Source organism: Delphinus delphis, chromosome 14, assembly GCF_949987515.2.
Source record: "Delphinus delphis chromosome 14, mDelDel1.2, whole genome shotgun sequence".
NCBI lineage: Eukaryota > Metazoa > Chordata > Mammalia > Artiodactyla > Delphinidae > Delphinus > Delphinus delphis.
The window spans coordinates 61253268-61397446 of NC_082696.1; the positions used below are offsets into that span (position 1 = coordinate 61253268).

The 144179-nt window shown below is 36.1% G+C and overlaps 1 protein-coding gene across 3 annotated transcripts; it reads right to left on the bottom strand.

Moving 5' to 3' along the window:
- Positions 1-30734: 30734 nt before the first annotated feature.
- MANEA (mannosidase endo-alpha) lies at positions 30735-112921 on the bottom strand. 3 transcript variants are annotated; one of them, XM_060030220.1, is made up of 5 exons: positions 112816-112921; positions 101025-101242; positions 79662-79771; positions 37445-37521; positions 30735-36621 (listed from the first exon to the last, which is right to left on the bottom strand). In XM_060030220.1, the coding sequence occupies exons 2-5, from the start codon at positions 101050-101052 to the stop codon at positions 35964-35966; spliced, it is 873 nt and encodes a 290-aa protein (XP_059886203.1). In that variant the 5' UTR covers positions 101053-101242; positions 112816-112921; the 3' UTR covers positions 30735-35963. The 3 variants fall into 3 exon arrangements, with proteins under 3 accessions (XP_059886203.1, XP_059886201.1, XP_059886202.1); XM_060030218.1 differs by having other exon boundaries at positions 101217-101606; positions 112816-112915; XM_060030219.2 differs by having other exon boundaries at positions 101025-101606; positions 112816-112915.
- Positions 112922-144179: the final 31258 nt, after the last annotated feature.

Here is a 144179-nt window from a genome sequence, read left to right on the forward strand (position 1 = left end):
AGAATTCTTCTGCACAGGAGATTTGTCCAAGTTCCTCTGTTTATTCTATCAGTTATATCAACAAGAACTCATAAATATATTATACTTTGAATTAAACATAATATTACTTTATTATGTTGCTCAAATTCTTCCAACTTCGGCCTTTGCGAGCCATTTTAGTTGGTTTCTGTGCCTTTCTGGCACACTCTTACATTGTCTTTTTGTTTTTGCTGCATTTGTTCATTTGCTTGTTTGTTTTGGTAAGCATTTCCTTCCTTTCTGGCACTGCAAAATGCCCCAGGCTAATCTTATCTATTTTCTGCCCTTAGCCCAGAATCAGACATTCTGTTAAGGAGCAACTGCTTCTTTGTATAGGACAATGGTAACACCAAGGTCTGGGCGATGTGGTTATAGCTACTAGCATGTTGTTGATTCTAAGCCCTCTCAGCTGACAGACCAAGAAAACACATGGATGTGTATACTAAGCCCGTGTATGTACATATATCTGTGCTTCTGTATGTCATCACCTATATCTATATTAAGCTGAATATGAATTAACACAGATGTAGCAAACTTGCATCCATTACTCCATGGATTCTTCTAGCATCTTCCTCTTGCTTATCTGTTATCTCCCACTCGAACAATGAGAAACCTGGTTCCCACTGTATGCCATTCATTAATTTAAATGTTCAATTCCAGTAGACAGTTGGCCCTCCATATCCACGGGATTCACACCCATGAATTCAAAATATTCAAAATATTTCTCAGGTGAAAATACTTGAAAAAAGATTCCAGAAAGTTCCCAAAACCCAAAACTTGAAATTGCCATGTGCCAGCAACTATTTATATAGTATTTACATTCTATTTATACCTATTTACATAGCATTTACATTGTATTAAGTATTACAAGTAATACAGAGATGATTTAAAGTATACAGGAGGTTGTCCATAGGTTATATGCAAATACTATGCCATTTTATATAAGAGACTAAAGCATTCACAGATTTTGGTATCCGTAGGGGTTCTTGGAACCAAGTCCCCCATGGACAGGGAGGGACAACTGTACATGTAAAGCATTATGAGGATTGTTAACAAGTTCTGCTGTGTGGAACAATTTTATCAACTAGGGAACAGTGCTTATAAGCAATTTCTTTTGCCTTTAGTCATACAGACTCCCCCCATTTCCAGAATTACTTCAGTCAGCACCTTCTACTCCATCCCCTTCAGTGAGGTTGTTTGATAGATTTAGATAATTTTGGCCACACTCTGCATTCTATCCTGTGGTATCCTTTTAAATGATTTTTTTAAAATTTGTATACATAAAGGTTCACTCTGTGCTGTAAATTTCTGTGGGTTCTAACAAATACATAGCTTCCTTTGTCCATCATTGCAGTATCATAGTGAACAGTTTTGCCTTCTCAAAATTCCCATCCTCTGTACTTCAAAGATTCATCCTTCCCCTGCTACCACTGAACCCCCTGGAAGTCACTGATCTGCTTATTGTCTCTATAGTTTTGCCCTTTCCAGAATGTCCTATAATGGGAAGCATATGTATGTAGACTTTTCAGACTGGCTTCTTTCATTTAGCAATATGCATTTGAGATGAATCCATGTGTTTGTATGGCTTGGTCCTTCATTGCTTTTTTAATTGTTGTATAGTACTCCATTGTATGGATGTAAAACAGCTTGTCTAACCATTTACCTATTAAGGGACATCTTGGTTACTTCCAATCTTTGGTAATTGTGATTGAAGCTGCTATAAAAAATGTGTGTGTGGGCTTTTGTGTGGACATATGTTTTTAAGTCATTTGGGTAAATATCTAAGAGCTTGGTGGCTGAATCACATGTTAAGATTATGTTCAGCTTTGTAAGAAACTGCCAAACTGTTTTCCAAAGTAGCTGTATCATTTTGCATTCCCTCCAGTAATGAATAAGAGTTCTTGTTGTTTAACGTTCTCACCAGCATTTGTGAATGTCTCTAGATTTTAACGATTCTCATATGTATATAGTGGTATCTCATTGTAGTTTTAATTTGCATTTCCCTAATGACATGTGATATTGAGCATCTTTCATATACTTACTTGCTATCACTATATCTTCTCTGATGAGGTATTTGTTCAGCTGTTGTGCCCATTATTTACTGATTTAACTTCTTTTTGTATTTTAACAATTCTCTGTGTATTTTGGATATGTCCTTTATCATATATGTGTTTTGCAAATATTTTCTTACAGACTGTGTCTTGTTTTTCATTTTCTTAATATTATGTTTTGTGGAAAAGTTTTTAATTTTATTAAAGACCAACTTACCAATTTTTTTCTTTTATAGGTTAAGTTTTTTGTGTGAGAATGTATAATGGAGAGGAAAGGCAGAAGTTGGGGGTAGGTTGCACATGGCATACTCTCCAATTCTTAGGTGCCATAATGTTTGAGGCTCAATCCTGTAACATGGATTTTATGCTAAAGGAAAGACAAAGTAACTTGATTTGATTATATAAAGTTACTTTGTTCTTATGCAAATTTTACTTCAGCAATTGATACCAGGAGATTGCTGATGGCCAGATTCATAGATGGCTCCTTGGAAACCATAGCACAGTTATAAGAAAGGCAGGCGGGTGGGCATGGCTGACATTTTAAAAACTAGATTCGTTATACAGCTAATTCTAACGTTGAAGTACTCTCCCTTGGGCTGGACTTCAGTTTTTGTTAATTAAAAACCCATTTATCTAAATTGTATTAGATTTCCCTCAAACCTGAAACGTGAACACCTGCAAGTGATATTGATATGGTTCTAAAGCCCAGGCTGCATAGGAATTGGCGAGTTATTTTTTCATTGTCAGAAATGCCCTTAATCCAGATCTCTCTATGAAGAAAATAAGTACACAATAGAGTAAAAAATAAAGCCCAACATTGTTCTCTGGGCATATGGATACTTTTTAGAGGCAATGAAACATCACTGTATTGACAAATCCTTATCGTAAATTATTTTGCAGTAGATATCTGGAAGCAGTAAAATAACCTGATAAATGAAAGTTCTGATGCCAGAGTACATGGGCTTCTATCCCAGCTCCAAAACTAACTGGATAGCGATCTTGCACAAGTTATTTAATCTCAGTTTCTTAACCTGTATGTAATCATAGTGGGTCTAATGTCAGCTATGCTCACAAGGACATACCTCACTGGTTTAATTTAGCACTGCTTTGGCCAGGAGTGAGGTTTTTTTCTTCAGCCATATTTCTATCAGGATGCTCAAATTTCCTATCATGTCTTCAAGGGGGAGCTTATAAACTTCGAACTGTGGAACACCAGGTTGGTGGGGGATTCATGATCCACTGCAGTTCCATCTTGGATGACTCTCCAAACCACCCAGTCTCTCCTTTAGGTTTTAGATGTCATATCATTTTTTCCTCTCATTTCGACAGGCCTATTTTATTTATTTATTGTTTAATTTAATTTTTATTTTATATTATAGTTGATTTACAATGTTGTGTTAGTTTCAGGTGTATAGCAAAGTGATTCAGTTATACATATACATATATCCATTCTTTTTCAGATTCTTTTCCCATACAGGTTATTATAGAATATTGAGTAGAGTACCCTGTGCTATATAATAGGTCCTTGCTGATTTTCTATTTTATATATAGTAGTGTGTATATGTTAATCCCAAACTCCTAATTTATCAACACATTTCCCTTTTGGTAACCATAAGTTTGTTTTCAAAGTCTGTGAGTCTGTTTCTGTTTTGTAAATAAGTTCATTTGTATCATTTTTTTTAGATTCCACATATAAATGATAATATGATATTTATCTGACTTACTTCACTTAGTATGATCATCTCTAGGCCCATCCATGTTGCTACAAACGGCATTATTTCATTTTTTATGGCTGAGTAATATTCCATTGTATATATATACCACATCTTCTTTATCCATTCATCAGTTGATGGACATTTAGGTTGCTTCCATGTCTTGGCTATTGCAAACAGTGCTGCAGTGAACATTGGGGTGCATGTACTTTTCAAATTATGGTTTTCTCTGGATATATGCCCAGTAGTGGGATTGCTGGATAATATGGTAGTTCTATTTTTAGTTTTTTAAGGAACCTCCATACTGTTCTCCATAGTGGCTACCAATTTACATTCCCACCAACAGTATAGAAGGGTTCCTTTTTCTCTACATGCTCTCTAGAATTTATTGTTTATAGAATTTTGATGATGGCCATTCTGACTGGTGTGAGGTGATGCTCATTTAGTTTTTTGTTTTGTTTTGTTTTGTTTTTGCAGTACGTGGGCTTCTCACTGCCGTGGCCTCTCCCGTTGCGGAGCACAGGCTCCGGACGCACAGGCTCAGCGGCCATGGCTCACGGGCCCAGCCGCTCCGCGGCATGTGGGATCTTCCCGGACCGGGGCACGAACCCGTGTCCCCTGCATCGGCAGGCGGACTCTCAACCACTGCGCCACCGGGGAAGCCCTCATTGTAGTTTTGATTTGCATTTCTCTAATAATTAGCAGTGTTGAGCATTTTTTTCATGTGCTTTTTGGCCATCTGTATGTCTTCTTTGGAGAAATGTCTATTTCTATCTTCTGCCCATTTTTTGATTGGATTGTTTGTTTTTCTGATATTGAGCTGCACGAGCTATTTGTATATTTTGCAGCTTAATCCTTTGTCATTGCTTTGGTTGAAAATATTTTCTCCCATCCTGCATCTTTTCATTTTGTTTATGGTTTCCTTTGCTGTGCAAAAGCTTTTAATTAGGTCCCATTTGTTCATTTTTGTTTTTATTTTCATTACTGTAGAAGCTGGATCAAAAAAGATATTGCTGCATTGTATGTCAAAGAGTGTTCTGCCTGTGTTTTCTTCTAAGAGTTTTTGTTTGCTGTTTGTTTTTGCGGTACGCGGGCCTCTCACTGCTGTGGCCTCTCCCGTTGTGGAGCACAGGCTCCAGACGCGCAGGGTCAGCAGCCATGGCTCACGGGCCCAGCTGCTCCACGGCATGTGGGATCTTACCGGACCGGGGCATGAACCTGTGTCCCCTGCATCGGCAGGCAGACTCTCAACCACTGCGCCATCAGGGAAGCCCCACCTCTAAGAGTTTTATAGTGTCCGGTCTTACATTTAGGTCTCTAATCTATCTTGAGTTTATTTTGTGTATGGTGTTAGAGAATGTTCTAATTTCTTTCTTTGACATGTAGTTGTCCAGTTTTCCCAGCACCACTTATTGATGACACTGTCTTTTCTCCATTGTACATTCTTGCCTCCTTTGTCATAGATTAATTGACCATAGGGTCATGGGTTTATGGTTCATAGGTTGCCTCCTTTGTCATAGATTAATTGACCATAGGTTCATTGGCTTTCTATCATGTTCCATTGATCTATGTTTCTGTTTCTGTACCAGTACCATAATGTTTTGCTTACTGTAGCTTTGTAGTGTAGTCTGAAGTTAGGGAGCCTGATTTCTCCAACTTTGTTTTTGTTTCTCAGGATTTCTTTGGCTATTCAGGGTCTTTTGTGTTTCCATACAAATTTTAAGATTTAAAGCCTGTCTCTGAAAAGAAAATCATTTTCTTCCCCTTAGGTTGGCTGTTTCTTTCAATTTTTTTTTTCCTTTAGTGTAAGATAGATGGAGGGAAAATAGCCCTTGGGGTACAAGTACAAGAAAAGAGGGATAGAGAATTATTAGAGAATTAACTAGATTAATTAATACTTCAGGATATAATTCCATCATACATATAATACCGTAAGCCCAGTGCCTGGCATTAGTAAGAGGGTAGAAACAGACTTATGTTATTTTCTAATCATAATCACCAGTATTATGATGACTGTCTTAGTTCAAGCTGCTATAACAAAATATCACAGATTGGGTAGCTTATAAACAACAGAAGTTTATTTCTAGAGTTCTGGAAACTGGAAGTTGGAGATAAAAGAGCCAGCATGGTTGGTGAGGGCTCTCTTTTGGATCACAGACTCTCGTGTGTCCTCACATGGCAGTAGCAAGGGAGCTCACTGAGAATTCTTATGAGAGCATTATCCCCTTCACAAGAGTTTCACCTGCATGACCCAAGCACCTCCCAAAGACCCCACCTCCTAATACCCTCATCTTTGGGCATTAGGTTTTCAACATATGAATTTGGGGAGACACAAACATTCAGACCATAGAAATGACTCAGAAAGTTTCACTAATTTGGAGTTTAGAAAAGATTACAAATAAGAATTTCTGACTAGAGAGACAAGAACAAAGTAAAAGGGAAAGCCATTTTAACCACTTGAAATAGCAACAAATAATAGAGACCTGAAGAAAGAGTGAACCAAGAGGTGAAGAAAAGGAATCAGAATTTTCCTGAATGCTTTCTTTGACTGGCTCGTACTTCACTCTCAATAGCAGCATCTTGATCTCAGATCAGATCAGTCCTGCTCAGGTACCAATATATTTTTTGGCAAGTGCCAACAGAATGTTTTTTAATGAACAGCACGATAGGTAACACACATCTCTCTTGCATCAGTCTCGACTCTACGTGTTGATCTCTTCACAGCCTCAGTGCTCCAGATGGGGCCAAGACAAGGGCTACCGCAGGAACCAGGCTGGGTGACCTCAAACTTGTTTCCTTTTCTGTTCAGCAGAAATGATTACCAAGTCACCTGGGGTAAACAAATTTAATAAATAGGCAGGAAACTCTCACACTATTAGCTAATGTTTATTAACCAGAAGAATAATGTATTTAAGACATTGATTTCAACTTAAGGATTTAATCAATTTGAGAAGTCGCTTTCTATTTCTTAAGCCATACTTGGGTCAGTTTTACATGTTGCATCCAGAAGCTAGAGTTTTCCTTTTATTAAAACAAGCCGTCAAGCCCACTCCTTTTCCTTCCATTTCTTTGAAATTCTAGGATATTTTCTGAAGCACTCTGAGGCTACAGTGACCTAATTATAATTTTTTAAATTTGTTTTCACTAAACATGCAGATGTTTAGCACTGAACCTTAGCTTGATTTTTTACATAATAGTCTGTTTGCATATGCTTCACATGTTAAGTATTATACTGCTATTCTCTTTGCTATAATTAAAGTTAGCACTTCATTATAAAATCCTAGTTTTTAAGTTTTATAGCATGACAGTAAATATTCCATGAAGCTAATACTAACCTACCCAATTATTTGCATTTCCTTTTTATATATCGAGATATACATGTGTATGTGTTTCTGTATTTGCATGTGTGTGTATTTTCGCTAAGCTTGGGAATGGTAAAAAGTTTGGAAAGTTCTGTATTTTGGTTTTGTTTTCATTTCTTAGCCTCAAGTTGAAGTTTACTCCAGTTTTACAATGATTGAACAGTTTCATTAACACTTGTTTTGTCATTGCTACAAGCAGTTTGGGTTACATATATTTGAAGCTACATTTTCTGTATCAAAACCTTTGATGTTAAATCATCTCTACTATCTCATGATTTGTGTGAGTTCTGAATAATCCAACTATTTCTGAGTGGTCTTCTTGCAATGGAAATGAACCTTACCAGAACTTTGCTAAGGGCTAACACCAGTATTGACTCAACCAATCTTACTAACTTTAGAGACTCAAGGGGAACTCCAAAGCACAGATACCATTTACTTTCTAAAACATAAACCATGTCTAGTTTCTCTTCCAAATCCATCTTTACTAACTTTGAAGAAAATATTCTAAAAAGCAGTTGTGACAATATGGATTGGTTGTCAAGAGACCCGAGTTCTACCTGGCAGTCTGTCCAGGTATAAGTCTCTTAGCTTTTCTGGTATTTGGTTTATAATGTAAGGGTTTGCATGAGATCATTTATAGGGTCTTCTTTTAAAATTATGAGATTCTGAGAGCTGAAATTTCAATGTCAAAAGACCCATGTCCAAATCCCAAATCTACTCTGACAGACTACCTACTGGCTATTAACCTCCTTCGGGTTAGGCTTTCCATCTGTTAAACAAGGGAGAGTATCTGATATCCATAGGCTTTTCCAGGTCACGTTAAGGATTATAGGTTACTAGATTCATATATAGTAGCAGCAAAATAAAGAATAAAACTGCACATGATGACACATTGAATATATGCATTATGTTCTGCTCCTTCCTAAAATCCCATTAAATGACACCAAAATGATGTTTATAAGGTAGAAAATGACAGAAACAATGAGAACAGGCAACAAAATTTGGAAGCTGGAAAGCAGAGTCACAAGGAGGGACTGACTTGGTACACCCAAGAAAACTGAACCCAAAGCTAACAGTGGGGAAAGCAGAGGAACAATTATATTTATACCATGGAAACTTAAAAAGGCTCCAGAATTTAATAGTTGACTCTGGAAATAGGGTGAAAATAGGGCTATCCAAGGCTGACTGAAAATCTCTTCAGGTACTGGTAGACCTCTGCATACCTTCCCACTCTTGCAACCGGGCAATGACTCTTCCTTTATCCAGATAGTGATTGAAGTTTTAAGTTTTTGGATTGGGTCAAACTGAGGGTTTCTGGACTGGGGGACAGCAGACCAAGGTGAAAGTTGGGATCCATATAGAAAAGAGGGAGGAAGTAAAAATGTACACACTGATTGTTGAGTCCTCCAACTTTCTTCACACTTGGCCCCTAGAATGCTAGCAGCTAGGCAGGTGGTTGAAAGAATCTTTTTCAAGTAGCCTGGATCATAGGAAAATCCAAATCATACTGACAGGAAGTTTCTCAATAAATGGTCCAGATGAACATCTCACATTAAAAATACACTCAATATGTCCTACTCAGATGTTCCTATCAGGTTTTTATTGCCCATTCTGTGATATGAGTGGACAGCCAAGGGTAATGTGACATTTGAGGAGTGCATTTAATATGAAAGACAAGGCCAAAAAGGAACACAAAAACTGAGTGAAAAAATAGCTTGGAGAAAACAGAGACTAGACAATGAGGAAAAAAATCAAGATAACTTCTTCATGCTCAACTCTATAAACATTAAAAAAATAAAATTAAAAAAAAACAAATTAAAAAAAAAGCAAGGTGACAAAGAATGACCAAAAAGATTTGGAAAGATAAGGAGGAAGTGTAGGGATGGAAGAATGTGAAGGAGGAGAAGGAGGGGCATAGGGGAAGGAGAGAGGAGACTACTCTCTGGGTAACGTAGTAAACAGAGCCAAATTTCAATCAACCAATGCCCAGAAAGAAAACTTTCTATGTTAATTGACCATTACATTTCTTTCATTAATGCGAAGAAATCAAAAAACAGTATAACCAAGTAGGTACATTTCAGGCTGAAGGAATATTCAAAGAAACTCCTAAAGTAAGAACTGATAACGAACTTTTATTTAAAGACCTGTTTTTGTCATGGTTATTTGGACTCATGGTCTCAATTTGCCACTCAATTTTGCTAGCAGAATTCTGGCTACAGTGAAACAATCATGCTGAATTCTTTCTTCTTTGCTTGTTTTGGAACTGATCCAGAAGAAGACCCCAAACAACCCTTTTGTATATCTAGAGGTCCTCTGGGGGACTTGCAGCGGAAATCCTAGAGGCTAGAGCTACACCTACATTGGGGAAACCACCGATTTACCCCTTGTCCTTTCTAGAACTCTGTGGTGAAGGGCGTGTTGGAGGTGAAGCAGCAAGGATCTTGGCAGATCTGTCTGAGACAACAGTACGGTCATCAGATGGAGAGAAGAGGCTCACTCTGTGGTCCCATTGGGGAGCTTCCGACTGTGCTCCTGAAAGGAAATTCATGTGTACATGGATCCATGTGTTTGATCTTCCTCCTTGGGGCATCATTATCCAGGAGAAACAGGAGCAGGCCCAGCTCATCACTTTCTGTCCTTTCTACAGAACAGGGCCCTGCTCAGTGTGTGCCATCCGCACGCCCAGTTGCCCACTTTTCTCTCTGCTTTGTCAATGACCAGTTTCTATGTTTTAGCCCAGTGCTTGACCAGACTCGGGAGCCCCCAACTGGGGGAGGAGACCGTGCTGTGTAAAGTAGCCCCTCTGCTTCGTGAAGTAGATTTGACAGCCAGTAGAAGAGGCAGGACACAGCTCTTCTAATATATTTTGTGGAAAAAGAAATCAATATGCTTCCTGTGTTTGTTTCTCTGGCACTGCTTTTTGACGAGTATGCAGGAGAGTAATTATTCATTTTTAGAACACCAATTTTAATTGATGAGATTTTATCTTCTATTTTTAGTTGTGGAAATACTATTTAATCGTATAGTCGTCCCTAATATCCCTTCTTGTTCCAGTATTCCCTACTTACTTGACAAAGGTGGAAGAGATTGTCACACTTCAATGGAGGATCCTTCATAAGCTGAAAGTGCTAGTTTGAGAAAGCTGACAGTTGAGAAACCATGCTGCGTTTCCATGGAAATGACTTGCAGTTTTAAGAAAAACTCTTAGGTTTTAACCTCAAATTCAAGAAGCACAGAATTACACATTCTAAATGGAGAAGAGGAATGGAAGAAATGCTAATTTGAAGGCACAGAGTGATTGTTTTCTGCAAATTTAAAACTTTATCCTAAAGTTATATTTGTGTGTGTATAGTTTACCAATAGTGTGCACAAATTTGATTTTGTCAGCGGTCCAGGTGCATTGAAAATGAAGCATTTTTAGTAAGAGGCTCTCATCTTCATTTTTAGGGGGAATTTGAGAAAGCCATTTAAAAGGAAGAGTACGATGAAGGGATAGTTTTGTGATTATGTACAATGGGTTATGAAAGTTTGGCATAGACTCATCTCTGTGGAAGCATGACACTATTCCTAGGCAGTAAATGGCAAATTGTGTGTTAAAGCTATGAGGATGGGCAGGTGTGTGAGAAGTATGTTAAACAAAGACTCAGAATAAGCGAGTAGAAGTCTTTTGTAATATTTACAATGAAAAATAAATGGGAGGCAAAGGAAAAGCTTTGTGACAATTTCAGAAACATTCATGGGTACGTTGGCACATATAAAGAGGAAGTTGGAAGGAGGTAAGAGGTATTGCCAGTCAGGACAAAGAAAAAGTCTGTAAAAAGTTTTGAAAAATCTTTTTGATCTTTTCACCTTCTGGGGAAGGTCAAAGCTAACTAGAGGATTACTGATTAGGGAATGAATCTTACAAAATGTTCTAACCAATTATTTTTCCTCAGTGAAAATCCTGGAGAAGGAAAGGATCAATTGATGAGAATTTCTTAAAAGCTTGGATAAATCGCGCTATGAAATTTAAATGAAGGGTTATTTTAAATGAATCATGGTAGTCAGGGACAAGGAGAATGGAGACAAAGCCCCCTATTGCCCAGAAGGAAAAAAATGAACCTATCAGATATGTGATAAGGTCATTTATACATAAATAGCTACAAATAAATTATAGCACATAGGTGATGAATCTATTGTATAACAGCAAATTCTTCATCAAGATACAAACATTTTAATGGAAAACTGCCTTTTCTATAACTCAACCAGTGGTGATATTTTGATATTTTCATTTTCATGATTTGCTGATGTGCTCATGCTTCATTTCTCCCCGGTGAACCTGTCTGCATTGTGAAACAGCACTGAGTAAACAAAGGACCCACTAGGACACGGAACTTACATTCCAGAAAGGATGACAGACTCTAAATACAGCTACGGAACCTTGTCTCTTGTGAAAGAGCCTTGAAGAAAAATGAAGCCGTGCAAGGGAGGAGAAAGAGATATGGCTGCTATTTTACATAGTATTCTCGGGGAAGGAATTTTGAGGAATTTCTAAGGAAACTCCATACTTTTCTCCATGGCGGCTCTACCAACTTACACCCCCCCACCCCCCCAATACTGTAAGAGGTTCCCTTTTCTCCACGTTCCCTCTAGCATGTGTTGTTTGTAGACTTTAAATGATGGCCATTGTGACTGTTGGGAGGTGATAGATAACCTCGTTGTAGCTGTGATTGGCATTTCTCTAATAATTAGCGATGTTTTTATGTTCCTTTTTGGACAGAGGGGGCCCATGAAATGTACCTGTGGAAATTGGTGTCTTGAAAGTCGGCCCTCTTTTGAGTTTGTTTGCGATTACCCACCCCAGGACATTTCTTGAGGCCTTGTGAATATGAAGTGTCCATAAGCACCGTTTTTTTTTGTTTTTGTTTTGTTTTTCCATGCCCGTCTCTGGGGTATGCGCTGTTAGCCACGGCTCGCGCCCGTCTCTGGAGCTCCTTTTTTTTTTTTTTTTTTTACATCTTTATTGGAGTATAATTGCTTTACAATGGTGTGTTAGTTTCTGCTTTATAACAAAGTGAATCAGTTATACATATACATATGTTCCCATATCTCCTCTTGTCATTATGGGATGTGGCCACAGGGCAGCAGCATTTCTTCATGCCCAGATTTGGTTCCTGGAGCAACCAGAACCTTAGCCGAAGTGGTGTTCCTGGGTTGGAAATTAGGGTGGAATATGCCAGCACAGACATCCAAACGTTTGTGTCTCATTACTTCTCCCCCGTTACACTTCACCACCCCCAGACGCATCCCAACACCTGCAACACCTCGATCCTGAGGGTCCTGTCGGACCTAGGTGGGGCGGCGACTCTAAGGAAAAAGGCTGCAGGTGGGAAGCCCACCATCAGGAGACGGGGACCCCAGGGGACTTTTCAGAGCTCTTCCAGCCCAGGGGGTCCACCATCCTTGGGTGTACTCGGCCTGCTTTAGCCATAGGAGGGTCCGCCTGGATCTGGAGATCGTGGTGCCCTCCACAGGGGACGAGGCACTCCAGGTCCAAGGGGGGTCTCGTGTGCTGGCACATCCTCCCCAGCTCCCTCAGCCCCACGACGGTCCAGCCTTGGGACCCAGCCTGCTCAGGCTCCAGGGATGTGACCACAGCCTAGGTCCCCAAGGCCTGAGGAGAACATAGAAGGCATTTCTTTTCTGTTTTTTTTTTAATTCTATTTTCATTTTATATGGGAGTATAGTTTATTTTCAATGTTGTGTTTGTTTTAGGTGTACAGCAATGTGATTCGGTTACACATATACATATATCCATTCTTTTTCGGATTCCTTTCCCATATAGGTTATGACAGTGTTGAGCCGAGTTTCCTGTGCTCTACAGTGGGTCCTGGTTGATTATCTGTTATATATATATATATATATATATATATACACACACATACACATACACATATGTTAGTGTGTATATGTTAATCCTAAACTCCTAATTTACCCCTCCCCACCACATTTCCCGTTTGGTAACCATAAGTGTGTTTTCTATGTCTGTAGGTCTATTTCGGTTTTGGAAATACATTCATGTGCATCCATTTTTAAACTTTACACATCCGTGGTATCAGATGATATTTGTCTTTTAAAATGAGGGTAGCAGTGAGCCTTGCAGATGTCTTGTGGAGCATCATTCTAGGAAGGGGAAAGAGCAGGGACCAAGGAAGGAGGAACCTGAGGCATGCACCAACTTACATTCCCACCAACAGTGTACAGAGTGCTCCAGAGACAGCGAGAGGTCTGTGTGCCTGGGGTGGAGTGCACAAGGGAAGAGTGAGGGAAGAATGCAGGGCAGAAGGGAGGGCTAGATCATGCAGGCTTACATGCCTACCGTGTATACTTTGGATTTTATTCCTAGTGTTGAAAGGAGCTACTGGATGGTTTTAAGAAATAAAATATCATAATGTACTTTAACATGTTATAAAGGATCACTCAGTCAGCTACAAAGGGGTGGATAAGCTGTAAGGTTCCAAAAATTAAAAAAAGGGTGTGAGAAGGTACTGCCAGGGAAGAAAAAGATGGTGGCTAGAGCCAAAGTGGTCTTAGTGAATGGAATGAGAAAGTTTCGTATTGAGAACACATTTTGAAGATAGAATTGGCAGATTCTCTGCAAAGGAATGAGTGTGGTATGGGAAATAAAGAGAGGAATCAAGATTGATTCCAAGGATTTTGGCATGAGGAACAGGAAGCATGCTGATTTCACTTCCTGGGAAAGCAAATGTTTGCAGGATGCAAGAAAGTAAGAGTTCAATTTTTTAAAAGTTAAACTTGAGTTACCTGTTAGAAATCCAAGTGCAGATTAGATATATGAGCCTAGAGTTCAGATGAAAAGTCAGGGCTATAGATATAGTTTGGGAAGTGATACACATGTCCATGAGACTTAGAGACATGGAACTAGACAAGGTTGCCTAGGAAGGGGATGTGGATAGAGAAGAGAAGATGTGCAAGGACAAAGCTCAGAGAATTGTAAGATTTAGTGGTTAAGAAAGGCAGAAGGATACAGCAAGGTGTTGAAAAGGAACAGTCATTGTTAGAAGGAAAACCGGAAGTGGGGGATATCACCAAAACTAGAAGAAAGTGCTTCAAGGAGGAGGAAAATCAACTGTGTCACTGCAGAGGGTTTGAATAAGATGGAGACTGGGAATTACATCTGAAATTTGTCAATTTGGAGGTCATTGGGAACCCAAATAGGAGCACTTTTAGTGGAGTGGGAGAAAAGAAAGACTAATTGGATCCAAAAGAGAATAGCAGAAGAAGTAGGTAAGAGAGTATAAACAACTCTTCTGAAATATTTTCTGTATCAGGGAACAAGGGTCTGTAACTAACGAGAGATGAAGTCCAGGGAAGTTTTTGTTGTGGTTTTATGATGGGAGTATCATACATGGACTTCTTTGCAAACGTGAACTATCCAATAGAAAGGGGAAAAAATTAATGATGGTGAGGGGAAAATAATTACAGGAGAAAAGTCTTTGAGATGGAGAGAGGGAACTGAATCAAATGCACAAGTCAGAAGATCTTAGGAGCATGGTAAGTTCATCCATTTTAATAGGAGAGTCAGCTGAATAATCAAGAAAGAAAGGTAGGTAGATTGGAATACTTGCTGATGGATGTAGAAATTCTCTTCTGATGGCCTCTATTTCCTCAGTGAATTCCAGAGGCCACAGACAAAGAGTTGGGAATTCAAGCATGTATTAGCTGCATATTGTTGGATAACATCACAATGTAGCAGCTTAAAGCAATGATTTGTCATCTCCCAATTTCTGTGGGTCAGGAGTCTAAAGACGGTTAATCTGGCCCTCCGAAAGGTTGCAATCAAGCTGTCAGCCAAAGCTATGTTCTTAAGACTTGACCGGGGAAGGATTCCCTTCCAAACTCGTGTGATTGTTGGCAGAATTCAGACTTACAGACTGATGGATTCAGAGACTTAGTTTCTTGCTGGCTGTTAGCTGGAGGTCACCCTCAGTTCTTTGCCACATATTCCAAATGAGGCAGCTTGCTTCATCAAAAACCAGCAAGAGAGAGCGTCTTCTAGCAAAACAGACACTACAGTCTTGTATATCATAAGCACAGATGTGATGTCTAGGTCTAGTTGTTTTTGTAGTGTTCTATTGGTTAGAATCAAGTCACAGTCCCCACCCACACTCAAGGGGAACAGATTACACAAGAACTTGAGTACCAGGAGGCTGGGAAAACTAGGGTTGTCTTAGAGTCTGTCAACTACAGGAAAGAATGGGAGCTTGAATAACAAAAGTTCAGTGCCATATGGAGCTAAATTGAGAAAGGATATGGGGTTTGGACTTCTTATCAGGGGGACCAACATAAACAGGAATATAGGACACAGTGTTAGTGGTAGTGATGTTATCTTATGGAGAGATGGATGATTAAGTTGAAATGTAGACGCTTCTTGGATTTGGTTTAACGTAAAGTGGGGTGATTGGAGCACGGGAAGTCATTGTCATAGTGAAAGTAAGCCAAGCTCTGTCATCCTCCTCACAGTTCAGTTGAGAGGGAGCAGTACAGGAGCTAGGGGAAGGTGTTCTTTTCAGCAGCAGTTAGCTTTCAGTACGGCATTATAGCACAATTAAATACACAAGGTCTAAAGTTATACAGGTCTGGGTTTAAATCCTGGTCCTATCCCTAGTTAGCTTTGCAACCCTAAGTAGGTTACTGTGTATCACTTATTTCAACTAATAGCATATAACTCCAGGAGGTATGTGCTACTATTATTTGCATTTTATGGATGAGGAAACTAAAAATGGAGTTAAAGATAGCTCCCTTACCCCACAAGTTGTTCTGAAGGTTAATGAGACAACAAAGTTAAAGTACAACTATAGATACTCGGAAAATTTTAGCCGGAAATGCTGTCCTTATCTATGATAAACTGACATGCTCTAATCAAAATATATGTAGGGAGTGATGCAATTTCAACTGTTATCTTATTTAGAGTTTGTAATTCATGAAAATATGTAATAGACCATTCATAGCCCACAAAGTTCAAGGCAGATTATAAACTATAAAATGTAAAAATTATTTTGGTGTTTACAATTTAAGAATTGAAAAGAAAATTTTAAAAGATATGTCATCCTACTTTTTTATTGAAGCATAGTTGATTTACAGTGTTGTGTTAATATCTGCTGTGCAGCAAAGTGATTTAGTTATACACATATATACATTATTTTTTATATTCTTTTCCATTATGGTTTATCACAGGATATTGAATATAGTTCCCTGTGCTCTACAGTGGGACCTTGTTGTTCATCCATTCTGTATATAATAGTTTGCATCTGCTAATCCCAAACTCCCAATCCATCCCTCCCCTCCTCCCCCTCCCCCATGGCAACCACAGCTCTGTTCTGTCTGTGAGTCTGTTTCTGTTTTGTAGATAAGCTCATTTTATTTTATTTTTTTTAGGTCCCACACATAAGTGATATCATATGATATTTGTCTTCCTCTTGCTGACTTAACTTCACTCAGTATGATAATCTCTAGGTCTATGCATGTTGCTGTAAATGGCATTATTACATTCTTTTTTATGGCTGAGTAGTATTCCATTGTATATGTACCACATCTTCTTTAACCATTCATCTGTCAATAGACATTTAGGTTGCTTCCACGTCTTGGCTATTGTGAATAGTGCTGCTATGAACATAGGGGTGCAGGTTTATTTTTGAATTATAGTTTTGTCCAGATATATGCCTGGGAGTGGTACTGCTAGATCATATGGCAACTCTGTTTTTAGTTTTTTGAGGAACCTCCATACTGTGTTCCATAGTAGCTGCACCAACTTAAATTCCCACCAACAGTATAGGAGGGTTCCCTTTTCTCTACAACCTCTGCAGCATTTGTTATTTGTAGACTTTTTAATGATGGTCATTCTAACCTGTGTGAGGTTGTACCTCACTGTAGTTCTGACGGCATCCTACTTTGGATCCTGATAGTTCTGTCTGTAAGAAATCTGATCTGGAGAAATGTCATTTGTAACATTAAGCTTTTTTTTTTTTTTCCCTTTAATAAAGGAAGGAAGGAAACTAGGAAGGGAAGAAGAGGAAAGAAGGGGAAAAAGCAGAAAGCAAGGAAAGAATGAAGAGAAATAAAGTAAAAGATAAAAAGAGAAAGTTTTTAGAGTTTGAAAATGCATTTAAGCTTATTTCCAAAGTGCTTATCAATTTTTTTAGTGAAAGTGCCACTAACGAATTGTTAGCTCACTTGAAGCTAGTTAGGTAAAATAGGTTTTTCATATTCATAGTAGATAATAACTTATTTCCTAGAGCACAGTAATTACCATTAAGAAGGCATGATGCTTCTAAATGGTGAATAAAAACATATTTTCTAGACTTCTTGGAAATCTGTGCACAATAAGGAAGAAATATCTCAGCTTATAAATGCTTGGATTTATGCCTACAGAAGTTAAAAATTCAAAAAGAGTGAAGTGTTACAGGGCATCATTAAAGAAAATCAGTATTTTCTCAGCTATCTTAATAAAGTATGATGCCAAAATGCTAAGCAACAAACGAACGGTGTCAATTAGTCAGAGATACCTTAATTAAAGAAAAATTTTGGGTGTTTCATTAATGATAAAGAGATGACTGAGATCCATCTACATGGCACTATAATCACGTCTGCAGAAAAGCAGATATTATTTGAATAAAATGAATATTTTATAAGGGATATTTATGAGAGGGAAAGTTTAAGAAGCTGTAGCATATAGAAAAAATCTATATCAATTGGTGTTAGATGTTACTAGATTTTGTGAGCAAATAAATCTGAAGTTCTCTTAAAACTGTCAGCTCATATAGGACTATTCATCCATCCTCAAAAATATTTACTTTCCCCCATAGAAATCAATATATATATATTTTTTGTAAAAATACCCTACTTCTACTCAGAAATAAAGCATTTGAAAAGCATCACACTAATGTGACTCAAAATTTTCTTTCTTTGCCTAAGTTGTATTCATGGAGAGGCCATCCACTAACCCATCCAAGAAGTTGTCACCAATACTATCTGATTCAATGTTTCAGCCACAGTAGGGGAAATACTCGATTCCCAGAAGAAATTGTACATAACTGTACGTACTCAGCAATCACTGCTCCACTCAGGAGTTAGCAGCCCACAGGTAGTAGACTTACAGTCTTATAAAATAAGATTTTATAAGAATAAACTCAGAGTTATTTTTATCTTCTTAAGCCACATTTCTGTTTTACTCATTGGTCTCTAGTATATTGTTAATCTTAACTAAACCAAAGTTAGATGATTTCAGGCCTCAAATTATACCCCTTTGTAAGGAAATCCAATCCACAATAAATAAATTGTGTATTAGTTTGAGTTCTCAGAACACATGGCAAACATTTCAAAACCTACATATAATAAAACTTGTTTTCCTAAAAAAAAAATGAAGAAAGGCATAGTGTGGAATTCAGCTGATGATTCAGTTACCAGATGTAAACTTGGGCAAGGTATTGATTTCTTCCTCTATTAGGAAACTGGTGACAATTTCATAATGTATGTAATGTATTTAAGATAATGCTTGGCACACAGTGAGAACTCAGATATTCAGTGAGGTGTTTCCCTTGTTTGCCCGTATGTTGAGCCCTTAGACTTTAAACCTTAAGAGTGACTCCTCTGTAAATGTTTCTGTAACCCTTCAGAGACGATTGACTTTTTCTTCCTAATGCCTTCTTCATATCTACCTCAATCTTGAAACTTATAACACTATATGCAGTTGTATTAAGCAGGACCCTCTCAGTTCCATGAAATAAATCCAACTAAAATTAACTTTATTCAAAAGGTTTACTGGCTAATGGAGTGGAGCCAAAAGGCTGGCATGGTTCAGGGTAGAATTTGAAGGTTCGAAATACACCATCAAGGCTCTGTTTCTTAACCTCTTGCTGTTTCCTTCCATGTGTTGCCTTTTTTTTTTTTTTGTCAGAAGCTTTCCATGTTAGACAAAATATATCTATGAAGTGTTCCAAGTCTATATTATTAGAGCTCAGCTGAGCTTGGTTCACATGTCTAGCCCTGGAGCAAAGGGAGGAAAGTCATTTGCCGGTTGATACCATATGTCCAACCCCAAAATACAGAGATTAATAATGCCATGAGGGCCATACAGGGCGGATCTTTAAATATAAAGCATGGAATTTTTATCAGTGAGAGTTAAGGGATGCTGGGCAATCAGAAACAACCGATATCTTGTGAAGAAATTATTCCTTTGCTTTTAATCTGTGAACTCCTTGTACATGGATATATTGCATTTAAATAATTTCCTCATTATCTAAAAGTAAGCATAATATATGTGTCTGTTAAATGGAAATAGGGAGTGTAATCTAAAATAAAATAGAGTAGTCAAAGAAGGCCTCACTGGGAAGATGATATTTGAGTAAAGACCTCAAGAAGGTGAGGAACCACCATGGTATATGTATTAAAGCTAAGAAGTAACATGGATTATTCTGACTTCATTCAGATTTCAGCAGTTGTTCCCGTGATGTCCTTTTACCATTCCAGGATCCAATCCCAGATACCATTTGCATTTCGTTTCTATGTTGTCTTAGTCTCCCCTGGTCTATGACAGTTTCTCAGTCTTCCCTTGTTTCATGTCCTTGACAGTTTTGTGGAGTTTTGGTTAGGTATTTTTCAGAATGCCCCTCAATTAGAGTGCATCTGATGTGTTTTCTCACGACTAGACTGGGGTTATATAGTTGGAAAGAATACCACAGAGGGAGCATGCTTTTGGAAGTCGGAAGAAAACAGATACTGTTTGCTGATAGGAATGATTCACTAGAAAGGGGTAGATTTAATGATGTAGGAGTGAAAGAGGACCATTGTCAGAGGAATGTCTTTGAGCAAACAAGAGGAAATAGGGTTTAGAACCCAGAGGGAGAGATTAGCCTTAGATGAAAACAAGGACAGTTTACACATAGTTAAAAGAAGGGCTGACAGAGCTTATGAGCACAGATGATACATGCAAGAGAGTGCAGTGTTAGAAGATTGGGCATGTTTTCTTTTGATTGTGTATTAGTTTTCTATTGTTGTGTAACAGATGATCACAAATTTAGCAACTTAACATATATTTTATTATCTCACAGTTTTCATGAGTTAGGATTCCTGGCGTGGCTTAACCTGCTTCTCTGCTCAGGGTCTCACAGGGCTATAATCGAGGTGTCAGCTGGTGCTGAAGACACATAAAGTTCAGAGTCTGCTTCTCAGCTCACTTGGTTGTTGGGGAATTTCATTTCCTAGAAGCTTTAGACTTACAGTGGTTTGCTTCTTCAGGCCAGCAAGAAAATATCTCTGTCTTCTATCTCTAACCTCTTGACCTCTCTTAAAGGGCTCACCTGAATAGGTCAGTCCACTGAGGATTGCCACCTTTCAATTAACTTAAAGTCAACTGATTAGGATTCTCAATTACATCCTCAAAATCCCTTCATCTTTGCCATTTAATAATCACAGGAATGATAGCCCATTAACTTTGCCTTATTCTGTTAGAGGTAAATTATAGATCTTGCCCATACACAAGGGAAAGGGATTTTATAAGGGCATGGCTCAGTGGGCATCATCTTCAATGGCTCCTACTTTCTTAGTTAAGTAGGAAGCAAAATAACAAATTGTTTGGACAGAAGAGAAGGTAGTGGAAGTTTGAGGAAATGGGAAAGGATGAAATGTATCTAAGAATGAGTGTACATTTTGACTCTGAACAATCTCTTCAAGATTTGTAGGGTTTCTCCAGCATGTGGTCTCCTAGGATAACTGCTAAACCCAATTCTCACACTGTAGACAATTACTAGATATTCCAAAAGATATTTGTGGGGCTTTGTCACAAATAGTAAGAATTAATTCTGCTGTCCTTCTTAAGATTTATTGATCTATGAGGAATTATGATTAATGAAGAAATGAGGTTAATAGTCAACTCATGATCTTCTAAATCTGAATATTGATTGAAAAGCATGTCGATATTTTTAAAAATTTGTGGTTCATGCTCTGTTTTAATAGCTGTGTTAAATTTAGCAAAACATTTAGTGGAAAAAGCACAGGGATTATGCAAATAACTTAGAAGTTATGACTCACACATTATACTGTGCGAATAAATGACTGATTAAAAGTCTGTTAAACTGGGACACGTCTAGAATTTCTGCCACTAATATGTTAAATCAACACAAGAGTCTATTATGTAAGCAATGGAGGTTTTTTTTTTGTTTGTTTAGTGTTTTTGTTTGCTTTACAGAACTTCCCTAAACTTGACTTTGTATAAAAGGCTCATTAAAAATAACTTATGAAATAGAGCTACAGCTGTATTTTTTTTTAACATCTTCATTGCAGTATAATTGCTTTACAATGGTGTGTTAATTTCTGCTGTATAACAAAGTGAATCAGCTATACAGATACATACATCCCCATATCTCCTCCCTCTTGCGATTCCCTCCCACCCCTCTAGGTGGACACAAAGCACCGAGGTGATCTCCCTATCTGCTTCCCAATAGCTACCTATTTTACTTTTTAACCCATTCTTTTTTTTTTGTCTTACTGGAGAGTCTTTTTTTTTTCATTTTATTCTTATTTTTTTAAACATCTTTATTAGAGTATAATTGCTTTACAATGGTGTGTTAGTTTCTGCTTTATAACAAAGTGAATCAGCTATACATATATCCCCATTATTGCCTCCCTCTTCCGTCTGCCTCCCACCCTCCCTATCCCACCCCTCTAGGTGGGATAGGGAGGGTGGGAGCACTGAGCTGATCTCCAGGTGCTATGTGGTTGCTTCCCATTAGCTATCTATTTTATATTATTTAGTTATATATATGTAAGTCCATGCTACTCTCTCACTTCGCCCCAGCTTACCCTTCCCCCTCCCCGTGCCCTCAAGTCCATTCTCTACATCTGCGTCTTTATTCCTATCCTGCCCCTACGTTTTTCAGAACCTTTTTTTTTTAATTCCATATATATGTGTTAGCATACAGTATTTTTCTCTTTCTGACTTACTTCACATTGTATGACAGTCTCTAGGTCCATACACCTCACTACAAATAACTCAATTTCGTTTCTTTCTATGGCTGAGTAATATTCCATTGTATATATGTGCCACATCTTCTTTATCCATTCATCTGTCGATGGACACTTAGGTTGCTTCCATGTCCTGGCTTTTGTAAATAGAGCTGCAATGAACATTGTGGTACATGACTCTTTTCGAATTCTGATTTTCTCAGCGTATATGCCCAGTAGTGGGATTGCTGGATCATATGGTATTTCTAGTTTTAGATTTTTAAGGAACCTCCATACTGTTCTCCATAGTGGCTGTATCAATTTACATTCCCACCAACAGTGCAAGAGGGTTCCCTTTTCTCCACACCCTCTCCAGCATTTATTGTTTGTAGACTGTTTGATGATGGCCATTCTGACCGACAGATGTGAGGTGATGCCTCATTGTAGTTTTGATTTGAATTTCTCTAATGATTAGTGATGTTGAGCATCCTTTCATGTGTTTGTTGGCAATCTGTATATCTTCTTTGGCGAAATGTCTATTTAGGTCTTCTGCCCATTTTTGGATTGGGCTGTTTGTTTTTTTGATATTGAGCTGCATGAGCTGCTTGTAAATTTTAGAGATTAATCCTTTGTCAGTTGCTTCATTTGCAAATATTTTCTCCCAATCTGAGGGTTGTCTTTTGGTCTTGTTTATGGTTTCCTTTCTGTGCAAAAGCTTTAAAATTTCATTAGGTCCCATTTGTTTATTATTGCTTTTATTTACGTTTCTCTAAGAGGTGGGTCTATAAGGATCTTGCTGTGATTTATGTCATAGAGTGTTCTGCCTATGTTTTCGTCTAAGAGTTTGACAGTGTCTGGCCTTACATTTAGGTCTTTAATCCACGTTGAGTTTATTTTTGTGTATGGAGTTAGGGAGTGTTCTAATTTCATTCTTTTACAGGTAGCTATCCAGTTCTCCCAGCACCACTTACTGAAGAGGCTGTCATTTCTCCATTGTATATTCTTGCCTCCTTTATCAAAAATAAGGTGACCATATGTGCGTGGGTTTATCTCTGGGCTTTCTACAGGTCTATTGTCTCCTTAGGTAGGTTTATTCCTAGGTATTTTATTCTTTTTGTTGCAATGGTAAATGGGAGTGTTTCCTTAATTTCCCTTTCAGATTTTTTGGCATAGGTATATAGGAATGCAAGAGATTTCTGTGAATTAATTTTGTATCCTCCTACTTTACCAAATTCATTGATTAGTTCTAGTCATTTTCTGGTAGCATCTTTAGGATTCTCTATGTATAATATGATGTCATCTGCAAACAGTGACAGCTTTACTTCTTTTCTGATTTGGATTCCTTTTATTTCTTTTTTTTCTCTGATTGCTGTGGCTAAAACTCCTGCAACTATGTTGAATAATACTGGTGAGAGAGGACATCATTGTCTTGTTCTTGATCTTAGAGAAAATGGTTTCAATTTTTCACCATTGAGAACAATGTTGGCTGTGGGTTTGTCATATATGGCCTTTATTATGTTGAGGTAAGTTCCCTCTTTGCCTACTTTCTGGAAGGTTTTTATCAGAAATGGGTGTTCAGTTTTGTCCAAAGTTTTTTCTGCATCTATTGAGATGATCATATGTTTTTTCTCCTTCCGTTTGTTAATACAGTGTATCACATTGATTGATTTGAATATACTGAAGAATTCTTGCATTCCTGGGATAAACGCCACTTGAACATGGGGTATGATCCTTTTAATGTGCTGTTGGATTCTGTTTGCTAGTATTTTTTTTGAGGATTTTTGCATCTATGTTCATCAGTGATATTGGGCTGTAATTTTCTTTCTTTGTGACATCTTTGTCTGGTTTTGGTATCATGGTGATGGTGGCCTCGTAGAATGAGTTTGGGAGTGTTCCTCCCTCTGCTGTATTTTGGAAGAGTTTGAGAAGGATAGGTGTTAGCTCTTCTCTAAATGTTTGTCTTTTCTAAATGTTTGATAGAATCGCCTTTGAAGCCATCTGGGCCTGGGCTTTTGTTTGTTGGAAGATTTTTAATCACAGTCTCAATTTTGGTGCTTGTGATTGGTCTGTTTATATTTTCTATTTCTTCCTGGTTCAGTCTCAGAAGGTTGTGCTTTTCTAAGAATTTTTCCATTTCTTCCAGGTTGTCCATTTTATTGGCATAGAGTTGCTTTTAGTAATCTCTCATGATCCTTTGTATTTCTGCAGTGTCAGTTGTTACTTCTCCTTCTCCTTTGAGTCTTCTCCCTTTTTTTCTTGATGAGTCTGGCTAATGGTTTGTCAATTTTGTTTATCTTCTCAAAGAACCAGCTTTTAGTTTAATTGATCTTTTCTATTGTTTCCTTCATTTCTTTTCCCTTTATTTCTTATCTGTTCTTTATGATTTCTTTTCTTCTGCTAACTTTGGTTTTTTTTTTTGTTCTTTCTCTAATTGCTTTAAGTGTAAGGTTAGGTTGTTTATTTGAGATTTTTCTTGTTTCTTGAGGTAGGATTGTATTGCTATAAACTTCCCGCTTAGAACTGCTTTTGCTGCATCCCATAGGTTTTGGGTCATCGTGGTTTCATTGTTATTTGTTTCTAGGTATTTTTTGATTTCCTCTTTGATTTCTTCAATGATCTCTTGGTTATTAAGTAGTGTATTGTTTAGCCTCCATGTGTTTGTATTTTTTAGTTTTTTTCCTATAATTGATATCTAGTCTCATAGCATGGTGGTCAGAAAATATACTTGATACGATTTCAGTTTGCTTAAATTTACCAAGACTTGATTTGTGACCCAAGATATGATCTATCCTGGAGAATGTTCCATGAGCACTTGAGAAGAAAGTGTATTCTGTTGTTTTTGGATGGAATGTCCTATAAATATCAATTAAGTCCGTCTTGTTTAATGTGTCATTTAAAGCTTGTGTTTCCTTATTTTCATTTTGGATAATCTGTCCTTTGGTGAAAGTGGAGTGTTAATGTCCCTGACTATGATTGTGTTACTGTCAATTTCCCCTTTATGGCTGTTAGCATTTGCCTTATGTATTGAGGTGCTCGTATGTTGGGTGCAAATATGTTTACAATTGTTATATCTTCTTCTTGGATTGATCCCTTGATCATTATGTAGTGTCCTACTTTGCCTCTTGTAATAGTCTTTATTTTAAAGTCTATTTTGTGTGATATGAGAATTGCTACTCCAGCTTTCATTTGATTTCCATTTGCAAGGAATATCCTTTTCCATCCCTCACTTTCAGTCTGTATGTGTGCCTCGGTCTGAAGTGGGTCTCTTGTAGACAGCATATATATGGGTCTTATTTTTGTATACATTCAGCCAGTCTGTGTCTTTTGGTGGGAGCATTTCATCCATTTACATTTAAGGTAATTATTGATATGTATGTTCCTATTACAATTTTCTTAATTTTGAGGGATTTATTATTGTAGGTCTTTTCCTTCTCCTACGCTTTCTTTCTAGAGAAGTTCCTTTAGCATTTGTTGTAAAGCTGTTTTGGTGTTGCTGAATTCTCTTAGCTTTTGCTTGTCTGTAAAGGTTTTAATTTCTCCGTCGAATCTCAATGAGATCCTTGCTGGGTAGAGTAATCTTGGTTGTAGGTTTTTCCCTTTCATCACTTTAAATATGTCCTGCCACTCCCTTCTGGCTTGCAGAGTTTCTGCTGAAAGATCAGCTGTTAACCTTATGGGGATTCCCTTGTATATTATTTGCTGCTTTTCCCTTGCTGCTTTTTCTTTGTATTTAGTTTTTGATAGCTTGATTAGCATGTGTCTTTGTGTTTTTCTCCTTGGATTTATCTTGTATGGGACTCTGTGCACTTGCTGGACTTGACTATTTTCTTTCCCATATTACGGAAAATTTCAACTATAATCTCTTCAAATATTTTCTCAGTCCGTTTCTTTTTCTTTTCTTCTTCTGTGACCCCTATAATTCGAATGTTGGTGTGTTTAATGTTGTCTCAGAAGTCTCTAAAACTGCCTTCTATTGTTTTCATTCTTTTTTCTTTATTCTGCTCTGCAGTTGTTATTTCCACTATTTTATCTTCCAGGTCACTTATCTGTTCTTCTGCCTCAGTTATTCTGCTATTGATCCCTTCTAGAGTATTTTTAATTTCATTTATTGTGTTGTTCATCATTGTTTGTTTGCTCTTTAGTTCTTCTAGGTCCTTGTTAAAAGTTTCTTGTATTTTCTTCATTCTATTTCCAAGATTTTGGATCATCTTTACTACCATTATTCTGAATTCTTTTTCAGGAAGACGACCTATTTCCTCTTCATATTTTTGGTCTGGTGGGTTTTTACCTTGCTCCTTTATCTGCTGTGTATTTCTCTGTCTTCTCATTTTGCTTATCTTACTGTGTTTGTGGTCTCCTTTTCACAGGCTGCAGGTTCGTAGTTCCCATTGTTTTTGTTGTCTGTCCCCAGTGAGTAAGTTTGGTTCAGTGGGTTGTGTAGGCTTCCTGGTGGAGGGGATTGGTGGCTGTGTTCTGGTGGATGAGGCTGGATGTTGTCTTTCTGTTGGGTAGGACCGCATCCGGTGGTGTGTCTTGGGATGTCTGTGAACTTAGTATGATTTTAGGCAGCCTTTCTGCTAATGGGTGTGGTTGTGTTCCTGTCTTGCTAGTTGTTTGGCACAGGGTGTCCATCACTGTAGCTTGCTGGTCATTGAGTGGAGCTGGGTCTTAGCGTTGAGATGGAGATCTCTGGGAAACCTTTCACCGTTTGATATTACATGGAGCCAGGTGGTCTCTTGTGGACCAATGTCCTGAACTCACTCTCTCACCTCAGAGGCTCAGGCCTGACACCCGGCTGGAGCACCAAGACCCTGTCAGCCACACGGCCAGGTACATGGGGAGTTTCTTGACTTTTGGGAAGTCTGAGGTCTTCTGCCAGGGTTCAGAAGGTGTTCTGTAGGAGTTGTTCTGCATGTAGATGTATTTCTGATGTGTTTATGGGGAGGAAGGTCATCTCCATGTCTTACTCCTCCAGCATCTTAAAGGTCTCCTACAGCTGCATTTTTAATGTTAGTTAATGCAGATAAAATGAAATTATATATGCCAATATTATTTGGCTGCAACCATGAAATCATGGAAGACGTCTACAGTTTTCTTGCAAGTAGCCCAAGGGTAATAGAATAACAATAAGAAATGTTCATGAACAGAAATCTTGTGTAACACATTGTTTTGTATATGCAAAGCTTCATATGACTCTATCTTCAGTTCAACAAATGTTTAATTCACACCTGCTCTGTGCCGGGCACTGTGAATATAAAGGTGGAAAAGACACACTCACTAATTAGGGTCAGGCTTCAAAGTTCCAGGGAATGCTGCATTTCATTAAATTTAGTGTTGGATCTATGACTGTATTTTTTAAAGAAACTTCTATATTGTTCTCTTTTCTATTTGTATTTTATATTCTTAAAAGAAATTAAAACAAAGGTATTTCCTACCCTCAATGTGCTTATAGTAGAAAGAAAGATACTCATGTATGAAACTTATCTCAAAACAAAGTAGCAGGTGCTAGAAGTGTACTTTGCCTAACCTGTATGAGTGCAGGAAAAACCTTGGGTGTAGGGAAATATTACCACATAAGTTGACACTATAGTAGAATGGCATAGTTTTCTCAGCTCTATGTCTACTCAACTGTGGGACATTGGCAATTTTGGTACATATAGTTTTCTTAAGTATAAAATAAACAAAAGCTGCCTCAGAATGTTGGATGAGTATTCCATGAAATAACATGGACAGCACTTAACAGTGTTTGATACACATTAGATTCTTGTTAGAAATATTTATTTTTCCTTTTTTTCCTTTACCTTTCTGTCCCATTCTCATCCTCTTTCCAGTAGGAGTAAACTAAGTGAGGAACAATGGGAAAGACATCACTTGAAAAAAAAAAAAAAAACCCCACAAGAACCCAAGTCTTCATGAGGTTATAAGTCTTGGTTATCTCTCTGAAGTATAATCTGAGAGATAATATTACTGTAGCAGAAATTCTGAGGAAAAAAAAGAGGAGAGAAGACTGTTGTTGTAGGTATAGGACAGTAATGGGGCGTCTTGTATACCTTGTGAAGAAGTTTGTGCTTTCTTCTGTAGGCAGGCAATTGGAGTCACTTACATAATTTGAAGCAAGAGAATGGCCTAGACTCTGAGTGTAGAGGTTGATTTGAGTTAGACAATACTGTAGGTATATAAACTAATTGAGAATATATAATAGGCCAAGTGAAAAATGATGATGTCCTGGATATGATCAGAAACAGTACACACAGAATAGCAAAAATATTTAGGAAATAGCTAGGGAAAAAAAGGAAGTAGTACTTAATGGTTGATGGGATTTAGAGCATGAGAAAGTGTGATAAGGCAAAGAATGACCTTAGGTTTCTGGTTGTGTGGCATGAATGACAGTGTCATGAATGGAGAGAATGAGGAGGGAAGATAAGAAAGTCTACTACTAGTGGAAGAGGAATTGTTGGTCATATGGTAAAGATAATGATTAACTTAACAAGAAAATGCCAAATGGTTTTTGAAAGTAGGTGAAGTGTTTTATACTAACACCAGAAAAGTATGAGAGCTTTAGCACTGACAGTCCTTTTAATTTTAGCCATTTGTATCAGTGTGTAGTAATACCACATTGTGGGTTTTTAAAAATATTAATATACAAAAAATTCATTTGTTGTTTTGGGTATGCTGGTGGGGGAGTTGTATAGCTTTGAATTTTGGCAGATGTACAGACTCAGGTAATCACTACCTCAGTCAGGATACAGAATAGTTCCCTCACTCCTAAACCTTAGTGGCTACTAATCTGTGTGTAGTTCTGTCTTTTCCAGAATGTCATATAAATAGAATCATAAAGTTCATAATCCTTGGAGGCTGACTTCTTTTACTTAACATAATGCATTTGAGATTCATCCATGTGGTTGTATGTATCAGTGTTTTGTTACTTATTATTACCAAGCAATACTGCATGAATGTACCAGGTTAATTTATCCTTTTACCCACTGAAGGACATTTGGGTTGTTCCTCTTTTGAGTATAAAAATGACAGTAATGGCCAACATTTGTTGAACATTACCATGTTTCAGGGCTGTTTTAGGCACTTTATTTGTATTAACATATTTAATATTCACAACAATGTGATCTGAAAGGAAGAGATTAGAGTAATAAAATATAGAGTGGATGACAAATGTTAATTTTAAGGTTGGTATAATCTTATAGAATTCTTCCCCCCGACCCCTGGCAGATTTTTGTCTTAATTATAGAAATGCAGACTTTTTTTCTTTTGATGCTGTTAATAACATTAATATAAAAATAATTTTAGTGCTGATTAGCAATCTGAGCCATCATCCAATCCAATCCCCTCCTTTTAAAGATATGGAAACTGGACAGATCAATTTATAGTAAACGTTTTGGTTTATTTTTTGTTAATGAATGGTGAGCTATGGTTAATATACTACCAATTCAGCAAATGTAAATCTTTTTCTCTATAAAATTCTGAGCTATATAGTTAATTTCATTTTCCTTTCTGGAACTATTTGACTCAGTTGCCTTTCATTTTGATTATTTATGAGAAAAGCTCTGTCATGGATATAGCTGATTAGACATAAGGAATCCAAAAATATAAACTGTATCACCTAAAACATAATGCTTTATAAGTTAAAAAATGTAAGTATCTTAAAAGAAGCTAGCACCTGACTTAAATGTATATCCCCTTCACCACTACACTCATTATTAAGATATATACAATGGAATATTACTCAGCCATAAAAAGATTAATATAATCTTTATTGTATTATATTATTAGTATCCTCTTTATGAGACTCCTCAGAAGAAATTCCTCTCTTAATAGCAAAGCAGCTATACTTTTCTTGAGAAATTAATTTCTATCTTATACTATGGACAATGCACAATGTGTACATGATGAGATGTTATTTTTCATACTGGCTACTCAAAGCTTGGATTTTAAATTTGTGACCACCAGTATAGCAGTGTATTTACCACATTATTCAGTTTTTATTTAATGCTGGGCTCAATAAGTGTATTTTTATTCTTGCTCTCCTTTTAAGACTATATTGTTACATGTTATGTATTCTAACAAATCACTAACATCCTTTTTGAAACAAAGTAGATAAGAAAGGCAGGTGAGTTGAGACTAAGAAAGATAGGAAGGCTGAATAGTGGGTAGGTAGGCAGAGGCAGGCAGGCAGGCAGCAAAAGGACAGAAAGTAGGTTGCAGAAGTGGAGACTAGAATTAAACACAATTACCTACAGTTTTTTTCCTACCTACTTGCCAGGCTTCAACAATGGATCCATATCTAAAAAGCAACAGAATAAAAAGCATTCCAAGTCCCTCTCAGTGAGTATTAATTCAAATCAGCTATTCAAAAGTCAAATTAGGAGGAATAATAGAGAAGATTGGCTGAGAGATATGCACCTAACTCACTTTTTGTTGCTTTATTTTCTGATATCTTATTCTGAGATAAGACCTGGGGAAAGCTATCACATCATCAGAGCCACATGGATTTACTTTCACTGACTTGTGTTTTATTGTTTTATACTTGGAATATATCCAATAATCATCACAATAACTAGTCATGTGAAATCCCCTTGAGTATTATAAAACGTTCAGGACATTTTTCATAATCCAGTTTTACATTCTTTACATCAGCAGTCACAAACTAATGACCAATGAACTGAGCCAACCAGCGAGTATTTTAAAAATCTTTTGCAGTATCTGCCAGCATGTTATAATTAGAAAAATTTACAAACACACAGGCATACAAACTTCCTCGTTTTAGGGACCCACAGCTACAGAAGGGGCAACACTGACAGGAGCTGTTAGCAACTACTCTTATTAGAAGACAGTTGTCCACAGTCGCTATGACTCTATAGGGTTTAAACCTGATGCATTTACTTATATTGCCTGACAGTCTCCTATAGGTTTCTGCATTTTTGATCCTAGGTATAACACCTATTTGAGAAATGTATTTTAAAATGTATTGACAAGGCAAAGTTTGCCTTGCATAGGAAGGAGGTGCTTCTTTTCTGGCAACAAGAGCCATATAACATCTTGCATTAGCTACTCAGAAGCTCTCAATACCGAATGTGTAGTCAACCATATATGCTAGTATCATATATGTATGTTCCTTTTTAAAATTCTGTCATTCGTTTATATATATTAATTTTGTAACAGTTTCTTATGAAAAATATGTCAAATCCTTTTTGCAAAGAATCAGCATGCACATATTCTTATAGGAGGAAACACTACCTAAATTTTATTTAAGAATGACTCAAGTAAAAAAATGAAATGAGAAAATGTGCATTAATGGAATATTTTATTTGAGGATTAAATTAAGCCTTTAGCTACAAACACTCATGAGGAAAAATAAAACAAAATTTCAGCTCAACTACTGTTCATATAATGACTGTCACTAGATATTGTTCTTACAAGATACCTAAAAAGCCAAGAGCATAATTTTCAAGAATGTACTTTAAATATAACAATGCAGCAAATTTTCAAGTAAGAATTTAGCTATCAGATTTGCAGTTGACTTTTTACATGGAGCCAGACTGGACTGCACAATTTTAATAGTAATGGCTTAATAGTCTGCCATATGGATAATATGTTTGGGTAATTAACGGCAGTACTCAAATATAAATTTAGTGTGTATAAACTAAAAAAAAGTGTGACTGCTATTCTTAGGTGACTGTGTTCAAACATATACATTTCTAAAAGGTACTGCATGTATTACAAATGAATTTCTTCTAAGTATTTTTCTCTTTTGCATATGATATTTTCAAGATCCGTATAAAAGTCACATAGTTAGATACTATAATAAATTAACATGGTGATATATAGTGCTTTGAAAATGGCTTTTACAAAATGGACTGAAAAATACTTTTATGCATGGACATAATTAATGTATTTTAAATGCTACTGAGTAGCAGAAGACTGCCACTTTGTTGTTCTGACTTTTTAAATAGGTTAAAAATCTAAAGTAGGAGATATCTCTATATGTATGGCTGATTCATTCTGTTGTGCAGCGGAGGCTAACACAACATTGTAAAGCAACCATACTCCAATAAAAATTAATTAAAAAAATCTAAAGTAAAACCATAAAAAGCATGACAATACAATCATATACTATAAGTTGAGTTGTATACAGAATTATCACTACCATGGTACATCATTATTTTGTTTCATGAAATAATTATTTCAATGAGATAGACTCTAAGGCTTTTTAACTTTATGGTTACATTTAAGGTTATATAAATGAGAAATCTGAACTTCAATATATAAGATGCTTTAAATGAAGTTTAGAACACACAATATAAAAAGTGCCACTATGTTTTGACTTCAGTAAATTTTAGATCTGTTTATTTGCTTATTAGGTCTTAAATTATTTTTTCTTTTGATATAATAAATGGTAATTATAACAACAAAATCTAGTAACATTGAAAAATGTTCTCCCCTTCATTGATAGCTGGAATATAATAGCACTACCACTAAGTTCTTTGACTTGACTCTGTAAGTAAGCCCAAGTAGTACCTGCATTCTGAAGGATAATAATCTTGTATTAAGCATACTATAACATTTAGCCTTTATGTGGATATATAACAGTCAGTATATAATTTAAATTTAAAGTACATTTAAATTTACTTTTTTTAAAAAAAAGGAATAGCTGAGCCAAAAAACTCTTTTTGGCTCAATTTTTCCTTTTGAAATTGTAAATATTTATAAAAATAAATTTTGCTGGTCGTAAATAAAGTATTGCTTCTACACTATAGGACATGAGAGTGTTCGACCTTAATTCAAAATTTAGATACAGACTTTTAAGGACTACTGTAGGCACTATAGAGTTTAGGAGCAGTCACTATGTTTAAATTGAATAACTGATCCGTTTCAAAAAGGGCTTGGTTATGAACTTGGTAGGTTCTCTAGTGGCTTGTTACTTTTGCTGTTTTAGGGTAAGATCAATTTTCTAACGGATGTTGCAGCTCATATATGATTATGCCCAAAGAATAAAAAAATAAGAAACCATCTTCCAAATTAAAAAAATTCATATTTTTGTGTGTATAACACAAATTCACAGATTTTAAAAGTACAGTTAAAAGATATCTACTTTTTAAATGCTGTATATTTCAAATAGAGAAGATAGAGTGGCGACTGAATACTACTTTTGAACTGTTAATCAGAAATTAAATAAAACATTTCATAAAAAAAAGAAACAGATTTTTATATCTAAGATACAATTTATTCCCTGTATGCTTTTATTAGGTGAAAGTTAACTACTTCATGTTACAAAATAGTCATTTTTAAACTACTCTTAAAACAAAAAAGTTAATATACAGCTGAGATCAACATCAATTACAGCAGTTTTTGACAATATCAGTCCTTAAAGAGAGTAGTAAAAGAAAGATTTGATTTCTATACAGTCAAAACAATTAGACTGATTAAACCATAAAATAATTCATTTTGATTCATGCATTGCATATATTATACTGTTTTTCTTTAACAGTTTAGTCTATTAAATAAAAGCAAAGAATTGATGTCTTGTGATTATGCAATCTAAACTTGTTATAAGTCAAATGGTAAAGGCAGGTGTAATGAATACCTGAGGAAGATTTTGAAAGCGTTCTTCCCTAAGAATAATAAAATTATTAGAGATAATTCCTTCTAATAACTGTTTTTTTAAGAACAGGAGAGAAGAAACATATTCAAATAGTTATAAATCAGTAAACTATCATTAGAGCTGATTCCAACCATTCTTCCCTTGAGAATTAATTAACTTTCTGCAATGAAGACAGAATCTATTTTATCTTACTTTGAAACCAACTGTCAGTGGCTGGTTGGGGTAGTGCATTAGAACAAAGCTCAGAGGGAAATTCTGCAGTCCTAGATGATCTATCTATATGTCTGCAATGGGAGCAAGAGAGAAATGGTGGTGTCCGTGTTGAGGATTTGCTGACCTTGTTTTTATACACTTTCTCTTAATCTCAGAACTATTTCATAAAATTGTCTGTCATTATGGGTTCAAACATACAACATAAGCAATGACAAAAATTCCTGTGTGTTAGAGATCTCTCTAACTAAACTTTAATAAAATATGGTATGTTATAAATATTATTAAGTATAACATATTTAGAGTTTATCCCTAAGATAACATATAGTGGCTAACTGGATGTAAGAAAAAAAAAATCCACAGGTTATATCTGTATGAGTGTTCCTATGAAGATACTTAGCTGTAACATTATAGTGATTTATTCTTGTAATTTCCTCTACAAGGTGAATTACAAATTACTATTATACTGGTTTCCCATGGTCTGAACATTCTGAGAAATGGCAAATTCTCAGTTATAAATAAGTTTAACATTAATCATGCTTCATAAGTTTAACATTAATCATGCTTCTTTTCAAAGACATGATAGTTAACTTCAAAAGCACTGCTTAAAATTAAATTTCATTGTCTAATGAGTTATTTTACGATAAATTCCACTGCTAATTTGTTTCTGAATGTCCATATATTCAGAATATTTATATGTATTGTTTAGTATTTCCCTATTGCTTACATTTGATAAATATCTAAAAAAATTCATGTAATAGCATATAGATTAGATTTTTTACTATAGTTCTAGTTACAAATATTAACTATAATAATAGAGTGTATTTTATTCTGTAGTTTTTAAAGTAAAGAGATTCATTTTTACAGATGATTAATTTGTCACACTGACAGTTGATCACAACTCTTTAACCTGTTAGGTAACATAAAAGTATAATGTTTTTAGATGGGGATGTTATATTATAGACAATAAAGTCTTAAATATTTCCATCATTAAGTGTTATACCTAATAAAAAGTCAAACTTAGTAATGAACTTTCATTTCCATATCCTTAAAATCTGAAATGGTAAGTAAATTTTCTCTATTAGTTTTAGTAAAAACAGTTTAAAATCTTAAAAGAAGGCAATCCAATGATAGTATCAACTTTTTCTTATCTAACAGTTGGTCTCTGATTAACATTAAATTGAACAATATGAATAAAATAAGTTAAAGATTGACAAGGTATCCTAAAATAACATTTGAGGCACTGTATTTTCATAATTGTAAAGCAGCTATTTTTTTTTTAATAACTGAGAAGCAATCCTTAACCTTTATGAAAAGATTTTCCTTCTAAAGCCTGAAATTCAGCATTATAATGTAGAAACATTAGACATGCAAAACACCTAGCAAGCTCTAGGAAACCAAAAATCTGCAAATGATGATACATATTGTACTATAGAAAGCAGACCTTCCTAACAAAATATGGTTCACAGTAAGGCTTAAGGCATATGATATTTTTCTGAAGAATTGTTATTGGAGAGTTATCCAGAGTCTGAATGCTAATATGATGAAGTTGACTGGATCATTAAAAAAATGAAAAAGGAACCATGTACATTATCTTTTAGGTCTTTGGTGTTCAATAGACATATCAGATGTATACACAGTCCTTTTTCTTTGGGCCCAGAATACAAGTAGGATTTAATTGTGTGCTAACTACTCTATATAACACAAGCAATTACCTATTGTGAAACAAAAATAGCTATAAAGCAGGATTTCAATTCCAGTCAGAAATTCACCAAATTATGCCACAAGGAATGTTATTTGCACAACTTTTCTCAGTGCAACATCGCCATCGTGAAAGGTGGCAATGATAGTATTACTACCTTTAAAAATGTACAAATTATTTTTATTAGAGATAATAGTACATACTGACTTTGATAGTTTTCTTTCCATAACGCAAAACAAAAGGAATGTATTGAAATTAGGTGATATCTATAATTATTAAACTTTAATCAATGCATTAAGAAACAGGTAGCTGGTGATCGAATGCGTAAGTTGCTCTTTCCTTACTGTATTTTTCAGACCACTTACGAGTTAGATCTAGATAAAGACTTGGTTTATGAGGCCGGTAATCCAGGTACACGGTATTACTGATTCTTTTGGGAACAGCTTTTTCAATCTGAGTTCCTTCATGCCACTCATTAAAAGAGGTGATGGAAATTATACTGGGGTGGGCTTGGAGTGCAGCACTCAGAGCATCCTCATAATATTTCCCATTGACTCGGTTGCGAGTGTTTTGAGTGTTCCACGGACGGATGCTGGTATCTATGTATCCCGGGCCCACACTTGGGATGAACATTAGGTCGAACTGATCACAAAAAAATTTTAGCTTAGCCCAGTTCTCATAGGATGAGCCGTAAGTAAAGCCATTTGTGGCAAAATACGTATAAATTCCATCAAAACCACCTCGAAGAATTTCATATCTATGTTTTTTTTCTACTAGAAGTGCAATAAACAATGCATCATAAGGAGAGTTGCGAATGCTCTGAGACCCTGAGCTGGTTAACAGATTGGCCCATTTTTCAGCTGTTGTGATATAGGAATCATAGACATAAAACAGTGGAAGAGCACTGCCATTCTTAGTCTTGTACCTGTAAAAGGCAGGATGATTTCCATATCTAGAATACAAACATATATGAAAGCAAAATGAATATTCATAACTCAGTTGCAATAGACAATAATTGTTTATGTATTGAAAATGAAGGTAATCAGTGCAGTTTAAGCACATTGTTCACCTTTGGGGAATTAGCTATATAAGTGTAAACATTAAAAATGCATTTTTAATTTTACACATTGAAAAATGAGATACTGGATACATTAAGACATTAAGAAATTATACTGAGGTTTAGAAATGATGACTAACACAATAAAAAGCCCATTTTCTACATGAAAATACTGTTTTTTTTTGTATAAGTGATAAATGTCCCACTGTTGCTGACATGTGTTTTGTAAGAATATGGCAGCTGTCACAGACTATTATTAGTAAACCCTTAAACAAAATGAAACTGTATTAATAAATTCTTTCCTTGTAATCATACTAAATGAAAATATTAGATGTGGATCTACCATATCTAATAGCAATTCAAAATTGCAAAAGCAATTCACATTTCATGCTCTGAACTTGCTTTTAAAAAGACAACTCTATATTCATAAGATTTGCAGAATACTAATTTAAATGTCAGATGACAGAAATCATAGTCTAATATACACATAAAACAGTAAAAACAGGAACCTGTAACTATTCATACAGAAAGTAAATTATAAGGAAATTCAGAAATGTTCTTTAAAATGATTGCAGTATTCATTACAAAATTAGTTTAAACTAATTTTAATATGTCATACTGTAAGTCATTCAAATCTCTCAAATATAAACATACTTTTCTTATAACAGTAATTATCATTGGATCATATAACAGTAATTATAGGACAGAAGAAACTCACTTGTCTATAATGTATCTGATATTTTGGTACATGTTTTTATCATCTCGATTCTTATATGGTTCAATGTGAAAAGTGACCTAAAACAAAAAATATTGATTAGAGAAAAAATTATGATGTGAAAATAAAAAGGAAATCATATTCCATATTTTTAATAAACTTAATAACCTTAATTTAAGATGAATGCGTTTTTTATTATAGTTGATTTACAATGTTAATTACTGCTGTACAGTGAAGTGATTCAGTTATACATATATACACATTCTTTTTTTATATTCATATTCTTTTCCATTATGGTTTATCATAAGATATTGAATATAGTTCCCTGTGATATACAGTAATACTTTGTTGTTTATCCATTCTGTATATAAAAGCTTACATCTACCAACCCCCCTCCCCTGGCAACTACCAGTCTGTACTCTATGTCCATGATCCTGTTTCATAGATAGGTTCATCTGTGTCGTATTTTAGATTCCACATGTAAGTGATATCATATGATATTTGTCTTTCTCTTTCTGACTTCATTTAGTATGATAATCTCTAGTTGCATCCGTGTTGCTGTAACTGGCATTATTTCATTCTTTTTTTTAAAGGCTGAGTAGTATTCCATTGTATAAATGTACCACATCTTTATCCATTCGTCTGTTGATAGACATTTAGGTTGCTTCTATGTCTTGACTATTGTGAATAGTGCTGCTATGAACATTGGGGTGCATGTATCTTTTTGAATTATAGTTTTGTTTGGATATATGCCCAGGAATGGGACTGCTGGATCATATGGTAATTCTATTTTTAGTTTTCTGAGGAACCTCCATAGTGTTTTCAACAGTGGCTGCACCAACTTACATTCCCACCAACAGTGTAGGAGGGTTCCCTTTTCTCCACACCCTCTCCAGCATTTGTTATTTGTAGCCTTTCTAATGATGGCCATTCTGACAGGTGTGAAGTGGTACCTCATTGTAGTTTTGATTTGCATTTCTCTAATAATTAGCGATGCTGAGCATCTTTTTCATGTGCCTACTGGCTATCTGTATTTCTTGTTTGGGTTGTCTTTTTTGTTGAGTTGTATGAGCTGTCTGTGTATTTTGGAAATTAAGCACTTGCCGGTTGCATTGTTTGCAAATATGTTCTCCCATTCTTTAGGTTGTCTTTTTTTTTTTATAAATTTATTTATGGCTGCATTGGGTCTTTGTTGCTGTGTGCGGGCTTTCTCTAGTTGCGGCAAGCAGGGGCTACTCTTCGTTGCGGCGCGCAGGCTTCTCATTGTGGTGGCTTCTCTTGTTGTGGAGCACGTGCTTCAGTAGTTGTGGCTTGCAGGCTCTAGAGCACAGGCTCAGTAGTTGTGGTGCACAGGCTTAGTTGCTCTGCATCATGTGGGATCTTCCTGGATCAGGGTTTGAACCCATGTCCCATGCATTGGCAGGTGGATTCCTAACCACTGTGCCACCAGGGAAGTCCTGTCTTTTCGTTTTGTTTATGGTTTCCTTTGCTGTGCAAAAATGACAGATTCTCCTATACCATTAAAATAGCATTCTATAAAATAATCTACATTTAATATGTACTCTTATTCAAATAATTTATAATAAAATTACTTTAAAAAATCAAAAACTAGTACTATAATGGACAATAGTTTTCAGATTGCTTGTTACTGATGTGGTTTATATATTTCTACCATGATAGCAGAAAGCAGTAACCAAGAAAGGTTATATATAAATCAAGAAAAACTAATACCATTTTGTATGTCATTTATAACTAGTGGAGTAGATTAATGGAAATATCATGTGTACTGTCTACTTAAGATCTGCAAAAACAACTATGAGAATTTTCACTTTTATTACTAATTTTACTGACTTACCATTAAAATACTTTATGGCAATATAATAAACTAAAATATTGTCAACAAGAGTTCAGTTTCTATGAAGCATGTATGGAATTAGAGACTTCTATGCTACTGAAATATAAAATGCCTTTGTTTTCAACCACCTAATTAAAGTGAAATATATTTTACATTCATCAGTGCTACTAGTTTTCACATAATTATGAAGTCAGACAGCATTTAGTGAAACTATAATTCTCTACTTTTAATAAGATTTCAGTAATATTATACAAAGAAAATTTTTATTAGTAACAAAGTAAGGTCAATTTCGTTTGTGCAGTATATTGTAAGTATGGCTAGGGCAGTTAGATTTTGCAGTAGCTCTGGTATGTATATGCTTTTTAACTTCAATTGAAAGAAAAGTGGCAAGGGTATAGGTATTTTCATACTCTCATATAATGTAACCTTGGGTAATCTCCCTTTAGCTGTAACATTTCCTAAGTAAGTTTCCATTTTATACATAAAGGACACCAAATTTAAGCAAATATCCTATATTATAATGAATTTGCATTTGAAGTTGCAAACTCTACATGGCTTCCTTCTTTTTTGTAAAGTGCAGATCAATACATTTATAGTAATTCAAAAAGCCACTATTTTATACAATACTTAATAAGTTAGAAATATGAGGGAAAATATTAATTGCAATAATATTACCTTGTAGGCTTAGTGAATAATGTGATGTATCACCATTCCACTGTTCCATTTGGAAAAATCTATTAGACCAATATACTATAATGACTTTAAAAATGATAGAATGCTATATACAAAATCAAATGTTTGCATTATCTTTAGATGGGGAAGTAAGAGTCCTATAAGTGTTCCCTCATTTCATGCTTCTAATTTTGACCATGTACCCAAAGTGTACTTCCTAAAGTGAAAGTATGATGATCCTGGAGAGTGATATTAGCAATATGATGACATAAAATGTTCCTACAATTTATTCCTTTTTACATCAACAAATTGGACATTCATACATGAGCAAAAGTGCCTTTGTGGTGTTCTGGGACCTAGTGTCTTATTCCAAGGAACACAGGAGTTGTCTCACTCACCACAAAGATGGTAAGAGACAAACGTCTGCTCAAGGTGGGGAACCAGAGGAGCCAGCCAAACTGCCTAGACCCCTTTTGTTCTTGCCAGGCAAAAAACTGTGTCAGTAAAGACCCAGGCAGGCACTCACATACAAGACAGAGAACTTGCAGAAGTCTAGACCTCCCAACGGGAAACTCCAGCACATAACTGGAGACAAAAAAAAAAAAAAATCTAGTTTGGTTGCAACAGAAGGCAGTAGAGAAGCTTTCCTGGCACCATGCCTCTGCCCAAAGAAACACTGAAAGGGGAAAAGGAAAGCAGTGAGTGAGTGCCCAGCTATCCCAGCTAGACTGGAAGTGGTTGGAAAAATCATTTCTCCACCAGCAACTGGAGTACTAAGATGGGAGCTTTAGAACCAGGGGTAGGGAGGATATTAGGAAAGATGCAAATTAGAACTTCAGTTGGTGGGAAAGGGATTGTTCTTAGCAGAAGTCCACCTAGGAGCCACTGGGATCACCCTACTGGATCTGCAGGTGCCCCCAATGTACCCAGTGGTAAACCCACACTTTCCCCCCACTCTATGTTTGCTCCTTGTGTGGGGTCCCAAGTGCCAATGCAAGAGAAAGCTCCAGTAGACTGAGAGCATGCTCAGAAACCATGAACTTGAGCTATAGCAACCTTTTAGAAAACAAGAGAGGTTTCCAATAGCCAGCCTGGTGAACTGTAAGAAACAGCGATGGCATAAATGTTTAAAAACTCACCCAAAAGAGGGAACAAGAAGACTGGAGCAGGTATAAATTCACAAAAACTAAAAACTTGGATAATATCAACACTATAGAATATAACATACCATCTGCTGAAGGCAACAAGAAAAGAGTTAAGAAGGTATCTACGACTTCATATGCAAAAACAACAATGCAAATCTAAAGGGATTATGAAACATCAAGGAAACATGGCATCAGATAAAAATTATCTATTTCTAGCAATCAATCAATCAAACTCAAAGGCACAGAATATTGCAACCTATCTGATAAAGAGTTGAAAATAGATGTTATAAAAAACTCAACAGGTTACAAGAAAACTCAGAAAGACAATTGAATAAAATCAGAAATAAAATATGTGAACAAAATGACCCTTTATTAAAGAGAAAGAAATTTTAAAAAAGAACCAAACAAAAATTCTGGCGCTAGATAGCATGCAATGCAGAGAATATGTAGCAAGGCAGAGCATATGAAGATAGAAAAACTGACTTGGAGGATAGAAGTTTTGAAACAACACAAAAGAGAAGAGGGAACTTACAAAAAGAGCAAAGAAAGCCTACATGATCTATGGATATCCATATATCCATCCATATATCCTGACAAATGTCAGGATAATCGGAATTCCAGACAGAGAAGGCAGCGGCAGGAAGTTAACTTAAAGAATAATCCAAAATCTGAGGAAAGACTTGGACATACAAGTCCACAAAGCTAGTAGATCATCCTAGTATCTCAATGCAAAAAGACATTCTCCAAGATGTTAAAGGCAGGCAAGGGAAAAAAAAAGAAGAGAACTTACAAAGGACTGCCAATAGCGCTATCAGCAGATTTCTCTGTAGAAATTCAATAGGCCAGAGGACAGTGGAATGACATATTTGACGAGTTGAAAGATAAAAATGGCCAGCCAAAACTACTTTATCTAGCAAAGTTATCCTTTAGATATGAAGAAGTAAAGCCTCTCCCAGACAAAATCTGAGGGAGTTCACCACTATTAGATCTGCCTTGCAAGAAATGCTGAAAGGAGTTCTCCAATCTGAAATGAAAACATAAAAAATTACAAAATACTCTGGTAAAGATGAGAAACATACAGCCAGACTTAGAAAACTATAATTCTGTAGGAGGATGGTGTGTTAACTACTCAACTATAGTATAAAGGTTAAATGAAAGTAGGAAAAATAACTATACCTACTATAAGTTAATAAATAATAAATATAAAAAAGGTAAACTGTGGCATCAATATGCAAAAGGGAGGAGCAAAATAATGGATACCTGAGGGGTTAAAGATAAGTGTCTATAAACCTAAAATGGACTGTTTTATCTAAGAGATGTTTTATGGAACCCCCCCCTTGATAACCACAAAGCACAAATCTAGAGCAGACGCACAAAAGAGGGGGGAAAAGAGCATACCACCATGAAAAATAACCAATTTACAAATGTAGGCAGACAGAGAGAAAAAGAAATAATGGAAATACAAAACCAGACTGCAGTTGATAAGATTACATATTAATAATTGCTCTGAATGTAAATGGATTGACTTCACCAATGAAAAGGCACATAGTGACTGGATGGATAAAGAAACAAGACCAAACTGCATGGTGTTCTTAAGAGATCCCATTAAACTTTAAGGATGCACACAGACTCAAAGTGAAGGGGTGGAAAAGATATTACATGCAGGTAGAAACTGCAGTGGAACATAAATTTCAGAATGTAAATTTAAACAGGGATGAAAAATTAAATGACCAAGTAGAAGCTAACTTTTTATGGAAATGTTTCCATGTGCTATGACAATTATTTTTGTGTTTCTTCTGGTTATTTTCCTCCATATCAACAGATCTTTATAATTCACTGTACTTAAGATGATTACTGTTATCTTTCTTTACAAAATTATGTCTCAGCAATTGTCAAATGTTTTTGTTTCTTTGTAGTTTTACTTTATAATTTTATTGACGTAAATATATCTCTGTTGTAGTAGGAAAAATAAATGGTTCTGGTGATGAGGGTGATGTAGGAAGATCTTGAACCTACCTCCTCCCATAGACACACCAAATCTACAGCTAAATATGGAACAATCTCCTCCAAAAAGAACCTGGTGGAGTGACCCCATCATCACATCTGGCAAACGAGAGGGAAACCACATCAAAGCAGGTAGGAAAGGCTGAGATACAATCTCACCATAAAGCCCATCCCAGCAGTGACATACAATCAGGAGAGAACTCAAAACCCAGAACTTCTCCCTGAAGAACAAATAGCTTGTATCCCACATCTGGCATACCAGTTTCTAAGACAAGCCCCTGAAAGATGAGTCCCCAAAATATCTGGCTTTGAATAGCCAAAGGGATGTAGCTCTTAAAGAGTTTGCATGCAGACTCATCCATCCCAGGACCAGTGCAGAAGAAGCCCTTCAAAGAGCACCCAGATTTTACGTAAAATAAACTCATTTGCTAGTTTTAAAAGCATTGGTCTGAGAGGCAAGCAAGGGTCTGCTGGGATATTCTATGGGGAAAGAGGCTGGAGGGTTCTATCTTCCTGTTCACCCTCTGCTTGTTAAAGCCAGCAGGTGCCATTTTTTTTACTTTCTTTTCCTTTTTATCTTTTTCTTCTTTCAGCAGGTGCTGTCCCTGTACTCTCCATCTGCCCCACTCCATGTAGTGGGTGTCACTGTTGAGCTCTTCCTCTGTCATGCTCTAGAGCACCAGTATTTCCCAGAGGGGAGCTTCTACCTGGTGACCCACATTTTGCAGCTGCCACAAAGGGACACCTCTTGATCACATGGACCTGGAGGCCAGGGGAGCTTGTGTCCTGGGTCCTATGGGACTGTAACAACACAGTTTTTGGTAGAGTACCACTCCCATGGCATTGCACAGATATCCAACTGAAACATACTCACAGTCTTTCTGAGAAACAGGCCTACTTCCTTCTGTAGCAGCTTTGGCCTGTGGGGCAGGCTTCTGGTTTTGCACACTTATAGGAGCCTACAGAGGTACTCTCAGGGAAGGGAGACAGTGGGCACAATCTTTGCACTCTCTCTCTGCCTTGCTCCAGATCACTGTTGTCTTCAGAAAAGGAGTTATATTCCTATATCCTTGGCTGGTGCCCTGATTTTTGTAGCTTGCCAGAGGATGCCTCTATATCACTTGGCTCTGGTGGTCAGGGGGAGCTTCAGGTTTGGCACAGTTCCAGAGTCTACAGAGGCACTCAGGGTATGGAGGTCAGAGAATGCCATCTTTTTGCTCTCCCTCTGCCTCGCTATAGCTCACTGGTATCTCCCAGAAAAGAACACTTAACTGGAGCCCCAATTTTTATGACTGCCACCCAGCAAACACCCCCAGATCACCTGGCTCTGGTGGCCAGCAGGGCTTACACTGTGGTCCTACAGTTCTGAATATATTTGCACTTGTTAAAATCTGCTGGCTGAGGGTCTAAATTCTAATCAGCCTGAATCTAGGTGCTACCTGAAATCCTCTCCTTAAGGACGGTGACTGGTCTCAGCACACTTCAACTACTAGAAGCTATTAAAAATAAAATAGGCTGCTTAGACAACTACAAAAGTTTGAGACAACCAAGAGCTAGGGAAGGGCTGAATGATAAAGTTCATCTCATATGCAAGGCCAATGCTTTAAGACAGAGAGAGGTGAATGTATCATCAAATGCATAGAAACCAACACAGAGAGTCAAGCAAAATGAAGAAATAGAGGAATATATTCCAAATGAAAGAACAAGATAAAACCTCAGGGGGAAAAACCCTTAAAGAAACAGAGATAAGTAAGTAATCTGATAAGAGTTGAAAAGTAATGGTAATAAAAATGCTAACCAAATTCAAGGAGAGAATGGTTGAACACAGTGAAAACGTCAACAAAGAGAAAATGTAACAAAGAGGTCACAGAGCTGAAAAATACACTAGAGAGGTTCAACAGCAGAGGTTCAACAGCAGACTAGAAGCAGCAGAAGAAAGGATCACTGAACTTGAAAACAGGGCAAGAGGCACTCACCTAATCCGAGCAGCAAAAAGAATGAAAACCAGTGAAGATAAATTAAGGGACTTCTGGGACACTTGTGTGAAAGTTAGTTTGCTAGATGTTGTCCTATAAGGAGCAGAGAGAGAGAAAGGGGAAGTAAACTTATTGGGAGAAGTAGTGACTGAAAAATTCCCCAACCTGAGGAAAAAAATACATCCAGATCAAGGAAGCCCAGAGAGTGCCAAATAAAATGAACCCAAAGAGAACCACACCTAGACATATTATACTTAAAATGTCAAAATTAAACGTAAGAACCCACACATATATAGTCAAGTAATCTATGATAAAGGAGTCAAAATATACAATGGGTAAAGGACAGCCTCTTCAATAAATGGTGTTAGGAAAACTGGATCACTACCTTACATCATATAGAAAAAATAACTAAAAGTGGGTTAACTTAAAAATAACTAAAAGTGGGTTAACTTGAATGTAAGACTGGAAACCATAAAACTAGAAGAAAATATAGGCAGTAAGCTCAGTGACATAGGTCTTGGCTGCAAGTTTTTGGATTTGACAACAAAACCAAAGGCAACAAAAGCAAAAATAAACAAGTGGGACTACATCAAACTAAAAAGTTTCTGTACAGCAAAGGAAAATATCAACAAATAGAAGCAACAAAAGAAAATATTTGCATATCATGTATCTGATAAGGGGTTATTATCCAAAATATATAAAGTTCTCCAACTCAGTAGCAGAAACCTATTAAAAAATGGGCAAAGGTTCTGAAAGGATATTTTTCCAAAGAAGACATACAGAGGGCCAACACACACACACAAAAAAACACTCGAAATCACTACTCATCAGGGAAATGCAAACTAAAACCACGATAAGATACCACTGCATGCATATCAGAATGACTATTATCAAAAAGAAATAAAAAGTGTTGGCATGCATGTAGAGAAAAGGAAACCCTTGTGCACTATTTTTGGGAATGCAAATTGGTACAGCCACTATGGAAAACAGTAGGGAGTTACTTAAAAAGTTAAAAATCAAACTATCATATGGTCAGGCAATTCCATTACTGGGTATATGTTTGAGGAAGACAAAAACACTATGTCAAAAAGATACATGCACCCTCATGGTCACTGCAGCATTATTTACATAGCCAAGATAAGAAAGGAAACAACCCAATGTCCATCAACGTATGAATGGATTAAAAAAATGATGTGTATCTATATAACACATATCCCACCATAAAAATGAATGAAATAGGCTGCCCTGGTGGCGCAGTGGTTGAGAGTCCACCTGCCGATGCAGGAGACACGGGTTCGTGCCCGGGTCCGGGAAGATCCCACATGTGGCTGGGCCCATGAGCCATGCGTCCAGAGCCTGTGCTTTGCAACGGGAGAGGCCACAACAGTGAGAGTACCGCCAAAAAAAAAAAGAATGAAATCTTGCTGTTTGCAACAACATGAATTAACCTTGAGGGCATTATGCTAACTGAAGTAAGTCAGACAGAGAAATACAAATACCATATGATCTCAATTACATGCGGAAAAGACAAAACAACAAAAAAACCAAGCTCATAGATACAGAGAACAGATTGGTGGTTGCCAGAGCATGGAGGAGGAATGTGGGCAAAACATACAAATTTCCAGATAAAAGATAAGTATAGCATAGGGATGTAATGTACTGAATAATGGCTATAATTCATAATACTGTATTGCATATTTGAAAGTCCTTGAGAGAGTAGATCTTAAAAGTTCTCATCACAAGAAAAAAAATTTTGGAACCATATATGGTGATGGATGTGAACTAGACTCATTGTAGTTAACCATTTCACAGTATATTTAAATGTCATATCTTTACCTTGTACACCTGAAACTAATATGTTGCATGTCAATTATATTTTAATTTTTAAAAAAGTAAAGAAAATTAAAGAATATCTCAAATGAAAATGGAAACATAACACACAATCCTATGGTGTTGCAAAAGCAGTTCTGAGAGTGAAAAATGCATATATTAAGAAATGAAAAAGATCACAAATAAACAACCTAACTAGGCCCAAAGTTAGCAGAAGAAAGGGAATAATAAAGATCCTAGCAGAAATAAATGAAATAGAGACCAGAAAAACAATATAAAACATCAAGAGGTGGTTTTTCAGGGAAAAAAAAAAAAGGAAAAGCCTTAAGCATAACTAAGAAAACAAAAGTAAAGACTGAAATAAAGTCAGAAATGAAAGAGAATAAATTACAACTGACACTACAGAAATATATGTTATGAGACTACTATGAACAACTATAAGCCAAAAAATTAGATAACCTAGAAGAAATGGATATTTTTCTAGAATCATTTAACTATCCAAGACTGAACCAGGAAATGGAAAGTATGAACAGACCAATAACACTTAAGGAGATTGAATCAGTAATCAAAAGCATCCCAACCCTGAAAACCCCAAGACCAGATGGTTTCACTGGTGAATTCTACCAAATATTTCAAGAAGAATTAATGCCAATCTTTTTCACTTTTCTAAAAAACTGGAGAGGAGGGAATACTTCTGAACTCATTCTATATGCCAGTATTACCCTGATACCAAAGCCAGAAAAGAACCCTACAAGAATAGAAAACTATAGACCAATATCCCTATAAAACATAGATGCAAAAATTCTCAACAAAATACTAGCAAATTCAAGAATTCAGTAAAAGGATTATGTACCATGACCAAGTTGGATTTATTACTGGGATTCAAGGATGGTTCAACATATGCAAATCAATAAATGATACAGCACATTAACAGAATGAAAGATTAAAATCATATGATCTCAATAAATGCAGAAACAGCATCTGACAAAACACATTCTTTCTTGATAAAAACTCTTAACAGATTGTGTATAGAAGAAACACACCTAATTATATTGAAAGCAATATACACTAAACCCACTTCACCCACTCAGTGAAGAAAAAGTGAAAGTTTTTCCTCTAAGATCAGGAACAAGGTGCTCACTTTTACTACTCTTATTCAACCTAGTACTTAAGTATCCTATCTAGAACAATCAGGCCAAAGAAATAAAAGGCATCCAAACAGTAAAGGAAGTCACTATTGTCAGATGATATGATCTTATATATTGAACATCCCAAAGACTCAACATTGCAGGACATAAAATCAGTACACAGAAATCAGTTGCATTTCTATTACACTAAAAATGAAACATCTGAAAAATTAAAAAAAAAACACCACTATCACATTCACAGTAGCATCAAAAACAAAATACCTAGTAATAAATTTAACCAAGGAAATGAAAGACCTGTACAGTGAAAGCTACAAGACTTTGACTGAAGAAATCAAAGACAACACAATATAATGGAAAGACATGCCATATTCATGAATTGGAAGAGCTAATATTGTTAAAATTAACTGCCCAAAGCCAATTATAGATTCAACACAATCTCTATCAAAATCCAATGGCATTTTTCACAGAAATAGAAAAAACAATCCTCAGACTTGTATGGAACCACAAAAGACCTTGAATAGCCAAAGTAATCTTGAGACAAAAGAACAAAGCTGGAGGCATCACACTCCATTTTCAAACTATATTACAAATCTATTGTAATAAAAACCATATGGTATTGACATAAAAGCAGACACAGGAATCAATGAAACGAAGTAGAGAGCCCAGAAATAAACCAACACAGATGGTCAATTACTCTGACAAAGGAACCAACAATATATAATGAGTAAAGGACAGTCTCTTCAATAAATGGTGTTGGGAAAACTGGATAACCACATGGAAAAAAAGAAAACTGGACCCCTACCCTTACACCACTCACAAAAATTGCCTCAAAATAGATTAAAGATTTAAACATTTAAACATAAAACCTGAAACTGCAAAACTCTTAGAAGAAAACAGCTCCATGACATTGGTCTTATTAATGATATTTTGCATATGACATCCAAAGCACAAACAGTGTACAAAATTTAAAAAACGAAGTGGAACTAGATCAAACTCCAAAGTTTATGCAATGCTAACGAAACAACAAAATGAAAAGGTAACTACAGAATGGTAGAAAATATTTGCAAACCATGTGTTGGATAGGGGTTAATGTCCAAAATTTATAAAGAACTCATACAACTCACTTTTTAAAAATCTGATTAAAAAATGGGCGGAGGACCTGTAGAGACTTTTTTTTCCAAAGAAGACAACAAAATGGCCAACAGTTACATGAAAAGGGGCTCAACATCACTAATCATAAGGGAAATGCAAATCAAAACTAAAATGACATAGTCATAAAAACAGATGTGAGGTGCTATCATCAAAAAGATAAGAAATAAGTGCTGGGTGAGGATATGGAGAAAAGGGAACCTCTTTTCTTGCCTTGGGTAGTTCCTTCAAAGAAATGAAATCACCTGCACCCCCATGTTCATTGCAGCATTATTTACAATAGCCAATACATGAAAACAATGTTAAGAGTCATCTATGGATAAATGGATAAAGAAAATGTGGCGCATACACACACAATGAAAAGTTATTCAGTCATGAGAAAAATGGAAATGCTGCCATTTGTTTACAACATGGATGGACCTTGAGGTCATTATGCCAAGTGAGATGGATTGGACAACGAAAGACAAATATTGTATGATATCTCTTATAGTGGAATCCAAAATAAAATAAACTTGAAAAAACAGAAAGGAATGGTGGTTACCAAAGGCTAGGATGTAGGGAAATGAAAGAGATGTTGTTTAAAAATATACACTTGGGGCCTCCCTGGTGGCGCAGTGGTTGAGAGTCCGCCTGCTGATGCGGGGGACATGGGTTCATGCCCCGGTTCGGGAAGATCCCACATGCCGCGGAGCGGCTGGGCCTGTGAGCCATGGCCGCTAAGCCTGCGCGTCTGAAGCCTGTGCTCCACAACAGGAGAGGCCACAACAATGAGAGGCCCGCATACCATTAAAAAAAAAAAAAATATATATATATATATATATATATATATATACACTTGCAACTAGTAGATAAATAAGTTATGGAGATCTAGATCTAATCTAACAGTGATTATAAACAACAAAACTGTATTACATTAAACTTGCTAATCAACTCTCTTAACTGTACCCATCACTAGAAGAAATGGTAATTGTGTATCATGATAGAGGTATTAGCTATCAATGACAGTAATATTGCAATATAAATGTATCCAATCAGTTATATACCTTAAACTTACATAATTTTATGTCAATTATACTTCAATAAAATGAAAACTTAAGCAAAAATCTGATGATGCTTTTCTCCTTCTCAAAGTCCTCCACTCACTCCTTCACTCCTGCACACCCTCCACTCCCCACTACAATTATACTGAGGTAGATCTTCCTACCTATGTGCCATCATACTCCTCCTGCAAATACTTGTGTTTGTCTCTGACCTCCAGTAGATTGAAAGGTCTCAAGTGCATAGAAAATATCTTATCCTTCTTAGTACTACCAGCATCTCCAACAGTACCTGCCACACAGCAGACCCTGAATGCATGAATGCATGCAGGAGTGAATGAATGATTTCCATGCAATAGGTAACAAATTAAACTCTAGGTCTGCCATTTATGTACCCCATTTAGGTAATATTCACCAAATTTTCACCATAAATTCATATTACTAAGAACAATAAGGCAAAAAGGAAAAAAAAAGCTCATAGACAGTAAAACATTTTTTCAAATGGAGCTGAAAAACCATTTAGAAAAGAACCACAGGGGGGACCTTGAAGATGGCGGAAGAGTAAGACGCGGAGATCACCTTCCTCCCCACAGATACACCAGAAATACATCTACACGTGGAACGACTCCTACAGAACACCTAGTGAAGGCTGGCAGAAGACTTCAGACCTTCCAAAAGGCAAGAAGCCCCCCAAGTACCTGGGTAGGGCAAAAGAAAAAAAAAAAAACAAGAAAAAACAGAGACAAAAGAATAGGGACGGCACCTGCACCAGTGGGAGGGAGCTGTGAAGGAGGAAAAGTTTCCACACACTAGGAAGCCCCTTCACGGGTGGAGACTGCGGGAGGCGGTGGGGGGGGAGCTTCGAAGCCGCGGAGGAGAGCACAGCAACGGGTGCGGAGGGCAAAGCGGGGAGATTCCCGCACAGAGGATGGGTGCCGACCGGCACTAACCAGCCCGAGAGGCTTGTCTGCTCAGCCGCCGGGGCGGGCGGGGCTGCGAGCTGAGGCTCTGAGGCTCGGGTTTCGGAAGGAGCGCAGGGAGAGGGCTGGGGTGGGCGGCTTGAACATAGCCTGAAGGGGTTGGTGCACCACGGCTAGCCGGGAGGGAGTCCGGGGAAAAGTCTGCACCTGCCGAAGAGGCAAGACGCTTTTTCTTCCCTCTTTGTTTCCTGGTGCGTGAGGAGAGGGGTTTAAGAACGCTGCTTAAAGGAACTCCACAGACGGGCGTGAGCCGCGGCTAAAAGCGCGAACCCCAGAGACGGGCGCGAGCCGCGGCTAAAAGCTCGAACCCCAGAGACGAGCGCGAGCCGCGGCTAAAAGCGCGGACCCCAGAGGCGGGCGGGAGATGTTAAGGCTGCTGCTGCTGCCACCAAGGGGCCTGTGTGCGAGCACAGGTCACTCTCCACACCCCTCCCGGGAGCCTGTCCATCCCGCCACTGCCAGGGTCCCGGGATCCAGGGACAACTTCCCCGGTAGAACGCACGGCGCGCCTCAGGCTGGTGCAAAGTCAGTCTGGACTTTGCCGCCGCAGGCCCGCCCCGCACTACGTGCCCCTCCCTCCCCGCCGGCCTGAGTGCGCCAGAGCCCCCGAATCAGCGGCTCCTTTAACCCCGTCCTGTCTGAGCAAAAAACAGACGCCCTCCAGCGACTACACGCAGACGCAGGGCCAAATCCAAAGCTGAGCCCCGGTGAGCTGTGAGAACAAAGAAGAGAAAGGGAAATCTCTCCCAGCAGCCTCAGAAATAGCGGATTAAAGCTCCACAATCAACTTGATATACCCTGCATCTGTGGAATACCTGAATAGACAACCAATCATCCCAAATTAAGGAAGTGGACTTTAGGAGCAAGATCTATGACTTTTTCCCTATTCCTCTTTTTGTGAATGTGTATGTGTATGCTTCTGTGTGAGATCTTGTCTGTATAGTCTTGCTTCCACCATTTGTCCTAGGGTTCTATCCGTCCATGGTTTTTTAAAAAATTTTTTTAATAATCAATTTTAATTTTAATAACGTTATTATACTTTACCTTTGTTCTTTCTTTCTTTCCTTCCTTCCTTCCTTCCCTCCTTTAGACAACGAATCATCCCAAATTGAGGAGGTGGTCTCTGATAGCAAGATTTATGATTTTTCCCCCTTCACCTCTTTTAGTGAGGGTGTATGTGTATGCTTCTGTGTAAGATTTTGTCTGTATAGCTTTGCTTCCAACATTTGTCCTAAGGTTCTATCCGTCCCTTTTTTCTAAATAAGAATTTTTAATTCAATAACTTTATTATACTTTATTTTATTTTTATTGTATCTTCTTTCTTTCTGTCTTTTTTCCTATTTTCCCTCCTTCTTTCCTTCCTCCCTCCCTCCCTCCTTTCTTTCCTTCTTGCCTTCTTTCCTTCTTTGCTTCTTTCTTTCTTTCTTCCTTCCTTCCTTCCCTCCTTTCCTTCTTTCTTTCCTCATACTTCTACTAATTCCCTCTACTTTTTCTCCCTTTTATTCTGAGCCGTGTGGATGAAAGGCTGTTGGTGCTCCAGCCAGGAGTCAGGGCTCTGCCTCTGAGGTAGGAGAGCCAACTTCAGGACACTGGTCAACAAGAGACCTCCCAGCTCCACATAATATCAAACAGCGAAAATCTCCCAGAGACCTCCATCTTAACACCAGCACCCAGCTTCACTCAGCGACCAGCAAGCCACAGTGCTGGACAACCTATGCCAAACAACTAGCAAAACAGGAACACAACCCCACCCATTAGCAGAGAGGCTGCCTAAAATCATAATAAGGCCACAGACACCCCAAAACACACCACCAGACGTGAACCTGCCCACTAGAGAGACAAGATCCAGCCTCATACATCAGAACACAGGCACTAGTCCCCTCCACCAGGAAGCCTACACAACTCACTGAACCAACCTTAGCCACTGGAGACAGACATCAAAAACAGCGGGAACTACGAACCTGCAGTCTGCAAAAAGGAGACCCCAAACACAGTAAGATAAGCAAAATGAGAAGACAGAAAAACACACAGCAGATAAAGGAGCAAGATAAAAATGCACCAGACCTAACAAATGAAGAGGAAATAGTCAGTCTACCTGAAAAAGAATTCAGAATAATGATAGTAAGGATGATCCGAAATCTTGGAAATAGAATGGACAAAATGCAAGAAACAGTTAACAAGGACCTAGAAGAAATAAAGATGAAACAAGCAACGATGAACAACACAATAAATGAAATTAAAAGTACTCTAGATGGGATCAATAGCAGAATAACTGAGGCAGAAGAACGCATAAGTGACCTGGAAGATAAAATAGTGGAAATAACTACTGCAGAGCAGAATAAAGAAAAAAGAATGAAAAGAACTGAGGACAGTCTCAGAGACCTCTGGGACAACATTAAACACACCAACATTCGAATTATAGGGGTTCCAGAAGAGAAGAGAAAAAGAAAGGGACTGAGAAAATATTTGAAGAGATTATAGTTGAAAACTTCCCTAATATGGGAAAGGAAATAGTTAATCAAGTCCAGAAAGCACAGAGAGTCCCATACAGGATAAATACAAGGAGAAATACGCCAAGACACATATTAATCAAACTATCAAAAATTAAATACAAAGAAAGCATATTAAAAGCAGCAAGGGAAAAACAACAAATAACACATAAGGGAATCCCCATAAGGTTAACAGCTGATCTCTCAGCAGAAACCCTACAAGCCAGAAGGGAGTGGCAGGACATACTGAAAGTGATGAAGGAGAAAAACCTGCAGCCAAGATGACTCTACCCAGCAAGGATCTCATTCAGATTTGATGGAGAAATTAAAACCTTTACAGACAAGCAAAAGCTGAGAGAGTTCAGCACCACCAAACCAGCTTTACAACAAATGCTAAAGGATCTTCTCTAGGCAAGAAACACAACAGAAGGAAAAGACCTATAATAACGAACCCAAAACAATTTAGAAAATGGGAATAGGAACATACATATCGATAATTACCTTAAATGTAAATGGACTAAATGCTCCCACCAAAATACACAGATTAGCTGAATGGATACAAAAAAAAGACCCATATGTTTGCTGTCTACAAGAGACCCACTTCAGACCTAGAGACACATACAGACTGAAAGTAAGGGGATGGAAAAAGATATTCCATGCAAATGGCAACCAAAAGAAAGCTGCAGTAGCAATTTTCATATCAGACAAAATCGACTTTAAAATAAAGAACATTAGAAGAGACAAAGAAGGACACTACACAATGATCAAGGGATTGATCCAAGAAGAAGATATAACAATTGTAAATATTTATGCACCCAACACAGGAGCACCTCAATACATAAGGCAAATACTAACAGCCATAAAAGGGGAAATCGACTGTAACACATTCATAGTAGGGGACTTTAACACCCCACTTTCACCAATGGACAGATCATCCAAAATGAAAATAAATAAGGAAACACAATCTTTAAAAGATACATTAAACAAGATGGACCAAATTGATATTTATTGGACATTTCATCCAAAAACAACAGAATACACATTTTTCTCAAGTGCTCACGGAACATTCTCCAGGATAGATCATATCTTGGGTCACAAATCAAGCCTTGGTAAATTTAAGAAAATTGAAATTGTATCAAGTATCTTTTCTGACCACAACGCCATGAGACTAGATATCAATTACAGGAAAAAATCTGTAAAAAATACAAACACATGGAGGCTAAACAATACACTACTTAATAATGAAGTGATCACTGAAGAAATCAAAGAGGAAATCAAAAAATACCTAGAAACAAATGAGGATGGAGACACAACGACCCAAAACCTATGGGATGCAGCAAAAGCATTTCTAAGGGGGAAGTTTATAGCAATACAAGCCCACCTTAAGAAGCAGGAAACATCTCAAATAAACAACCTAACCTTGCACCTCAAGCATTTAGAGAAAGAAGAACCAAAAAACCCCAAAGCTAGCAGAAGGAAAGAAATCATAAAAATCAGATCAGAAATAAATGAAAAAGAAATGAAGGAAACAATAGCAAAAATCAATAAAACTAAAAGCTGGTTCTTTGAGAAGATAAACAAAATAGATAAACCACTAGCCAGACTCATCAAGAAAAAAAGGGAGAACACTCAAATCAATAGAATTAGAAATGAAAAAGGAGAGGTAACAACTGACACTGCAGAAATAAAAGAGATCATGAGAGATTACTACAAGCAACTCTATGCCAATAAAATGGACAATCTGGAAGAAATGGACAAATTCTTAGAAATGCACAACCTGCCAAGACTGAATCAGGAAGAAATAGAAAATATGAACAGAACAATCACAAGCACTGAAATTGAAACTGTGATTAAAAATCTTCCAACAAACAAAAGCCCAGGACCAGATGGCTTCACAGGCGAATTCTATCAAACATTTAGAGAAGAGCTAACACCTATCCTCCTCAAACTCTTCCAAAATATAGCAGAGAGAGGAACACTCCCAAACTCCTTCTACGAGGCCACCATCACCTTGATACCAAAACCAGACAACGATGTCACAAAGAAAGAAAACTACAGGCCAATGTCACTGATGAACATAGATGCAAAAATCTTCAACAAAATACTAGCAAACAGAATCCAACAGCACATTAAAAGGATCATACACCACAATCAAGTGGGGTTTATTCCAGGAATGCAAGGATTCTTCAATATACGCAAATCTATCAATGTGATAAACCATATTAACAAATTGAAGGAGAAAAACCATATGATCATCTCAATAGATGCAGAGAAAGCTTTTGACAAAATTCAACACCCATTTATGATAAAAACCCTGCAGAAAGTAGGCATAGAGGGAACTTTCCTCAACATAATAAAGGCCATATATGACAAGCCCACAGCAAACATCATTCTCAATGGTGAAAAACTGAAAGCATTTCCACTAAGATCAGGAACAAGACAAGGTTGCCCACTCTCACCACTCTTATTTAACATAGTTTTGGAAGTTTTAGCCACAGCAATCAGAGAAGAAAAGGAAATAAAAGGAATCCAAATCGGAAAAGAAGAAGTAAAGCTGTCACTGTTTGCAGATGACATGATCCTATACATAGAGAATCCTAAAGATGCTACCAGAAAACTACTAGAGCTAATCAATGAATTTGGTAAAGTGGCAGGATACAAAATTAATGCACAGAAATCTCTGGCATTCCTATATACTAATGATGAAAAATCTGAAAGTGAAATCAAGAAAACACTCCCATTTACCATTGCAACAAAAAGAATAAAATATCTAGGAATAAACCTACCTAAGGAGACTGATGACCTGTATGCAGAAAATTATAAGACACTGATGAAAGAAATTAAAGATGATACAAATAGATGGAGAGATATACCATGCTCTTGGATTGGAAGAATCAACATTGTGAAAATGACTCTACTACCCAAAGCAATCTATAGATTCAATGCAATCCCTATCAAACTACCACTGGCATTTTTCACAGAAGTAGAACAAAAAATTTTGCAATTTGTATGGAAACACAAAAGACCCCGAATAGCCAAGGCAATCTTGAGAACGAAAAAAGGAACTGGAGGAATCATGCTACCTGACTTCAGACTATACTACAAAGCTACAGTTATCAAGACGGTATGGTACTGGCACAAAAACAGAAAGATAGATCAATGGAACAGGATAGAAAGCCCAGAGATAAACCCATGCACATATGGACACCTTATCTTTGATAAAGGTGGCAGGAATGTACAGTGGAGAAAGGACAGCCTCTTCAATAAGTGGTGCTGGGAAAACTGGACAGGTACATGTAAAAGTATGAGATTAGGTCACTCCCTAACACCATACACAAAAATAAGCTCAAAATGGATTAAAAACCTAAATGTAAGGCCAGAAACTATCAAACTCTTAGAGGAAAACATAGGCAGAACACTCTATGACATAAATCACAGGAAGATCCTTTCTGACCCACCTCCTAGAGTAATGGAAATAAAAACGAAAATAAACAAATGGGACCTAATGAAACTTCAAAGCTTTTGCACAGCAAATGAAACCTTAAACAAGACCAAAAGACAACCCTCAGAATGGGAGAAAATATTTGCAAATGAAGCAACCGACAAAGGATTAATCTCCAAAACTTACAAGCAGCTCATGCAGCTCAATAACAAAAAAACAAACAACCCAATCCAAAAATGGGCAGAAGACCTAAACAGACATTTCTCCAAAGAAGATATAGAGACTGCCAACAAACACATGAAAGAATGCTCAACATCATTAATCATTACAGAAATGCAAATCAAAACTACAATGAGATATCATCTCACACCAGTCAGAATGGCCATCATCAAAAAATCTAGAAACAATGAATGCTGGAGAGGGTGTGGAGAAAAGGGAACACTCTTGCACTGCTGGTGGGAATGTGAATTGGTTCAGCCACTATGGAGAACAGTATGGAGGTTCCTTAAAAAACTACAAATAGAACTACCATATTACCCAGCAATCCCACTACTGGGCATATACCCTGAGAAAACCATAATTCAAAAAGAGTCATGTACCGAAATGCTCATTGCAGCTCTATTTACAATAGCCCGGAGATGGAAACAACCTAAGTGCCCATCATCGGATGAATGGATAAAGAAGATGTGGCACATATATACAATGGAATATTACTCAGCCATAAAAAGAAACGAAATTGAGCTATTTGTAATGAGGTGGACAGACCTAGAGTCTGTCATACAGAGTGAAGTAAGTCAGAAAGAAAAAGACAAATACCGTATGCTAACACATATATATGGAATTTAAGAAAAAAAAAATGTCATGAAGAACCTAGGGGTAAGGCAGGAATAAAGACGCAGACCTCCTAGAGAACGGACTTGAGGTTATGGGGAGGGGGAAGGGTGAGCTGTGACAGGGCGAGAGAGAGTCATGGACATACACACACTAACAAACGTAGTAAGGTAGATAGCTAGTGGGAAGCAGCCGCATGGCACAGGGATATTGGCTCGGTGCCTTGTGACAGCCTGGAGGGGTGGGATAGGGAGGGTGGGAGGGAGGGAGACGCAAGAGGGAAGACATATGGGAACATATGTTTATGTATGACTGATTCACTTTGTTATAAAGCAGAAAGTAACACACCATTGTAAAGCAATTATACTCCAGTAAAGATGTTAAAAAAAAAAAAAAAGAACCACAGACATACTACATGCAAATTTCACACGGTTGAAAATCTACAGAAGCCTGAGAAGCAGATATTATGATGACTCTAGAGCAACAGGCCAAATAAATAATGGATGGTGAAATCAATACTATGAGAAATGTGATTTATATATAAAATAGGCAAAACTTGCTTTTAAAATATGATACGAAACTTATTAAAATGTAAGAATACCACCAGTGACTTAGTTCTTTCCCTTAAAATCCTGATTTTCTTTAACCTAGATGGATGGTTTAATTCAGTCAGGTTTGATGTCATGTTTTTTACAGTAATCCACAATCTGAGTGGCTTTCAAAGACAAACACTTGTTTATTGCACACAGGTCTATGGACTGGCTATGCTGGCTCTGCTTGACTGTGGATCAAGTTCAATTCTGCTCCACATGTCCGTCAATCTGGGTCCTAGACAGAAGGCGCACTGGGGCATGCTGTTCTCATGGAAGAGGAACACAACCATTGAAGCACATATAATTCTTCTGCTCAGACATGGTTTTCTTACAGTTTTCATACATGACATCTTCTTACATCTCATTAGTCAAAGCAAGCCATGAGGCCAAGCCCGACAACAATGGAGCATGAGGTATACTTGCTCTTTCCATAGAGGGGAAGGAAAACAGGAATATTTGCTAAAATGATACATCTATCAAAGCATATCTATCATGTTTCACACAAAAAATTATTTCTCTGTTATTAATGATATAGTGGTAAATATCCAGCTCTGATATTTATAGTCTCTACAAAACCAGCCTACTCAATTACAGTCAAAAGTGCTACAGTGTTTGCTCTAGTGAATATGCAGACAAGTATATGTATAAAAGAGCAAATATTTAAATATTTTTGAAAAATGACTTACATTTTAGTTTTACTTCCCCCCCCCCAAAAATTACTCTACATTTGCTAAAGATAATGTAGAACAAGTAACTAAAGTGTCAAACATTTTTGTTATTCCTGCATGTTTGTTTATGACTTAAAAAGCACTCACTTAAATGACTTTTAGTTGAAGTTAATAAATCAAAATGACAATTACAACGTATTTAGGAATGAATATTATTTAAAACATTATGTAATCAAAACTAATGAGCTATGAAAAAAGCTTAACCGTAAGACAAATTAATTCCTTAAAAACTCTCTATTCCTAAACAACAAAGAAATGAAAATAAAAAAAATTTTCACCTCAAAAAGTAGAAAGAGAAAACAAACCCAAGCAAAGAATGAGAAATACATTAATCAAGAATGAAGAATTAATAATTATAATCATTAGAATATTTTAAAAGTAAAATCATCAATAAACTGAAGGGCTGTTTTGGGGGAAAGGGGCTAAGTAAATCTATACTAATCAAATTGGGGAAAAGCGCAGATTATTTCCTTGGTTTGAAGATTAGCAAGCAAAAAGAGTTGTTAATAATGGACCCACTTATTTTACATTTAAGGTTTCAGGTGTGATCAGTTATGTACACTACAGACCCCAGTTTATCAGCATAGAACTCACAATACTATTATTCATCTATTTATATTACACTGCCTTAAAAGTTTCACTAATTCTAGTAATTATCATTAATTAAACATTAACTTGTCCTTATATTAGGAAACAAAGTTTTCCATTCTTTACAAAACAGAATTTATTATACTTCATCTAATTATAAAAAAAATCGATGCAGAACATCAATACAACAGAAATCACACAAAAATACTATAAATAAAACCATCTTATGGTTTCGTCCTGTAATTCTACAAATGAAGCAGATAAGCCAAGAAGGTGAGGTAATTAATATAAGATTCCAGAGCTACTCAACTGGGACAAGAACTCCAGTCTCACGGTTCCTGGTCTATTTGTTTTAGCGCAAGGCCAAGAAATTGTTCTAAAAGTTTTGGAAACTATTACCCTGTCTGGTTCCAAATTTTTCTGATCATCATATATACAATCTGAAGCACAGAGAAATCAAGTAAGTTGGTGACTATACCTCTTGGCCACATTCTCCTTCTACACAGAAGTTTTAAGCAGAAAAACTAAGCTATCTTCATGCATCAGAACATTTTACTTTACCTTTAAAAAACCTCCTGAAAGTACTAAAATTGCCAGCTCTCCTGAGTTGTGAAGGCCTCTTATTTCCCATCTTCCAGGATTATAGTAGGCCCTGGACAAAAGAGTGGCCTTTGGACCTGTTCTGTGGAAAATAAATCGTATTTATCCAGTCTCAGACCTGATGCCAGAACCTGCAGGTCTGTCTACTTGCAGATTTCAAGTACCAATAAGAGTTCACTGAATGAAACTAAGGGACATGGCAGATGACAGCTCTTGCCAGTCAGATAATTTAAGAGATGCAGGATTGTAAAGTAGAAAGAGAAGTCTTCATTGACAGGAATAACAACAACAACAAATTCTTGCATATTCAGCTATTTCTCTTTCCCTAGAGTCCCATTTCTATTCCCCAATAACTACAGAGTCTTTAAGCTGCAAAAGGAATATTAAGATAAAACTAATTTTTCATATTTTTATTTGGAAATAAATATTTCAGCTGTGATCCATATTATCTCTTAAAAAGCTTACTCAATTACCTGTACTGGACAAATCACCGTGTTCCATTAGGCTATACAAACTGCAAGAAGTCTCAGAGTAAATGAAAAACTTTAAGCAATTTTTAAAAGTGATAGCAACCTGAGAACTCAGGGTAAATAGTCTCTAGTTAAAAGATACTCTAATTCATGTTTTCAGTAAGATTTGCAAACACATTTGCATTGAAAAAGAATAAACTTGAAGAAGAATGAACAATCTGAGAGGTAGAATTATTAGACATGAAAATTAATGTGCAAGGACACAGAACAGCAGAGTGGATAATGCAAAAAACTAAGCCAGTATCATGAAGCTAACATCATGAATAAACATTCCTTTTACACTTCACTCTAAATGATTCTTGTATTACATATTAGTTCTCATATAAAGTGCCTTGTTTCTAGACTCTGTATTATGTTTCACTGATCTCTTTGTGGATACTGATGCTAATGCCATACTCTTAATATCTGCCATTTTTAAATACATTTTAGTATCTGCGAAGACACATTTTGAATGTTTAATAAACATTTTTAAAAAGTCTATCGTTTTTCTTACACATTTATAAACTTTAGGGATAGCCTGTCAAATTCTTCATTTAAAATTTCACTGAAACTTTTAACTGGGATTGCATTAAATTTATAAAGTATATTGAAAATAAAATACAAATATTAGAGAATGGCCACTTTTACAATTTTGGATCTTCCCATAAAATTCATGTTTCTCCATTTATGTAAGTCTTTCATTTCCTTCAATAAAATGCCAAAGATATCCCTGTATCTACTGCTAATGTTATTTTCAATGTAGTTTTTCCCATATTTTCTCCTGTAATATAGGAAACCTTTTGGCTTATATATTGGGTTGGGCAAAAGGTTCGTTCAGTTTTTTCCAAAAGATGGCTCTAGTAGTGATTAGTTGTCTTCAACTTCATTCGAAACAGTTTTGTTAGATTGTGTTGTGACAGCTGTCATATCAATATGAATTAAAAAAAAAGTATCAAAATTGGTGAATTTTTGTGTAGTCATTTTAATATTGGAGATGGAAGAAAAAAAGCAACATTTTCAGCACATTATGCTTTACTATTTCAAGAAAGGTAAAAACACAACTGAAACGCAAAAAAAGACTTGTGCAGTGTATGGAGAAGGTGCGGTGACTGATCCAACATGTCAAAAGTGGTCTGTGAAGTTTCGTGCTGGAGATTTCTTATTGGATGATGCTCCACAGTTGGGTAGATCAGTTGAAGTTGAAAACGATCAAAGCAAGACATTAATTGAGAACAATCAATGTTACACCATGTGGGAGACAGCTGACATACTCAAAATATCCAAATCAAGTGTTGAAAATCATTTGCACCAGCTTGGTTATGTTAATCGCTTTGATGTTTGGGTTCCACATAAGTTAAGCAAAAAAAAACCTTCTTGATAATATTTCCACATGCAATTCTCTACTTAAACATAACCAAAACATTCCGTTTTTAAAATCTATTGTGATGGGCAATGAAAAGTGGATACTGTACAATAATGTGGAATGGAAGAGATCATGGGGGAAGTGAAATGAACCACCACCAACCACACCAAAGGCCAGTCTTCATCCAAAGAAGCTGATGTTGTGTATATGGTGGGATTTGAAGGAAGTCCTTATGAGCTTCTTCTGGAAAACCAAACAATTAATTCCAACAAGTACAATTAGACCAACCGAAAGCACACTCAACGAAAAGCGTCCAGAATTAGGCAACAGAAAACACATAATCTTCCATCAGGATAACACAGGACCATATGTTTCTTTGATGACCAGGCAAAAACTGTTAGAGCTTGGCTGAGAAGTTCTGATTCACCTGCCATATTCACCAGACATTGTACCTTCAGATTTCCATTTATTTCAGTCTTTATAAAATTCTTTTTTTTAAATACATCTTTATTGGAGTATAATTGCTTCACAATGCTGTGTTAGTTTCTGTTGTACAACAAAGTAAATCAGCCATGTGCATACATATATCCCCATATCCCCTCCTTCCTAAGCCTCCCTACCCCCATCCCAACCTACACTTCTAGGTCGTCACAAAGCACCGAGCTGATCTCCCTATGCTATGCTGCTGCTCCCCACTAGCTATCTATTTTACATTTTGTAGTGTATATATGTCAACGTTACTCTCACTTCGCTCCATCTTCCCCTTCCCCCCACCCCCATGTCCTCAAGTCCATTCTCTATTTCTGTGTCTTTATTCCTGCCCTGCCACTAGGTTCATCAGTACCATTTTTATTAGATTCCATATATATGCATTAGCATATGGTATTTTTCTTTTTCTGACTAACCTCACTCTGTATGATAGACTCTAGGTCCACCCACCTCACTACAAATAACTGAGTTTCGTTTGTTTCTTTTTATATTTGAGTAATATTCCACATGTGCCGCATCTTCTTTATCCATTCATCTGTTGATGGACGTTTAGGGTGCTTCCATGTCCTGGCTATTGTAAATAGTGCTCCAATGAACATTGTGGTACATGTCTCTTTTTGAATTATGGTTTTCTCAGGGTATATGCCCAGTAGTGGGATTGCTGGGTCATATGGTAGTTCTATTTTTAGTTTTTTAAGGAACCTCCATACTGTTCTCCATAGTGGCTATATTAGTTTACATTCCCACCAACAGTGCAGGAGGCTTCCCTTTTCAGCACACCCTCTCCAGCGTTTATTGTTTCTAGATTTTTTGATGATGGCCATTCTGACCAGTGTGAAGTGATACCTCATGCAAGTTTTGATTTGCATTTCTCTAATAATTAGTGATGTAGAGCAGATGTTCATATGCCTCTTGGCCACCTGTATGTCTTCTTTGGTGAGATCCATTTAGGTTTTTGGCCCATTTTTTAATTGGTTTTTTTTTTTTTTTGGATATTGAACTCCATGAGCTGTTTGTATATTCTGGAGATTAATCCTTTATCCGTTGTTTCATTTGCAAATATTTTCTCCCATTCTGAGGGTTGTCTTTTAGTCTTGATTATGGTTTCCTTTGCTGTGCAAAAGCTTTCCGTTTAATTAGGTCCCATTTGTTTATTTTTCTTTTTATTTTCATTATTCTAGGAGGTGGATTGAAAGAGATCTTGCTGTGATTGATTTATGTCCAAGAGTGATCTGCCTATGTTTTCCTCTAAAGGTTTTTTTTTTTTTAACATCTTTATTGGAGTATAGTTGCTTTAGAATGGTATGTTAGTTTCTGTTTTATAACAAAGTGAATCAGCTATACATATATCCCCATATCTCCTCCCTCTTGCATCTCCCTCCCACCCTCTCTATCCCACCCCTCTAGGTATAGTGTCCAGTCTTACATTTAGGTCTTTAATCCATTTTGAGTTTATTTTTGTGTATGGTGTTAGGGAGTGTTCTAATTTCATTCTTTTACATGTAGCTGTCCAGTTTTCCCAGCACCACTTATTGAAGAGACTGTCTTTTCTCCATTGTATGTTCTTGCCTCCTCTGTTGTCAATTAGGTGACCATATGTGTGTGGGTTTGTCTCTGGGCTTTCTATCCTGTTCCACTGATCTATATTTCTGTTTTTGTGTCAGTGCCATATTGTCTTGATTACTGTAGCTTTTTAGTATAGTTTGAAGTAGGGTTGCAGGATACAAAATTAATGCACAGAAATCTCTGGCATTCCTATAACACTAACAATGAAAACTCAGAAAGAAAAATTAAGGAAACGATCCCATTTACCATCTCAACAAAAAGAATAAAATACCTAGGAATAAACCTACCTAAGGAGGAGAAAAACTTGTACTCAGAAAACTATAAAACACTGATGAAAAAAATCAAAGATGACATAAACAGATAGAGAAATATACCATGTTCTTGGATTGGAAGAATCAATATTGTGAAAATAACTATACTACCCAAAGCAATCTACAGATTCAATGCAATCCCTATGAAACTACCAATGGCATTCTTCACAGAATTAGAACAAAAAAATTTACAATTTGTATGGAAACACAAAAGATCCTGAATAGCCAAAGCAATCTTAAGAAAAATGGAGCTGGAGGAGGAATCAGGCTCCCCAACTTCAAACTATACTACAAACCTACAATAATAAAATTCTCTTAATGGAAAAAATTTTAATTCCCTGGAAGACTGTAAAAGGCACCTGAAACAGTTCTTTGCTCAAGAAGATAAAAAGACTTGGGAAGATGGAATTAAGAAGTTGCCTGAAAAACAGAAGGTAGTGGAACAAAACAGTGAATACACCTGTGCTGATGGCTTCCTAAATGCAGCACCTATGGAACATCCAAACAGACAAGTGCTCCTGCAACTGAGACAGGTCTGGCTTTAGCAGCTGTGGGCTTTATGGGCACATTCACATGAGGGTTGGGCCAGGCCAGAGTCTGAGCAGCCTCCATAGCTCCCACAGCAGGTCCAGGTGAACAACTATTGCATGTGCTGGGACCTGACCTCAGTGGATCTGCACCAGTGGTCTGGTGAAAACTACACCTGAGAGTCAACAGGGCCATTTGCTGGCATACCCACAGTTATGATGGGACTGACAGCAGTGCCAACAACAGTGTACTTTGTGAGCCCGCACAACAGGCAAAAGGTGACATAACAGAGCACACTCACAGGTGAACATCTCCAGAGGAGGAATACTCAAGAGGCTTCTCTCCCAGTGGAAGTGCTTCAATCCCACCTACCTCTCACTGCAGATCAGAAACACAGCTAAGAAACAGATCTGCGGGCCTATACTTCAACAACTAAGGAGAATACCATGCCCCTGACAGGGCAGTGACAACCACAGAGCAAAGGGGAGGCCCCACTCGATATCCACCTTACACACCAGGGGGAAGACATCAGAAGCAAGAGGAGCTATGATCCTGCAACATGCATAAAGGAGACCACAAACACAATAAGTTAGCCAAAATGAGATGACAGAGGAATCTGCTGCAGACGAAGGAGCAAGATAAAAACCTACAAGAACAACTAAATGCAGAAATAATGAAAAAGAATCAGAATAATGATAGTAAAGATGATCCGAGATGTCAGAAAAAGAATGGAGGCATGGATTGAAAACATGCAAGAGATGATTAATAAAGACCTAGAAGAACTAAAGAACTAACAGAGATGAACAATACAATAACTGAAATGAAATATACTCTAGAAGGAATCAGTAACAGAATAACTGAGGCAGAAGAACGGATAAATGAGCTGGAAGACAGAATGGTGGAAATCACTGCCGTGGAACAGAATAAAGAAAAAAGAATGAAAAGAAATGAAGACAGTCTCAGAGACTTCTGGGACTACATTAAACATACCAACATTCGAATTATAAGGGTCCCAGAAGAAGAAAGGAGAGAGAAAGGGCCTGTGAAAATATTTGACGAGATAACAGTCTCAAACTTTCCTACCATGGTAAAGGAAATAGTCATCTAGTCCAGGAAGTGCAGAGAGTCCCATATAGGATAAACACAAGGAGGAACACACTGAGACACATGTTAATCAAACTAACAAAAATTAAATACAAAGAAAAAATATTAAAAGCAACAAGGGAAAAACAACAAAAAACATACAAGGGAATCCACAGGTTATCAGCTGATTTTTTAGCAGAAACTTTGCAGGCAAGAAGGCAGTGGCATGATATACTTAAAGTAATAAAAGGGAAAAACCTACAACTAAGAATACTCTACCTAGCAAGGCTCTCATTTAGACTTGACGGAGAAATCAAAAGCTTTACAGTCAAGCAAAAGCTAAGAGGCTTTAGCACCACGAAACCAGCTTTATGACAAATGCTAAAGGAACTTCTCTAGGCAGGAAACACAAGAGAAAAAAAGAGGAAGGGAAGAAAAAAGACCTACCAAAACAAACCCAAAATAATTAATAAAATGACAATAGGAACATACATATCAATAATTACCTTAAATGTAAATGGATTAAATGCTCCAACCAAAAGACACAGACTGGCTGAATGGATTCTAAAACAAGACCCATATATATGCTGTCTATAAGAGAACCACTTCAGACCTAGGGACACATACAAACTGAAAGTGAGGGGATGGAAAGTAATATTCCATGCAAATGGAAATCAAAAGAAAGCTGGAGTGGCAATATTCAATCAGAAAAAATAGACTTTAAAATAAAGACTGTTACAAGAAACAAGGAAGGTCACTACATAATGATCAAGGGATCAGTATAAGAAGAAGATATAACAATTGTAAATATATATGCAGCCAGCATAGGAGCACCTCAATATATAAAGCAAATGCTGAGAGCCATAAAAGGGGAAATAATAGTGGGGGACTTTAACACCCCACTTACAACAACGGACAGATAAACCAGACAGAAAATTAATAAGGTAACACAAGCTTTAAAGGACACGTTAGTCAAAACAGACTTAATTGATATTTATAGGGAATTCCATTGGAAAGCAGCAGAATACACTTTCTTCTCAAGTGCACATGGAACATTCTCCAGGATAGATCACATCTTGGGTCACAAATCAAGCCTCAACAAATTTAAGAAAATTGAAATCATATCATGCATCTTTTCTGACCACAATCCTATGAGATTAGAAGTCAATTACAGGAAAAACACTATAAAATACACATGGAGGCTAAACAATATGTTATTAAATAACCAAAAGGTCACTGAAGAAATCAAAGAGGAAATCAAAAATACCTAGACACAAATGAGAACAAAAACACGCTGACCCAAAAACTATGGGATGCAGCAAAAGCAGTTCTAAAAGGGAAGTTTACAGCAATACAATCTTACCTCAAGAAACAAGAAAAATCTCACATAACCTAAAGTTATACCTAAAACAGCTAGAGAAAGAAGAAAACCCAGACTTAGTAGAAGGAAAGAAAAATCAGAGTAGAAATAAATGAACTAGAAACAAAGAAAATAGTAAAGATCAATGAAACTAAAAGCTGGTTCTTTGAGAGGATAAACAAAATTGATAAACCTTTAGCCAGACTCATCAAGAAATAAAGGGAGAGGACTTGAATCAATAAAATTCACAGACGTTACAATGGACAAAACGGAAATACAAAGGATCATAAGAGACTACTAAAGTCAACTATATGCCAATAAAATGTACAACCTTGAAGAAATGGACAAATTCCTAGAAAGGTACAACCTTCCAAGACTGAACCAGGAAGAAATAGAAAATATGAACAGACCAATCACAAGTACTGAAATTGAATTAAAAAACTCCCCCAAAACAAAAGTCCAGGACCAGATGGCGTCACAGGTGAATTCTATCAAACATTTAGAGAAGAGCTGACACCTACCTTTATGAAACTCTTCCAAAAAATTGCAGAGGAAGGAACACTTCCAAGCTCATTCTATGAGGCCAACATCACCCTGATACCAAAGCCAGACAAAGATATCACAAAAAAAGAAAATTACAGGCCAATATCACTGATGAACATAGACACAAATGTTCTCAACAATATACTAGAAAACCGAATACAGCAACACGTTAAAAGGATCATACATCCTGATCAAGTGGGATTTATCCCAGGGAGGCAAGGATTCTTCAATACAGTATATGCAAATCAATCAATGTGATACAGCACATTAACAAATTGAAGACTAAAAACCATATGATCATCTCAATAGATACAGAAAAAGCTTCTGAAAAAGTTCAACACATTTATGATAAAAACTCTCCAGAAAGTGGGCATAGAGAGAATCTACCTCAACATAATAAAGGCCATATCTGACAAACCTACAGCAAACATCATACTCAATGGTGAAGATCTGAAACATTTCCTCTAAGATCAGGTACAAGACAAGGATGTCTACTCTCGCCACTTTTATTCAACATACTATTGGAAGTCCTAGTCATGGCTGTCAGAGAAGAAAAAAAAATAAAAGGAATCCAAATTGGAAAAGAAGAAGTAAAACTGTCAATGTTTGCAGATGACATGATACTTATACACTGGGATTCCTAAAGATGCTACCAGAAAACCACTAGAGCTCATCAAGGAAATTGGTAAAGTTGCAGGATACAAAATCAATACATAGAAAGCTCTTGCATTCCTATATGCTAACAAAGAAAGATCAGAAAGAGATATTAAGGAAACAATCCCATTTACCATTGCATCAAAAAGAATGAAATACCTAGGAATAAACCTACCTAAGGAGGCAAAAGACCTGAACTCAGAAAACTATAAGATGCTGATAAAAGAAATCAAAGATGACACAAAGAGATGGAGAGATATACCATGTTCTTGGATCGGAAGAACCAATATTGTGAAAATGACTACACTACTCAAAGCAATCTACATATTCAATGCAATCCCTATCAAATTACCAAGGGCATTTTTCATAGAATTAGAACAAAAAAATTTTACAGTTTGTATGGGAACACAAAAGACAACACAAGCAATCTTGAGAAAGAAGAGCGGAGCTGGAGGACGAGGCTCCCTGACTTCAGAATAAGTACAAAGCTACAGTAACCAAAACAGTATGGTACTGGCACAAAAACAGAAATACAAATCAACGGATTAGGATACAAAGTCCAGAGATAAACCCACACACCTATGGCCACCTAATCTATGACAAAGGAGGCAAGAATATACAATGAAGAAAATACAGTCTCTTCAATAAGTGATGCTAGGAAAACTGGACAGCTACATGTAAAAGAATGAAATTACAACACTCCATAATACCATACACAAAAATATACTCAAAATGGATTAGAGACCTAAATGTAAGACCGGACAGTATAAAACTCTTAGAGGAAAACACAGGCAGAATACTCTTTGACATACATCTCAGCAATATCTTTTTTGATCCACCTCCTAGAGTAATGAAAATAAAAACAAAAATAAACAAATGGGACCTAATGAAACTTAAAAGCTTTTGCACAGCAAAGGAAACTATAAACAAAATGAAAAGACAACCCTCAGGATGGGAGAAAACATTTGTAAATGAAGCAACTGACAAGGGATTAATCTCCAAAACATATAAACAGCTCATGCAGCTCAGTAACAAAAAAACAAACAACCCAATGAAAAAATGGGCAGAAGATCTAAACAGACATTTCTCTAAAGAAGACATACAGATGAACAAAAAACACATGAAAAGATGCTCAACATCACTAATTATTAGAGAAATGTAAATCAAAACTACAATGAGGTATCACCTCACACTGGTCAGAATGGCCATCATCAGAAATCTACAAACAATAAATGCTGGATAGGGTGTGGAGACAAGGCAACCCTCCTGCACTGTTGGTGGGAATGTAAATTGGTACAGCTACTATGGAGAACAGTATGGAGATTCCTTAAAAAACTAAAAATAGAGCTACCATATGACCCAGCAATCCTACTACTGGGCATATACCCAGAGAAAACCATAATTAGAGAGGATGCATCTCGATGTTCACTGCAGCATTATTTACAATAGCCAGGAAATGTAAGCAATCCAAATGTCCATCAACAGAGGAATGGATAAAGAAGATGTGTATATATACAATGGAATATTACTCAGCCATAAAAAGGAATGAAATAATGCCATTTGCAGAGACATGGATGGACCCAGAGATTGTCATACAGAGTGAAGTAAGTCAGAAAGAGAAAGACAAATATCGTATAATAGCACTTATATGTGAAATCTAGAAAAGTGGGATAGATGAACTTATTTGCAAAGCAGAAATAAAGTCAGAGATGTAGAAAACAAACTTATGGTTACCAAGGGGAAGGAAAGGGGTGGGATGAATTGGGAGATTGGGATTGAAATATATACACTACTCTATATAAAACAGATAAGTAACAAGAACCTACTGTATAGCACAGGGAATTCTACTCAATGCTCTGTGGTGACCTAAATGGCAAGGAAATCTAAAAGAGTGGATATATGTATCTGTATAACTGATTACTGTACAGCAGAAACTAACTCAACATTGTAAAGCAACTATATTTCAATAAAAATTAATAGAAAAATAAAATAAAAGAAACCCTTTATCAAGTTAAAGAACAATTTTTATTAAGAGTTTTATTAGTAATGAGTTTTTATTTCCTCAGAAGTTTAGTATCAAGATGATCATGTTTTATCTCTTTTAAATAATCAATTAAGTCTTATTTACTTAACACTTACATAATGTTTACCATGTGCCAGACACTAAGGGCTTTACATATATTACCTCATGTAATCTTTATAACCATTCTGTAAGGTAGATTTTGTTACTTTTTCCAGTGAGAGATGAGGAAACTGAGGCATAAGAGTTAAATACACAGCTACTAAGTGCTTGAGCCAGGACTGAATGTGGGAGATTTGGATTCAGATTTCGTACTCTTGAATCCCCTCTTAGATTATTGCTAATAAACACTTCTCATATATAAGTTTTCTTCAGGAATTTTGCATATATTTTCATTAATGAGATCACTGTATGAATCTCTTTTTTGTGCTATCCTTTAATGTTTGAATCAGAACTGTGTTATCATTATAGAATAAAGTTGCAAGTCTTCTCTGGTAGCCAGTCTCCGAGATGGCCACCAATGCTCCCCATCTCCTGATATTCATAACCTGTGCAGTTGCCTCCCACATTGCACCAGGGTTGGTTTACCAGCAGATAAACCAATAAAATAGGGCATAAGTGACAGTCACTTTCTAAATTAGGTCAAAACACTGCACCTCCTGTACTGAACTCTCTCTTTCTCAAATCATTCATTATGGGGAAGCCAGCTGCCATGTATTAAGGAGACAGTCCTGTGGACAGGCTGCCCGCAAACTAAGTCCTGTATATCTGAAACACTGTAAATCAACCATACTTCAATCAAAAAAAAAAAAAGTACTAAGTCCCATTCCAACAGTTAAAAGAAACTGAGGTCTGTCAACCACCACATAAGAAAACTTAGAAGTAGATCCTCTAGGCCTCTGATGACTATAGTACCAGCCAACAACTTGATTATAACCTTCTGAGAAATCCTGAACCAGACTCACCAGGCTAAACCACTTCCAGATTCCTGACCTTTAGAACTTGCATGAGATATAAAATGTTTGTTGTGTTAAACTGCCAAGTTTTGGGGTAATATGTTATACAGCAATAGATAATGAGTAAACTTTCCACTGTATTTCACTATCACAAAAATCAACCAGTTCTCAAAGGTTGAACAGAACTGACAGGTAAGATCTGGTGCTTTGAGAAAGACATACACTCAATAAAACTTCAGAATTTTTTCTAGGATGTAAGTCAATTTAGATTTTTTAAACTTCTCTCTGTACAAAAAGTAAAATTTTTTTGTATTTTCCAAGAATGCTGTCTATTTTTTATATATTTTAAATATGGTGATATAAAACCTTAAGTGCTCTTCTATCCCTATAGATCTATTTCCTTTCAATTTTTGATATTATGTCTTCTCTGTGTTTTTCTTTTTTAATCTTGCCAGTGGTTTGTCTATTTTTTTCTTCCCCACAGTGGAAAAATAATTTTTCCAGGCTACTGATTTTGAAGGTTTTGTATTTTATTTAATTAAGTGCTTACTTCATCCTTATTAATCCCTCCTTCTAATTTTAGTTTATTTCATTATCCATGTCCTACTGGTATTGATAATCTCAGTGCTATTTATTTTTAATCATCCTAAATTTTCACTTTTGATCTTAAAAGAAGTGTTACTTTTAGTTATAATGTTATAATTAAAATTTTAGACAATTTTTTACTTTTTAAATGTTTATTTTGGCCTTATTTTTAATGTTCAGTTATACTGAATATGGTCAGAGAATGCAGACCATATGGTTATATTTTTTGTGAATTTATTAAGATTAATGTTGCTAACTATCACGTAACCAATTTTTGAAAAGTATCCTTGGATTTTAAAAATGATTCTTATTCTCTTGCTATTCATTATAAAATTTCCTTTGCGGTGCTATTCAAAATCCTTTTCATCATTACTTCTATTTGTTTCCATGATTCATTAATTTCTGAAAGAAATAAATAAAATTTTATACTTTGAGAAATTTCCCCACATTTGTAACATGCCTTACTATCTGGGTAGAATATACTTGGTCTTACAACTGTCTTCAGACTTTCGCCTGCATTTTTTATGTACCTGGGCGTGTATGTGTTTGTGTGTGTATGGGTTATACAAGGTTTAAATGAAATACAGATTTTGACAAATTTTTAAGCAGCAATTTGTCTTCTAACTACTTTAGAAATATTTAAATTCATATGGTTAACAAAACTTGTTTTTAGTAAATCTTTGACATCCAAGATACTTAGACATGTTAATCTCACTAATTACTGTATTATCTTCATAAAAACACTGCGATTTTCTTTCTTTCCTGCTAAAATAAACAGTAAGTATATGAATATAAAACATATACAGAATAATAGTAAGGAAACTTTAATAATAAGCTATGATCTAGATGAGGTTTAGAACTCAGAAATTCTTTATGAAAAAATGTATTATTAGAAAAGATTCTAGGGCTTCCCTGGTGGCGCAGTGGTTGACAGTCCGCCTGCCGATGCAGGGGACACGGGTTTGTGGCCCGGCCTGGGAAGATCCCACATGCCGTGGAGCGGCTAGGCCCGTGAGCCATGGCCACTGAGCCTGCGCGTCCGGAGCCTGTGCTCTGCAACGGGAGAGGCCACAACAGTGAGAGGCCCGCGTACCGCAAAAAAAAAAAAAAAAAAAAGTTCTAAGTCACTTTCACATCAAGTTTTAATTAAAACAACTACTCCAAAAAGTATAATTACTATCCTCATATCCAAAAGGATAGTTCACAAGTATTTTATTTTATTATCAATAATACCTTTAGAGGTTCTAGTTCAAGATGGCAATGTAGGGGGAGCCTTAACTTACCTCCTCCCAGGGACACACCAAATCTACAACTATATAAGGAACAATTTTCTCTGAAATAAACTCCTACATACTGGGTAAACAAAAAAAGACTGATGTTGAAATGGGTAGGAGAGGCTGAGACACAATCTAACCATAAACTCCACTCCTGGCATGTAGACCCATAATCAGGAGGGAACCCACAACTCTGAGCTTCTTCCTGAGGAGCACAGGATGTGAAATCTACATCTGGCACCCCAACTTTTAAGACCTGCACCTGAGAGACAAGCACCCAAAACATTTATATTTGAAAGTTAACAGGGCTGTTGTCCATGAGACACACAAGGCTATAGTGAACTGAGAAACATACTTAAAAGGCTCATGAGGATTCGCTATGCCTACACCCCAGGGCCCAGCACAAAGGCAGCCAATTAAAATGCCTAGTCTTTCTGTAAAAGAGACTTATATGCTTATCTTACAGCTTCGGCTTAAGTGGCAGGCACCTAATTTAAGGCATACCTAGAAGCTTACTGAATACCCTCCAAAGACCAAGGAGCCTCCCCCATCTCACTCCAGGTCACCTTATCTTCCAGAAAGAAGCTTGTATATGCATCTGATGGCCTGGTTTTTGCAGCTGCTGCTAAGTAAGGGGGCACTACCTCGATCACCTGGCTCTGGTGGCCAGAGTGGTGGACATTTATGAGTTCCATAGGACTGAAACAAAGAGAAAGAGTTCGTAACCAGCAACAACCCACAGGACAAAGCAGAGAGGCAATAGACAGGCACCTAATCTTTCTGTAAAAGAGGACTAAAATCCTATTTTCATAGCTTTGGCCTGAGGGGAAGACATCAAATTAAACACACATCTAGGGGCCAACTGCAATCTTGTGCAGAGACCAGGGAAAGAAGTGGGCACCTACTTTGCAAACACCCTCCACCCAGCCCCAGGTCGTGGTAATCTTTGAGAATGGAGCTTCTGCCCACATTTGGTGCACCAGCTTTTGTGGTTTCTGCCCACAAGAAATAACCCTTGATAGCCTGGCTCTGGTGGCTAGTGGGTATTGTATTCATGGGTCTAATGGGATGGCATAAAGGAAGAAACGGTTCTTAACTATCATGCAGGGCTCAGTACAGAGGAAGCAGAATGAAATATCCATCTCCCAGGCTTCCATGGAAAGAGGTATATATGTATAACTTAAAAGTTGCTGCCCAAAGTCTGGCTTCCAATCAGCCTGAATTTAGGTGCTGACTGAGATCCTCCCTTTTAGGACACTGGCAGGTCTTGGGAAACCCTCAACGGCTGGGAGCCACTAAGAACCAAGTAGGTGGTTTGGACAATCACAAGGATATGAGAGACAGCCAAGAAATAGGACAGGGTTAAACGTTAAGGTTCATCTCCTACATGAGGCAACGCCTTCAAGACTGGGAGAAGAGGTTGTTTCATCTAATACATAGAACCAACACAAAATGTCAGGGAAACTGAAAAAACAAAGGAATATGTTCCGAATAAAAGGACAAGATAAAAACTTCAGGAAAATACTTAATGAAAAAGAGATACATGATTTACATGACAAAAAATTCAAAATAAGTAATAAATATGCTCACCAATGTCAGAACAAAACATGAAAGAAGTGAGAATTTTAAGAAACAGAAAATAAAGGAAAGTACTCTACAGAAATGATGAAGTTGAAGAATACAACAACTGTACTGACAAATATGAGGGTTCAAAAGCAGATTAAGAACAAAACAAAAGATCAGTGAACTCAAAGACAGGACAGTTTAACTCCTCCAACTAGAGCAGCAAAAAGAAAAAGGAATAAAAAAGAGCAAAGATAGTTTATGGAATTTATGGGAAAACATCAAGAGGACCATTATTCGCACCAGGTTCCCGGAATGAGGAGAGAAAAAGGGCAGAAAATTTATGTGAAGAAATAGTGGCTGAACACTTCCCTAATTAGGGGAAGGAAACAGCATCCAGATTTATTTATATATATAATATAAATAAATCATCAAAAGTTAAAAGCAAGGACAGACTGTATGAAGAAGCAAGAGAAAAACAACTTCTTATACACAAGGGAATCCCCAAAAGACAATTAGCATATTTTCCAGCAGAAAAATTGTAGAAGGATGTGGCATGATATATTTAAAGCTCTGAAAAAATTAAACTGCCAACCAAGAATACTCTACATGGTAAAGTTATCCTTCAGAATTGAAGGAGATATAAAGAGTTTTCCAGAAAAATAAAACATAGAGTAATGACCAATAGCCCAGTCCTATAAGAAATGTTAAAGGGACTTTTTAAGCTGAAACAAAAGGGTGCTAGACAGTAACAGGAAAAAAATACAAATATATAAATCTCACTGGTAAAAATTAACATACAGTAAAATTTAGAAAAACCTAATGTTGTAAACGTGATAAATTAATCACTTATAGAAACACTAGTATGAAGGTTAAAAGACAAACAGTAAAAATAACTATAACTGCAATAATTTGATAGTGAATATGCAAGATAAGATGATGTAAATGGTGACTTCAAAAATATAAAATGGGGGTAAGTAAAAATGTAGAGCTTTAGACTGTTACCAAATTTGTTATTGACTTAAAACAGACTATTATAAATATAAATTGTTTTATGTCAGCATTATGGTAACTACAGAGCAAAAACCTAGATTAAATATACAAAAGATAAAGAGAATGGAATCTAAGACTGCCACTACAGAAAATCATCAAATCACAAAGTAGGAGATCAAGAGAAGTAGAGAGGAAAAAAGAAATTACAAAACGGCTATAAAACAATAAACAAAATGGCAATACTCCATACCTATCAATAATTAAGTGTACATGGACAAATTCTGGGAAAACAAACAAACAAGCAAGCAAAAAACCCAGAGAATAGCTAAACAGATTTTTTAAAAGTCATCTATATCTTACCCACAAGATGTACAAACACATGCAGTCTGAAAATGAAGGGATGGAAAAATATATCCCATGCTCTTGGAAACCAAAAGAAAGCTGGGGTGGCAATACTTACATAAAACAAAGAAGAACATAAAACACACTGTAATACGAGACAAAGAACAAAGTAGGTCATTACATAATGATAAAGGGATCAATACAATAAGAGGATATGACATTTGTAAATATTTATGCACCCAACATAGGAGCATCCAAATATAAAAGCAAATATTAAGAGACCTAAAGGGTAAAACAGGTAACAGGTAAAGGGTAATACAATAATAATAAGGGACTTTAATACTCCACTGACAATGCAAATGGATATATTCTTAGAAACATACCACCTTCCAAGGCTGAATCATGAAGAAACAAAATCTGAGCAGACTGATTACTAGAAGGGAGATAATCAGTAATCAAAAACCTCCAACAAACAAATCCAGAATCAGACCGCTTCACTGGTGAGTTCTACCAAATATTCAAAGAAGAATTAATACGAATCTTCTCAAATTCTTCCAAAAATTAGAAAAGAAGGGAACACGTCCAAACTCATTTTATGGGACAAGCATTACCCTGACACCAAAACCAGTCAAGACACCACAGTAAAGAAAATTACAGGCCTATATTCATGATGAACAGAAATGCAAAACTCCTCAACAAAATATTAATAAGCTGAATTCAACAATACAACAAAAGTATCATATGCTCTGATCAAGTGGAATTTATTCCAGGGGTGCAAGGATGGTTTAACACCCTCAAATCAATCAATGTGATACACACCATTCACAAAATAAAGGATAAAAAGTCATGTGATCATCTCAACAAAGCAGAAAAAAGCATTCAACAAAATTTAACACCCATTCATGATACAAACTCTCAACAAAGTGAGTATAGAGAAAAAGTACTTCAACAAAATAATGGCGATATATCACAAGCCTCCAGCTAAAATCATACTCAAGGGAGAAGAGTCGACTGTTTTTCCTCCATGATCAGCAACAACTCAAGGATACCCACTCTCACCACTTTTATTCAATAAAGCATTGGAACTCCTAGCCAGAGCAATAATGCAACAACAATAACAAATGAAAGGCATCCAATTCAGAAAAGGAGGAGTAAAACTGTCTCTATTTGCAGATGACACTGTGTGACATAGAAAACTCTAAAGATTTTATCAAAAAACTGTTAAAATAAACAAATTCAATAAGCTTGCAGGATACAAAATCAATATACACAAATCACTTGCATTTGTATTCACTAATTATGAACTCAGAAAGATAAATTAAGGAAACAATCCTATTTATTGTACAACTGCATCAAAAAGAATAAGATACCTAGAAATAAGCTTAACCAAGAACATGAAAGATCTGTACACTGAAAATCATAAGATGTTAATAAACGACATTAAAGAAACAGAAATAAATGTTAAGATAGCCCACACTCATGGATTGGAAGAATTAATTTTGTTAAGATGTCCATACTATCAAAAGCAATCCATAGATTCAATGCAATCCCAAAGGCATTTTTCACAGAAATAAAACATACAATCCTAAAATTAGTATGGAACCACAAAAGACCCTAAAGCCAAAGCAATACTGAGAAAAAAGAACAATGCTGGAGGCATCACACTCCCTGATTTCAAACTATATTACAAAGCTATACTAATCAGAACATAAAAACAGACACATAGATCACTGGAACAGAATAGAGAGCCCAGAAATAAGCCCAGGCACCTCTGGTCAATTAATAACAAAGGAGCTAAGAATATACAATGGGGAAAGGACAGTCTTTTCAATAAATGGTGTTGGAAAAACTGAGCAGCCACATGCAAAAGAATGAAACTGAACCACCATCTTACACCATACACAAAAACTACCTAAAAATGGATTAAATTCTTAAGCATAAGACCTGAAACCATAAAACTCTTAGAAGAAAATAAAGGTAGTAAGCTCCTTGAAATTAGTGTTGGTAATGATGTTCTGGATTTGACACCAAAACCAAAACAACAAAAGCAAAAATAAACAAGTGGCACTACATCAAAAATGCTTCTATACAGCACATGAAACCACTAACAAATGAAAAGGTAACATAATAGATGGGAGAAAATATCTGCAAATCATGTATCTGACAAGGGGTTAATATGCAAAATATATAAAGGACTCCTACAACACATTAGCAAAAAAAAATCTGATTGAAAAATGGGCATAAGTTCTGGATAGACATTTTTCCTAGGAACACGTACAGATGGCCAACAGGTACTTGAAAAGGTGCTCAACATCACTAATCATCAGGGAAATGCCAATCAAAACCACAATGAGATATTACCTCATACCTGTTTGAATGGCTATTAACAGAAACACAAGAAATAAGAAGTGTTAGCATGTGGAGAAAAGGAAACCCTTGTGAACATAAATTGATGCAGCCACTATGAAAACAGTATGGAGTTTCTTAAAATAATTTAAAATAGTATTATATTTTCCTGCAATTCCCCCTCTGGGTACTTATCCAAAGGAAGCAAAAAGACAAATACCATATGATCTCACTTATATATGGAATCAAAAACAAAACAAAGCAACACCAAAAAACCCCACAAAAAGAAAACATAAACAACCAATTCATAGATACAGAGAACAGATCTGTAGTTGCCTGAGACAGGGGGTGGGTGAAGTGGGTGAAGATAGTTAAAAGGCACAAACTTCCAGTTATAAAATAAGTAAGCCTCCAGGATGTAAAGTACACCTTGATAACTACAGTTAATAATACTGTATCGTATATTTAAAAGATGCTAAAAGAACAGAACTTAAAAATTCTCATCATAGGAAAAAAAAATTGTAACTACATGTGGTGATGGAAGTTAACTAGACTAACTGTGATAATCATTTCACAATATATACATATATCAAATCATTATGTTGAACACAAACTAATCTAATGTTATATGCCAATTACATCTCAATAAAATAAATTAAATTAAATACCTTCAGATTATATTTATGAGCTTTATCCAAAATAGTTGGTACCAAGTTATCAGTAGGTTCTCCATTCTCATCATTTGAGTCAGGTGGGTACCAAGATAGGGCTAGTACACCTAATAGAAACAACCAAAAAGAAAAGAAAAATAAACACAGGAACAGAAATGAGGTATTGTTAAAAAAATAAAGGTATTGGTAAAAAATACAGGTATTGTTAAAAAAAAATACGGCAGAATAAGGACCAAATTGTTAACAATAAAAAGAAACATATTCTCAAATAATGTTGTTTTGTTACTTTACTTAGATACCACTTAAGTTTATTTGATTACTTTGTATACTCAATACTTTAAACTTTTTATCAGGTATCGGTATCTTCTAATTAATTAGTAGATTTTACTTTCTAGAATAAGTTTTATATTTACAGAAAAATTATACAGAAAGTAGTTTCTATCTTCTCCTCTGCTACTCACTCTGCTACTCACATCCCCCCATGCCACACAGTTTCTGTTAGTATTAACATCTTACATTAGTATAGTAAACTTGTTACAACTGATGAACCAATGTAGGTATATCATTAACTAAAGCCCAGAGTTTACATTAGGGTTCCCTCTTTGTATTGTACAGTTCTATGGCTTTTGACAAATGTATAGTGTCATGAACTATTACAGTAACACACAGAATAGTTTTACAGCCCTCAAAACCCTTTGTACTCCACTTATTAATCCCTCCTCCATGTCCTTCCTCAATCCCCCAGAAAATAACTGATCCTTTTACTATCTCTATATACTTTGCCTTTTCCAGAATGTTATGTAGGTGGAATCATAAAGTAACATTTTCAGACATTTCTTATACTCTGAAATATGCATTTAAGTTTCATGTCTTTTTAAGACTTGACAACTCATTCTTTTTATTGCTGAATAATGTTCCATTGTATCAGTGTGCCACAGTTTGTCCACTTACCTATTGAAGACATCTTGGTTTCTTACAATTTTTGGCAATTATAAATAAAATGGCTATAAACATTTATGTGCAGATTTCTGTGTGGATCAATATCACTTAACAGAAGATTCAAGAAATTTTTTAAATTACAGTTTATCCCTGTAGTACCTACTTACTTTTGAACTGATAAACTACAAAAAGAAAGTTTTAGAAACAATAAGCCTGCAAAGAAATTACTAACTGGAGAGGGAAATCTTTGAAATCAACTAATCCAAAGCCTCATTACATATATAAAGAAGCAAGAGGCCACTAAAAGTATTGTACTAATTTCTAAATCATTTAACAGACTCTTTCAGACAAGGAGGAAAATGCAATGTTATCAAAAGACAAGCACGTGGAAATACAGAAAAGGCAAGGTTAGGAACTGGCATAGAACTAAATTTTAAGACTTAAATTTGTGTTAACTATGTCATGTATAAACAGCAGTCCCATCTAAAGACAAAACAGAACTTCTAGGTTAACAGAAAAAAAAAAAGATACCTGTCCCCTATACAATCTGAAAATAAAAATAGCAATAAGAACACAAAGAGATAGAAAAAAGAATCCATAATATATGGGGCTTCAGGGGAGATTCTGGCTACCTAAGAAAGCAGTCATATGGAAAAACAATGTTGATGAGAAAAGTGTCGGAAGACAACTGATCAAACATTCAAGCTGCCTACTTCTCCAGCTTATAAGAAGGACATCACCAATGAAAAGTGACAATAAAGATTTTCTCAACATGGGACCTATGAAAAAATCCTGCAAAAAAAATGGTGAAAAAGAACATGGGAAAACATTATAAAGGAGAAACATACAAAAGAAATATTATGCCATAGAGCTCAGGAAAATTATGAACACAGCATGCTTTGATGAAATTAAAAACAAGATTCCTGTTTCTAATAGATTAGGTTACTTAGACCAACATTCCCAACAAAAACAAATTATTAAATAAGATATGGGAACAAAAAACTTCCAAAAGCCAAAGAGCTGAAGAGAGTAAAGAATTACCTGTCTAAAATAAAGTGAAAATGTGAAGTCAGAGAAGTAACTGAGAAAGGAAGTCAGTCTGCCCTAAGCATAATTAGGAGAAGTAAACCAGCCCTCAAAATCAGTGGATTAAATCCCGGGTGGACAATGCTTGGGAAGTCCTCTAGCTTGAAAGGGAATTTAAGGTGGTTAATATTTTCTACTGTACAGCACAGATATAGAATATTTTCTATATCTACAAGCACAGATATAGAATATTTTCATTATCACAGAAAATTCTATTGTACAGCATTGCCAGTATTCTGATTCTCTAAACACCTTATCAACTTGTTCTTCTCCAATGATTTTTTTCTTCCTCCCTATCCTTGCTGAAGGTATACTCTAAGGCTTGGGGAGAATGTTCTCTGTTCTTCCTTATCCTCTTACTGTGTTTCAGTCAATTATCACTTCCACATGTTGAATTATACCCCCATATTGTGCTCTACAATCCAATTTATCTTTGTACGGTGTCTTCTGGGCTGTGTCACTCATGAGCTTTGAATAAGTAATGGCCTGGGAACCAAGCCAATGATGGTCCTACTCCTGAGGAGAACTGGCCTATTTAAATGTTAATGAATCCTTCACAGTAACCCAAAAGGTTTCTCTAAAATATGTAAACCAAGTATCATTTATAAATAAAATCTTTTACTGTGTATTTCTACCACTCCAATTGCTAAGGGAAAAGGGATACTCTTTAAAGTCCATTCTTAGAATATTAGCATATTAAATGCAGACCACTTCATAATGATCACATCCTCCCTCCGCAGCACTTACCACTGGATCCTCAATATAACTGATACCCAAAAATATTTTTGTTAAGCAAAATGCTTCTAAACAGGGTAATAGTTAAAAACACAGGTAGGAAATCAGATAGACCTGGAGAATCCAGTCCCAATTCTGCCATTTGATAGATGTTTAGCTTCAGGTAAGTTTGTCTACTTAAGTTTTCACATTTGTAAAATGGGAATAAATTCAGTTCATAACCTAAAAGACTGTTTTAAAAAGTATACATGAGAGAATGAACTATGAAGAGTAAGACCTCCCTCAAAAAGTGATTAAAAAAAACATTTAATAACAAGAAGACAGTAAAACAGTATGTAAATTTGTTACCTCAACAGAGCTTGTGATAGCTTCTTTTACATATAGGGAACTTAGTGCTTCTTTCAAACATCTCAAACATTCTTTCAAACTAAAGATTTAATAGAAAGAAAGCAAGCCCATTTCCAGGCATACACACAATTATGCAGGATGACAGTTTCAAGAAAAATTATAAGACGTAAAAAAGCAAGAAAATTAATGCACATTCAAAACAATCAATAGAGCCAGACTCAGATCTGAAATAGATGTTGAAATCACTAAACAAGGAATTTTAAATTACTATTATGATTAAATGTTAAAAGATCTAATGGGAAAGATAGTCAACATGTAAGGTCAGGTGGAAAATATTAGCAGAGAGATGAAAACTAAAAGAATCAAATAGAAATGCTGGAAATTATATAAATATTAAAAGAGATGAAGAATGCCTTCAACAGACTCATGAACAGACACAGCAGAGCTGAGGAAAGAGTCAGGTAATTAAGCATGTCACAAGAAATTATCATAACAGAAATGTAATTAGAAAAAATGACTGGGGGCAAAAAACAATAAACAATGCATCCAATACCTCTGGGATAAATATCAAAGTTCTAACATACATGTAATTGAAAGCTCAGAAGTAAAAGGTATATATAGAGAAATAACAGCTAAGAATTTTGCAAAGTTAGTGACAAAAAGCAAGAAATTCAAGAAGCTCAGAGAACACAGAGAAGGCTAAATACCAAAAAACAACAACTAAAGATATATTAAAACTGCTAAAAGTCAAAAACCAAGAAAAAACATTGCATAGAAAGTCAGAGAAAAAAGACAGATACATACAGAAAAATTAAGATATAAAAAGATGTTTAAAAATTACAGCATACTTCTCATCAGAAACCATGAAAGACAGAAGACAATGGCATAATATTTTTAAAGTTCCAAAAGAAAACAAATAAAATACCCCCAAATCTGCCCATTGAGAATTCTGTAGCAGATGAAGTATCATTCAGATAAAAGATACAAACAAGATGTAAAAAACTTCATTGCAAGCAGATTAGTATTACAAGAAATGGTAAAGGAAATTTTTGAGGGAGAATGAATGTGATACCAAACATCCACTTGGATTTACTCTAAAAAATGAGGAACACTGGAAATGTAATAAAGGTGAAATAAACACTCTTGTGTTTATTTATGTAATGAAGGTGAAATAAACACTCTTTTTTTGTCTTTTACTTTTAATTGCTTTATAAGATGACCAAATGTTTGAAGCTGTGGTCAGCAACACATTGCCCATGAACCAAATCTTGTGGCAGAACTGAGTAGTTACAAAAACAACGTGGTACATAAAAATCAAAAATATTTATTGTTACCTGGTCCTTCACAGAAAATGTTTGCCAAGCTCTGGTCTATAATAGGAGTAGTGTATAGTGCTTTTTCTAATAGAAGAATTATAACAACATTAGCAAAAAGTATGGGAAGGAAAAACTGGGAATATACTGTGGTGAGGTCCTTATACTACATATGAAGCATGTATTATTTGCAAGTAGACTCATTACACATAAAGATATATTTTGTAAACCTTAGGTTATCAACTAAAAAAGAAAAAAATTAAATACTAAGCAAAGAGTAGACACTAAATGTAATCATAAAAAAGTATGAAATTCCTAAAAATCTTGTATGTTCTGGTATAATGTTATAAGTCATAATTCTAGTTATTACTTTAAAATGTATATCTCAGAAATAACTAAATTTCCTTGTCAATTGCATTATGAACTTTCGTCAAAAAAAAGAAATAGGAAGAGACTGAAAAGATAGTGGATTTCAATCAATCCAACTATATAAATAAATCATATTAGGTGCAAACAGTCTAATCATACTGATTTAAACACAGAATTTTCAGATTGGATTTTAAAAAAGCAAAACCTAACCATATGTTGTGTCCAAGAAAACCACTTTAAGTATAAAGACAAAGATAAGTTAAAGGTAAAAGAATGAAAAAGGATACACGAGGCAAACATTAATCAAAGAGAGCTGGAGTTGTTATAGCAATGTGAGGCAACGTAGACTTCAAAACAAAGAATATTACCAGCAATAAAGAAGGATTATTTCATAACAAAGGACTTAGTTATCCCCAAAGATATAATAGTCCTAAATGTTTATGTACTTAAAAAAAGACCTTCAAAATATATGAAGCAAAAACTGACAAACCTGAAAGGAGAAATAGATGAATCCACAATTCTACTTGGAGACTTCAAAACTGCTTTATCAGTAACTGATAAAACAAGCAGAAAATCAGAAAGGATAAAGAAGATCTGAACAATACTATCAAGAACTTGAACTAACTGACATTTATAAGATAGCCCATTCAACAGCAACAGAACACACATTCTTTTTCCAGAGAATCAATGAAACCAAAAGTTGGTTCACTGAAAGAGTCAACAATAATAATCAAACTCTATAAATACTCACAGGAAAAAAGTGAGAAAAGAAGCAGAAATCTTTTGGCAACATCTATATAGACACCATATACTTTAAAAGCATAAGAGGGCTTCCCTGGTGGCGCAGTGGTTGAGAGTCCGCCTGCCAATGCAGGGGACACGGATTCGTGCCCCGGTCCGGGAAGATCCCACATGCCGCGGAGCAGCTGGGCTCATGAGCCATGGCCGCTGAGCCTGCGCGTCCGGAGCCTGTGCTCCGCAATGGGAGAGGCCACAACAGTGAGAGGCCCGCGTACAGCAAAAAAAAAAAAAAAAAAAAAAAAAGCATAAGAAAAATAATACACACGGCTCTTTGCCCAAAAAACTAACAAATTAGATGAAATGGACCAGTTCTTTCAAACATAAAAGTACCCAAACTCACTCTAGAATAAATAGATAACATGAATAGTCCTATGTCTATTAATGAAATTTTGTAGTTAAAAAAAGAATGAAATCACCAGCCCAAGAAGATTTTGCAGGTGAATTCTATCAAATAGGTAAGAAAAAAAAAACCAACTCTACTCAATCTCTTCCAGAAAATGAAAGAGGAAAGACTTCTTGACTAATTTTATGAGGTCATAACCTACTCTAATGACAAAAGACAAAGACATCAAGAAAAGAAAAACCACAGACAAACATCTCATATGAAAAAGGACACAAAATCCTTTAAAAAGATGAGCAAACAGGATTTAGCAATATAGAAGCAGGATAATAAATCATCACCAAATGGGGTTTATTCTAGGAATAAAATATGAGATTCAACATTTGAAAATCAATCCATATAAGTAACTATATTAAACACTAAAGATTAAACAGTCAATGGATCAAAGAAAAAATCACAAGGGAAACTGGAAAACACTTAAAGAGATGAATAAAACAAAAACATGACATACCAAAACTTATGGGATGTGGCCAAAGTGATGCTAAAGGGTAAACAAATAGCTGTAAATGTTACAAACAAGGAAAATCTCAAATAAACAACTTTACAACTTAAGGAACTAGAAAAAGAACAAACTAATTCTAAAGCTAGCAGAGGAAGGAGATAATAAAAGATTAGCTCAGATATAAATGAAACACAAAACAGAAAAACAATAGAGAAAATCAATGAAACCAAAATTTGTTTTTTGGAAGAGATCACAAAATCAACAAAACTTTACCTGGATGAACTAAGAGGAAAAGAGAGAAGATACAAATTACTAAAATCAAAGATGAAAGTGAGGATATTACTACTGATTCTACAGAAGCAAAATGATGACTAAAGAGTACTAGGAACAATTTTACACCAGCAAATTTGATAGCCTAGATGAAATGGACAAATTCCTAGAAGCCCAAAACCTACCCAGACTGAATTATGAAGAAATAAACAATTTGAATAGACTTATCACTATTAAGAAAATTGAATCAATGAACAAACATCTCCTGACCATAAAAAAAGCCCTAGACCAGATGGCTTCATGGGTGAATTCTACCAAATATTTAAAGAACTGAAGCAATCCTTTTCAAACTGTTCCAAAAACCAAAGAGGAGAGAATATTTCCCAACTCATTCTATAAGGTCAGCATTACCTTAATACCAAAGCCAGACAAAGACACAAGAAAACTACAAACTACCATCCCTTATGAATACCGATGCAAAACTCCTCAAAAAAAATATTAGCAAATTGAATTTAGCAGCATACTAAAAGGGTTACACATCACGACTAGGTAGGGTTTATTCCTGGAATGTTAGGATGATACAACAAATGGACATTGATCAATGTAATATACCACATTAACAGAATGAAGGGAAAAATAAATAAATGGTCATCTCAATTGATGCAGAAAAAGCATCTGACAAAATTCAACACTCTTTCCTAAAAGCACTCAAGAACTAGGAATAGAAAAAAAAATACCACAACATAACAAAAGCTTTAGATGAAATAGCTACAGTGAACAGCATACTCAAAAGACTAAAAGTGAAAGACTAAAAGCTTTTCCTCTAAGATCAAGAACAAGGCAAGGATGTCTACTTTCACCACTTCCATTTAACACAGTACTGGAAGTTCTAGACAGCAATTAGGGAAAAAAAGAAATAAAAGGCATCCAAATTGGAAAGAAAGAAGTAAAATTTTCTCTGTTTGCAGATGACATGATCTTATATGTAGAAAACTCTAAAGATTCCACATACACAAAATAATTAGAATACGTGAATTAATCATAATTGCAGAATACAAAATTAACACACAGAAATTAGTTTCATTTCTATACAATAACAAACAATCTGAAAAGAAAATTTCAAAAACAATTCAAACACAATAGCATCAAAAAAGAAAATATACTTATGAAGTAACTTAAGGAGGCAAAAGATTTGTACAATGAAAACTACAAAACATTGCTAAAAGAAATTAAACACAACACGAAAAATGAAAGCATGTCCCACATTCATGGATTGAAAGAATTAATTTTGTTAAAATGTCACGACTATTCAAAGTGATCTACAGATTCAACGTGATCCCTATCAGTCTCAATGACATTTTTTGCCTAAATAGAAAAACCCATCCTGAAATTCATATGGAATTTCATGTGATCCTGAAGAGCCAAAATAATCTTGAAAAAGGACAAAATTGGAGGATTCATACCTCTTGATTTCAAAACTTATTACAAAGCAACAGTAATCAACATAGTGTGTTGTGGTACTGGTATAAAGACAAACATACAGACTAATGGAATAGAATAAAGACCAGAAATATATCCTTGTATATTTGTTCAAAACTTTTTTGACAGAGATGCCAAGCCCATTCAATGGGGCAAGGATCGTCTTTTTAACAAATGGTGCTGGGAAAACTGGATGTTCACATGCAAAAGATTTAAGTTGGACCCTTATTTAACACCATACACAAAAATTAACTCAAAATGGACCACAGATCTAAATGTAAGACCTAAAACTATAAGACTCTTAGAAGAAAATAAGGGAAAAGCTTCCTGACATCAGATTTGGTAATGATTATTTGGATATGACACCAAAAGCACAGGTAACAAAATAAAGAATAAATAAACTGGACTTAATGAAGATTTAAAAATTTTGTGCATCAAAAGACACTATCAACAGAGTGAAAATGCAACCCACAGGATGGGAGAAAATATTTGCATATCATTTATCTGACAAGGGATTAATACATCCAGAGTATAGAGAGAACTCTTAAAACTCAACAATAAAAAAAAAATAAACCACCAGACTAAAAATGAGCAAAGGACTTAAATAGAAATTTCTCCAAAGAAAATATTCAATGACCAATGAGCACATGAAAAGATGTTCAACATCACTAATCATTAGGGAAATGCAAATCAAAATTAAAATGAGATACTACCTCAAACCCATAAGGCTCGCTCCTATTTAAAAAAAAAAAAAAATACCAGAAAACAATTGTTGGCAAGGATGTGGAAGGATTGAGATCCTTGTGCACTGTTGCTAAGTATGTAAAAAAGTACAGTTGCTGTGGAACACAGCAGAGCAGTTCCTCAAAAAATTAAAAACAGGATTACCACATAATCTAGTAATTCCAATCTAAGTGTATAACTAAAAAAATTGAAGTTGAAGTCTGGTTATTGAAGAGACATTTATATTTGTACACATGTTCATAATAGCATTATTCACATGCCTAAAATGTGGGAGCAACCCAAGTGTCCATCAACAGATGAATATATAAGCAAAATGTGGTATCTACATACCATGGAATATTATTCAATCTTTAAAAAGAATGAAATTCTGCAATATGCTACAACATGGATGAACCCATATGATGCTAAGTGAAATAAAACAGTCACAGAAAGATAAATACTGTATGATTCTACTTATATGAGGTGCTTAGATACAAAATAATAGAGACAGAAAGTATAATGATTGTTGCCAAAGGTGAGGTGAGGGGAATAGGGAGTTATCATTTAATACGTAAAGTTTCAGTTATGAACATGAGTTATGAAGATGGATGGGGGTGATGATATACAGTGTTATGTATGTATTTAATATCACTGAACTGTACACTTAAATATGGTTAAAATGGTAAATTTTATGTTATGTGTATTTTACCAGAATAAAAAGAATTTGAAAAAAAAATTTTTAAAGATCTTATCAATGGGTACAGAAAAAAAGCATTTGATAAAACTCAGCATGGTAAAACTCTCAGCACTAGTAATAGAAGTGAACTTCTTTGACTTGATAAATGACATTTAAAAAAACCCTGGAACTCATATAATACTTAATGAAGAAAGACTTCTTTTCCCCTAAGATCAAAATCAAGTATATCCTCTTCTCTTACCACTTACATCCACATAACATCGGAAGTCCAAACCAGTGCAATAAGGCAAGAGAAAGAAACAAAGGTATACAGATTAGAAAGGAAGATACAAACATGTCTTTATTTGCATTCAACTCTCTATAAACACAAAGAATCCACAAAAATGTTCCTAGAGTTAATAAACTGAGTTTATCAAAATCACAAGATACAAGATATAGATATAAATATATAGTATTTCTACACACTTTTGATGGGCAAAAAAATAAAAATTTAAGAAAACAGTATCATTTATAATAGTACCCCCCCCAAAAAATACTTAAAATAAATGTAAAAATATATGTACAGAATCTGTACACTGAAAATTATAAAAATCTAAAGAAAGTTGAAAAAATTTAAAGTCCTGTATAAATGGAAAAATACATCACGTTTATGGAATGGAATATTTAACTTGTTATTGTTCAACAGTGGTAACTTAATTTATTATTTTAAAAATGTCAACTTTCCTCAAATTGATCTATACATTTAAGCCAATCCCACTCTAAATTCCACCAGGATATTTTAAAGATACGGACTAGTTGATATGGATAGGCAAAGGAATTAAATAGCCAATGCAATTTTGAAAGAGAACAAAGAGGAATCATACTACCTGACTTCAGGAAGCTAAAGCAATCAAGACAGGGTGGTACTGATGAAAGGACAGACATATTAAATCAACAGATCAGAATAGAGTCCTGAAATAAACCCAAACAAATATACACAGTCATTGGATTTTTGATAAAAGTAGAACATTCAATGGCGATAGTACAGTCTTCTTAACAAATGAAGTGAGAAATGCCCATATTACATTCTTAGCAGAAAGAGAGGCATGTCCATTTTCCAGAGATGAAAGCTACATACTACAGTTCTATGGATCTACAGAAGACAACATGCTTTCAAGAAAAAAATTACAAGGCATATGTAAAAACAAGAAAAACCCAGCACACTCCCAAGAGATAAAGCAATCAGTAGAACTAAACTCAGTCATCTATAGCAATATGAAACCATCACCAATCTGCATTTATAAATATGCATTTTAAACTTAATACAATTACTCTAAAAGGAAAATTTATGACATTGTGTTAGATGTTAATTTAAACGTCAAAAATCTAATTCATTTTACTGTAAGTTCTATTTCTTCTACTTATATGTACAAATTTTAAAGGCAGGAGATACAGAGATAATTGTGGCCTTGTAAAAACTGATAATTTCCACCTTCAGAAAATATTCTAATATTAGTTTCCATCTAGTGCTTTTGAAGTACCAATGAAGGAAACAAAGGGAAGTACAAGATATGTGACTTATTCTTCTTCTTGTCCCTAGAATCTAACATAAGGTTGGGACATGGTAGAAACTCAGTAAGTATTTAGTGCTAAACTGAAGGAAAGGGAAGATAATTTTAAAGACACAGAATGAATTATGTTTTGCTAAGTGTATTAGTTTTCTATTACTACCACAACGAATTAACACAAATTTAATGGCTTAACACAATGAAAATTTATTATCTTACAGTTTTATAGGTCAGAATTTGACATGGGTCTCACTAGGCTAATATCAAGGGGTTGCACTGAACTACATTCCTTTCTAGAGGCTCCAAGAAAGAAGCGGTTTCCTTGCTGTTGTGAGCTTGTGGAAGACACCACATTGTGGGGCTCATGACTTTTCTAACCCCATTTCAAAAGCAGGCAGAGCAAGCTGAGTCCTTTTAAGACCACTTATCTCTGACTCTCTCTTTTCCCTCTTCTACATTTAGGGACTCCAATGATTAGATTAGTCCCACCTCAAGGTGAACTGATTAGCAACCTTAATTATGCATCTGCATCCTTAATTCCTTTTGCCTTGTAAGGCAATATATTCAGAGATTCTGGGCATTAGAATGTGTACATCTTTAGGGCCGTTATTCTGAATACTACACTATGTTTTCTGAAAATTTTATAAAAAAAAGGTACTCATCTGTGATACTTTAAAGACTTGAAAAGGATACATATCTATCAGTGGCTTCTATCTGCTATCTGAGACATTATTACAATATAATGGTTGGAATTTAAATATAACATTAATACTTCATTTTAATTTCATCATTCTTTTCTAGGAAAAAAAGGTTAAACCGCTAATATTTATACACATAACACTTTAATTATAAAACAAATAATTAACCAGCTTGTACTGTGAGATACAAAAGTATCATTACCTCACAGAGCAATTCAATAAAAATAAAAATGAGGCCATTTATATCAAAGGAAAAATATGAATGTTAAAGAAGTCAAAGCACATTCAACCATATAGCAATTTAAATAGCCTTCACAGACTGTTTTCTTCAATTAAAAAAATGCCAGGGTCAGCATGATAATTCCATGGACCAAAATAGTGTTTTGTGTGCACTATTTTTATAGTTAAATTATTCTTTGCCTAATAATGATAAGTATAATAGGAAGTGACATCAGCAACATGGTGGCATAAGATGGTCCTCCTTTATATCTCCCTTTTTAATTAGATATCCTTACATAAATGAATCTCCTCTGTGGGTATTTTGGGACCTAGCACCTCACTCCAAAGGACCTGTGAGGAATCTCCACCAACAGTGTAGCAAGAAACAGACAAATCTCTCTAAGGGCTGCTGAACCAGCAGGGCCAGCAAATCTGCCTAGACCCCCACTGGCTGCTATCAGGCAAAAATTGAGTGAGTACTATCCCTGGCAAGTGCTCATGCATGAAAGAAAACTTGCAGAAGTCCAGCCTTCAAAAAAGGACTTGAATTTGGTCACAGAGAAGGAATTATGAGAAACTTTACTGGTGCTGCCCCTCCCCCAAGGAAACACTGAACAAGGTTGATTTATCCAGTGGAGGTAACCTCTCCTTCATGGGGAAAAGAAAGCAGTGGGTAACAGGCTACCCCAGCTGGGCAGGATATGGCTGGAGAAACCCATTTCTCTTCACCAGCACCTGGAGTACTAAGGTGGGAGCTTCACAACTGAGGGAAGGGAGGATGATGGCAAAGAGGAGAAAAGAATTTCGAATAGCATTAAAGGGGTAGCACGCCAGCCATGAGCCTGTTGGAACACCACCCACTGAGATTGCACAACTAGGTCTGTGGGCACTCTCAATACACCTCAGTGCTGTCACCCACACCTCCTCCCACTTTGCTGCTGGCTCCTTGTGCTCACTCCAGAGTGAACCTCCGGAAATGTGTGCTGGTAAACAGGGAGCCCACTAAGAAAACAAGACACCACAGTCAGTGGTTTCTCACAGTAAGTGGGAAACCACAAATCTGAGCTATAGTGGCTACATTCTGAGAAACAAAAGAGGTTTCCAACAGCCAACCTGGTGAAATGTTAAAAGCCAAGTAGACATAAAAGCTTAAAAGTCTGCCCACAGGGGATAAGAAGTATACTGGAGCAGATATAGCTTCACAGGGGAAAAAACTCAAATATCAACACTATAAAGATAATATGTCATATGCAGAGGGCACGAGCAGAGTTAAGGAGGTATCTACTCCTTCAAATGTGACAGCGTCAAACCATATCCACAAGAACTATAAATAAAACCAAGGAAATACAGCATCACAAAAAGAAAACAGTATTTTCCAGCAACCAAGCTACAAGGTGCAGAACATATGATCTAACTAATAAAGAATTCAAATTAGCTATTCCGAAGGAACTCAACAAGTTACAAGAAAACTCAGAAAGACAACTCAATGAAATCAGGAATAAAATGATTTCTTTATTTCCTTTTCTTTATTAAAGAGAAGGAAATTATTAATATTATTATAAAGAACCAAACAAAATTCTGAAACTGAAAATTCAATGAATGACCTGAAGAATTATGCAATACAGAAAATCTGCAGCAGGCCTGACTATATGGAAGAAAAAAAAAATGTAACTTGGAGGATAGGAATTTTGAAATGACAGAAGAGGGAATTTAGATTAAAAAAGAGCAAAGAAAGCCTACGTGATCTATGAATATCCATCAAAAAGGCAAATATCAGAATCATCAGGGTTCCAGCCAGAGAAGGGGGAGGGCAGGGAGTTAATTTAAAGAAATAATAGCTGAGAACTTCCAAAATCTGAGGAAATACTTGGATATACAAGTCTACAAGGCTAACAGACTATCCTATTATCTTAATGCAAAATGACATTCTCTGAGACTTTAAAGGCAGGCAGGGAAAAAATAAAAAAAGAATTAAATCTACAATGGACTGCCATTAGGCTATCAGCAGATTTCTTTGCAGAAACTCTTCAGGCCAGGGGACAGCAGAATGACATATCTGAAGAGCTGAAAGATAAAAATGGTCAGCCAAGAATGCTTTATCTAGCAAAATTATTCTTCATATATGAAGAAGTAAAGTAAAGGCTTTCCCAGACAAACAAAATCTAAGGGAGTTCACCATGACTACATCTGCCTTGCAAGAAATGCTTAAAGGAGTTCTTCAAGCTGAAATGAAAACAGGCTAATCAGCCAAATGAAAACATACAAAATTATACAATACACTGGACAAATTGAGAAATATACAGTCAGACTTAGAAAACTATAACTCTGTAGTAGTATGGTGTGTTAACTATTCAACTATAGTATAAAGGCTAAATGAAAGAGTAGGAAAAGTAACTACAGCTGCTATAAGTTGTTAATAAATATACAACAAAAAAGAGGTAAATTGTGACATCAATAATACAAAGGGAGGAGCAAAATGGTAGACACATTAGGGAGTAAAAATAAGTTGCTTTCAGCCTGAATTGGACTTTTTTATGTGTAAGATGTTTTACACATAACCCCCTTGGTAACAATAAAACAAAAATCTGGAGGAGATCCACAAAAGACAAAAAAGGGGGAAAAAGAGCATACCACCATGGAAAATAACCAATATACAAATGCAGGCAGAAAGAGAGAAATAATGGAAATACAAAACCAAAATGCAATTAATAAAGTGTCATTAATAAGTCCTCACATATTAATAATTACTCTAAATGTAAATGGATTGAATTCACCAATCAAAAGGCACATAAGTGGCTGGATGGACGAAAAACAAGACCCAACTGTATGGTGCCAACAAGAAAACTTTAAGGATGCACATAAACTCAAAGTGAAAGGATGAAAAGATATTCCATGCAAGTGGAAACCAAAAGGAAGCTGGGACAGCTATGCTTATAACAATCAAGAGCTGGAAAATCTACAAATGTATGGAAACTAAACAACAAACTCATGAACAACCAATGGGTGAATGAAGAAATCAAAATGGGAATCAAAGATTATCTTAAAACAACTGAAAATAAAAACACATCATACGTAAACCTATGGGATGCTGCAAAAGCAGACCTGAGAGGAAAGTTTACAGTGATAAATGCAGATATTAAGAAATGGGAAAAATTGCAAAGAAACAATCTAATTTTACACCTTGAGGAATCAATACATGACAAGAGAAGCAAGAACAGCCTACGGGGAAAGGACAGTCTCTTCAACAAGTGATGCTGGGAGAACTAAATAACCATACGTAGAAAAGAAAGTTGGGCCTATCCTACACTACTCACAAAAATCACCTTGAAAAGGATCAAAGAGTAAACATAAGACCTGATATAAAACACCCTGAAGTAAACATAGGATGGAAGATCTTTGATATTGGTCTTGGCACTGATATTTTGCATATGACACCGAACGCACAAATAACAAAAGAAAAAATCAGCAAGTGGAACTATATCAATCTTAAAAGCTTCTACAGAGCAAAAGCAACAACGGCACAATTAAAAGGCACCGACAGAATGGGAGAAATTATTTGCAAACCATGTAATGAATAAGGGATTAATATCCATCAGTTACGAAAACTTCATATAACTCAGTAACAAAAACCAAACAAACAAGCAAACAATCCAATTTTCAAATGGGCAGAGGAACTGAAGAGGCATTTTTCCAAGGAAGACATGCAAATGGCCAACAGGTACGTGAAAAAATTACGAATCACCTGGAAAATACAAATCAAAACCACAGTGAGGAGACTCTGGGAGGGCTCATGCCAAGGAGTACTTCCCAGAACTTCTGCTGCCAGTGTCCCTGTCCCCACGGTGAGCCACAGCCACCCCCCGCCTCTGCAGGAGACCCTCCAACACTAGAGGCCTTGTGGCTGACAGGGTCTTGGTGCTCCAGCTGGGTGTCAGCCCTGTGCCTCTGAGGTGGGAGAGCCGAGTTCAGGACATCGGTCCACCAGAGACCTCCCAGCTCCATGTAAAATCAAAAGGCGAAAGCTCTCCCAGAGATCTCCATCTCAATGATAAGACCCAGCTCCACTCAACGATCAGCAAGCTACAGTGCTGGACACCCTATGCCAAACAACTAGCAAGACAGGAACACAACCACACCCATTAACAGAGAGGCTGACTAAAATCATAGTAAGGTCACAGACACCACAAAACACACCACTGGACATGGTCCTGCCACCAGAAAGACAAAATCCAGTCTTATCCACCAGAACACAGGCACTAGTCCCCTGCACCAGGAAGCCTACACAACCCACTGAATCAGTCTTAGCCACTGGGGACAGACACCAAAAACAATGGGAACTACGTACCTGCAGCCTGTGAAAAGGAGACCCCAAACACTGTAAGTGAAGCAAAATGAGAAGACAGAGAAACACGCAGCAGATGAAGGAGCAAGGTAAAAACCCACCAGACCTAACAAATGAAGAGGATATAGGCAGTCTACCTGAAAAAGAATTCAGAATAATGATAGTAAAGATGATCCAAAACCTTGGAAATAGAATGGAAAAAATACAAGAATCGTTTAACAAGGACCTAAAAGAACTAAAGAGCAAACAAACAATGATGAACAACACAATAAATAAAATTAAAAATTCTCTAGAAGGAATCAATAGCAGAATAACTAAGGCAAAAGAAGAGATAAGTGACCTGGAAGATAAAATAGTGGAAATAACTACTGCAGAGCAGAATAAAGAAAAAAAGAATGAAAAGAATTTAAGGCAGTCTTAGAGATCTCTGGGACAACATTAAATGCACCAACATTCGAATTATAGGGGTCCCAGAAGAAGAAAAGAAAAAGAAAGGGACTGAGAAAATATTTGAAGAGATTATAGTTGAAAACTTCCCTAATATGTAAAAGGAAATAGTCAGTCAAGACCAGGAAGCACAGAGAGTCCCATACAGGATAAATCCAAGGAGAAACACGCCAAGACACATATTAATCAAACTATCAAAAATTAAATACAAAGAAAAAATATTAAAAGCAGCAAGGGAAAAACAACAAATAACATACAAGGGAATCCCCATAAGGTTAATAGCTGATCTTTCAGCAGAAACTCTGCAAGCCAGAAGGGAGTGGCAGGACATATTTAAAGGGATGAAAGGGAAAAACCTACAACCAAGATTACCCAGAAAGGATCTCATTCAGATTTGATGGAGAAATTAAAACCTTTACAGACAAGCAAAAACTAAGAGAATTCAGCACCACCAAACTAGCTTTACAACAGATGCTAAAGGAACTTCTCTAGGCAAGAAACACAAGAGAAGGAAAAGACCTACAATAACAAACCCAAAACAATTAAGAAAATGGTAATAGGAACATACATATTGATAATTATCTTAAATGTAAATGGATTAATTGCTCCAACCAAAAGACACAGACTGGCTGAATGGATACAAAAACAAGACTGGCATATATGCTGTCTACAAGAGACCTACTTCAGACCTAGGGACACATACAGACTGAAACTGAGGGGATGGAAAAAGATATTCCATGCAAATGGAAATCAAAAGAAAGCTGGAGTAGCAATTCTCCTATCAGACAAAATAAACTTTAAAGTAAAGACTATTACAAGAGACAAAGAAGGACACTACATAATAATCAAGGGATTGATCCAAGAAGATATAACAATTGTAAATATTTATGAACCCAAAATAGAAGCACCTCAATACATAAGGCAAATGCTAACAGCCATAAAAGGGGAAATCGACAGTAACACAATAATAGTAGGGGACTTTTAACACCCCACTTTCACCAATGGTCAGAGCAACCAAAATGAAAATAAGGAAACACAAGCTGTAAATGATACATTAAACAAATGGACTTAATTGATATTTATAGGACATTCCATCCAAAAACAACAGAATACACTTTCCCCTCAAGTGCTCATGGGACATTCTCCAGGACAGATCATATCTTGGGTCACAAATCAAGCCTTGTTAAACGTAAGAAAATTGAAATTGTATCAAGTATCTTTTCCGACCACAATGCTATGAGACTAGATATCAATTATAGGAAAAAATACAAACATATGGAGGCTAAACAATACACTACTTAATAACCAAGAGATCACTGAAGAAATCAAAGAGAACATCAAAAAATACCTAGAAACAAATGACAATGAAACCACGATGACCCAAAACCTATGGGATGCAGTAAAAGCAGTTCTAAGAGGGAAGTTTAGAGCAATACAATCCTACTTCAAGAAACAAGAAACATCGCAAATAAACCTTACACCTAAAGCAACTAGAGAAAGAAGAACAAAAAAACCCCAAAGTTAGCAGAAGGAAAGAAATCATAAAGATCAGATCAAAACCACAGTGAGATATCCTTTCACAGCTGTATCAATAGCTATCACCAAGAAAACAAGAGTGACAAGTGTTGGTGAAGATGTGGGGAAAAAAGGGAACTCTTGTGCACAGCTGTTGGGACTATAAACAGTTTAGTCACTATGGAGAAGAGTACAGGAATTCCTCAAAAAATTACAAACAGAACTACCACATGATGTAGCAATCTGACTTCTGGGAATATATCCAAAGGAAATGAAAACAGGTTAGTAAAGTGATACGTGCACTACCAAGTTTAATGCAGCATTATTCACAATAACCAATGTACAAAAACAACCTAAGTGTCCACCAATGAGTAAATGTGGTGTGTGTATATATATTCCATTATATATATATGGAAATGGAATACTACTCAGCTACAAGCAAAAAGGAAATCCTACCATTTGCAACAACATGATGGACAGTGAGGATTTATGCTAAGTGAGATAAGTCAGACACAGAAAGACAAATATTACAAATTATCTCTTATACGTGGAATATAAAAAAAAAATTGAACACAAGGAAACAGAATGGAAGGGTGGTTACTAGGGGATCAGAAGTGGGGAAATGGGAGATATACTGTTTAAGGTACACACTTGCAACTAGTATATAAATTAAGATGTGGAGATACAATACACAGTACAATGATTATAGACAACAAAACTGAATCATAAACATGAAACTTACTAAGAGTCTATGTGTTAATTATTCCCATCACTAAAGAAATGATAATTAGGGGATGTGATAGAGGTTTTAGCTAACGCTATAATGGCAATCATACTGAAATATAAATATATAAAATCAATATCCTACACATCTTAAACCTATATAACATTATGTCAGTTATTTCTCAATAAAATGAGTATAATTCAATATTTAACTGATAAGGAAATAATTTATTTACAGATAGACTGTAATGTCACTTTTATTATTCACAAGTGTTAGGTGTTCCCCAGTGGAAAATCAACCAAAGAAATAAAATATTTGCATCACTAGTGTGACTGTCAACACTTAAAATTAAAATTGTACTGTTGACAATGTTTTAAAACATTTCATGTTCAAAAAATTATATAGCAGTAAATAATATATGGGGGAAGATCTTTACAAATGTTAGGCATAAGTCTAAATATGAACTGAAACTCTTCCTAATCACAATTAAAATTATAAAATATGCAGTACGTCATTTATATATTTATATATAATAGTTATATGTGTTATGAGTATGTGTACATGTAAGTTATACATCTGAGATTTAAAAAAACCCTCATTGTATACTTTTATAGCCATAAACAAATCAATCTTGAAATAATAAAAATGACTTGAATGTGATACAAATACTTTGTAGAAAATAGGAAAAAAGTCTTTTGAAAGATTCTCCCTCCAAAAGTAAATTGTAAATAGAGGCAGATACATACACACAGAGCAGTCAATGCTCTCTCAATTTACCAATCCTATTTTATGTCACATTTTGTCATACAACATAGAAACTAGAGCTATAAATATATACTAGAATGTTAGATTTTCAAAAAATAGTTGAAAAGCAACCAATTACTCCACAAAAGAAAAACAAGTCACCTTGCACATAGTTGATGTAGATTCACAGGACTTTATATTGTTTTGTTCATGAAAAAGTCTTGCATGTCTCTATACCCATATCAGCTCAACGGTGAGTTGGCACCTTCTGAAGAGTCAGAAAAATGTTAGAATACCCAATTTCTTCTTGTGGCCCTAGTGCTAGAGACACTAACAAGACAGAGGGAACCAAAACAGGGAGAGTTTTATAAAGGGTATATTAATAAATTGAAGAATTTTCAGACACCCAATTACACATTTTTTTCATATTATTTACTTGTGGGACAACATGTAAATATGTGTAATTGGAGTGCCAGAAGTTAGAGGGAAGAGAAAGTTGAGAGGAAGGGGGGGACAACAATAAGAATAATTTGTGACCTCCCAACAATTAAGTTAAAGAGGCATGTTGTAAACGTCAGAGCAATCATAAAATAAATAAAATGAAGGAATATATCTAATAAGCCAGAAGAGAATATAAGATGGAATAAACATTTTCAATACAAGTAAAGGCAGAAAAAAGGAGGAAAAGGAATAGAACAGAGAGAAACAGAAAACAAATAGCAAAATGAAACATTTAAAATCAACCATATCAGTATTACATTAAATATAAATGAAATAAACAGGAGTTAAAATATAAGAGTTTGTCAGACTAGTTTAAAAAACAAACAAAAAAAGACCAAATTCTATGCTACATGCCTAAAGTATGAAATATCACAAATGTGCATCAAGATGAATGCAGAAACAAATTGCTATAATCATACAATGGAATACTATTAAGCAATAATAATGACTAAACTACTGATAGAGTCAACAACATGGGTAAATTTCAAAACAGCATACTGAGCAAAAGACTCCCCCCCACGCCACACACACACATAAGTGTTTGACGATTCTATTTTTATATAATAATAGACCATTTACAACTACTACTCTACAGTGATAAAAATAAGATACATAGTTTCCTGGAATGTAGGGAGGGCTGAATAAGGGAAGCTATAGAATATTTTACTTCACGATTGGGGTGATATTTAAACAGATGTACCTCAAAGTGAGAGAATTCATTGAAGCTTATGTCAATCATAATTTAATAAAATTCAGAAGGAGTATTAAATTAGAAGTAAAATTAGTATTAAATTAGAATAAAAATATTATATCCAGAAATGTTAGTGTTAACATGTTAAAAGATGCTTAACAACACTTTAATTTATGGTATGTAAGCTTAAAATTATAATTAACAACAATGTGAAGACTAATTAGTAATTAATGTTCTATAAAAAATTATTTATACACACAAACACATACATATACATACACACTCACATACATACACACACATATCTAAACACACACGTAAAATAATTACCAATTGAAGCTGAGTACATTTGTTTCATGTGCGTTTCAATGACATAAGGATCCCGAGAGCTGTAACTTCCCAACTCAGGGTAAAAGCTGGAGCCAATGTCATCTGGGGGGTTGTGTTTCCCTTGTGGATATTTCTTGGCTATTCTAAGGTCCCAATGCGAGAGGATTGGATGGTTCCAATGTATATATTTACCATCAAATTGTGGATTTCCGTACCAGCTGTAATAAAATACATGTAAAAAATAATTCCGAGGTGGCAGTTCTTCTGGGTAAGGTTCAGAGGCTTTGGAAGGTTTCATAGTGATTTCAACACTTTTTAAATTCTTGACGTTTGTTTCACTGTCGATTCTGTCACTCTTTTGGGAATCAAAAGTTTTTACCAAATGAGGAGTTTGTTGCCGAATTTCTGGAAGAAGGTCAAGTCCAAAAGGATCTCCAAAAGCAGCTTTATGTGGTCTCAGCATTTTTAAACCCATCATCAGAGAGAAAATAAATAGAATAAAAAGTGACAAAGTGATGCAAGTCCTTCTTCGAAACTTTGCCATGATGTCATACTTTAAATTCCAAAATGGTAAATGTTTAGCTGTAATTTATTGAAAACCGGTAATTAATAAGTGGCATTAACAATATTTTCCAATATATTCAAAAGGAAAACTAAACTCCATAAAGTGTTACACTGCAAAATTTTAAAGTGCATTATGACATTAACTATATAATCAAATCTTTATACAAAAGAATCTACGTATGGCTAGACTGAACAGCAGCATGTATTCAGAAATATCACAATTGCATTTTTGTCAGACAAAGATTTTAAGAATTTAAGAAAATGAATATATTCTTCATCATTTGGACAGATTTTACATATACTGACTATAGAAAGGAAACACTCCATATAGAGAGACTAAAATTTTCTAAATATAAAATGAAGAGTTCATATTTAAAAAGGAAATATTTGAGTATATTAAAGACCTAGTCATTAAACGGAATTTCAAAAACTTATTCTTTGACTACCTCACTTCTAATGACCTGTTCTTCCACCGCATTTCACCAACTCAGGTGTCATACTCATAATCTTGATCTCGTCATTTTCAATCAAAACCATTATTTCATTTTTTTCCATTTTCTACACATACCCTTCCATGCTTTGAGCCTCTCTACTTCAGTACTCCCACGCAGTCAATTCCTTTACCTTTTTGAGATGTCTAATCCACTGATTCTACCACTTTTTCACTATCACTTTTTTTTTTTGTTTGTTTTGTTTTGTTTTTGCGGTATGCTGGCCTCTCACTGCTGTGGCCTCTCCCGTTGCGGAGCACAGGCTCCGGACGAGCAGGCTCAGGGGCCATGGCTCACGGGCCCAGCCGCTCCGCGGCATGTGGGATCCTCCTGGACCGGGGCAAGAACCCGTGTCCCCTGCATCGGCAGGCAGATTCCCAACCACTGTGCCACCGGGGAAGCCCAGTACCACTTTTTTTCTTCATGTTTTGTCTCTAGTGAAGCAGTTTATAGGCCATAGTTCAGCAATGAAATTCCTCATTTGCAAAACAGTAGGCCCTCCGTATCCACAGGTTGTTTGAATCCACAGATGAGGAACCCACAGATACAGAGGGCAAACTGTACTATGCCACTTTACATAAGGAATTTGAGCATCCACAGATTTTGGTATCCACGTGGGTCCTGGAACCAATCCCAGCCCCCTCACGGATACTAAAGGACAACTGTACCCTTAACTTCCTTTACTTCTCTCCTTCCTTAATACTTATCTGGTAGAACCTCAAATAAATGATGCCTGGCTTGACCTTGATCCAGAATTACATAATGATATTGGAGAAAAACACACGCCATGTTGACTTTTCACTCTGAATTTATGACCATAAATTTCGGACATTCAAGATGGCTTAACAGGCCTATTACTATACCCCAGTACTTTCACTTTTCTAACCTCAAAAGAATTATTTCATTCCTTCTCATTTTTCATCAAACGTGCTACTAAATCACCAATTTCCTTTATTCTCTTCAGATAGACATGTCCTATACTTTGTAGAGAAAACAGAATCAATCACATAAGAAATCCTTTATCTTCCTATTAAGAAATTAACCTAGTAACATCTACTGTTTTATGTCAGCAAATATTTCCAATTTTAACTTTAGTATTGTTTCACTGCTTTGCTTTCCTTCTTCAAAAAGTGCTATTACTTTTATTGAACCTTTGCTGAATTTTTACAACTGCACCTTCTCTTTTTCACCTCTTTCTTCATTTAATTTTGATTTTTAAGTGTCTTCTTACCCTCTATTTCTCATATGGCATTATCTGTTATGTTTGTCTTCTAGTCTTCAGATAGGAATATGAATTTTGTCGATTTTAATTATCTTAATATTCTCTCATTTCTGAGTTTTCATAATTGTAATTTACTTGTTCATTCGTATCTCACATAATTACTTTGTTTACTTGTATTTAAATATTAAGTTACAGTTGTTATATATTTATGAACATGGTTCTCTGGCATGCTTCAAGTATTTACAAGTTTAACTTTTTTGCCCATAATGACTTTGCATGGAATTTGACTCAAATTATTTTTTTTCTTGCTAAATATTACATGAAATAATTTTCCTTAATGTTTGAAATGAATGTTCAATCATGATAGTTTTTCTAGCTTCACAACTCCAGCAATCATTCTTCTGTTGTTTTTGTGAAGTTTTAATATGGCCTTGAATTTTTTTCTCAGATCAGTTGGGGTTTACTCCATTCCCACATTTACCTGGAATTTTGTATTTCTCTCACTTTTATTTTGTTCCTACCCTGCACAATTTGAAAGTTATTTCCAGAAGTTCCTCTTCAATATGAGGCTTTGTCCTGAAAATGAGCTTCAGCTACTTAGATTTATTTTAAAATTTTATAAATAAATAAATTTATATCTTTTTGTTATTGATTTCTAGTGTGAGTTAACTGAAAACCTTTCCAGTGTGATTTCAACCCTTTGAAATATGTTGAGACTTGCTTTAAGGCTCAACCTATGAACAATTTTGTTAAGTATCCCATATGCACCAGAAAGGAATATATATTAGGCAGCTAGTGGTTATTGAGTTCTACTTATGTCTACCAAACCAAATACACTAAGCATGTGCGTTGTATTTTTCATATTCTCACTCATCTTTCTTCTACTTGTGTTAAAAATCCCCCACTATCATTATGCCACGTCTATAACTGCTTACATTATATAATTGTCACTGATGTTATTATGTGGAGACAAATTTAGGAGTTATATTTTCCTGAAGTATTAAATCTTGTTTTATAATGAAATGTTCCTTCCCTTCTCTACTGATGGGTTTTGACTTAAATTCCACCCTAATATTAATATAGCTATAACATATTTTATTGGGTTCATGTTGGCACAAAATACATTTTTATCACCTGTCACCTTAAATGACTAGTTTTTTTTTTAAATATGACATTGCTTTATTGTTGGTTTTAATCTAATCTGATAGTCTCTGTCCAATAATTATAGTATTCAGCACATTTACAATTCTACAAATATGGATACTATAGCTTTAAATCTACTTCCTACTTTTATCCTTAAATCTACCCTTACCCTTCTACTTGCTTTCCTTTTGGATTCCTTCTTACTGGCCCTAATTTCTCTCTTACCTTCTTTTTTTTTTTTTTGTGGTACGCGGGCCTCTCACCGCCGTGCCTCTCCCGTTGCGGAGCACAGGCTCCAGACATGCAGGCCCAGCGGCCATGGCCCACAGGCCCAGCCGCTCCGTGGCACGCAGGATCCTCCCGGACCGGGGCACGAACTCGCGTCCCCTGCATCGGCAGGCGGACTCTCAACCACTGCACCACCAGGGAAGCCCTCTTATCCTCTTTTTAATTGTTTCATTCTTCGCTATTTCCTTGCTAATCATACAATCTCTTTGCTATTAATTTAGTTATCTTAGTGATTACAAGCATGTACTCTCACTTGTCAAAATCCAGTATGAATTAGAACTTTACCATTTCTTAAACAATGAAAGCACTCTTAGAAGATTTTGTTTCTTTATCCCTGCCCCAACTTTTGGCTCCTATTTTGGTATATTTTATTTTTCTACATATACCTTATACCCCCCCAGATATTATATTGTTCTGTACAGTCAATGTTCATTATATTCACCCTTTCCTTTGTTCTTCACTTGCTCCATATTTCCATTTAAAATAATCTCCCTTAGGATGAAGAAATAATTCCCTTTAATAGGGTCTTTGGTGTTGGTCTGCTGATACTCTTTTCATATTACTTTGTTTGAAAGTATCTTTATTTTGCCTTCACTTGGACTTTTTATGTATACACTTCTATATTCGTAATTATTTTCTTTCAGCACCACCCTTATCTTGTCTTTGATTGTTTATGATGAAAATCCAACTATTATTTTTTCTCTTTATTCCTTTAAGGATAATGTATTTTCTTTTTCTCTGGTTGCTTTTAATATTTTTTCTCTTCATATTTGGTTTTCAGCTGTTTTCCTATGGAATATATAGTACTACGGTTCTCTTAACTTTTATTTTGCTTGAGGTTCAAAGTGCCTCTTCAATCTCTGGGTTGGTATCTTTCCTTAGTTTTGTAAAACTCTTGAACATTATCTCTTCAAATACTGCTTTTGCTCAATTATTGCTCTCTTGCTCTCTCATCTCTCATTATGGAATACATTACACACATCAGAATTTTATGTCCCATGTGTTTCTTCAATATTTTTTAAAATTTTCCTCCTTTTGTCTCTCCATGGTTGTCTGAATATTTACTTCTGAACTATTTTCAGTTTCCTGATTCTCTCCAGCAGTGATTAATTTCAGTTATAATTTTAGTTATAGAATTTCCATTTGACTCTTCTTAGAGATATCAGTTCTCTGCTAAAATTTTCCATCTTCTTTTTTAACTCCTTGAATTTTTTAATCCCATTTATTTAAAGTCCACCTCTAATAACCTGAATCTGAAATCTTAGGATTCTGTTTCTATTGCCTGTTTGGTTTTTTCCTCTTAATATCTGTACAGTAACTCTTTTTTTTATAGGCTAATTTTTTTACTGAATTCCAGACATCATATATGAAAATTTTCAGAGACAATGTGAGGCTCTATATATTATTTTCCTTCTGAGAAAGCTTATTTTTGCTTCTTGAAGACTTCTAGGGTAGAGGAAGATTATCTTAATATAATCAGAGATTGAAATCTTCAAAACTAGGTATAAGTCCTTCCAAAGATTTGGTGTATTTCTGATTCATCTTTACTCCTTTATACTCATGGGTTCTGATATCAAAGTCACAGGTATTTATCAAGATCCCTCCTCTAGGATGGGCTTTGGAAGGGCCCTGAATTCCAATTTTGGTCCCCAAAGAGCCATGAAACTACCAAAAGCTCTATTCATTTTCTCAGCTGCCACTTTCTACTTAATTCTCAGCTTCTCTGCAGCTACTTTTGAATCAGAGGTTTTAAATAACCCCCCCTATTTCCTACCCTAATCTCCCAAAGAAAAATTAAGTTTTAGGGCTAGAATCATTCAAATACTTATATAATCCCACCTGAATTCCCTTATATCCTTAGTATAGTGAAAGGCTTTCTATACCTATGACTCAAAATTCAGATGCAATAAATAAAAAACAGATTAATTTAACTACATTAATTTTTAAATATATATATCAAAAGCACTATAAAATAAAGTGAAAGGACAACTGACAAACTGAATGAAAATATCTGCCAAATCTTCTGTGTCACTCAAAACTAGAAAAATGTAAATTAAAACCTCACAAAGGTATCATTTCTTATCTATGAGATTGGCAAAAAATAAAAAGTATGAAACTACATCCTGTTGGCAAGACAGTGAGAAGCACTCCTATGCATTGCTAATGAATGCAAATTTGTACAACATTTTTTGGGAATTGGCAATATCTAAAAAAATCACACATCCATTTTCCTTTTGACTCAGCAATCCTACTTCATGGAATTTACCTTGAAAATACACAACCAATAGTAAGTACATAAGTTCATATACAGCATTGTTTGTAATTGTAAAATGTTGAGTATTCAGAAAAAAATGAGGAAGAGCTCTTTGAGATGACGGAAAGTGTTTTTCTGGATATACTGGCTAAATGAAAAAAGCAAAATGCAAGTAAGAAAAAATACATTTTCTCAAGTGAGCAAAATAAACATAGAAAAACAAGATTCTAATAAGGTTGATTATCTACAGAGTTAGAAACTGGGTGGAAAATAAGCGGAGATGAAAATGGGGTAGAAGGGTGGGGAATGGACGTAACTCTTCTCAGAGTATAACATTTTATGCAGTTTTGTCTTTTTGAGCCACATTATATTTCACATATTCAAAACAAACAAAAAATATTTAATGTTAAACTCCAGTTAGTAAGTGGGTTATTTTTTGCTATGAAACAGATTAGCAATTCTTAAAATACTTAACGTATATTGTAAAAATAAGCAATATATGCTGTGAAATGGGGCCCAGGTTTTTCACTGACAAAAAAAAAAGTGAGTTACAAATGTAGGAAGTGGGAGGCTAAAACAAAACTTGTGTTGTCAGATTGCAATTGGCAGTATCAGTATGGATGTATGGCTTTTAAAAGATTAATAAATAGGAGTATGTGTGTGGGTAGGTGGGTGTGTACACATATAAATACATGCAATCTATTTCCTAGCTCTGTCCACTGAGAGAGTATAGAACCAAAGAAATCCTGGCAGCAATAAACACATCTGATGACGAGACTGAATTGTATGTAGCCCTGTCTACTTGATAGAACCAGGTTGATTCCAAGAACGTGGCCGAGAAAGTACAAGATGAGCTTGGGACATCTTGCCAGAAAATCAGGAAGTAGTCAAAAACTGTAGAGACATGTCCATAGGACACAGGAGTCAGCTTGAAGGGGCAACTACTGACTAAATCTGGGACAGTTTCAGCATCAAAATAATGACGAAGAATAATAAATTATAGACATTAAAATAAGAATTCATGAATCTATACTGACATTTTTAAAATGTAAAAATAAATAAATGGAATAAAGAAGACATTTTAGAATACCAACTAATAAATTTAGATGGAATAATGGAATTGGACTATCACTATTTGGCTACTACCATAACTGTATCAAGGAAGAATCATTAATGGATATTAAATGAGGGGTTAAAAGAAGCAGGGTTTATGAGAAACAGGATATCTATATATTGGCAAAGCATCTCCCCCCCAAAAGATATCCAATTAACTACAAAGAGAGACATAGTAACTTAACAGTGCAGAACCTAGCAGACACCACCTTAAACAAGTGATCAAAATTAACTTCAGCAGTTAATTTTGAATAAGTAGATATATTGAGTCTACAGAGTGGATGCTCTAAGAAGAACATAGAATCACTGTTGTGGTATTTCTGTTAGTATTAATACAGATCTAATCACAAAGATACATCAGACAACATATTAAGATACTCACATACACAGATATGTACCTACATATATATATGTATACATATATGCATATATATGCATATGTACACATATTACATATAATATGTATGTAAAATTATATACAATGTAATATATGAGTGTGTATGTGTGTGTGTAATGATAAAGCAAATGTGGCAAAATATTACCACTTGGTGAAGCTGCAGGAAAAATATACAGGGATTGTCGAGTTGTTTGTATTACTTTTGAATCTTTAAGTCTAAAATTATTTGAAAATGGAAAAGAAAAAAAAAAGACTATCACCAGCAAACTGGAGGACATGAACTCTTAACATAATACCTGCTTATTTCGGGGAAGGACCAACTCATACAGTCCTTAAGCTTTGCACTGCAGGACTCCAGGGAGTGATATTCCTATGTATGGAATGTGACAGCGTTGTGCATAGGAATAAAGGATGAGATAACTATTTTGACCTGCTTCTATGATTTGCTGTCCTAAAATTTCCAAGTTGTCAAGATAAAAACAAATCCTTCCTTTTACTTAAAGAAGGTAAGAATTTTGACAAGCCATTAAGTAGAAAAAAAATTATGGATATAATATAATCTCAACTACAGAGAGGAAGGAAGTGTACTTAAACATGTATAATGATTACCTCTGGGTAATCATTTACTCAGTGATATTTTCTTATGCTGTCTTCTAAAATTAGAACATAATATTTCATAAGGAAGAAAAGTTTGTTTGGAGTAGGTATTTTATGAGGAAATAATCAATGGTAATGAATACTGACAAATCATAGAGAATGGGAGGAATGACTACTAGATTCAGAAATTAGTAAGACATTGATTTTTGAAATGTTGATCAGCTGAATGGGTGAAATGCATGGAAGAGTCAGGATACATAATGGAAAGAATATTGATTTTGAAATCTGAAGATCTAAGTTCAAATCAGCTTTGTTGACCTAATTGTGTGACCCTGAGTTTTTTTAATCATCTTAAAAGAAAAAAATTAACTGTTCTGTTTTCTGACAAAGTTGTTCTGTAAATCATGCAAGGTAACGTATGTGAAATAAAATGTAAAAGGGTAATGTTTTAATCAAATGTAAATACTGATCGGATTTTAAAAAAAGCAAAGTGAAGAAATATATGAAACAAATAGTTCTGAGACATTTTTCTATTTGTTAGATTCATTTCTCAGAGCTACGGATGAACACAAAACACAAAATATCTATTTATAAAAGCCGCATTTCCCCCCCCTTTTGCCTCTAAATCTAATTTCTCTTTTCTTTTTATTTAATTCATTCATTTAAAATGTTTATCACATCATTGTAGGTGATCCACTGGCTCTACCCCAACCTCCTGATCTCAGTGAACAATAAGGCATCTCAACCTAAATAAAGGCAGCAAACCACTGTGATTAAAAGCATGGGCTCTGCAGTTCAAATGCCTGGGTTCAAATTCTAGCTGTGCCTTTTTTTAGTCATTTCACCTATACAAGTGGCTTGATCTTTTCCCCGCTTCTTTTCTCATCTTCACGAGTTATTACCTCACTCAGAGGATTTTTGTGAAGATGAAATAAGTTAACGTTATAAAACCCTTAGAATCATTTCTGGCTTAGTGTAACACTGAATAAATATGAACAATTATTTATTCTCATGACGATTATTATTAAAGATGGGTGTCTGGCAAGCAATCAATAACCAACACATAGTTTACTCTCTCTAAATACCTATTCTCCATATAGCTAACTTCTGAAATACTACTCTAATCCTTCAAGACAAGGCTGAACTGTTGCCTCTTCCTGATACCTCTCCCAATGATTCCAGGGTGAAAAGTACTCACTTTCCCATACAGTCTATTACACCATTACCTACTTTTTAAATTGGCTTTTTTAATGTATTGCTTCATGCTATTTAATGTATTATACCCCCTACTAGATTGTTCCATAAGGTCCAGAAATAGAGTCCTTACCTTTACACTCTAGTAGAACCCAATATGTCTTACATTTAGTCAGTGGCCATTAAGTGTTCAGCTTAAAGAATTTAATTTCTGGCCCTTTTGTTTTTGACATTGGTATTTATTTGGGCAGTATGTGTATAAACAGATTCTACTGACTATACATATAGTTAACATGTTCAGTCTATACTAAACATATTATATAGGAAGAATCATAGATAGATAGATCTAATAATTTCAAAAATCCATTTTAATAAAAATTATCATGTCCAACTTAGCAAAACGATGAAACTTGAGATGCCTAGCAAGTCTAATGATTTTTAGTAGAAAAGGAGTGGTAGAACTACTTATTTGGTTTCAACAAAAGAAAGAAGTTTCAGAAGTCACCTCAGAGAAAAAAATCCAAGTTAATTGCAGATGTAAAGGTTCCCAAAGTAGTAATGTACTCAATACTCAAGGTACTGGGTAATGAAAATCTAGTATCTTCAAAGGCAGTTTACATGACATAATAATACATAGAAATAATACGTTCTTTTGAAACTCGATGGCTTCTATTTTTGGGTTTGGTGATTTGGAGGTCTTTTCATCTTTTAAATGATTGTTTTTGACTTGGAGGTCTAGTGAGATATAAGAGATTCAGAATTAGTGTGATATCAATTATGATTTCGAAAAGGATTAGCTCCTACCCTGTTACTCAGAAAAGCCAAAAAGATTTCACTTTTTAATTATTTATTATTATACAGATTTCTGGTTGCTTTTTTCTTTTTCTAGCTGTTTCCTAATATTATTTTCTAAGAAGCCATTGTAGAAAAATATAACTAACACTAGAAGACACACCTGGAACTTTCAAAATCCATTTCTGTACCACGAGTCCCTTGCTTAGGTCGGTTTTAATGTAAACACTTGTACCCTTTCGTTAACAGAAATTCAGTTAAGCGTAATCTCATCTTTCCATTTTAATCTTCCCAACAACCTATGATGTAGAACTTCTTTTAAATACCATTTTACAGATGACTGAACTAAGGTACAAAGCATTTGGTAACTTTTTCCAAGTCTCTGGGCTAACAAATGGCTAAGTAACCTGTCTGAGTTTAAGCAACTAGCAAGGAGCTGAGAAGTATGGCTCTAGAATTCAAGCTCTTGTCCTCATCTTATTCCACCTTCCTACAACATTTTAGACAAATCAAGTTTAGAGAATACAACACCATAAATTTTGTGACAGATGAAAACTGCTGACATGTGGTCATGTTTTCATTTAAAGATTATGGATTTAGAAAACAACGATTATCTGTTACTCATAAACTGTAGTCCAAATTTAATCTGAAGAAAGCTTATTATCTTATCATACACTTACTATTCATTGTGTGACTAAAAGCCAGCAGCTCTGGTAATGTTTTATGCATAAAGCCTGAAAATCCACAAGATTCACTACACAACACTATTTTTTCATGATTTACATATAGCTCAACATGAAGGGAGTAACGCATTGTCATGAAAACGATGTGCAAACAACGTAACTTGATATTACCAATACCTAGATTTTATTTTGTATTTTTCTTTCAAACTATTGTCTAAATACTTTACCATAATCAAACCATTCCAGTCCAATTTGCCTTTTTTTAAGGTCATATAATTAATATTTTCCTCCCTTGTTTTATTTACTTTTTTAAGCACTTCCGCATTTTCCCTTAACTCTCATCCGCAGGGTCTTGCAACACTGAAGCGAAAACAAACTATCCTAACTGACTAAATTTCAATTTGCTCCTTTCGAAAATGGGAAAAGATACTATTCCAGCAGAGTTGCACCCTGCGATTTAGCAAACGAGAACAGTCTAAGATGATAGTGCCAAACGTGTGAACAGGTGAACGAAAAACCCATTTCTGCCTCGGCCTCCCCCCCCCCCCTCGCTCTCCTCTCCGGACGGCCGGGCAGCTGGAGACCGGAGCCCGCCACCTTCCTGCTATAGCCCAAGCCCGGTAGGCCTCGACCTTCCCACTTGCCCGCAAGGCTCAAGGCCGAGTTTGGGAACAAAAGGACACGGCTCTGAAAGGCTTCCGTCACTCCCGAAATACCCAGCTTGCTGGGGAGGGAAGGGAAAACCGAGGCGACAGGACGTTCCGCTCCAAAGAAGTGGCAGAGACGACGCCAGCAGGGTCGAGATAAAGTAGTAATACAGAAGGCAATAAAACTAACCCAGACAAAGTAAGGGGTAAGAGTGACAGAGTAGGGTGTCCCAAGGTCCCACAGCTCGCAGCTTGAAGCCCCCAGCCGCCAGCCGGAGGGGCGCAAGGTCAAAGGCCGTCTGCAGGCGAGCAGATTGGCTGGCGGGTGAGCGCGCAGGCGCTGGGGGGTGGCCCTGGTACCGGCCAAAACCTCATCTGCAGGGCCCAGAATCCTCCAGCCACTCACCAGGGTCTAGGAATTCAGCCACCAGTAGAGACTCGGCCGCCCGAGACGTTGAAGCTGGGAGTACAGAGAGCCCACAGCGGCCCTGCTGCGAGCCCGAGCAGCCCTGCCTCCCGAAGAGCGCTCGCAGAGCTTTCCGGGAGCCCCGAGGGGCGGGGCCGGGATGGGGCGGGGCTCACTGAGTGGGCGGGTCTCTGGTTTCCAGGCAGAAACCCCTGGGGTCTGTGAGGGACTGGAAGGGGTGTGGGTGAGAGAAGGGAGAGCATTTTCTGGGCGTCTCGTACGAGTGGAGAAAAGGCGCAGAGTAGAGTTGGGCTGGACTCGCATACTCTTTTCCCAACTAGAGATGACTCATTCCTCTGTTGAAAACTGGTTTTCTAAGGTTCTGCTGGGAAGCTTTCACTAATAAAGGACAGCTGTATTTGATGTGAGGGGTCCAAAAGTTGCTTTTAACTGGAGGACACTGGCTGTTTTCAAATTTTTTAAATTAAGGAACCGCTTGCCCTTTAAAAAAAAAAATGAAACTTTACTTGAAAGCTAAAAAGTAAACATGACATTTTTAATTTGCAAACATATTTATAAAATCACGTTTGTGTTGGAATACTTATAGAAATAATTGAGAACAATGAGGCAGCTGCGAAGAGCAAGAACCTTTGAAATAGGGGTTACAGCTGAAGGTTATTCACCTTACATCAGCCTCAGAAGCCAAGAGAATTCTCTATTTTGTTTGGTTACATAGTAACAAGGAAATTCCCACAGCCTAGAAGTTGCTAATGCGAACGATTTTGTAAGGGCTCTCCTTAAAATCTCACTGGATCTTTTAAACAAATTTTAATTGTGAAATATACATATGTGAATGTATCCCATATGTGCACATTTTAAAGAATAATAAAAGGAATACCCAGGTACCCACTACATACCTGAAGATTCAGAAAAGTACCAGCATTTTTGAAGCCTTTTAAGAGGCCTCTTTAAAAGTATCTCTTTCCCTCCCAGCCAGACATAATTATTATTTTAAGTTTTATATTACTCCTTTACTTGCTTTTTTGAAAAGTTATATATGTATAAGTCCCTAAAAATATAGCTATCCTGGTGGTGTATTTTTATGTAAGTTATACTACATCTTTTCCTCTAACTTCTTTTTTCACTGCACATTCAGGTTTTGAGATTCAGCCACACACAAATCCATTTCACATGGACTAGGCTGGCACATCACTATCCATAACACCCACGCTATTGTTAGATTTTAAAACTTTTGCCTGGTGGTAGCATCTGATTGATCTTTTAATTTGCATTTTCCCCCTTGCTAATAGGATTGTGCATCTTTATATGCTTAGTGGCTATTTGGGTTTCTGTGAAATGCCTGTTCTCAATTTTGGCTCATTTTGTTGGCTTGATTGTTTTTGAAAATTAACTTGTTGATAATCTTTATATATTTGTAAAGCTTAAGTACTTCCCTCTTGTCAGTTATACGTGTTACGAATAGCTTCTCTTAGCTTGTGGATTGTCTTTCAACTTTTTACGGTATCTTTTGTTGACCAAAAGCTGTATATTTTAAGGTACTGCTAGTTGAATTTAACAATTTTTTAGATTATAATTTTGTGCTTTTTGCTTTCTTGTTTACAAGGGTCTTCCCAACCAGAGGCCATAAGCTCTTCTCTTTTATTTTCTTCTAAAAGTTTTAACGCTTAATTACAAAATATTTTAAACACAGAAAAGTACAGATAACTTAATGAACGACCATGCACTCAACTCTATGTATCCAAACATTTTGCGAGCCCCTCTTCCTTACGTTTCTTCTCTAAAATTTCCTAAGCTATTCTTGTCTCTTTACTTTTTCATATAAACTTTAAGATGAGTCAGCCAAGATCCATAAAAATCCCTACTTGGATTTAATTGGAATGGAATTGGCAGAGGTCTACTGAGGTTCAATGTATATACTGACTGAATTGTGTCCCCAGACTTTCCCAGACTTACTGGTTTAGACAGGCTAGTGAGTGGTGGTTCTGCCTAGTGCTTTCCATCCTTGTTCACATTTTGTCAAACAGAGAAAATCATATTTTCATGAAACATTGAGGCAAACAGCCTACTCGCAGTGAACATGGTGGATCTGCGACTCTGACTATCCCAGACCCTATGTGGTAAATCCTAGGGTCCAAAAGAGTGATATATTGGCATACCTGTAACACATTAATGGCACCCTAGATGAGAAGCTCTTCCCTAGCTAATTAATTTCAATTCACCACAACACACCACTATATAGAGTCTTCAGGAAACTGGGGCTCCTGCAGTAATGCTGGGAGATGACTGAAAACCACAGTGTATGCCACTGTGGCTTGTGGACAGATTGGGAAACCACACATTTGTGGCATCCATCTATGAGTGAGGACTAGGTTTGGACAATCTCATCAGTGCTCTATATAAGCAAGCCCCTGTTTGTCTTCCATGCACTAGTGTTATTTCCCAGCTCTGCATCATGCAGTTTTGTTTCATAACTTAGTGCATGTCTTTGTAGTTCTTTTCTTCTCTTGCAGTAATAGGGGATTTGGAAAAAGGTGAGCTATCAGTGTCCTTTTGGTCATGAGAGATACATTTTGTCATGTTCCTTTTCTGATTGGCTAGTGAGTTTATACCACTTCAGGCTTTAAGCTCCCTATTCTATTTGATTACAGTTTCAAGAGGAATATTAGAATCGTAGCAGTAGAATTTTAATGCAGGCCTGTGTATTCCAGGAAGAAGGGTTTTCTGAGAGTCCAAGTTGATAACGCGCCTAGGGACAGCTGAGTCAAGTGGTAACTAGCAAGGCAGATTTTGGTAGCACCAGCCTTTCTGTTATCATATATGGATTTTCAACCCCCTCTTTTCTGTATTATATTTTTTCACAGTAAACTTATAAATTTATAATAACTAGCAAATAGGTATGTGTTCTTAAAATAGAGAATACAACCCTCAGGACCCACACTCCCTTACTTTCATTCTTCTAGGATTCTATGAGATTGGAAACATTACTCAATTTCTATTTCTATCAATTTTTAAAACTGATAAATGGGTGACAATAATTTTCCCTAGAGAGAGAGAGTTATCTAAATAGTCAAATTAAAAGCTGAAAGGAGTTTATGTCCTGAAGTTCCCTACTGCACTGGAAAAGACTAGTGTCTCCTTGACAACATAGATTTTGCCATTTTTATCTTTATGTGTCCGGAGCCAACAAAAATGTTGTCATGTAACCAGAATTCAACAAACAATTTTTGGGGGTGATAATAGAGTGAAAAATTAGGTTACTTAGTCGTTACTATTTAACCCTACTTCCCAATATGTTTGTTCTAGTCCCCAAACTGTCCTACTGTCTGTCTCCTTAATACAGTTGCCCCTCAGTATCTGCAGGGGATTCATTGGTTCCAGAACCAACATCCCACACTAAGATCTGTGGAGGCTCAAGAACCTTATATAAAATGGCATACTATTTGCATATAACCCAGGAACATCCTCCCTTATACTTTAAATCATGTCTAGATTATTTATAATACCTAATTCAATGTAAACACTATATAAATAGTTGTAAATACAATGTAAGTGCTATCTAAATAGTTGTTGGAGTGCAGCAAATTCAAGTTTTGCTTTTTGGAACTTTCTGGAATTTTAATTATTTTAAAATAATTTTCAACCTGAGTTTGAATTTGCAGATGTGGAACCTGCAGATACAGAGGGCCAGCTGTATTTCAAGTCTTTTTTTCCCCTCCAGTCTTGGAGGTTTTATTAGAGTCTCCGAGGCAATCATGCCATTCTCTCTCCACTCACCTGAGATGTCTTCTCAGTTCCTGTCCACATCCTCTCCACTCCCATCAGTCAGAGTTCTTTTTTGCAGGGAATAGAAACTGAATCTGGCAGCTAAAACACAGACAGGCTTTATGTGAAAAGCTACAGAGTACAGCATGAAGGTGAAGGCTAGTCCTTTAGGCAATGGCAATGGATAGGAACCCAGAAGGGCTGGGAGCTGGGAGCACAGCTTCATACAACAGCACAGATTAGGACACTGATACTTTCAGGGATGTACTGAACCCTCAAAGTTGTTGATATCACCATGAATAATTTCTCAATTCTGCCTGCATTATTTGTCTCATTTCTTCAAGATTCAAGTTTTGGGCTGGAATAATCTGCTTAGCTACGCCCAGTTTATATGTCTGTAGCTCCTTAGCTTCCCCAGGTGATGCTATTAGAAGGTGGGGCCATGAGAGCAGAGGTCTCATGAATGGGATTAGTGCCTTCATAAAAGAGGCTTCAGAGAGATCACTTGCCCATTTCTGCCATATGAGGATAAAACTAGAAGTCTACGACCCAGAAGAGGATCCTCACCTCTCCATACTGGCACCTTAATCTTGGACTTCCAGCCTCCAGAACTGTGAAAAATAAATGATGTTTATAAGCCGTCTGATCTATGGTATTTGGTTATAGCATCCCTGGACAAACTAAGACAGCAACTAGACTGGCCAAATGTCTTGACAAAGGCTCTTTTCATTCTCTGATTCAAGCACTTGCCCGGATCACGGCACTCCTGCGTGATGGAGACGGGAGAGAGCTCCAGTGTCATACCTTCCCATACAGAAGTGGCAGGATGTTCACCTCTGGTTGACTGGTGCTGCTAGATGTAAATGCACCAGTGACTGGGTATGGGCCATCTCTCATGAGGGACACCCTTTTCCTTTCACAGGCATGGTGGCAGTTGAGACAGATGCATGCCTTTAGTTGAAAGCTGGGCCAGCAGGGATATGCGACACTTCCTGAGTGGGGAAACTACTTCACAGGTCGATTGAGAGCCTCTTGGTGTTTTGAGGGAAGGAAGTGTCATGTATTGTGATAGTGTGTTAGTTTCATACCCTAATCAGCCAAACTGAAAATTTTACACCACTTAAACCCAAGCTTTACAGATTCATTTCCTAAGGCATTAGTGTTTGAGTTTCTTCCTTTCCAGGATGCTTTAGGTTCCTTAACCAAATTGACCCAACCTTTCTTCTGCCATAACACCACCCTCTCCTGGCATAAAAAAGGAACAGTTTGCAAAGTCACTGGAAAAAAAAAAAAAAATGTTGCTATTTCCTAAGATAGAGGAGCCCACTCATCCTCTGTTTATATATGAGAGTCCACAAGTAATTCTTCTCAACAGTATCTGCCATAAGGTGATCCTTCTGTGCCTGCTTATTCTAAGTAGCTGGGGATTTTCTGTGCCTGCTTATTATAAGAAGTAGCTGGCAATTTGTCTTAAAAGAAAAGAAGAAAAGACATGCATTTATTCTCTGATAAAAAATTTTTCTGTTAGAGAACCCAATTAAAAAGCAGGTCTGTGCCTTGTACATCTTTTCTTCCTTCCATCATATCAAGCTCCATGAGTGGAGGTACAGAGATGTCTGACTCACAGCTGTGTCTCCTACATGCAACACATAGTAGGTGCTTGTAGTAGGATGAATAATGGCCCCCAAAGATATTTAGGTCCTAATCTCCCCTGAACCTATGAATGTTACTTCATATGGCAAAGGGGACTTTGCAGATGTGATTAAGGATCTGGAGCTGAGGATTACCTGGGTGGGTCCTGTCATCACAACTGTCCTTATAGGTGGCAGACAGAAGGAGATTTGACAGAGAAAAAGGCAGTGTGTTCATTGAAACAAAATGCTATGCTGCTGACTTTGAAGATTGAGGAAGGGGCCACAAGTAAAGAGATGCAAGGAATGCAGCTCTGGACACTGGAAAAGGCTAGAAAACAGATTCTCCCCTAAGTCTCCGAAGGGAGAGTGACCATGCTAACACCCTGATTTCAGCCCAGTGAAATTGACTTCAGACTTCTGACTTCCAGAATGGCAAAAAAATAAAGGTATGTTTTTTAAGCTACCAAGTTGGTAGTAATTTGTTCCAGCAGTCATAGGAAACTAATAGAGTGTTCAATGAATGTGTTGGATAACTGAAGCAATGAACAGGAGGGATTCAGTAAACATTACATTAATTATAAGATGCCCAGGTTGGTCTAAAAATAGTGTGTGAAGAGAAAGACAGTAGATATATTGTATATTCTTTTTTAATATAGACTTGAAAAGGTTCTTGGGATGTGAAACAACGTTCTTCAAATATATCCACAGAGTTAAAACTAATTACATTGACTTAACCAGGTGTTTTTATTTATCAAATCTCATTCTGATTGTTTTGGTTGGTTTTGGTTTGTTGAGATTGCTCCATATGTTAGTTTTATGATGATTGGCTTTATTTGATTATGCATTTATTCAAAATTTGGGGTGGGGGTGACTTCTATAGACTACTTCAATTCATAAGAAATGTCTGTCTTCTAGGAGCTTGCCATCTACCAAGAGATATAGAGCTATACGCTGTCAGTAATTATATTAAATATCTACCTAACACTGCTTGGGTTACTTCAATAATATTTTATGGTCCGTATGTTCAAAAGAGTTTGTGCTCCTATAAGGGAGGCTTTTTTTTTCACTCACTTGTGTATTTTTATAGCACCTAGTTCAATGCATTTCATGTAGTAAGTCTTCAAATATATTTAATTGAATTATCTAGTGGCCAAAAATTCATCCTTTTTTGACTGAATAAGAAACAAAGCACTGTGTGTGTGTGTTTATTCATGCGTGTGGTAACTTGGTGGTAATATTTTTTTACTCCTGCTTCTTTCAGAATAAACTCTCTGAGTACGTTTAATCATCTTTTGAAATGAGAAAAGTGCAATAAAAGCAGAACTTATCAAATTGCCATTTATGATTTCACAGAGGAGAAAATACATATATATGCTGTAAAGTACTATCTCTCGATGATATTTTGATTCATTAGAAAAATATAATGTGCTTCCAAAAAGATGTATTAAAAACATAGCTTTATACATACATTTTAAGTGCTTTTATAGATTTAGAATGTGTTGCAAGATATGAAGTATTTTCATTCTGCAACATTAACTTTTATATTCCCTGCAATTTGCTCATGAAAAGTACAGAAAGGGGTATCAAAAGAATGAGAAAGTATTGACTTCAAAAGTATTTTTCAGATGGGTATCAGTGATATTTATTGCATTAAAAAAGGAAAATGAGGAAATTTTAGATTGGGTTTACCAAGGAATAGAAGATTTTGGCTTCTCTCAAACTTTTCTCCAAAATTTCTTTTGATTTTGATTTCTTCCTACATATATTCAAAGTCCCCACACAATTCCTCTTCCTACTTCTATCTCTGCCTCCTGACCTGAGATTTCTTTTCCCTCCAGCTTCTACTGTAAACAGCTCAGCGATAACCCCTACTTATACTCATCTGCAGGTCTGAATATGCTAACTGACTGGAGGTACCTGGCTTAGGCTCATTAACTCTCCCTTTGATTATATCAGGTTTGCATCTACTGGGGCTTTGTTGGGGTTATGGCCACTCAGGATTTTAGCATGTGGCTGGACAAGATTTCTCTTAGTAGAACAATCTCTTCTTCCACTCCAGACATGTGGTTGCTAGACTTTGCTCTGAAACAGCCAAGAATAGGCAAATGATTCTCATAAAGTCAGGACAAATTGATGCAAAGCTTTCCCAAACTGTACCCAAATGAGTTTCCCTATTCCTTCTGTACACTGGTCCTAACTCTTGGTGGAGCTCCAGAAAACACTATAACCCCACTTCTACAAGAAAGCCCTAAAAAGAAATATGTTTCTAATTTTCATTCCAAGTTTTTAGAAAGGAGTATTTTGACCTCTTTAAAAATTCTCTGTCTGACTTAGCATCCAAAATACACGACTGAGTTGCCAGTGCAGAATACATTCTATTTTTGAAAGTGTTCTGTCAGTGTAGCCTGAGATGCCATTATCAGGAGGAAAGGAAAAGCACCAATTCTTCACATGAACCTTACTTTAAATTTCAAGAGAAAACTTCTGGTGAATGTAACACTGGGTGCACTAATCAATGTGGATAGCCCCCCTTGCCCCACACAGAGATGCTGAGTAAAATGTAATTGCAAACTGTTTGGTTTTAATATGCAACACAGCTGAAAGAGAGAACTTTAAGTGTCAAAAAAGCAAAGAGAGAATTTAAAGCCAAATAACAAAGGCAACAATATAAATAATAGCAACAACTCATTAAGTACAGACCGTTTTAGAAGAGGTACCAAAAAATATTCACATAAACAAGAAAAAAAGTCTCAGGCAAATATGACTAAATTTTAAGTGGATTGTAAGTACCTGTATTTCATATTTTAAAGTATATTTCAAAAGTAAATTTTAATGTAGATTTCAAAATATTTCATGATTTTAAAAATCTAAGAAGAATCTAGGAGAGATTTGGGGATACCTGGTAAGCAAATGTAATTTTAAATAAATCCCCCATGAAAGGCTTCTCTCATAAAGTTTACCTACTCTTTGTGAAAGCTATTCTATTTTGTGAGTCCTCTATTGACTGTGGACTTAACTCACTGCATATTAGCTGTTATGTGTTCATAAAATATACCAAGGCCCCTTTTATGTTTTTATTTAAGTTACTTATGAACTAATACTATCAGAACTTGGGGTGGGAAGGGTAGTGGTGGTAGGAAGAGGCTGGAGAGTGGAATGGGAATCAGGGCAAGTGTAGGTAACATCATCAACTGTGGTACATGAAGTATCCAATTGAATGTGGACAGTTAGCTGTCCCATCAATTGACTCCTACAGAAAGCTTTGGGATTCAGAAATATGGACCTTTTATTCAAAATTGTATTTAAATGTTTTCTGAGTGAATAATTAATATTCTACTGCTAATTCATCATAGACACCAAGAAAATCTACTAGGTCAAGAGGATATTCTCATAAAATCATGTGTGGCCCTCTAACACAGGGGTCCCCAACCCCCAGGCCACAGACCAGTACCAGTCCACAGCCTGTTAGGAGCTGGGCCGCACAGCAGGAAGTAAGCAGCAGGCGAGTGAGCGAAGCTTCATCTGTATTTATGGCTGCTCCCCATCGCTCGCATTACCACCTGAGCTCCGCCCCTGTCAACATTATGGTGAGTTTTATAATTATTTCATTATATATTACAATGTAATAATAATAAAAATAAAGTGCACAATAAATATAATGTGCTTGAATCATCCCCAAACCATCCCCCCACTCCGGTCAGTGGAAAAATTGTCTTCCATGAAACTGGTCCCTGGTGCCAAAAAGGTTGGGGACCACTGCTCTAATGTGTCACATTAGAATACATGTGAGATTCAAAGAATGAATAATGACACTCAGTAGTAATAAAAGCAGTTTTGATTCCTGGAAAAGGTAAAGGCCTTGGCATTAAAATAACTGATAATATCCAGTCTGGGCTAAGATGTGGAAATATGGACACTCTCATATATTATTGGTGGAAATGTTAGTTGAAAGAACCTTTTTGAAGGGCAAATTGGCTGCATCTGATAAAGTGGTATATCCACTCTTTGTGTGAGCTATTCTATGTTTAGCAATTTCTTCTACAAAATTACACCCATAATGAGCAAAGCTGTGCATATAAGTGAGCCCTTTTTGTAAATGACATGAAAAGGTGTCCATGTATATTTTTTAAGAAAAATCAAGTTGCAAAACTATGTAAATAGCTACAGAAATACATTTATATCTGTGTGTCATACACCACTATCATATCAAATTATCACAAATTTAGTGTCTTGAACAACACAAATCTATTATCTGACAGTTCTGTAGAAGTCATACCTAAGTCTCTTTAGGCTAGGGTCAAAGTATCAGCAGGGCTGCCTTTCTTACTGGAGGCTCTAGGGGAGATTCCCTTTCCCTGCTTATTCAATTTGTTGGCAGAATTCAGTGCCTCATATTTGCATGACTGAGATCTGCATTTTCCTGCTATAAACTGAGGGCAGGGTCCAGTTTCTAGAGGCCATGGCATTATTAGGCTCATGGCCCCCTTCCTCCATCGTTGAAGCCAGCAATGGCAGGTCAAGTCCTTCTCATGTCGCATTCACCTGACTCACTTTTTTTTTTTCTATTGAAGTATAGTTGATTTATAAGATTGTGTTAGTTTCAGGTGTGCAGCAAAGTGATTCAGTTATATACATATATATTTTTTTCAGATTCTTTTCCATTATAGGTTATTAAAATATATTGAATATAGTTCCCTGTGCTATACAGTAAACACTTACTGTTTATCTATTTTATATAGTGGTGTGTATCTGTTAATCTCACACTTCTAATTTACCCTCCTTCCTTTCCCCTTTGATAACCATAAGTTTATTTTCTATATTTGTGAGTCTGTTTCTGTTTTGTAATAAATTCATTCATATTATTTTTTAGATTCCACAGACCCACTTTTCAGCTTTCCTCTTCTACTTTTAAAGACTCATGAGATTGTATTGGGCCCAAATAAATAATTCAGGATAATCTTCCCATCTCAAGATCCTTAACCTTAATTGCATGTGCAAAATCCCTTTTGTCATGTAAGGTAACATAATCACATGTTCTGAGGAATAGGGTGTGGACATCATTGGGGGCTCTTTATTATGCCTACCACAAAATCTATATGTACACTTTATATATATATATATATATATATATATATATATATATACACACACACACACACACACAAACACATATATATATACCTTTGTGTGTATATACATACATATGCACATACATACATATATACAAGCACAGGGGTGAGGAAAGAGAGAGATATAGAGAGAATAACATTGACAATAATAAAAATATGTGTGCATGTAGAACAAATTTCTAGAAATAAACATACCAAATATTTTTAACAGTGGTTATTTCCGGGAATTGGAGTTTTAGTTTTTATGTATACTCTTAAGAATGGTTTGCATTTGAATAATAAGCAGACATTAATTTTGCACTTAAAAAAGTAAAAGAGCAATAAATTGATGAATGGGGCTTAAGACACGATTAAAATCACCAGCGCTATCTCCTAATATAAACACCTAGGGGAAAAAATGGTCTCTGAGTAAAATATTTGTTTCTTGAATTATTCATCAAAGTAAGTTGGCAGACACTTCACCCCAGGTGTTATATGCCATGAATTGCAGAAATTAAACTTTAAACTACTAATTGGCTGAATTGCTGCATAACTAAATAGACTAGCAATTTTTAGCATAGAACAATCATATTAGTATCACTACTATAATAAAAACACTATTACACTGCATTGGTAATAACAGTGTAACTAATAAATTATTTATATCTTAATGGTATATATGCTACCATTTTCAAAGCATTTTCAAAAACATTAATTTTTTTAAATTCTGAAAATCATTCTACAATATTAAATAGGCAGAACAGATAATATTATCATCATTTTTTGGAAGGAATAATATTCAGAAGACCTAGATGGGAGTTGCCCAAGGTCCAAAAGCTCAAAATCATGCAGAAACAAAATAAGTACTTAGATGTTGTTTTAAGAACTATGTATGAAGTAAAAATAAATATGACTTCTGCTCTAATGAAGTTAACATGTAGGAAGGAAGATAAGACAATTATGTGGGTGGTCACACTCAAGGCAGAAAGTTATAAATATTATAAAAGGGTACCTATGAAGTGTTATAAGAGTTTAGAGAAAAGTAGATTGCTTGAGTATGAAATTATTGGGAGATTTAATCAAATAAGCAGCAATTGAACTGGGCCTTAAATAATAGGTATAGTATGATTTTCCCTAAATAGGAACTGGATTTGAGGTGCAGGAGTATGAGCCCAGGATTGAACAAGAGTGTCTCTCTTAGAGGCAATGACAAAGAGAAGCAAGAGAGAAGCAAAAGTCCTTGTGCAATTAGAATTCACATCAGAAGACGAAAGAAACAGATCCAAGATGAAGTCAAGTTTTCAATTCTGGATGCTTGGAATAATGGGGTTCCTAGCAATAGTCATGAGAAACATTTCCTTGCCTTCCATTATTACTTCCTAGACCTACTGTAATATGGTTATTGCTCCCAATACTCCTCAGAAATTGCTTCTCTCAAGTTTTCCATGACTTCCTTGCACTAAATACAATAAACACACTTCAGTCTCTACCATAGTTAATGTCTTGGTTGCATTCAGCTCTATAGTTTGTTTCATCTGTGTTGAACACTTTCTTCTTGTGACTTTCTTGACTCCACACTCTCTGGTTTTATATAAAACCAACCCATACAAAGTGCTAACTGCACTCAATGCTCAGTGAACACACATGCTCAAAATATGTTAGCTTAGTCCTGTGATTCTTCCTGTTACTCTTCTGATAACCCCACCATCTTCTTTGTAGGTTTCCCTTTCTTGGTTGAGCCCTTAAATACACATCTGGATCCTCTCTCTTCTCATGAAGTGTACTCACTGTTGGCATTCTCCATTCAGTTTCATGGCTTCAATAACCATTACTGTGCTAAGGATCACTAAGGCAAAGTTTCCAGTTCAGATTTTTCTCTTAAACACTAGACCCATTAACTTTCTACTGATTGTTTATGCTTACAAATGCATTAGGAAACTCAAATGTAATATGTCTAAGATTGAGCTCAAAATTTCCTCCCTAACCTGCTCCTCTTCTTCTGTTCCATTTCTCAGGAGAAGGTTGTAGTATAACAAAAAATAAATATTTGGTCTTTGTTCCCCATTCCTGACACACAGCTCCTTAAATCGTTGAAATTTCCTGAGTGATAAGGGTTATAGGAGCAACTTTTATTCTAATGAGGTGACTGATGAAACCTCAGAAAACCCCCTCATCAAAGGGTTTGGAGAGCTACTGGGCTGGTGAACATGTCAAGGGGCTAGGAGGGTGGTACACCTGGAGAGGTCATGTGTCCCTTACCCTAAAGCTTGCCTTATGCCTTATGCCTTTCTTCCATTGGCTATTCCTGAGTCTCATCCTTTATAATAAAGCAGTAATAGTGAGTAAAGTGTTTACCTGATCTTCGTGAGTTATTCTAGGAAATTATTGAGCCTGGAAAATGGAAGGGGGCATATTGTGGAAACCCCTGACTTTCTGCTTAATGGGAAAGAAGTGTGGATAATCTGGTGACTCAGTACTTGCAACTGGAATCTGAAGTGAGGGCAGATTTGTGGACCGAGCCCTTAAACCTGTGGAGTCTGATTCTACCTCCAGGGTAGTTAGTATTAAGAATTTAACTGAATTGTAGGACACCCAGCTGGTCAGAAGAAGTGTCAGAAGAAGACACACACACACAAAGATATCCTTATACATCCCATTACTCAAGCCAGAAATCTTTGTTTTCTCCCCCTAAAGCCCCAATTAATGAAATCACCATGTCCTTCAAAATATATTTTAAGATCCTTAACTTTTCTCCATCTCTATTGTTGCTACTTCAATCAAAGATTTAATCTCCTCTCATTTGATTCTAACTGTTCTTTCCTCTGCCTTTGGCCTTTCAATGTAGCCTTCACACTGCGGTCAAAATGATATTTCTAAGCTCAAATTTGATCATATAACGCTCTTCTTTTTAATCCTCCAATATTTTCTCTGTCCTTCAGGATAAAGTATAAATTGTTTAACACAACTTAAAGAGCCCTTAAGGATTTGGCTCCTGATTACCTTTCCAGTGTGAAAACTCATTACTTCATACCCCGTGCAGTCCAGCTATAACAAACTATTTTCTATTTCTAGGCTTGCTCGTGTGCCACTACCTTTCTTACTTTTATACTTACTGTCCTCTTTACCCGGAACACTCTCTTCTTCTCTCTTTTACATGGCTAAAGTACTATTCAAGCTTTAGCACTTAACTTAGATGTTAACTTCTTTAAGAAGCTTTGCCTGACACCCAAGTCAAGATTAGGTGCTCCCTTGTTCTTTCATCCTATTCCAAACTCATTATGACTTGGTACTTATCATGCCATCCCACACTTACCTGCTAACTTGTGTGCTGCTGTGTGCATATCTCTTGATTCTGTGAAAACATCCTTAGAGGAGTGAGCTTGTCTGCCATTTTCACTAATGTACATCCAGCAATAGGACCTGATACAAAGAAAGTATTCAATAAATACAACAATGAATGAATGTATAAATGAACAGATGAATGAACAAATAGAGGAGTAGATTTGGGAAGGTAAAAAATAATGAGCTCAGTTTGGGACATGTTGCTTTGACTTAAAAGCATCATCATGAACCAGAGCCTATAGCAAATGCAAAAGTAGATAGTAAGATCTGGGAGTTATGCACAAAGCAGAGATGATTGAAGCCACAAAACTAGAGGAAATTGTATATAGGAAATACAGAGAAAGAGACGAGAACTAAAAATAAAACATTAGGGAATGCCTGTATCTATTTTTAGGTGAAAGCACAGTGCTCCTGAAATAAGGTGAGTAAAAAGCCCATTAAGGACTCCAGACAAATAAAAATTGATGAGGGTTATGTCTGTCAATGAGAAGCTATTCACGAAAGTTCTCACCACAAGAAAAAGAAATTCTAATTTTTTTGTGTGTGACAGATGTTAACTGGACTTGTGGTGATAACTTTGTAATATATACAAATATCAAATCATTATGTTATACACCTGAAACTGATATAATATGATATGTCAATTATACCTCAGTAAAGTAAATAAATAGATAAATAAATATAAATACATTCACAAATAGAACCCGTTAGTACACTAAAAAAATACACTACAACACATTTAGATTCATCTTCACAGTGGAATAATAGTTTGACATTAGGGAATTAATTAAAATAGTATGCCCTATTTGTTGGTCAAATGAGGTTTAAAAATAAAAGCGTCTGTCTTATGCTATCAAAAAATGCAGATGGACTCTTGAAGTAAAATCTATAAGACAAAATGATAATCAAAATACTAATTTCAAATCCTATAATACTCTCTTTACTATCCCTTTGTTTCAAGGATTTAGGGCTGAAGATGTGTGTCATAATTGAGGCATCACTCCCTGCCACAGGTCAATAACAAGAGACTACTGACCTAAGACAGTTAAGAGTAGCTAGACAGGAAAGTACCCAAAGGGACACTCTTTGTCATGCTTCTCTGATCTGGCAGTTGGCTAATAGCAAGGAGTTTCATTAGAAGAGGGATATAAAGCCTCAGTGCAAGAGTACAGCCAAATTGCTTAGACCAGAGTCCATAAATGAAGGCCTACGGATAAAAAGGTACAAGTGCAGAGAAAATATGCATCCATGCAACAAAGAGAGAGCCAGCAGAGAGGCTTTTGTTTTTTGTTTTTAATCTTTTCATAATTCTTACCAATATGGCAAGTTCACAACAAAATGAAAGAGTAACCTATATTAAACATTTCTGCTGTAGGTAGTGGATACAGTACTAGATGAAGTAGTACTAAAAATAAAATTCCCTAGGCTCTGGTGGTCTTCGAGTGTAGCTCTCCTCCTCTCTCTTCAGGCAGTTAAACAACTGAAGAGGTAATAAAACCTTACACACTGCCAATCCCTTAAATTTAGGTTCTGAGTGAATGATCAAATGCAGCCCACTAAATAGAAGAAGATTTAAGGAGAATTCAACCAAATTCTTGTAGCAGATAAGTCACTCATCTGCAAATTGTAAATGACATTCTCTCTGGGCTGTCAAAGTACTGGAAGCTATCCTTTCCTTATGAACTCAATTGGCAGCCGAAATACAAGGGAACGTGATTTGGTCCACAGTGGACTTTCCCGTTTGGCATAGTGTGGGTAAAGGTGTGGCATAGTGTGGGTAAAAACAGACCTCCAGAAGCAAACAGCATGGTGACCACTGACAAAATTAAAAGGCAAACAACCTGGGTTTTTTCCCCCCTTTGAAAAGATCAAATCTAAAAGCAGAATAAACTTAAGAGTGTGCCAGGCCCATAAGAAAAAAGATACATTTTACTGAAGTACATGAATAAAGACTTAAATAAATGGGCTTATACCTTGTTTCATGTGTGAAAAGTTAACGTTTAAAAACATTGATTTATTCAGTTGGATCAACATATTCATTGTTTTTGCAATCAGAATCCCAAGGGTTCCATTTACCAACTTGATGAAACAATTAAAAAATACAGGTTAGAAAATTAACCAGTAAGAAAATAAGAGAAAATTTTTGAAGGAAGACAAATGAAAAGAATCATAGAGCCACAGTAATTAAAATGGTGTGGTTTGGAGGAAAGTACAGTATGTTAGATCAATGAAACTGAATAGAAAATCTAGAAATTTGTTCCTATGTTCCTATTGGCACGTGAAAAATGTGGCATGTCTAATCACTGGGTAAAAAATCGATTAAAAGATAAATGATATCAACTCAATTAAATAACCAGTTTGGTGAAAAGAAAATAGTTAAAATCTAACCCGAAGTAGGACATATTATAAGAAGATTAAATATTTAAATGTAATTTAAATGTTAACAAAAAGTCATAAACACATAAGAAAAATTAGATAATGCTTCAATAATTTGGGCATGGGGCTATATAAAAATTCTTATAAATCACTAAAAAGATATACTAGAATTTTAAAAACTAGGTGAAAACCACTCATAAATAGTAGTCAAAAATCAAATTAAAAGGGCTAACATGCATTTAAAAAGCTAAGGCTGGGACCAGATTCATAAGTCTGAATCACACAGACCCCCAAGCTTATAAAGGCACCATGCTTGGTATAATATTCTGCTGTCAAAATCTTGAAATTCTTAATATTTTTTTCAACAAAGTCCCTGGACTTTCATTCTGCACCAAGTCCTGCATATTATGTAGTCTATCCCAATTAATCTTCACATATAATCAACAAAATACAAATCAAATTCCAAATTAAAAAATTGTTTTCAGATTTTAAAAGATAAAAAACTTTATATCATACAACATCCATAGTGTAGACAAAGCAGCACTCTCCTACATTTTTTTTCAACCATTTGCAAACATTCTAGAGCCATATACCACAATTTAAAATGAATAACTTTGGTCCAGTTTTTCCTCCAGAATTAAAGGTTAAGGAATTAATTGAACCAATATGTAAAACTAAGGATGTTTATCACAGTATTGGTTATAATAGCAAAAACCATCAGCAAATCTAAATGTGCATAAAATTATTGATTATAAACAGAAAGATATATTTATATAATTGCATATTATGCTTTAATTGAATGTTAGATATATTGTATGTACATATAAAGACACTCGTATGCTATGTAAGGATATATAATGATCTGGAAAGATAGCCTTGATTCATTGCTAAGTGAAAAGCAGGCTATGTAACTACAAAGGGAGTGAAATGCTGCAGTTAACTCTAGAAAGCTTTTTACATATATAGTAAAAAAAAAAAAAAAAAAGTCTGAAAAGAAAAACACAAATATTTTTCTCTGGATTACAGAAAATTTTCATTTTTTTATTACATCTTTTGATTTTTTTTTAACAATGAGCTTTTAGTTCTATTAAAGTCAAGAAAAAAACATTTTATTTTAAATGAATAAGAATTAGGCCATTTAATTGTGTCTGGGATCATTAAGCACTTAAATATATAACTGCAAAAATAATTCTAATTTGGTGTAAAAACAAGGAAAATGACATAAAACATTTTGAAAGAAAAGATAGACAATGTTTAAAAGTTATAAGTTGTTCCAAACATGCAGATTATACAATTAAAAATTGGAAGGTAGAGCCAAAACTATATTTATTTCCTCATCTTGAAAGGAAGTAAATAAATATACACTGCTTTAGTTTTGACATAGATAATTAAATTAAATAAATATAGGTTGAATTTTGTTTTTGCAAAGCATAAATGTAGAATAATTTATAAGGATTTTTAGAAGTATGAAAAATTGTACCAGACAGTACATGATTATGAGATAGAACATAAGGTTATATGTCTTGAATTGGAGTAAAGAATAGTACTTAATGTGAAAAATAATAATTTATTTAGATTCAATTTAATTAAAAACAGAATAAAACATACCACATAATGAATTGCCAAAAATTTCAGTCTTTCATCTACAAAGAAAACACACAGAATGTAGCTGAATCCAGATGATGTATTACAGTCATTGAGTTAATTCTCTATGTTGATTAAAATAAAGACATAATCTCCAACAATTGCTTCCTGATATTCCTTTAAGTTGTTTTGCTTGAAAGAGATTTCAAATGGAGAATAGTAGCAGACATCTAAAGTAAATTCAGGACCACCTGCAGTTTGGCTCTCAGAAGACTGATGAGTAAAGATATTTTAGTCAAGTGGCTGATGTAAAACCACATTTCTATCATCATTTTTGATTGGAAAGGGGATTCTTGGAGGTAATCCAGCACAATATGGCCATGAAACTCTAACATAATGCCAATTTTATCTGTATATTTGAACTATTAAAACAATTTTAAAGAACAAATTAATGGACATTTACTTTTCTTGCCAAATTCATTTAAAGTTTATTAAGTCATGTTTTCTTTTCATTCTTTGGAAGCATTTTAACCTGTACTATCAAAGTGGTAGAATAAAAAATTTATATAAAAATCCAAAAATTGAATCCATATTGTCTATATTCATGAAATTAACAGCTAAATAAATAAAAGAATTAAAGAATTTAAGCCTTTTTAAAAATTAAATAAAAAATGAAAATATTATGAGTTCTCAAAAGTAATACTAAATTAATGAATGCTAATTTGTGGAAAACATTGCTTCTTTTAAATAAGGCTGACACTATACAGAGGCAACTGCTTCAGTGACAAAATCTGGTGACCTTAGGCAAAGGAATGCTTGTGCTAACTTCAGATAATAGGTGGCCAGATGAAAAACAACAAAAGTAGCTGATGAGTCTTCAATGTGTTTTCTGTAGGCCATCAGCATAAGGAGGACCTGCTGTGATTTTTGTAAGAATTCAGATATTGAGGCCCCGGTTCAGAATGACCAAATCCAAATTTCTGAAGTAAAACCCAGGAATTTGCATTTTGACAAATACCTTCAAGAAGTCTCAACCAGTGTTTATAGGATGAGAAGCAAGAATCTATGGTAGGGGAAAAGGAAAAGAACAGGGAGCCAAACAGGGATCACTAGTTGGTTCTCTGAGAGCAGCTGACTTTACAGGTCTCATGAGCCATGATGCAGAGCTCCATAGGTTCTTTGGAAACTGCATCTCCCTACCTGCTATATGAATTTTGGTAAAATAAGGTTTTACATCTATTTCACCATCATGTATAAAGGAATAAAAATGATGTTTGCACCCTTCCAAAAACAGAAAAATATTTATATGAACAATTAAATGTTTCAAGAAGCTTTGGTATGTCTACAGGGCTGATACTCTCTTAACTAGGTCCATTACTTATCATTCAATTGCATGGAAACACAAAGGACCCCAAATAGCCAAAGCAATCTTGAGAAAGAAAAATGGAGCTGGAGGAATCAGGCTCCCTGACTTCAGACTATACGACAAAGTTACAGTAATCAAGACAGTATGGTCCTGGCACAAAAACAGAAATATAGACCAATGGAACAGGATAGAAAGCTCAGAGATAAACCCACGCACACGGTCACCTTATTATTGATAAAGGAAGCAATATACAATGGAGAAAAGACAGCCTCTTCAATAAGTGGTGCTGGGAAAACTGGACAGCTACATGTAAAAGAATGAAATTAGAACACTCCCTAACACCATACAAAAAAATAAACTCAAAATGGATTCAAGACCTAAATGTAAGGCCGAACACTATAAAACTCTTTGAGGAAAACATAGGCAGAACCATATGTCAAAAATCACAGCAAGATCCTTTTTGACCTACCTCCTAGAGAAATGGAAACAAAACCAAAAATAAACAAATGGGACCTAATGAAACTTAAAAGCTTTTGCACAGCAAAGGAAACTACAAACAAGATGAAAAGACAACCCTCAGAATGGGAGAAAATATTTGCAAATGAAGCAACTGACAAAGGATTAATCTCCAAAATTTATAAGCAGCTCATGCAGCTCAACAGCAGAAAAACAAACAACCCAATCCAAAATTAGGCAGAAGACCTAAATAGACATTTCTCTAAAGAAGATATACAGATTGCCAACAAACACATGAAAGAATGCTCAACATGACTAATCATTAGAGAAATGCAAATCAAAACTGCAATGAGGTATCACCTCACACCAGTCAGAATGGCCATCATCAAAAAATCTACAAACAAAAAATTCTGGAGAGGGTGTGGAGAAAAGGGAACCCTCTTGCACTGTTGGTGGGAATGTAAATTGATATAGCCACTATGGAGAACAGTATGGAGGTTCCTTAAAAAACTAAAAATTGAACTACCATACGACCCAGCAATCCCACTACTGGGCATATATCCTGAGAAAACCATAATTCAAAGAGTCATGTATCACAATGTTCATTGAAGCTCTATTTACAATAGCCAGGAATGGAAGCACCCTAAGTGTCCATTGACAGATGAATGGATAAAGAAGATGTGGCACATCTATACAACGGAATATTACTCAGCCATAAAAAGAAATGAAACTGGGCTTCCCTGGTGGTGCAGTGGTTGAGAGTCCGCCTGCCGATGCAGGGGACATGGGTTCGTGCCCCGGTCCGGGAAGATCCCACATGCCGTGGAGCGGCTGGGCCCGTGAGCCATGGCTGCTGAGCCTGCGCAGCAAGATCCTTTTTGACCTACCTCCTAGAGAAATGGAAACATAACCAAAAATAAACAAATGGGACCTAATGAAACTTAAAAGCTTTTGCACAGCAAAGGAAACTACAAACAAGATGAAAAGACAACCCTCAGAATGGGAGAAAATATTTGCAAATGAAGCAACTGACAAAGGATTAATCTCCAAAATTTATAAGCAGCTCATGCAGCTCAATATCAAAAAAACAAACAACCCAATCCAAAATTAGGCAGAAGACCTAAATAGACATTTCTCTAAAGAAGATATACAGATTGCCAACAAACACATGAAAGAATGCTCAACATGACTAATCATTAGAGAAATGCAAATCAAAACTGCAATGAGGTATCACCTCACACCAGTCAGAATGGCCATCATCAAAAAATCTACAAACAAAAAATTCTGGAGAGGGTGTGGAGAAAAGGGAACCCTCTTGCACTGTTGGTAGGAATGTAAATTGATACAGCCACTATGGAGAACAGTATGGAGGTTCCTTAAAAAACTAAAAATTGAACTACCATACGACCCAGCAATCCCACTATTGGGCATATATCCTGAGAAAACCATAATTCAAAGAGTCATGTATCACAATGTTCATTGAAGCTCTATTTACAATAGCCAGGACATGGAAGCACCCTAAGTGTCCATTGACAGATGAATGGATAAAGAAGATGTGGCACATCTATACAATGGAATATTACTCAGCCATAAAAAGAAATGAAACTGGGCTTCCCTGGTGGTGCAGTGGTTGAGAGTCCGCCTGCCGATGCAGGGGACATGGGTTCATGCCCCGGTCCAGGAAGATCCCACATGCCATGGAGCTGCTGGGCCCGTGAGCCATGGCTGCTGAGCCTGCGCGTCTGAAGCCTGTGCTCCACAACGGGAGAGGCCACAACAGTGAGAGGCCCGCTTACCACAAAAAAAAAAAAAAAAAGAAGAAGCAAAACTGAGTTATCTGTAGTGAGGTGGATGGACCTAGAGTCTGTCATACAGAGTGAAGTAAGTCAGAAAAAGAAAAACAAATACCTTATGCTAACACATATATATGAAATCTAAAAAAAAAAAAAGGTTATGAAGACGGAAGGACAGGAACAAAGACACAAATGTAGAGAATGGACGTGAAGACATGGGGAGGGGGAAGGGTAAGCTGGGACGAAGTGAGAGAGTAGCATGGATTTATATATACTACCAAATGTAAAATAGATAGCAAGTGGGAAGAGCCTCATAGCACAGGGAGATCAGCTCAGTGCTTTGTGACCACCTAGAGGGGTGGGATAGGGAGGGTGGGAGGGAGACACAAGAAGGAGGAGATTTGGGGATACATGTATATGTATAGTTGAGTCACTTTGTTATAAAACAGAAACTAACACACCATTGTAAACAATTATACTCCAGTAGAGATGTTAAAAAAAATATTCAAAAAAAAAATCATTGTTTCTAAACTACATCGCACCCCCAACACTCTCCCCCTTTTTTTCTGTATATGAAGAAAATATTGTTAGACTTCCTTGTGGACTAACATTTTAACCTAGCATTGTCACTAATCATATAATTTTTAATAAGAAATAGTTAATATTATTGGTAAATTGCTAATATTTCGTTTACATTTCATGTTCACCTATTTTTCTTCATTCATTGACCAAATATGTTTGAGTCTCCTACAAGATACTGCTAGGCCTTAGTCAGGGAGTGATGAACCAAATAGACACCATGGTGAAGTTTACAGGATAGTGGAGGAACCAAATATCAGACAAGTATTTAAACTAATACATTTGTTTAAAGTTAGAAATACTACCAACAAAAAGCACAGGATGCTCTCCGAGAATATAACAGTAATCTAACAGGGAGGTCAGTAGGGATGTCTCTGAGGGCATCCTATTTGAGGAGGTACTGTTGCCTAAATGATAAATTTGCTGCCATTTGTCCACAGGAGTGAAGGTGAAAGGGTTCCAGACAGAGATATAAATCATATCTTCAAAATCTAGAAAGCAGTCCAGTATAGCTGGAATGTAATGAATGAGAGAGGGAGAGAAACTGGCAAAGAAGTTGAAGCTGAAGACATGAATCAAAACAAAGGCTTAGAAGCATATGCTAAAACAATGGGCTGGGGGAGGCCTGATGGGTTTGAAGCAGGGGAGTGACTGGATCCTCTTGTCTGCTCCATGGAGAAGATATGGGGGCACAGACAATAGTAGACTTGGGGAGTACATTAGAGGCTATTTTATTCTAGGTAAAAGGTAATGGTGACTTCATCTAGGGTCTTCTAGTGAAATTAGAAATATATTTTAGATGTGCAACCACCACGTTAGGGATGGATTAGCTGTGGATTTGGTTGGAATGAGACGGAGGGAAACATCAAGCGTAACCCAGAGATAAGAATGTCTTGTTTATGTGACACGTTCTCATTTTTTAATATGACCAGGTATGGCCCAGGAAACAGGGTTTGGATAATCCTGGAAAAATCTTGACCTTGACCCATGCCTAACCATAATCCTGAAACAGAGCTTGCTGCCAGGAATTAGAAAAAGTACACTTTGGGAGTAGAGTACAATGTTGAAAAGAAATCATAATAGATGGTAGTTTTAGATGCTGCGGTGTCAGAGGAAGCTTGCTGAGAGGGCCAGGTTTAGAAGTTCCAGCAGGGAGGCAGAGGAAGAGGGGCATCCAGGCAGCAGCTGAATGTCCTCCTTAGACCAAGGAGCAGGCTTTGAACAGAGCAGAATTACAATCCCTTCCTTGTTTTAGGAGATAAGTAAACCCAGAGGATTTAAAGTACTGGGTAGGTAACCAAGAGAGGGATTTGAAGCCACAGAGGAAAAGGCAGAGGCCCAGTTGCCATAACTCACATGTGAGAATGAAACAAAGGCAAATGTTTCAAAACTATAGCAAGACCAGTGGCACAGGTGACAAAGCTTACTGTCAGAAAGTTAGGCTAGAATTCATTAGATCCGGCTTGTCCTAGAATCTGCTGTGCTGTGGGTGGGGGTTAAGGAACAGCAGCTGTGGGAAAACTGGGACCAGAAGCTGGTAGGTATCAACAGGTAAAAAACACATCCCATTTTAAATCACTGGATGATGATAGTGCAATGTGAACTATGGAGTGTTACTATAGAAACCTAAAACATGCCTAGGATTTGTGCTGCACGTAAAAGTGATGAGCACAAGCATCAGAATCTCCTGTTAGCAGTGCTTGATCAAGTCTTCCCAACTTCCAAGTATGATATCCAAAAAAATATTAAAATATGGGCATTCATAACCCCCCAAATCAAGACAACCAGTATTATCTACACAAATTACAGGTTTCTTCGAACTGAAACAGGAAATATAATTAATGAGTGATACTTTGCCTTTTGAGGGAAGTATTCTCCAGAGAAATAGAACCAGTAGGTTAGATAGATGTAGATACATAGATCGACTGTAGGAAACTCAGAAGATTGCAAAGGCAGAGAACACTCACAATCAGTCATCTTACAAGGTGGAGACCCAGCAAAGTAAGTGGTGTAATTTGCTCTAAGTCTGAAGACCTAAGACTCAAGGGAAGCTGGTGATGTAAATCCCAGTCCAAGAGTAGGAAAAGATGAGATGAGATGTCCCAGCTCAAGAGGCAAATTTCTCTTTCCTATTTTATGTTCTATTCAGGCCTTCTATGGATTGAATGAGGCCCACTGTGGGGAAGTCCACCTACTCTACTGAGTGCACACATTCAAATGCTAATCATATCTGGAAACAACCTCACAAACACACCCAGAAATAAATGGGCATCCCCTGATCCGGGCAGGTTGACACATATAATTAACTATCACAAGGGATAACTAACGTGTAAACCTAAAGGTCACTAGCCTTCGCTGTTCTGCCAGAGAGAGCCTCTAGGCCTCAGTGCCCAATGTCTGTACCAACTACAACACTAAACTTCTTTTCCCGTAATGTGAAGGAAAGAGCTGCTTTCTAGAACATACAAGATCACTCAATCCTCCAATTTCTCGCAGTTTTCTTTTTCTCTGTTCATTCTAGAAATAACATTATTATTATTCCATGCCAGCCAGTGGCAGACATGGAAGGTGCTGCTGCCCTTCAGGGATATGAAGTACCAGTGGGGAGGGATTGTGATCAGAAGCCATGGAGCACTGTATGCTGCATGCTGTTGCGGTTGTTTGCGCTGTGTCTAGCAAGGGAAGATTGAATATTTTCAATGATCCTTTTCAAAAGACAAGATAGCCACGAAAGATAAATGTCTTTTGGACGTAAGAAATTTTGATAAGAGGCTTGGCTCTGCACATACATAATTCCTCTGGCTCAAAATCCATCTGAGGGGAGACTGTAATAGAGTCAGATGGTTCACAATGTTTATGGACAAATACCATGTTTGGATACATTTTCCTTACAAGGATAAGCAGATATAAAAATATGTGGGTATTGTAACAAATGCTACATAAGAGAAAAATAACAGTATTTAAGCTGCAAGGATGTATTTTTGGAAAAGTTTATTGTCAGAAATTTAAAGCACTTTTTTTTAAAGCATTTGTTTTGTGTGCTTAATATAACTTAAGAAAATGTTGGCTCTGGTGCAAAAAAATATATATATGAGGTGAAAATTTAACAGATTGACAAGGGAGGGACACTAATTTAGAGGAAAGTAGGAAGGTAGAATTTAAAATAAAAATGCAATAACAAAGAGTCTCCATGAAAAAAAATTACTCAAAGATATGCATAAATCCAGCTAAGAGATGAATTCAAATAAAAGACTAAAGCTGATTCACTTTGTTATACAGCAGCAACTAACACAACAATGTAAAGCAATTATACTCCAATAAAGATGTTAAAAAAAAAAAACAAAAAAAACATCGGTACAAAAGAAGTTGAATAAAATGTTATAAATATGTTGAGACAACATACAAAAGTAATTATTGCAATAAAATATATAACATGTAAAAATAATAATAACCTAGGCCTCAAATTCCAGATTATAACAATCCCCTATTATCCAGCTGAGAAGTGAACGAGGGGTGAAGGAAGCAAAGTAAAATAATACTAATATTCAGAATTACATCGGTTAGTATCAAAACACTATTTTTTTATTAAATTGATTATTGGAATTTATTTTTTAATTTGTATGTAATTTAATTTCAAATGTATGTTAGATTTGAAACTAAGATGTTTTACAAAAAACTAGCAAAAAGGGTAATAAAATTAGAGTCCATGAAGAATCAGAAAAGGAAGAGAGAGAAAGATAAATTAAAAAAAGAAAAAAACTAATTGAAACTGAAAGGGCAAGAGGACAAACTTTTCAGGTAAAACAGGCTTGAAAGTTTTGAAGTTGGATGGGTTAAACTCTCCTATTAAAGTCCAAAGTCCAATTACATGTTATTTCCAAAAGGGAATATGACTTCGGAAAGTAAAAATAATAATAATAAAAAGACAAGAACAAAAGAAAAAAAAAAAACACTGCCAAAGATATATTAGATATATTGTGTAAAGGCAAACAAAAGAAAGAATATATTATTAAAATCAGCTATATTAGATTTTGAGGCAAATAAATTATCACAGGATCAGAAAAAATTGACTGTCATTTTATATTGGAAAATGATACATTCACCATGAAGATATTAGAGGCATAAACCTTTATATGAAAAATACATAGCTACAAAATATTTAAAGTAAAAACTATGCAATAAAACTTTATAAGGAAAAATTGGAAAAGAAAAAAATAATGCAGCTTTGGAGAAACAGCTTCCAGGTTTTAAAGAACCATGTAGAAAAAAAAGGTTAAAATATAAAGGCTACATAATACTTTAATTTATAATTTATTTAAATAAAAAACCAAGTATGTTCCATATAAGCAGCATATACACTTTCTTCTAAAAGCTAATGTAGCATTTACAAAAAACTGGCCTTATAATAGGCCACAAAAAAGTTAAATTACAGAAAAGCTGAAATTGTTCATATTGTGATATTAGATCACAATACAAAAATGGCCATTAATAACAAATGTTGAAAAGTAATTATTTGGAAAAAAACAATGCATGGCTCATTAACATGGATCAAGGGGGATTACTGATTGTTTACAAGGCAATACTAATGAGAATATGTTATTAAATATTTGATAGAAGCTCTATGTCCATAAACTCTTTGGCTTAAAATCAGAAGATGGGATGTATTAGCAACTACACAGGCAGTCAGTAACACTAGGGCAATTCACCTATAATATTTATGGCCACATACCAGGTGTGAGTATACTTTTATCATGGCAAATGAGCAGATTTTAAAAGAGAAAAATATGCATGGGTATAATAAAAACTGTAATACTCTGTTTGCAGCCAAAGCCAAGTTGTTTTTTAAATGCTTTCACTACAAAAAAATAAATAAAACAGGAAAAGAAAGAAAACAAGCCAAAAAAATGAATTAAAATACATTAATCATTCTCATCACCTGCTTGTTTTAAAATGTAGGTTTTATTATTTAGTTATGCTGAGGCCAACAGAAAAGGAGATGATTACCATGGAAAAGATGGTTTATTACTCTCCGTTCCTAAGAAGAGGGCACATGCCATGACATACAGGACCACATGGGGAAGCACCAGGGTTTGTCTGGACGCAGAGGTTACAAGGGGAAAACCTGGGCAAGAGCCTTTACTGTGGTGTCTGTGGGAAGAAATGGGCATGGCAGGGTAAGCAGGCTTAGGATTGGCTAGTTTGAATAACTTCAGCAGGGTCTTTGGTATAGGGGCTGTCCTAAACTGTCTAGTACTTAACTCTGGGGTGATTAGGCCTGGGGGATAGTCCCTGAGAGTGAGAGAGGTGTGGTGAGGCGTGAGAGCTTTGGATTGGTTGGTTTGCTCATGAAAGGTATGCTCCTGGGCTAATCATTTACCGTCTCTAAGAATTGGCTAGTACCTACAAAGGGCAATCTCTTCAGGGTCAGCAAGACTCTAAGATGTCAAAGCATTGGAACTACAGAAAATAAAAAGGCATGATTAATACATTGCTGATCCCAGCAGGTGGTCAAAAACAGGCTTATCCTTATCTCCCTTCCACAGCCATCGCAGATGCTGTGATGCACTGCTGCATTCCTAGTTAGAAATAAATGACTTATCCCAGCTACTGGAAGTGCTGTCAGCAGGCACCTCTTAGCTGAAGAGTTTCCTCACCTGCATGGCCCTCCCTTTCTAGGCCGGCTGACATCCAATCACTGACCTGTGATCCAGCACAGGGTTTTTTAACCTTGGTATGTATTACTGACCTTTTGGACAGGATAATTCTTTATCATGGAGGTCTGTTCTGTGCTTTATAAGACGTTGAACAGCATCCCTGGTTTCTACCCACTAGTGACCAGTAGTATCCTCAGTCATGGTCATCAGAAATGTCTCCAGACTCTGCCAAATGTCCTCGGGTGGGGGGCCAGGACGGGGCAAAATTACCTCTGGCTAAAAAATACTGACCTAAGAGTGTAAAGCCTCACCCACTCATCCTAATTCTGTCTGGACAGCTCTAACGTGTCATTCTTTCTTCCTCATATCCCACTGAGTTCCATATGATGCCCATAACTCTGGTCATGCTACCCACTCCTCCAGGGTTAACTCATTCATTACCGAGCATTCATGGGCATGCATATACTGACAGCATTCAGATTCCTATTTCCAGCCCAGATCTCTGGCCTAAGCATCCAATCTCTATAATTAGCTGCCTATTGGCTGGATCCTTTTATCGGGAGACATTTTATTTTTGTGTGTAAGAACATGAGCTCTGGAAGCAGCAGCTTATGTAAGTACTTTGACTCACCTGGCCACTTTGTAATGTTGGGATACTGTTAGGGAACCACTGACCAAAACTGCCAACCCTGGACAGGCATGATAATAACCACCTGCATGAGTTGTCTTAAAACATGAGGTCCTGGTAAGGAAAATGGAACTAACAAGCTACCACCAGCTGAAAGAATTCGGGAAAGGTCAAAAGGAGAGAGGAGACGCCAGTCCATATGTCCTACCAACCTCCCAGAATCCTACTCGCTGGAATCCATCTTGGCTAAGAAATGCGTGGGCCACCAGGAAGGACCCTGAGTCAGAGTGATTGGCCAGAGACAACCCGGAAACCAACGTCATTACCATAAAACTTGAGACTGCAAGCCACGTGGCAGAGCAGTTCTCCTGGGTCCCCTACCCTACTGCTCTCTGCCCAGGTGCCCCTTCCCAATAAAGTCTCTTGCTATGTCAGCACGTGTGTCTCCTCAGATAATTCATTTTTGAGTGTTAGATAAGAGCCCACTCTTGGGCCCCCTTCCTGCAACAATACCACCCTGAATCTCTCTCTTTAAGTTTCCTCATCTATAAAATGGATACAAGGAGAGTGTCTACCTCATAGATTTGTGTGGGAATTAAAGGAGTTAATGCATGTAAAGAATTTACAACAGTTCCTAGCATATTGTAAGTTCTCAATAAATGTTAGCTATTACTATTAATCACTAGGCTATCTTGCCAGTTAACAAAGGCAGTAGGTTCAAGTCCAGACTAATTGATGTTATCATTGATTTTTCCATCTCCTACAGTGACCACTTCAAATTAATCACCCAATCATAGCGAATCTGTGTTCTTAGAATTGGTTGAATGTGTTCAATTTCATCTCAGTTGCCACTCTTAGTTTAATCCCGTATCTCTTATTACAAGAGTCTAGTTAAGAAACGAATAACATGAACTAGGGGGTCACAGAGAGCTGGGTCGAACCTCAATTCTTCCTGGTGAATGATATTAGCTAAATTACATTTCCTCTCTCTATCCATCACTTTTTCGGTCTGAAAAACAAAAATGATCATGCTTACCTTAGAGGATTACAAAGAATATTACAAGAGAAGCATTTTTTGTATTGTCCTCAACTTAAAATAACACAAACAACCATTAATAACAGACTGAATTAGGTAAATTGCAATATTGATATTTTCATGTAATAGACTACATAACAATGAAAATAAGGAAACTACAATTGCACACTTCAACATGATTGAATCTTAGAACGGTAATATTGAGCCCCTTCACACACAAAAAGGTAAGACACAATACATACAGCATTTATATATTTATATAAAAGTTAAAACAGGGAAATCTTAACTGTGCTGTTTAGTGATGTATACATAGTGATAAAACCATAGGGAAACACACGGTTGTAACTACCATAGAAGTCAGTGGGGCCAGGAAATAAATACTGAGGAAGGTTGGTTTGGGAAGTGATGATCTGGAGGCTTTTGAGGTGCTGAAAGTGTTTGTTTTCTCAATCTGGGAGGTGGTTGCCTGAGTATTTACATATAACTACTATCTATTATAGTGTGGATTATTATTTTATGTATTTTTATATGATAATTACATTTTACAAATTAGAAAAGTTTAAATAAAATGAATGTAATAAATGAAAACTAAATGTAGGCACAGAAATAGGAAAATATGAATAACACATTGTCTATATATTATATATATATACACATATATATATTTGTAATTTTTATGAATAAAGGTTACTAACAGGCCTGAATATCAGGCCTGTTTCAGAAAGATCTCTAATTCTCATAACACTGTTTCCTTGGAAACAGTAGAGTTAAGATAAATGAGGAATATTTTGTCTGCCTCATTTGTTGTGTGGAACACACATCTGCCTGGGGTTAGGGGGGCTGTGAGTTAGTATAGGGCTATGTGATAATTATGATCTAAAGTTTGGTGGGAATAGAGGCTGAGGTTTCCTTGTGTCAAGGTGACCCACGAGGACCTTGGCTCACATCTGTGGCCTGTACAGGTCCATGAGGCTGCAGATGAAACCCTTTCTTCTGTGTACTTGAGTAGCTGCTGAGATGAGATGAGCATGAGATAAAGATGTTGAACTTACTGCATGTGCTCCTTTACTTCCTTGTATAATACCAAGCGAGCATGGTACTGTGCTAAATCCTGTCTGGTTGCCAACTCATACCCACAACCACAACTGTGGTGCTAGAAAATGGTGTTGGAAGTAGGTTTGGCTTTCAGGCCCTTGAGTCAAAACACTGTGATGCAGGAAAGAGAACTGAGTACAAGTGGGGAAGAGATTCTGTTGAGAATTTGGTGCCTGGGTGGCTGAATTATATAGATTTATCTCCTGGATTACTGGTAAAATAGTCAAGAAAGGCAAAATGGGACAGGTTGAGAGAGTAGCAGCTAAAGAATTAAGGAAAGGGTAAACTGGATAGACCTATTATTAGGTGGCAGTTAGGATAAGGGATAAAACGTGAAGAAATTTAAGGTTTTCTTTCAAAGGATTTACTAGCTCATTAACAGTATTTGGAAAGAGGAAAATCTGCGCCATATCTGGCAGCTGCCTTCCTTAATAAATCCCATGAGATATGCTCTCTTTAACCCAGCCTGGATGAATTTAAATCCAATGATGCTGCTAGGGAACAATAACAAAGTGTGTTGACTCATGCTGCTAAATGTACTCTGAAGGTTGAAGCGGTAGAAACCGAAGAGGATTGACTTGAAGCCTAGGACATTTTGCCCTGCTCCCAGTGGAATTTCCAAGGCCATGTGCTTTGGTTAAAGGAGAATATCCTAGGGTTGGTAAAACTTTCTGAGATAAGTGGGCATTGCTACATAATGTACTATCAATCTCCAGGGAGCAAGAGGACAATATTAAGAGGCCAAAAAATAAGCCAAGGGGAGATGAAGATGCTGTGATAGGAGGTGCCATGGTCCTAGTAAACTCCACAAAGGAACATGATAAAGGAAGAGATATCCAGTAGTGCCATCGCCTTTGCTTGAATCTATAAATAGAAAGGATGTGATACATGAACAGAGGTCTTGCCCTTACTGGTCTATAGCTGCATGTT

Bases quoted from the DNA above. Each gene is read 5' to 3' on its own strand.
- MANEA (XM_060030219.2), bottom strand. From the start codon at position 101,568: ATGGCAAAGTTTCGAAGAAGGACTTGCATCACTTTGTCACTTTTTATT. The intron at 79,772-101,024 runs GTAATTATTTTA...TGTTTCTATTAG, and splicing joins AATGTACTCAGCTTCAATTG to GTGTACTAGCCCTATCTTGG. The intron at 37,522-79,661 runs GTATTTAATTTA...TTTTTGTTTTAG, and splicing joins CTCATAAATATAATCTGAAG to GTCACTTTTCACATTGAACC.